Source organism: Callorhinus ursinus, unplaced genomic scaffold (genome assembly GCF_003265705.2).
Source record: "Callorhinus ursinus isolate GAN/ISIS: 27379988/994484 unplaced genomic scaffold, GSC_fseal_2.0 scaffold6, whole genome shotgun sequence".
Classification (NCBI taxonomy): domain Eukaryota; kingdom Metazoa; phylum Chordata; class Mammalia; order Carnivora; family Otariidae; genus Callorhinus; species Callorhinus ursinus.
Genome location: NW_027397068.1, coordinates 64,346,485 through 64,490,663, shown reverse-complemented (window position 1 = coordinate 64,490,663; position 144,179 = coordinate 64,346,485). Strand labels below are relative to the sequence as shown.

At 45.3% G+C, this 144,179-nt stretch overlaps 1 protein-coding gene across 1 annotated transcript; it reads right to left on the bottom strand.

Moving 5' to 3' along the window:
• Positions 1-58,887: 58,887 nt before the first annotated feature.
• On the bottom strand, positions 58,888-141,544 carry PPP1R14C (protein phosphatase 1 regulatory inhibitor subunit 14C). The gene is made up of 4 exons (XM_025861493.2): positions 140,749-141,544; positions 86,209-86,292; positions 84,825-84,857; positions 58,888-59,471 (listed from the first exon to the last, which is right to left on the bottom strand). The coding sequence occupies exons 1-4, from the start codon at positions 141,058-141,060 to the stop codon at positions 59,397-59,399; spliced, it is 504 nt and encodes a 167-aa protein (XP_025717278.1). The 5' UTR covers positions 141,061-141,544; the 3' UTR covers positions 58,888-59,396.
• Positions 141,545-144,179: the final 2,635 nt, after the last annotated feature.

Below are 144,179 nucleotides of genomic sequence, written 5' to 3'. Positions count from 1 at the left end.
CTACCATACGTTGCTGCAGGCTCACTTGCTAACCTCACTCAGGTCCTTGCTCGATTGGCACCTCTTCAGTGAGGTGCCTGACCACTCTAGTTAAAACTGCAACCTCAGACATTATCGGACCCTTTAACCCTTTCTCTGCCTTATTTTCTTTGTTCATGGCACTCATCACCACCTGACATTATTGTCAGTCTCTCCCACCGAGTCACAAGCTCTGCGAGGGCAAGAAATGTTTTTCCATTCTGTTGGTTCTTTTTTATTCATGGAAAATTTCCTGGTTCATTTGAACCTGAACGTGCAGAAGGAGAAAGATGATTACGTTTTTGGATTGGAAGGAGTTTTAATGGCAATACCCAGGGGCACATGGGTGGCACAGTCGGTTAAGCATCCGACTCTTGGTTTTGGCTCAGGTCAATGATCTCGGGGTCCTGGGATTGAGCCCCGCATTGGTCTCGCGCTTAGCTTGGAGTCTGCTTGAGATTCTCTCTCCCTGTCCTTCTTCCCCTCCCTCTCATGCTCTGTCTCATTCTCTAAAATAAATAAATAAATATTTTTTTAAAAACGGCAATGCCCACATTGCTCCTTGCCCTGCTTTCCCACTGAGTAGCCAGCATGCGCCGTGCTGTCCCGGACACCCCAGCCTACAGCAAACGGGGGGCAGGAGGGAGAGGAAAGGGGGCTGCAGGCACCTGCTCCTCTGGACACTTAAAATGTGAAAAAAATAATCTAGCAATGAGAATGTCCTTAAAACAGAGGCTGAGCGTGTGTTTCCTTTCTTTGCAACCTCAGAGAAAAGCCAATGAACAAAGCAAGGCGGGGGTTCTCCTGGGAAAGTCTGTGTTGGGCCATCATAATCGGAAGAGTCACCGTGGGACCACAAGACCTGGGGGAAGCTGTGTGGTGGGGTCGGTGAGGCCGGGGGCTGCCGGTGTGTCTTCTCCGCTCCCTTCTTGTTCTGTCCTGCACCCCCCTTTAGCAGCCACCGGGCTTGTCTCCCGTCGGCCTTGGCCCCCCTTTGTTCTGAGCTTGCTGGGCATATGGTGTAGACGGCTCCACCACCGGGCCATGACTCACATACTGCCAGGAACATCACCAGGCAGCCTCGCGCCCCATTTATGTGCAGAGGGTGCCCACGGCTACATGAAAGGGGAGCCGAGTGAAGGGACCCATGAGGCAGAGGAGGCTGCCCCCCGCCCCCGAGTCCTAAGCATCCCCATGGAGGATTTGCAACACACAGTGATCTGAAATGGGAAAAGAAGAGGCATTTCTAGACCCAGAGCATATTTGTTCCAAGTAAGGAGATCTTTGTCTTCCACAGAATTGCAGACCAGGTGAGGACCGAGCCGCGGCTCTGAGAGGAAGGAATTAAACCCTTTCACCAATAGTTTCCTTTCAGGGGAAAAGGGTTTGGAAGAGCACAATCGATACCATTTTACTAATTTTTAAAGTGCAATTAAGAAAACACCTTTAAGTGCAGAGACAAACCCGCAGCGTGAAGTAGATCTTGATGACCCAGACCTTGCAAGGCGAAGCCCTGTGGTCAGGTGGAACTCAGCCAGGTGCAGAGGTGGGGGCCTCGACACCCCTACCGGGGCCTCCTTCCCTGACCACAGCCTCCTGGAGTAGGATCTGCCCCTCATGGGAGACGTGACTAATAAGCCTCACGCGTTAGCCAATTGGCTGTGTCACTTCAGTGGACTTGCCTCAATTCAAAGGGAATCAAGAAAGCTCCCTCGGTCCCAACAACGAAGGCCCCATTGCTTTCTGTGGTGGTTGCAGTAAGAGAAATTTTTTTTTTTTTTTAAGATTTTATTTATTTGACAGAGACCCAGCGAAGAGAGGGAACACAAGCAGGGGGAGTGGGAGAGGGAGAAGCAGGCCTCCCGCTGAGCAGGGAGCCTGACGCGGGGGGAATAAAATATTTAAAAGAGAGTAGGTTTTAGAGAGTCCAGAAGTGAAATGAACTTAGAAACTCTGGACTCTGATCCGGGTTTTCCTCTGTAGTGTGTGACCCTGGACAGGTCATTTCTCTCCCTCGGAGCCTCCTTTTCTTACCTGCAAAAAAATGGACTAAACAGAAGATCTCTGATATTCTGCCTTAAAAATTCCGAGAGGGGCACCTGGATGGCTCAGTCGTTAAGCGTCTGCCTTCGGCTCAGGTCATGGTCCCAGGGTCCTGGGATCGAGCCCCGCGTGAGGGTCCCTGCTCGGCGGGAAGCCTGCTTCTCCCTCTCCCACTCCCCCTGCTTGTGTTCCCTCTCTCTCTGTCAAATAAATAAAATCTTTAAAAAAAAAAAAATTCCGGGAAACAATATTGAAGTAGGAAGACGCTTATTAACATCCTTACTGACTCCAGGTATGGTAAGTGGCACAATGGTGTGTGTTTTCTCTGGACACCAATTCTCAGAACATAAGTTGCTTTTAATTTCGTATCTATGCCAACTTTGCTTTGCAGGAAGAGCCCCCAGGTGGCTCCTAGTCCACGAAAATCAGCACCGTTGCAAAGCCTCCCGGCCCATGTAAGGGCAGTAATAAAATACACGGTGCACCCAGGATGCTCTTCTGTTTTGTTTAATTTAAGCTCTCTGTGGTCTGCACCCGGATTAGCCTTGAGACACAGAGAAGCCACTGCTGACGGGGCTGAAACCGTATCTGGGCTTCATGGATACGGTAGGTGTCCATTTAGTGCTCCTGGCTCCCTGCCACGACATGCCGCTGCCTTCTGCCTTCTCCACTGCTGTAATTAGACTATGTTCCCCCCTTCCTGTCCTGAACTATGGGCAGGGTCATTTCCCTGGAGGCTGTATTTTGAGTCTGATTTGATTGATATGCTGCATTTGTCAAACTGCAGGTGTTGCTTATCCACAGGACTATTTCTTACGAAGCCCAAGGAAAGGGGTCTTTGAAAAGGCACGGCCTCCAGAAGCACGTGAGCATGAGCCCTACATGTGTATGAAAGCCTGATAGGAATGCAAACTCTGCTCCAGGGCAGGAGATGCATCCATCCCTCCCTTGACTCAGTGGGCATTTATGTGGGGGCCTGCTAGGCAACAGGCACATACGAGGGGACCAGGGAGGAGCTGCCCTTTCAGGGAGTCTTGCTGAGGCCACGTGTCCCAGACAGAGAGACACCCAGAGAAACTCAATCCTAGGAGCCCTTCCCGCAAGCACATCACTTTTCAGATCACACACAATCAGATTTTCCAGGGGAGGTCTCTGAATGGCGATCGTATGAGCAGGAGGATATGGAGGGAGTTGTAGTCACCTGCCGGTAGCTGGGAGGTGGCCGAGCAGGCATCTGGCTCCAGGGTCCTAACCTAAACTAACCTAACCTAACCTAACCTAACCTAACCTAACCGTCCTAACCATCAGGCTGTGCTCCCACTATCCCACAGAGCCGTGCGAGCCTTGGAGGGCAGCCCTGGAAGCAGCCCCCCACCTCTGACTCCGGCCCTTGGTTTCCGAGGCCTGAAGCTGGATGGAACGAACTGCTTGAAGGCCTTCGGCATTTCATTGCTGCCGGGACACGCAAAAGCCCTGAGCATCTCAGGTTGCTCTGCTGAGCTCAGCGGCAGACACGGTATTTGGGGGCGGGGGCAGGGCTGGGCCAGGGCTGGGGCAGGTGTGTCACACAAGCCAAAAGCTGTGTGCCCGACTTTGTGAGTGCCGTGCCGCTAGCAAGCCACCGAGACTACCAGGCTTGCTTCTGATCCCCCATTTCCAGCGTCGAGTCCTGGTAAAGCACTGCCACCCAAGGTTTGGACTGCGTCCGGAGTGGACCCTCATGACAGCGCAGAAGTCGTGCACATGCGCAGTCACTGCCCCCGCCCCCCGGCCCCCGCTTCTCGCTGCTCATTGCGTCATCTCCTGCCCCACAGGACCATGAAGACGTGGAGGTGCGAAGACCAGCTTTGTCATTTTGCAGGAAGGAGTTCTGGGTATTTTCGGGGGGTGGGGGTGGGCAGAAGAACAAGCGCATTTAAGCACCGGGCAGGGGTACTGGCGCGTCCATAAGCAGGGGTTGGTGACAGACTGGCCACTTTTGTCCGGCCAGCCTAACATGAGTCTGGGGAAGTTTCTGTCGCTGGGGAGGGGCCTGTTGTGATGCTAAAGCCTCCCCCATGGGGCAGTTCTTCTGCGCTCCCAACCCTGCCAGGCAGTGACAGACTGTTCCACAATGAATTATCCCCAAATGTCCTCCAACAGAATCCAAGTCTGATCAACACCCTTATCAAAGGAGACGGCCTACATCGAGAAAGATCAAGGGTCATCAGAGTAATGCTGCTTTCTTGAAACCAATATCTATGACACTCAAAGATTGAACATACCTGAGCTATGGGGTCATATACTTCTAAAGCAACTTGGACATGGCAATGGTTTGGTTGCTCAGAACGGGTTATAGATACCTTGAGTCTGTTTCACCTGCCATGGGCCAGGGCCCCGGGGCCCCGCGTGCACGCTCGGCCAGGGTTCTCTCCTGGGGCAGGAGCCTCTACCAGCTGTCATGTGTGCTTTGAGTAAAGCCCAGGTGGCCTGGGGACAGCTGACCCACAACAGTAGGGCTCGGCAGCAAGGAATGGATTTGGCAGATCACCTCTGAGGACAGAACAGTGAAGGTACCTCTGAATGTCCAGTGATCAATCATTATCTTGAAAATGGTGACTCCTCCCTTCCTTCTACATTTCACTTCCTGATTGGGTCCCCGAAAGGCTAGCACCCACTCCAGCCAGTGCCCTGATTTTTAAAGCAAGAAAGGAGAGAAAGAGATAATGTGCCAGGAGCAACTTCCTGTGGTTACCTTATGAAATCATTTGAGTTTCTATTTATAACCAGACCATAAATGCCATCTAAAATGATAAGCAGGTACACATTCTCCCTAGCCCACACCCATGCATTGCTTATCTTCTAGGCATTAACATCATCCTACATATCTTATTATTTATATAGTTGGTAATTTTATGTAAATCATATTAATTAGGGATATTGCCTGTGTGTTCTTACCATGCTGCCTTAGGTACTCATACCACAGGGGCTCAAAAATCCTTGTTGAATGAATGAATAAATGAATTAAAAGGCAAACATCAAGTCAATCATAAATTGACACGAGCCCACCACTGGCTGGACATCAAGGCATTGCTTCTCTCTTTGGTCCCTTTTATGGACTGAATTATGTCTTCCCAAAATTCATATATTGAAGCCCTAACCCCAAGAGTGGCTGTATTTGGAGATGGGCCTATAAGGAGGTAGTTAATGTTGAATGAGTTCATAAGGGTGAGGCCTTGATCCAAAAGGATTAGTGTCCTTATCACCAGAGAGTGCCTCCCACCATGTGAGGGGACAACAAGGTGGCAGCCACCTACAAAGCCAGGAAGAGAGCCTTCACCAAAACCCAACCGTGCACCTGATCTCAGACCTCCAGCTTCTAGAAGTGTGAGAAACCAACATCTGGTGGGGAAGCCCCCTAATCTGTGGTATTTTGTTATGGTGCCCGAGCTGACTGAGACAGTCCCCTCCCCGTGTGCCTCCTCCAGGGTCCCTGCAGGTTTTCTGTTTTTAGCCCCCAGGGTCCTGGCCCTCATCCCTTGGTGTTAATCTAGAGACGCTTCATTCTAAGCAAAACATCTGTCCAGTCTCGTGACTTAAAATATGACTTTAATGTGTTATTCCTCCTACAGAGTCCCCGTCTTTTCTTTTCCTAAAATTAAGCATTCATAGCAAGGGGGAGTTATCAGTGAAAAGACGAGAAGACGCCAGGCTTCCACACGAGGAGTCAAACTCACTCTAGGGTCTAGGAATGAGGACTTCACCTTAAGAATACACATGTGTGGGAGCAAGGGAAATGGGGAAATCCCAGAAAAGCTGACCCAGTAACCACCTGGCCACAGGATGAACAGGGGCCACTGGGCAGCCAGCACCCCAGAGAGCAGACCCCAGCACAGGAGCCGGAAGGAGCCCCATTCAAGGCTGTGCTGGTGGACAGGTATCCTGTTCACAGGGGCTGGAGACTGTGGATCCCCAGGCCAGGGTGAGCCAGCCCTCGCTTTCCTCCCTGTCTGGCTCCTGCCTGCCCTGTGGCCCTTGCGCCTCGGCCTCCCTGCCTTCTGCTTTCTGGTCACCGCTGTGCACTCACGGCCCCTCTCTGTGTGTGTCTGCAAGTCTTTCAGCAGGATCCATCACCGACTAGTAGCTTCGACCTGGTTCTCCAAGCAAACTCCAGAAAGAGAGAGCCTGATTGATCTTTTTGCTCCTCTTGAGTAAGGCTGTTACTCCAAACTCTCACAAGCTGCCAGAGAGCCCAGGCTGCTTGCCCTTGAGGCAGGAGTGTTCCCTAAACCCAGCTGTCTCAGAGGGGTGGGATCAATCGGGTTGGGCTGGGGCCGGATTGGGGGGGGTGGAATTGGGGGGAGGGAGTGGTCGGATTGACTGGTGGGGCCCTGGGAGGGGGTGGTTCTTGTGATGCCAGGCACACAGCTAGGGACACATGGTGGGTGAACTGTTTCCCGAGGAGGAGCCTGCGTACTGTTGGCATGCCGAGAACCAGGCCGGTCTGGTGCCGAGGAAGCATCTGGTGTGTCACTTGGAAGGACACTAGGACAAGAGGGAATGGCAGACCCTGAAGACAAACCCTCTATTTCATAGCTTCACCTTGGGCCTGAGCTACATGGCATGGGAATTTGCCCAACCCATGCCATCTTCCCTTTACCACTCTTTACATATTCATTATATGGATGTGAAATATTCATACATATTAAACAAGCAGAATTATTGGTTCTGGTTCTGGAGATATTCTTAAAAATAGCCAAAGTGTGAAGGTCAGTGTACAAAAGAGACGCGGCCCAGAAATTCCAAGAGCCACATCTCCATCCCTCCCCCCAGGGACAACAAGCCAAGACACAATGAATGCCATTAAGAGGAAACCTAAATGCTCCCCAGGGAACCAAACACTTTCCTAGCTTCTATCGCTCCACCAACATCACAGACAATAGGGCTGATCTGGCTTGAAACCATTTCAAGTTCTAAAAATGGTCTTCTCTCGCTCTCTTTTTTAAATGGCTCTTTAAAAAAAAACACCATCATGGAAATCATCAAGGCTGGGCTTCATACATGCCACTCCAAAAAAGAAAAAAACTACATCACTGTCCTTCTTTCTACCCCCTCTCTTCTTCCTCCTCCTCCCCCTCATTCTGCAGGTGCTCTGAAATGTGAGGTGAAGTCTCCAACTAGAACAGAAGGAACTGACAGCATCGCCCCCCATGTTAATGGAATCACACACTAGGGACAGCCAGGGATTTAAAGCTCTGGATGAGCAGCCTCTTCCTAAACCAGTAATTCACCATTTGTCTGCTGAGATCAGGTCTGCCATCACCGCTCATGTCCATTTGAAAGATTTTGATAAACATGTTTATCAAATACATTTAACGAAAGCAACCTGTCCTTCATCAGTAAAGGCGAAGAGAGTTGACTTTTCTCCAGCCATTTCTTTAAAAAAAATTAAATGGGCAAATAGCTTTGAAACCACCCAGAAATGAGCTCTTACAGTCCCAGCTGTTGAACAAAATTGCTCAAGGGACAAAAGAAGCCAATTGAAAGTTGGGAGCATCTACTGTAGCATCAACATCCATTCATTCACTGTGTGCCCTCCCTTAGCTAGAGGTGGAGAGGACACCAGACATGGCCACTGGTCCCAAGGGACATGCGTACTACCATGGAGAGTAACAGCCAGCTCTTACTAAGCACCTTTTCTGTGTTAACGACTTATATACATTGTCCCTGGTCCTTAGAACAATCTCCTAAGGCAGGTGACAAACAATTTAATTGAGGAACAGGCCATGCATGTAAATGAAAAAATATATATATAAGGAAATATATGTAAAGTTTCAAACACACAGTAAAAAAAAAAAAAAAAAAAAAAAACAAGTTACTAGGGTTTTGAGGAAGGAAGTCAACTAAGGTGCTCTTTTGAGGCTTCCAGAAGTGTCACAGCAGAAGAGAAAAAGGAAGTCCTTCCGGGGAAGGGAGGGGCAGCTGAGGCCAAGTTGCAGAGGGAGGGTTTGTGAAACTGGATGAGAGGGAGGGGGAGCTGAGGGAGGCAGCAGGGGGGCTGAGTTCTTCCCCCACTGGGTTGACCAGACCTCCCACATTTCTCTGTGCATAACTCTAGGCTAGAAGTTTCCTCAAATGTGTTGCGATTGGCTCAGAGCCCCCAGAACCACCTGTTTTGGGCTGAACTTACCACCCTCCCCCAAGAAGCCTTCTGTGTCAGCTCCATCTTATGACATCACTTCCTTCCTGCCTGCCCACAGCTCTTAGGTCTGGGGAGCCCAAATTTTCATGTGGTGGTTTTTTTGTTGTTGGTTTTTGTTTTTTTTTTTTTTTAAGATTTTATTTATTTATTTGAGAGAGAGAGCATGAGAGGGTCAGAGGAGAAGCAGACTCCCTGCTGAGCAGGGAGCTCAGGGCGGGACTCGATCCCCGGGACTCCAGGATCATGACCTGAGCCAAAGGCAGTCGCTTAACCAACTGAGCCACCCAGGCGCCCCTGGTTTTTGTTTTAACCATTTTCTTAATTTTTATTTGAATTTTAGTTAGTTAACATACAAGGCAATTTTGGCTTCAAGAGTAGCATTCAGTGATTCATCACTTACATACAACACCCAGTGCTCATGGCAACACGTGCCCTCTTTAATGCCCATCCCCCATCTAGCTCATCCCCCACCCACCTCCCTCCATCAACCCTCAGTTTGTTCTCTGTCATTGAGTCTCTTATGGTTTGCTTTTCTCTCCTTTTTTTCCTCTCCTCTTCCCATATGTTCATCTGTTTTGTTTCTTAAATTCCACATGAGTGAAATCATATATTTGTCTTTCTCTGACTAACTTATATCACTTAGTATAACACACTCTAGCTCCGTCCATGTCATTGCAAATGGCAAGATTTCATTCTTTTTGATGACTAAATAATACTCCATTATATACACACATACATACCTACCACATCTTCTTTATCCATTCATTAGTCAATGGACATTTGGGCTCTCTCCATAGTTTGGCTATTGTTGATAATGCTGCTATAAATATTGGGGGGCATGTACCCCTTCGAATCTGTTTTTTTATAGTGCAACTGCTAGCTTGTGTGGCAGTTCTATTTTTAACTTTTTGAAGAACCTCCATACCATTCTCCACAGTGGCTGCACCCATTTGCATTCGCACCAACAGTGTAAGAGGGTTCCCCTTTCTCCGCATCCTCGCCAACACCTGTTATCCACGTGGTGGTTTTCACAGTCATGCGTCCCTCTCCAATCCTTCACGTTGTACATATTTAGTACCTCCATCAAGATGGCAATATCCTGGAAGTCAGAGGTGGCATTTTACACTTTCCATCTCCTGCTCCCTAACTCTGGATTTGCCCGGGGCTCAACCCTCGATCCTCTGATCTTCAGATTCATTTTTATCTGCCATTCAATTGCAGTTGACCCCTCAACCCTTATTCCTACTTGTTCCCTGTCCCCCAAGTTCTGCTCCTGAATCTCCAATTGTCCATAGGATAATTCCACAGCCATGTCTTGTCATCATCTCAATATAATATACCCAAAATAAAATAGTCCATATTCATGGCAGACCAGCTCCTACAGCCAACTTCCCCACCTTTGTCAAATATATCACAGTGTACTCAATCATAAAATCCTTTTACAAAATTACAAACGATGAATAAAATGTTCATTTGGTTGAATTCCAATACACTGTTTGGCTCTTTTCTTAAAATTTATTTTTTATTTAAATTCAATTAGCCAACATAGGTGCTCAATTTCAACCAAGTGTGGCACTAGGTCCAAGAGCTCAAATGCCTATAACATCTCTCTTGTGTGGCTGTCACTTGTCCGACAGCCTCCACTACCTCCAACATATCTGGGATCCAGAAGTGAGCCCCAAATGTTCAGTACATTTTTACTATTATTAAGTAAAGTTACTAGCCAAAATGATGCCTCCCCCCAAAAAAGTTAAGATCTAAAGTTTTTAACTCTGCCAGTAGGAGAGCCTTCTCCAGGTACTTTACATTCAGTTTTAATGGATGTGGTTATCTGGTTTACAACTCCATCCTGCAAGCAGACAAGTGTGAGGAAGAAAGGTCCCCACAGAGCTGAGCAACAGAAGGAAGTCTCTCAGAGAGAGGAGAGGGTTTTAGAGCTATGAGAGAGCCTCAAAAGAATAGGAACCCAAAACCATCTCACACAAAGTCAGGAGGACCTACCTCATTCTAAAGCAATGCTGTTTTGTAGTAGAGCATGAGTTATTATGTATAATAATAGCAAATATTTGCCTAGTACTTCACATTTTACAAAATGTTTTCTAAACAATTTTGTCTTCTTCCTTAACCATCTCTCCCTCCCTCCTTTCTTTTCTCTCCTCACACTCCACACTTTAGACTAAAAACACTACTTACATCCAACCAGCCTAGGTTCAGCAGAATTCAATTCCTGAAAATGCATTACTCATTCACCCAGAGAAGACCGTTCTGCAAAAATCCGTTAGAACTAATTATGAACTAAGGCTTCCAACCTCATAAACTCTATTTACTTTACTCCAAACCCTCTCTCAATATTTAAAAATGAACACATGTGTTATGGAGCTATAATCAGTGTGTTCATGCTATTTCAAGTTCTGGGTTTTATTTTTTAACTTCCATTTTTTTTCAAATACAGTATCCATATTAATCAACACTTTCACACAGCATCTTATTAGCTGTCCCACATGCCATACGTTCCCCTACCATAGTTTGCTAAATCAACAAAATACCCTTTAAAATACATTTTCAGCACACTGCATGGTGAGGGATGTCATCTGCACTGACCTAATGCAGGCCCCACTGCGGAGGAAACCCTGACATTTCATTTCTCTTCCACAGTCACTGCTACAGATCTTTGCGCAGTAGCTGCCTCCAGCAAAATGCCAGATTGCACCTTGAGAAAGGGGGGTGGGTGGAGCTAATTTCTACTCCTGTCTTTCACCTGTCTCTTTCTGTTAGACGCTCAGTCAAGGCAATTTTATCCCTGGGAGAAGGAAGTCAGGCTGCCTGTTGGTGCTTTATTTTTATACCCACCCATGTCCTTCTGTGGCAGATGTCATATCCAAAACCAGACTCAGGGGTCACTTAGCTCCCATGATGCTGCAACACACTAGTGTTCTGCCAGTTCTGAGCAGTAAATGGACGGAGTCCCCAAGCTTTCAACATGGCCAGCGGAGACAAACTCCAAAGCGCCAGACAGTTGCTGCTCCCCACACTTATCCCATCTCAATGCCACTGACCTCCATCTGCTCCACTTGGACATGGAATCCAAAGTCCTTGGGAACAGCCAAGTGCCATCATCGGAAAGTGACCACTGTAGAGGCATCTGAAGTAACTGACCACCAGCAACCTCTACTGAACACCTGTCATATGCCGGGACCTGGAAATGCAGCCATAAATCATCCGGAGTCAAGGTGTTCATTTTCTAAGGAGGGGGGAAGATAAGAAAATTCTATAGAAAGCACGCAGTGGTGAATGCTATAGTGGAGGTGTTCACTACATGTGAGGGCAAGTGCGGCATCTACCCCTGGCTTCTTCTGTCGTCCTGATGTCTGAGAAGTCGCTGCCTCCCTGTCCCCGGCCAGGTGGGTGGGTGGAGCTGACCCCACCCCCAGCTCCCCAGAAGCAGGAAATGTTGAGTCACTTCTGCTGGTTACTATTTCTCATCATCTTGACCTCCGCGATTGGTTCAGGGATAGACACTTGACCCAAACAGTCAATATGGTAGGAGGAGATTTTCACAGGGAAGGAAAAAATCTTCTTCTGACTGGAACCACATGTGAATGGGGCCAACATCATGGAAGCAGAGCAGAGGAAAAGAGAGATTAGGACCTAGTCACATCATGTGAGCCCTGAAGCCAGCCAGACCTCAGGCCAGGCCCACAATTGGACCTTTCAGTTACATGAGGCAATAAGTTATCTTTATTGGGCACCTGGGTGGCTCAGTCCATTAAACTTCTACCTTCGGCTCAGGTCATGATTCTGGAGTCTTGGGATCAAGCCCCACATGGAGCTCCCTACTCATGCTTGCTCCCCGGCCCCTCACCCAGCTCATACTTGCTCTCTCTCTCTCTCTCTCTCAAATAAATAAAGTCTTTGAAAAAAAATAAAATAAATTATTAACTAAGTCTGCTTGATACGGATTTTGTCTGACTTGCAACACAATAAGAGAACTCGATTGTTGTTTGGTTGGGAAAACTGGCAGGCAAACGGCTAGCTCTAATATGATGTGATAGGTGCCATCTCCACAAAAGGAGAAGCCAAGCAAAAGGAATGATTCACTCTGACTCAGAGGCAGGGGTTCTTCTACATCAGGGGCAAGGAGGAAGAGTCTCCTGGTACAGTGTTCCCTTGTCAGAAGCTTTCATAAGCAACTAGACCATTCAGCCCCTAGAACGGTTTAGATGCCATTTCACACTCAGATAAGAAATCTCCAAGCCAGAGAGGGTGTGCCTTGCCTAAGGTGTCAGAGATGTATGTCGAAGTTGGAACCAGAATAGAAATCTTAATTTTTTAAGATTAAGTGATTTAAATGATTTCCTTCATTTTAATCCAACATTTTAAATACATTTTAAATACAAAAACACATTAAATACAAAAACATTTTAAAAAATGTATTTCGGGCTCCTGGGTGACTCAGTCGGTTAAGCGTCTGCCTTCGGCTCAGGTCATGGTCCCAGGGTCCTGGGATCGAGCCCTGAGCCTGCTTCTCCCTCTCCTGCTGCCTGCCACTCTGTCTGCTTGTGCTCTCTGTCTGTCTGTCTGTCTGTCTCTCTCTCTCTCTCTCTGTCAAATAAATAAATAAAATCTTTAAAAAAATGTATTTGTAAATTCAAAAAAATGGTTTGTCATTTTAAAATCCTTATTATTCCCTTCATTTGTGAAGTCCTAAATCAAGCTTTTCTTTGTATTTGGGCTTATCTTTTTTATTAATTCAGAGATGGGGGGGTGTAGACATTGTGTATAGGGGGAAAGAGCCATCTTGGGACCAAATCCCCTTGTTTCATAAACCCATAAGGCAGCAGGCTGTGCTATTAGATGTTTATGTCTGAAAAGCAGGAAAGGAAGTGTCAGATGATTTCAAGGCTCTATATCCCAGGTTATCGAGGTGGAGCTTTCTGCAGTCATGAGTCCGTAAACAAAAGGATCTCAGTCCTGGGATTCGACTTGGAAGAGACAGCGCACATCAGAGCAGAAAGGGTGAAGGAAGGGGTAGGGATCCTCCCAAGTTCTTGGATGGGGAGGGGGAGGGACAGCAGCTGGGGGGTGGGGGATGGGATGGGGGAGGAGGAGGAGGGGAGTGTTATCAGAAGAAATGCTCAATCACCAGTGCCCAGTTAACATTCATTAGGTTCCCTTTGAAAAAATCTTACGAGGAGGAGGAAGAGGAAAGAAATCCTAGGAATAGTATTTTCCACATTACAGTGGACAGGTGAAAATGACAAGGAAAAACAATGAAGGGACCCATTTTTTTTTTTAAAAGACTGAAAAAAAGTCTTAGGATTTATGGAAGTTAATTCCATAATTAGTTAGGATTTATGAAGTTAGGGAAGTTCTTCATTCCCTAGTTAGGATTTATGAAATTAGGATTTATGAAAATAAATTTAGGATTTATGAAAATGAGGGAAGGGTAGCTGAATATGCTACCCCAAACTGATTATTTTAAACCGCAGGCACTTGAAAAACAGCAAATGCTGGGCGTGGCTTTCTCTCGACTCCTTTACCTGCCTGAAGACAGATTGGTAGATTCTGAACTGGTAGATACTTTCCTAAAAAGAAAACAAAACTGTAACTGTCCTCATAAATTTCATGTAGAAATAGCCACGTCTCCAGAGGGAGAGTTCTATTTTCTACTGCTCCGTGTCACTGTATTGATTTATATATATATTTTAAGATTTTATTCATTTGAGAGAGAGACAGAGAGCACAAGCAGGGAGAGGGGCAGAGGGAGAAGCAGGCTTCCCGCGGAGCAGGGAGCCCGATGCGGGGCTCCATCCCAGGACCCTGGGACCATGACCTGAGCCAAAGGCAGACGCTTAACGACTGAGCCACCCAGGCACGCCTCGCTTTGCATTTAAAGAAGATGCTAATGGTGCTGCTAGACACATATGCAAACACAGAGGGTAGAGCTGGCTTGGCCTTCCCCACCAACCCCCAGCCTCATCAGGGTCAGTGTCACCACCTAAAGATCCTTTGTTTCTGACTCCGTTTCTTCAGTCCTTGTCTTCTGTGGTGAGGAAAATTAAAACTCTGCCCATGTGCCTTTGGATGGAAACGGGCAACATAACTTTTAACATCTTCTCTTTAGTTAGCCACAGAATTGGGAGTTTTGTACCTCAAACTTCCAGCAGGTTCTGAAGAAGGAACTAACCCCTTCGTGCTAAACTATACAAACAAGCAGATGGAAGGGAGATCCAATTATGATTTTTTAAAACCATTTTAAAAATCAATAATTTTTTTCCCTTCTCAGAATACAAAACAAGTACACCCTGGTGATGACAGGGAAAGGCTTTGATTTTCTGGAAAAGGAAAAATGCCCCTACCTCCTTGGAGTTCAGAAGGCAAATAAAATTGTCAAAAATTGTAGCATAAATACAAACAACCCCCTTTGTGCATCAGTGAGGATCACAACAGACTCTGACTCTGCTCATCTGGGGGGGATCCAGGAATATGCGTCTTTAGCAGCACAGGGGCCCAGCACTGGATCCAGCCCCGGGAAAACCCAACCATGGCAAGGCCTGGGAGGAAGTGTTAGCAAGTCAGATAGATGACCCCACCTTGCTGAGGGAAAAACGTGTCAGAAGCAAGCAGCTTGACCCCTTGTTCCCCCGGAGTTCACAGTTTACTAGTTACTAATGGTTGGTAAAGAAAGGTGAATCTAATTACATGAGACGATGCATTTTGTTTTCTTTCTTTCTTTTTTTTAAGATCTTATTTATTTATTTGTCAGAGGGAGAGAGAGCACAAGCAAGGGGAGCGGAAGGCAGAGGGAGAAGCAGGCTTCCCGCTGAGCAGGGAGCCCCATGTGGGACTCAATCCCAGTACCCTGGGATCCTGACCTGAGCCAAAGGCAGATGCTTAACAACTGAGCCACCCCAGGCGCCCCTGCATTTTGTTTTCTTAGCTGTTTTAGAGCAACTGTCCCCCATCTTTTTATTAGGAAGCATTACCTTTATTATTTTTTTTCCAGACAATTCACTAATGAGAGTGATAGTCAAAGGGAACTTCTGATCAGCATGACCCCACCAGTATTTTAGAGTAAGCTGAGAGAATTCACACCCAAAGCCAAGAATCTTGATTTTCGTTCTGGGGTGGTAAACTCATGCTAACTGGCTAGGAGTAGATAATCAAACCCCCAGGGCTGTGAACCCAGCAGGGCAAGAATCGTGACAAATTGCAACTGAGACTGTTTTGGTGCCAGGGAGACAGTAGGAAATGGTGGGGTCTGTGGCCAAATAGAAGAGGGTACACCCCCTCTAAAGAAGGCTGCTGTCGCCAGGCTTCCCGCCCTCGGTTGACATGCAGGAATGTGGAGCCGGGGCAGCCAGATTGCCCAGTTCTTCAAGAGTAGTAAGCTGCATGGGGAAGAGGCGGACGGTTGTGGGGCCGAAGGGGCAATAGATGAGATGCATGGAGTTTCTCCTCCCGTGGGGCCGAGGGGGGTGGGGCGCAGAGACACGAAATCAGGACCACACAGGTAAAGATAATCTCCGTAACTGTCTCGTAAGGGATGTCAGCTGGAGGGTGAGAAGTGAACCATGGCCAGAATCTAGGGGCGAATACCAACATCTAAAGCCATCAGCGCCCTGCAGATACCCCCACAGGGCCCATCGAGCCCGGGACGGCATGTGCCGTCTTCTCGCCCTCCTTGTCGAACTACCCAGGGCCCTGACACATAACACCGAAAAGCAAGGGGTGCTTGTGAACGACTCATTTTGTAAGTGCCTGGTTCTATACAGCCTCTGGTCTCCTGGCTCGGCCTTCAAAAAGCAAGTCACTGATTCATAGGATTCACTGTCAAGGCTGATCTGACATGAACGCATCTTACTGAGGCTCTGAAAAGCTGACACTAACATGTTGGTGATGGCCGTCAACTTGGCCTCATCAAGGAATAGCCTGGAGTCCCTGCCTCACCCGTGTGAAGGCTTCTAAGACCTGGGGAAGTAAAAATATGGGTTAGCCTGGCAGCAATAGGGTCCATCTGGGTGAGCTGAGATTGCCCACAGGGAACGGAGGAGTGTGCGTGGGCTCTCGGACCCCTGGAGGTCACAGGATGGCTAGTTTCCAAGAATCCAGGACAGCCACACAAAGCTGCTAGATGCCCTGAGCCAAAGGCTTTTTGCACGAATCAAGTATTTCTTCAGAAGCGTTGGTCAGTGTTAGCAGGCTTCTACCAGAATGCATATCACGTGTGGGTAAGGCTTGGGCTGTCGCAGGGCCTATGCTGGCGAAATCCATTAGCAGCCGAGACAATCCCTTTCCATGTCCTTGCCCTCAGGTCTGCTGGTGAAAGCGTGCTTCTGGATGCAACGCAGCTCTAAGCGGGGGAACCCTGGGCTTTCACAGGTTATACTGAGATGAGGCCGCTCCTTGTCACATAAAACCTTGTCTGACTTTCTCCGGGGTGTAATGCAGACAGCACCTGCCTACAGGCCGGAAGCCAGGATGTCTAGTAGCAGACGGCCCCTCATACCTAACTTAGTGGCCTTGGGGATGTCAGCTAACCTCCTAGAACCTTGGTTTCTTACTTGTAAGATGGTGTCCTTGGAAGGGAATCATCCTTAAACTCCATACTGGAATCACCCTAACATTTTCTGCTGGTGCTTGCCTGTAATGTTACTCCAGAGCACACAGCTGTATGGCTGGTACCTGAAAATCAGGACATGCTGGAGTCCCCAGAAAACTAAAAGCAACCGTTTCATCCAGCTCCTTTGCTCATGAGTAGTTTTCATTGAACGCTCTTTCTGGCAGGACTTGCGAACAGTTCAGCCTCACTCTGTCCCATAATCAGCTCTGAGTGGTAGAGAAGTAGGTCACTCTCAAGCTCTCATCTCGGCTGCCGACGGCCTTTCATCTTACTTGACATCATCTCCGTCAGATTGCCAAACCTCTTGCCCGGGTGTGTGTTCATTCTTATAAATGAGAGCTCTCTGTGGCCGGGAAGGCAGCAGCTCTGCTCTTCAGAATTGTCCAAACCAAGTTCAACTCCTCTTCCCTTGGGACTGTATTGGCCCCTGCCCACACCCTGGGCCAACTCACCAGTCAGCTCTCCTCTTTGCTTGGATCTCCCATGCTGAGCCCTATGCTGGCCCTTGACAGGACCTACAGAAGGACTCCTCAGCTTAGAAGGCTTTCTTTCAGTATCAAAGCCCCGTGCTTGCTGCCTCTAGCCAACAGTCAAAGGAGGGAACCAACTGGCAGTCAGATCTTCAGCCCCGTGCCAACCCTGGCCGCCATCTTGATTGCAACCTTCCAGGAGACCCTGAGCCAGAACCACCCAGCTGAGCGCTCTGAGATTCCTGACCTACAGAAACTTGGTGAGATAACAGATGTTGTGTGAAGCCACAAGGTTTTAGGATAATTTGTTATATGGCAACAGATAACAGATACAGGTGTCAAACTTTTAAGAGGCTTGGGGTCCAAAGCCTAGATTGTGGCTCTTGCGTGGTGCCTGGGGATATTTCTGAGGATCTGGATTCCCTCAGCAGAGTATGAACAATTTCCATGAGGGAGAAGGCCGGATACTCAGAGCGAGTATGGTGGGAATGGTAGAGTCAGCACTCTGTGCCAGTTACTCCTTTCATTCAGGGAGGCTAAATTGTCTAGCAGTCATCAATGAACCCAGCAGAGCCCCTGACAAATGCATTTTTTGCTCCTAAGGTGCTGGAGCTCTGCTATCCTCTATTAGAAATATCTGGACCAGACATTTGCAATCGATATGAAAACTTGGTCTAGCACAGTCCTTCCCCATCTCTGCAAGGATCCCAGTAATTTCTTCTCAGACTCCCAGTCTGCTGCCCAGTAAGCAGAAAACTTGGATTTAAAAAACAAACAAACAATGTGGATTTAACAAAGAAAAGCACAGTCATATCAAAATGCACCTTCTTACCACATGTCAGGGGAACACTCAGAAATTACTCTCTTTAGAATCTCTGTGAGAAAAAGAAAAATTGTTTTCTTTCACACAACAGTAACAGTGCGAATTGTGTTGAATTACGACAGAAGGGGTCAAGAAAGATGTCGGCAAAAGCGATATTTAGCGTGAGTGAAGACTTTTTTCCCAGGCCTGGTGTGTGACATTCTCCGTATGACAGCTGAACGAGGACCGTTCCATCACTGTGACCCCGTCCCTGTTGGCCACTGGGCCCAGGTCTCTGCTCCAAAAAGCGCAGAGAGTGTTGTGTGACTTCTTTGTTATCACTGGTATCAAGAGAAGCTGGAGAAAAAGACACTCCCCTGAAGCCTGTGTTTTCTAGTGCTTCGGAGGAACTGCAAAAACACAGAGAGGAGAGACAGAGAGAAAGAGAGAGAGAAGCTTAATAAACTGGCAACATAAAGTTAACTCTAACTTCAAGCCCCTTTAAATCTCTGGCGGGGCCCAGGAGAAGGGTAGGGCCGACAACACAAACAACGTAGCTCTGAGGTGCTCTGGAGCATACAAATATGTCCTTGCTGACCCCCAAGACATTTTTTTCTTAGAGCCCCAGACTTGTTCACAAAGATGATGTCTATCAACAGATCTACCCTCCCACCAAAATCGTGAGTCCACGAAAGGTGAGAAATGGTCAAGTCATACAACCCTGAAAAGTAAAAGCAAACGTTGCGGAAAGCAATCCGCGGACAACTCTTTCCCTTCAGTTTCCCGTAGGAGGGTTTGCGTGTCCCCGTCTGCATTCGGCGGCTGTCAGAAGCCCAGAGGACTTTGGAGACAGCTGGCCACCCACGCGCCCCCCCACCTCCAGGGGCAGGATGATCCCTGCGGGGCCCTGAGACTCCACGCTCCGCCTGGCTCCAGCTCGCACCGCAGCTCCTCCAAGGGCGCGCCTCCTGCTGTGCCCCGCACCTGCGCTCATAGAGCAGTCGCTGTGCTCTGTGACCCGCGCGACACACACCTCCACGTCCTCCCCAGATCTGGAAACCAGTGCTAACAGTCCCCGGGGGAGGCTGTCGGGTCCGGGCTGACTTGGCTGTGCTGGAGGGTCTCTGATGGCTTCTCTGGCATTTCTGGGGCCTCGGCTGGGATGGTTGGGATAATTGGGACCACTCCTCCCTCCGGATCGACCCAGACTTGTCCACATGGTCGTGGAAGTTTCCAGCAGCAAGACAAGGCAGGACCCAATGTGCCAGCCTTTTTTAACCCTCTCCTTGTGTCACATTCGCTATTGATCCATTGGCCAAACACGTCACATGACTAAACCTACACCCACTTGGGAAGGAACCAGTGCAGAGAGGCATCAACAAGCCGGGGCCACTCAGCTATCCCAGACAGGCCACCCCAGCAGACATTATGTCTCTCATTTCATATCTCAGATGGTCCTCAGGTAGCTCCTTCATGAATGAATATGACCGATTATTAACATATATGTTAAAATAATAATGCTTCATTTATGCTTGATAAAATCTTTGGGCTCAGATTAGACATGCTAAGGAACCATTTCGAAGGAGGCAAGTAAGCTTGATGGGAAAAGTGGAACCTGCATGGGGCCGGGGAGGACATTTACAGTTGGGAGCGGAAGAGGGAGCACTGCACACGTGAGGCTTCATCTGGGCCCCACTGAAAGGCAGATCATGAGATTCTGTACATACAGGATGTGCGGTCCATCGGGGATCTAGTCCCCTCTAGATCTATTACCTGCTGTTCACTCCCCTGTTCTGAGCCAGGAAGGCTGAATCTAGAGGATCGCAGAGGAGGAAGCGATGGGGTATTTATCCCCTCCTCCTTCAGGGAAGCCACTTTTTGACAGAAGTGGCTTCGTAGACCACAGCCTCTGTTCAACGGTCCCTCAGTACATTTTTCACAGCATCCCTTGGCTAAAAGAAATACCGAACAGCTCCGTGTATTAGTTGTTGGTACAAAAATCTTAATAAATACCTAAGTCTTCATATTTGAGTCATCTTTGGGGAAAATAATCTACAAATGGAAAGAAAAAAAATATATTTTTTCATTCTTAAATAACCCCACAAGCTCGCTACTGGATATTTATGCCTATTGGGCACTGCACAACTTCTCAAACCTTGAACCAGGGCAGAGACCGCCCCTGTCATTTCCTGCTTCACTCTGATTTTCATGTAATACTTCCTTTTAATACAGCAACTACGAAAAATCCAGTTTTGTAAAAATACGCTGTCTCCAATAGAAATAAAACATAACCTAATGTTGAAACTGTGAGCTACCTTGACCTAGTCATTCACTCAGTGTCTTACAGATATCCCTGGCTTCCCTCAAAATTTTAAAATATCTTGTGGTGCCCTGAGTTTTGAGGCATCTCTGGGTGCTTCCGTCGCAGTTTGGGAAACACAGCCCTGGATCTAAATTTTGCACTTTGGGAAACAGGATTTCATGTAATCTAACAAGAATGCCCATACTAACCAAAGGGATCTAAAGATTCAATGCAATACCTTTCAAAATCCCGGTGGCATTTTCCACAAAAATAGAAAAAAACAATCCTGAAATTCGTAAGGAACCTCAAAAGATTCCAAATAGCCAAAGCGATCGAAAAAGAAGAACAGAGGCTGGCGGCATCACACTTCCTGATTTCAAGCTATACTACAAAGCTATAGTAATCAAAACATGGGGTGCCTGGGTGGCTGAGTCCGTTAACCACCTGCCTTTGGCTCAGGTTGTGATCTCGGGATCCTAGGATCAAGCCCCACATCAGGCTCCCTGCTCAGTGGGGAGACTGCTTCTTCCTCTCCCTCTGCCTGCCGCTCCCCCTGCTTGTGCTCTCTCTCCCTCTGTCAAATAAATAAATAAAATCTTAAAAAAAAGCTATGGTAATCAAAACAAGTATGGTATTGGCATAAAAACAAATGGAGAAATAAACCCATGCATATATGGTGGATTGATTTTTGACAAAGGAGCTGACAATGTGCAATAGGGAAAAGATAATCTCTTCAATAAATAGTGTTGACAAAACTAGATATCCACATGCAAAAGAATGAAAATGGACTCTTATACCATACAACAAGTCAATTCAAAGTGGATTAAAACTCGAATGTAAATCTGAAACCACCTATTAGAAGCAAACATAAAGGGTCTTGGCAATGGTTTCTTGAATATGATACCAAAAATAAAGAAAAAAATTAAAAGTGGGACTACATCAAAGTAAAAAGTCTGCACAGCAAAGGAAACCATCAACAAAATGGAAAGTCAACCTATGGAATGAGAGAAAATATTTGCAAACCACATATCCAATAAGGGTTAATATCCAAAATATTATATACAAAAAACTCATACAACTCAAAAACAAATATATATATATATATATATATATATATAGCCCAAATGAAAAATTGGCAAAGGACCTTAACAGACATTTTTCCAAAGAAGATATACAAATGGTATACAACAGGTATATGAAAAGATATTCAAAAATCACTAATCATTGAGGAAATGCAAAACAAAATCACAATGAGCTATCACTTTATACTTGTTAGCATGTTTATTGTTAAAAAGATACGAAATAAATGCTGGTGGGGATGTGGAGAAAAGGGAGTCCTTGTACGCTGTTGGCAGGAATGCAAACTGGTGCGGCCACTCTGGAAAACAGCGTGGAGGTTCCTCAAGAAATTAAAAATAGAACTACCATATGATCCAGCAATCCCACTTTTGGATACATATCCAAAGGAAACGAAATCATTATCTCAAAGAGATATCTATACCACCATGTTCATTGCAGGGCTATTCCCAAGCCAAGGTATAAAAACAATTTAAGAAGCATCTGTTGACAGATGAATGGGTAAAGAAAATATGGTATATATACGCAATGTGATCTTATTCAATCTATAAAAAGAAGGAAATCCTGCCATTTGCAACAACATGGATAAACCTAGAGCACATTATGCTAAGTAAAATTAGCCAGAAAAACAAAGATGAATATCGCACGGTATCACTTACATGTGGCATCAGGAAGAAAAAAAAAAGGTGAAAAAAGTGGAACTCCTAGAAACAGAGAGTAGAAAAGTGGTTGCGAAGGACTGTAGGCTGGGGGAAGTAAGAAAAGGTTGGTCATAGGGTACAAACTTTCAATAATAACATGAATAAAATTGGAGGATCTCATGTTTAACACAGTGGCTAGAATTAAGAACACTGCATTGTATAATTGAAATCTGCTAAGAAAGTAGAACTTAGGTGTTCTCACCAAAAAATTAAATCTTTTTAAAAAATCAAAGGTGAATATGTGAGGTGATGGATGTGTTAATTCGATGGGGGGACCCTTTCACAATGCAGACGTATCAAATCATCACATTATACACTTTAAATATAGTCTGATTCGATTTGTCAATTATTCTTCAATGAACCTGGAAAGAATAAAATAAAATAAGTTATAGAAATAATAAAATTATGATTTGAGTATTTATCTTCCCAAAGTCTCACCTCTAAATCACTTCCTTGCTTGATTATGCACCTGCTACCCCCCTACACATTTAGAAATGACACCACCATTCCAATAGATTACCAGATTAAACAGTGACCTTCCACATAGTGACTTTCTTTTTCTCTGGAAAAGCACCGGAATGTTCTGTGGCAATTTTAAAGGATCAATTTTTAGTTTTTATAAAGAGATGAGTTAATTCTTTGTAAGTTTTAGCTTTCATAAATTTAGACTTGGTGCTGTCAGTCTTTAGGAGAAAATACCAGAGAAGTGTGCTTTACATAAGTCATCATTACATAAGTTTTCCTGAAGCTCAAGATGTAGAATGACCAGAAAAAAATTCCTAGAAAAGCCATTTCCAAAATGTAAAATTTACAGCCACCACCATCTGAAAAGAAAAGAAAACCACACACCAGAGAAATGCTCTATTCTCATCAGAATGAACAAAGATGGGGATCTGGCTCAATTGCCTCTGGCTAACCTCTGACCCTGCCTGGGCATTCTGGGATGTGTAGGTCCTGGAATGAGGCTGGTCCACTCTGAGGAGGAAGCAAATGGCATCTTTGCTTCTCCTCTAGGTGCATTTAGGGCAGATTTCATAAGACTCAGAGACCAGAGGCACAGGTAAAAGATAAATGCTCACTTTTTTGTTGTTGTTGTTATGGTTTGGATCTTGTAAGAGAAAAACATTATAATTTAAAACAAGAGAAAAAGAGAGACATTTTTAAAAGTTGCTGGGTCACACTACTAGGAATACAAACTAGAAGGCTTAATGCAAATGTCCCCTCCACCCCAACGGCATAGGGTCTCCCATCCAATCCCACCGACTCACTCAGTTCCAAGTCAGATGCTTCTGACGGGGCCTCTTGCCCTTCGCTGGCTCCCATCTTGGCAGCAAATGCCCAGCAGTCAGCAGCATCGCCTCTCTCCCCAGGAAAGCTCTACCCTTCTCCCGAGGCCCAAATCTGAAAGCTTCAAGGAAATGAAGGACCTCTCTTCCCCATAAAATACTCTTAAGAAAGCACAATGAACTCCCTTTTCCATAACACTTGAAGCAACTGGGAGCATTGGACCCCATTTGACCCTTGAGTACTCCAGTATTCCACCCGCAAGAAGGGGTGAGTGCCTATCCAGACCCCTTCGTCTACACGACTGCCCATGCCATGATCTCAAGTCTTCCGTTTCATAGAAAATGTTGTATGATGCAATCTAAATACTACAGTCCAAGTCAATTATTACATTCCAAGTCTTTCCCCTGGAGGGGTCACCCTTACCTTTACTATCCAAGCAAAACGGCACAATGTAATTGGAAAGGCAAGTACCGGGCAGTGCCACAGTCATAGAGGTGCTTTTTATTACTCAACAAGATGAATATTTTTTGAGGACCTAATATGTGAAAAACTCAGTGTGGGTCCCTATAAAGATATATAGAATTGTTTTTAAGCGATCGTCTGGTCCTCAAGAGCTGCTATAACCCAGTGAGTTTTCCTTCACTCTTGCGCCACATCTCAGCAGTACACCAGGGGCAGGTGGGAACCCCCACCCTGTAGAGGCTGAAAGTGAAAGCGCAGGAGCAAAGTGATAATCAGGGGTGAGTCCAGGCCTGGAAGCCAATGCCTGATTCTCTAAAACATCAGGAATGGTCACATACATTAGGAAATCCATTATCTGCGGTTTCTGCTGGCTTTCGGGACCACGTCACCTCCCTTCTCCTAGCTGTGAGCTTTTGTCATCCCATTTTGTCCACAGTAGGAATTGGCAAACCTCTAAGTGCAACTGAAAGCTTCAGGGACATGAGACTCAGCTCCTCGGGGCTCAGGTTCTCCATGAAGAAAGATCCCACCAGCATTCCTATGAAGCCTCAAACAAATCACATTGGATTCCCAACAATTTCAGATGAAATCAAGTGAACAATGAAAGTCCAGGGAAGAAAGAAAAAAAAAAAGAGAGAGAGAGAGAGCCATCTTGTCGCACTCTCCACAGGGGTGACTGGAAAGATAGGAAGGCTCTGCTGTTGCCAAGCAACCCCCCTCCCTCTCTGAGCTTCAGGTTGGGGCCCTGACTATGGGAATGACTTCCTTTGTCTTCATGTGTGCCTCCCTGGCTCCCAAAATGTCCTCTGGCAGTGGAGGGTGAGACCAGAATCTCTATCCTTATTTGTGCTACCCTAGAAATATTTACTTCTGAGCTTCTTTCTTTCTTGGGAACTCAAAGCCCTTGTCTGTATGTCATGGGTATTATACAATCTATATGCAGACAGCATATATGAACACATTACACATGCAAATTGAGCCAGTTCCTTGGAAGTTCTCTCCCAGCTGACAGCCAGCCAGGCCATTTTATTCATCGCTGCACAAAACCAGGGTTTGGCCCCTCTAAGGATCACAGAATACAAAAGCTGGGAAAAGCCAGGGGTGGGGGGGGTCTCACAGCTCTCCCTTGACAGCTCTAGCCCTTTCCTGAGGGTTAAATTAAGCATTTGGTCCCAGCTATTGTGAACCTGTCTTCCTTTTGATGAAGCACTTGTGACTTTATTCTTTGGGGAGCACTGAAACAGTGTCTGAAGAACAGCTGGATACATATGAGAAAGAGGGAAGTCTCAGCCTCTGGGGGGGGGAGGAGTCCCCATAAAGCCAAAGGTTTCTATGTGGCAGGAATGCTTGTGGCGTGATATAAATTCTCCCATCTGATAAGAAACTGACGATGCAATCTAAGTGTCTGCTTGAGATATCAGTTCCAAAGTCTTTGTTCTGGGGGTTGGGGGGTGTCACCCTTTCCTTTAACATCCAAGCAAAATAGCTCAAACCCATTCCGCATTCATGATGAAACCCAGTCCCCTGGGAGTCTCAGAAGGATTACATTCCTCTTGGTGTTCTCTCTCTCTCTCTCTCCCTCCCTCTCTTCCTCCCTCCTCTACCTTTTCCACTGAATTTTCCAGCCTCAAGCACCATCACTTCACCCTACGCTCTCCCTCTTCCTTTATTCCCCCAAAGCACCATCAACACAAGATTACTGTGTGTATGACACAGTTTAGTGATGGTTGGTTGCGATGATGGAGGGAGAATTCTAGAACAATTCACATGGACATAAAATTGAGTATTAGACACCTCAGTCCTGAATTTCCCCAGCCACCTTTGCCACACAGACTTTCTCATGGGCATTCCTTCCATTTATGGCTCTTTCCTGCTTACATTCATAGGGATCCTGTGGACTTCTCCTTTAAGTTCCTACCAATTACCTCCTCTCTCTCAGGCTGTGAGACCCTAACCCAGAAATCCTGCTGCCTGTAATGTAGAAAAAGCTTGGGTTTTTTTATCTAAGCCTCTTAACACCTGGTCAACTATTGTATTTTCTTCCGGATTAAAAATATTTTAATCCAATCTAAAAATTAGACTTATATTCTTTACCTAATCTAAATTTAAATATATATATTCATTCCAACTTATATTCACCACTAGAAAAGTCTCCTCAAGAAAACCATCATGGAATCACTTGCAAGATGAGAAGACTTTGGACAGTTTTGCTGTCTAAAACATAAATGGCATCTCTCCCCTAGAATGGAGATAATAGCAATCAGTGTTGCTGTATTTGTTTTTACCAACTTTTAAAATTCCAACTATGTTGTCGTAATACTAATAGAATAACTAAAACTCCCAAGAAAGCAAGTCACTTCACTCCTCTCATGAAGTATAGGTTTGAGGAAAATCTGAAAAATGGGAGAGTATGGACCAGATGATCTCCAAGCTTTCTTCTAGCGAATACTCCTCTGCATCTTCTCTGCCCTGCAGACTTGGAGAGTGAGGTGGAAGACGGAAATGGATGGGCAGGAAGTGAACCCAGTGGGTTTTAATGCACTGTATGTTGGAATAAATCTGAAAGAATCAACTGGAGAGTTTGTTAACTAAAAAAATAGGTAGCCATGTCTCACTTTTGGTGATTCTAATTTAGGAAATCAGGCATGAGGTCCAGTATCTATATCTTAAAAAACAAAATAAACTCCACGGGTAATTCTGATGAAAAGCAAAGTTTAGGAACTACTGGATTTGTATAACAATTGACAGTAATAATGCAGGTTAAAACCAAAATGCAGGTTAAAACAATCCATTGGAATACCAATGAGGAAAATAATATTAATCTATTTCAATAGATTTTGTACAGGTATAGGGCACAAGACAGCACAAGTCGGCTTTTCTCAAGGCTACACCAAAAACCAAGAATCTCTCCAAAGGGTATATTAATCAAATAGTCATTAAAATCTAAGTTTCAGCAAACCCAAAGGCAGTGCTACAGTATACCCAAACACATAGCTTTTTACTAGGAATCAGGTCTCTTTAATACTTACGAGTAACCTAACATAGCTCTTTAGCTGGTGTCCCCTCATTTTAGGATAATTAAGCACATTTTAACAAACAATGTATTCCTCCTGGATCAAAGATAATCCTACCAATACTTCCCCATTCAAAAAAGTAACATGTATTCTATTCCTGTTTACATCATAATTAGAAAAACCTCTCAATAAAACTATAAAATCTGAGGCACGCATAAAGCATGATATTACTTGCAAGTCTTTGCCTTTACATTAGACATAGCAAATACTCATATTTCTTTAGATCTCAATTTTCCTGAAAATAATAAAAATTCCTTCATTAATGTGGAAAGGATTCATTAGAAAACAAGGAATTGAAAACTACTTTTGAAAAGACAAGAAAAACTTTTTGTTTCAAAATATATTTGTCTAGCTTTTGTATTAGTTGTCATTGCTATATAGTAAATTACACCAAAATTTGGTGACTTAAGACAATACATACTTACAGTCTCACAGCTTCTGTGAATCACAGTTCTGTAAGTGACTTGGCTAGGTGGTTCTGGCTCAGGGTCTTTCACGAGGTTGCAGTCAAGATGTTGACCAGGGCTGTGGTCATCTGAAGGCTTGATTGGGGCTGGAGGATCTGCTTTCAAGCTGGCTCACTCACAAAGCCTAACGAGTTAGACCTGGTTGTTGGCAGAAGATCCTAACTGCTTGCACTGACCTCTCCATGGGACGGCTTGAGTCCTCACAACATGGCAGCTGGTTTCTTCCAAAATGGGTCATCCAAAAGAAAACAAGGCAAGGGGGCGCCTGGGTGGCTCAGTCATTAAGTATCTGCCTTCGGCTCAGGTCATGATCCCAGGATCCTGGGATCCAGCCCCGCATCAGGCTCCCTGCTCAGCGGGAAGCCTGCTTCTCCCTCTCCCACTCCCCCTGCTTGTGTTCCCTCTCTCGCTCTCTGTCAAATAAATAAATAAATAAATCTTAAAAAAAAAAAAAAAAAAGAAAACAAGACAGAAGCAGCCAGTTCGTTTATGGCCCAGCATTGAAGGTCACACTCTGTCATTTCCATAAGCTCCAACTGGTTGCACAGGTCAGCTTTATTCGGTGTGGAGGGGGACCCCCAAGGGCATAACTATCAGGAGGCAAGAATCATAGGGGACAGGGAGGGGCATCATGAAGACTGGTTACCACACTGCTTGAAACTAACATCAGGCCTCAATAAACACGGTATTTTATTGGATCTAAAATACCACTGATTATGTAAGATACATTTTAGTTTTATATAACAATAAGAAAGAAAAAAATGGCCAATATTGGGAGACTCTCCAAATAAAGCTGGTCTACCAAAGGCTATGCATTTAGGAGTAAATGAAAATAAATCCGTGACACAAAAAGCAGCAGAAGACTCACAAGTCTCAACTTGCACTGGGTGAAGGTGGGGGGAAAAATATTCTCTGGAGAATTTGAACCCAAGCAGGTAGGACCCCCAACTGAGACAACTGTAAATAGAACTATCTGCAGATCCCCTGTTAATAAGCTTGATTTCAATCCAGGTTGAATGCAATTGTCAGAGACTTTCTAATTTTAAAGGATGTTAAAATGTAGGAAAATATGCATATTAAAATCAAGAAAGCACAGTAAGTCTTATCAGTGAAAACTCAGGTAAAATGTTCGGAAATAGTTTAGAGTCAGCATTCTTTAGGGCAAGATGACAAAAATGGAATCTTATTTTTGAAAAAAGAACAGAACCTTGGTCCATCTGCTGTGTTCTGTTGGCCAATACTGTGTCCTTTCTCACATCAGTTTCTCAGACTCAGCTAATTACAGAAGCAGAAAATGAAGAAAAGCAGAAAGTTAAGATGGGAATCAGTGCAGAATCAGTAGGAATAGGGTGAACTTGAATTAGACCCCCTGCTGAGGTCCAGGCCTTCACAGCTTTGTGATCTTGAGCAAGTTGCTTTACCTCTCTGGGTCTCTAGTCATATGACCTTTGGCAATGATCTACCTTGCAGAGTTGTAAGAATTAAATATTACAAGTATGAAACATCTAGCATGGTGCTTATCATATTTGCTCAACAATGATAGCTATTATTATGTTTACTGCTTATCAGTTTCTAAGACTACACTCCTTTTTTGAGACTTTTTTAAAAGGCTCAACAAACAGGAACTCTAGGATTCAGGGAAGACTGCCTTCCTCCTGCTACTCATTCCATAACAACTGTAAATATTGGTGGAGTTCTCAGTCTTAATTGCACATGGGTCCTGGACTCAAGAGCTATTCCAGGCGCACCACCCAGGCAGCTCTGCCTCCTTCCCAAGGAGCTGTAAAGAGAATGGAGCTGGTCCTTAGGGCTGCCTTCCTCCAACCATCACCAAAAGGAGTCCCACTAAGTCTCCAGCCTGGAGAAGTCACCTTCACTGATTGGGAGTGAATGGTTCTTCATTCTACAAACGTTTACTAAGTATCTTCTGAATTCCAGATTCTAAGTCAGGTTGCAAGAGAGATTTATAAACATGGTCAGTGCCCTTGAGAGGCTGATAATCCTGTGGAGGAAAGAGCAGGGAGAATGAACCATGACAGCCAAGTGAGAAGGCCCGCGAAGGAGACGTCGGTGGAGGTTGTGGGAGCTACTAGGATGCATCGACTCTGCCTGGTGAGATCAGGGAAGGCTTCAAAGAGGAGGCGAGGCTTGGCAAATCTTAGATGAATCGTATTTTGCCAGATGGATACTACTGAGGTCTTAGGGGTTCAACAATTAACACTCATTTATTTTTTTCCCCTTCTTAAGTATGGAATTGATTGAGAAAGAAGACATCATAGATAGACCAATGGAGGTCAAAATATCAGCTTTATTGCTGAGAAAGCCAACTGGAGAACATAGCTCTACCCCTATGGTGAAAAAATCATGCCAAAAAAAGAGTAACTTTACGGTGGAGAAGCTTGAAAAACATACCTCAGCCAGGTGATCAAGGTCAAGATCAACAGTCATAAATCATGTTGATAGCAAGTGCCCTTGATATGATAAGATGAGAACCCTTTACCTCAGTGGCCTTCCTCCCCAAAACCCATAACCCCAGTCTAATTATGAGAAAAATTTCAGATAAATTCCAGTTGAGGGACTTTCCACAAAATACCTAACCGGTCCTCCTCAAAACTGTCAAGGTCATCAAAGCAAGGAAAATCTGAAAAACCACCACAGCCAAGAGGAGCCCGAAGCGAAATGACAAAAAAACAAAACAAAACAAAACAAAAAAACCCAAAATCCTGCAATATGGTACCTTGGGTGGGATTGGGGAACAGAAAAGGGATATTAGGTAAAAGCTAAGGAAATCTAAGTCAACTATGGAGTTTAGTTAATAAAAATGTATCGATTTTGACTCCTTAGTTGTAACCGATCTACCACACTAATGTAAGATGTTAATAACAAAAGGATGCAGAATATATGGACCTCTCTGTGCTGTCTCCCCAAATTCTCTTTAAATTTAACACACACACACAAAAGAAAAACAGAGGGAGTGGGTTGCCAATACACCCCAGCCCTCCATCCAAATGTAGACAGTGGGGTGGATATTTGGGAACAGCAGAGCTGGCCCCCTGACCCAACACTAACAACAAGGAGAGGACACTGAATCTCCCAGGCCTAAAGGCATTTAATGGGGTGGCCCCACCCAATGGTGGCCCACTGGCTGTGACCCCCATTCAGGTCATGACTGTGGCCTCCTTGCAGGGTCAGAGAAAGGCTGCAAGACACCAGACATGTTTCCGGAGAGGCCCTTTGGCAAAGTAGCCAGCCACATGGATGCAGGAGCCAAGCCGCTTGAACTCCAAGCCTGGGTTTGCCATTTTTTGCCTGTGTGACCTTGACAGCTTGCTTACCTTCTCTGAGTCTTGGTTTTGTTATCTGTAAGATAGAGGTGGTAATAATATATACCTCAGGGGGTTGACAGATTAAATTAGATAGTACAAGCAAAGTAGCTGGAACAGTCCCTGCTACCTGGTAAGTGTTCAATGGGTATAAGCTGTTCTTTGTTACTCTCGTGGAAACATAAAGCCAGGGAAAAGGTGCCCTCCCTGCCCTACCAGTCATCATGGGACAGGACACTGGGGTCCCAGAAAGCAGCCCTTACCTGGGCAGGGTAGTGAAAGGGAACAGGGCACATCACTGGAGTGGCTGCAGCCCCGGGTACACCTGGGAACTCGGGCAAGATCAGCCTGGAGCACAGCTGGGCTCAGCCACAAAGCCAATGAACGCCAGGATTCTGAACTTTTCTAGGAATAGACAGGAACTTTGTGAGCTATGGTAGGCAGACTTTTTCTGTAAAGGGCCAAGGAGTACATACTTTAGGTTTTGGGGGGCAAGGGGCAAAATCAAGGATATCATGTATCCTTGTTATATAACTATAAATAAAAATATTTGTATATAAATATATATAGCTATGCATATTATATCTCTATATATTATAGTTATATAAAAGAGAGAAAATTGTCCATTAACAAAAGTGGATTTCGAGAAAAATAGCTAGGAGAGTTATTTTGGAACACCAAATCGGTATTTGAAAACAACTATTAGGTGAATCTGGTGCGGCTGTATAGCCAAATTCCACCCCCTCACAATCGCCAACCCCCCTGAGAGCATGGGTTTAAAAATCAAAAGAGCCAAGGTAAATTGTGGGGCTCTTTGGTCTAAAACTGTCGGCGAAATCAGCCTCAGCAACTACTGAGTTGGAGCCTAGTGCTTCAGATTTACTCGCCTCCTCTCCTGTGTTCTGTACTTTGAGGTCTTTGGAATAGTTGGTCATAAAAAATAAAATGAAATGACCTAGTATGACAGAAGGGGTGGCACCCCAAATGCCATTGAGTTACAACGGCATCACTCCAATTTATAGCGCACCAAGCAGCAAAGGGTCTCGGGGGCTCTTGGCAACTGCTGTGTGGCAGAGCAGAAAGCAGCAGAGACAACACGTGGGCAAATGGGCATGGCCGTGTTCCAATAAAACTTTATTTGTGGGTATTTCCATTTAAAATGGAAAAACGATGCTTAGCTTCAGGACCCTACAGAAACACACATCAGGCCGGATTCCGCTCGCAGGCCAGATTACACACGCCTGTTTTTTTTTTTTTAATTAATTTTATTTATGTCATTTTATTATTATTTTATTGAAATACAGTTGACACACAATGTTACATTAGCTTTGGGTGTATAATGGAGCGACGCGTTATGCTGTGCTCACCACCAGTGTCCTCACCGTCTGTCACCATGCAGCTTGTGACAATATCATTGACTATATGCCCTGTGCTCTACCTTTCATCTCCATAGTGCCCCTTCTCTTTTAATGGATGGTCCTAAAGAAACACTGAATCCTATCAACTCATTAGCGAGCAACATACCTAAAGCCTCTTCTCTCCACGTTCTAGGGCTGATGGGCTGTCTGTCTCCAGGGCTCGGGAAACCCCTCCAAGTGACTCATGTGCTGTCTGGTACGATTTGCGGCATCCCACCCCTCCTTCAATAGCAGGTGCTGTCTCAGATGGCAGCAGAAGGAAACTCAGAAAAATTCTTATCACTCTAAACTGAGGGGATCCCAGGCTCCTGCCACCATTAAGAAAGAGCTTCTTTTAGCCTCATGACTATTGCCAGAACTTAATGAGCTCAGTTCAGTTGCTATAACTCACTTGTACAGCATCCGCCGCTAGATGGACACTCCAGCTCCCAGCCTCTGGGAAAGGGACCTACGATGTGCTCGAGGAGAGTGACATGTAGACCACGAAGGATATAATACACTAGAGAAGCAATGTGTCCACAGTTAAGTAGTCTTTGATTTGTAATCGAGTTGGTTTGTATATTGAAAGGAGTTTTGAAATGGGTAACAATAGCCAGAGGTGCACCCTTCACAAATTGGTGCAGAACTGGCCCCGGGTGAGGGCTCAGCTCCTTTGACAGAAGAAGATGAGCCCACAGAGGCCAGAGGGTCTCCCAAGGTCACACAGCTTGCAGCTGCGCCTCCTTGTCCCAGGCTGGGAAGGACAGGTCGGCCAGACTTCTACAATCAAACTGGCTCAAACCACAGGGTTGGCATCCGTTTACACTGACAATCTCCATTTCCTCCTCCTAAGGAAGTGGGCATTCGGTTGGGTGCCCAGTATAGTCTCGTGTATGTTTTTCCAGGGTCGCTAACAGCACCCTCTTCACTCTCCACAGTGTCTGGATGAACATCAATGAAATGGTCATCCTACTATTTAATGAAGGTAAAGAACTTAAGGTTCTGGACATGCCTGCAAGTGTGTGCCAGGCCTCCAGGACAAGTAAGTGGGAAGGTGTCCCCAGACCCAGCTGGAAGACAGCAGGCCCCCTGCGACAGCCCAAAGCATGTGTTCAATCATGCCCTTGTTTTCTTCATCCAGCTTTTTCCCATGGTATCGGTCAAGTTCAAAGAGTCTTTTTTTTTTTTTTTTTACACTATGCAGTCATGTTCTTCATGCACACAAAGCTCATAGCTTGTTTTTAGACAAACCATTTCCAGAGCTAGAGCAGACCAGGTGTAGACAACACTGATCAGTGCATCTGCCCCCGGCCCTTGGAACAGCCTAGACCCTTCAAAACGGTCCTGGAGAGCAGCGACACCAAAGCCCGAAAACCCTTTCACGCTTGAAGTTCTGGCTTGACACTGGGGGCTGTTTGAGAAACAGAAAGGTTAGAAATGTTTGGTGTTGAAAATACTTGGTGTTGAACAACAAGAACGCAGGTCCGGACAGAAGAGGGTTAAAGGTAAACGTCAAATGATGCCTAGAAATACAGTGTGACTCTGAGCATCCTGAAATTCAGTCAATAAAGGGAGGAGAGACAGTGGGTGTCACTGTTTGAGCAGGTTTCCCGAAGCATGAACTGAGGACTTCCTGGGGGTGTGGTGAGTACAGATCCTTGATCTCCATCCAGGAATCTGAGAACAAGGTCAGAAGTGACATCTCTAAAGACTCCAGGTTATTCTGATATAAAACACATGCTTGAAAGAAACTGATTTAGAAACATGTTTCAACATACCCTGACCATTCTCTTTATACATTTTTACACCACACTGTGGTTGCTTAATGGGCCTTTTTCCTGCGATTCCCTGAAGACAGATTTTGATTAATGATGGAAAGAATCAATCAATCAGTCAATCAAAGAGGAGCAAATGGAGGTAAGGGAGAGAGGAATCTATCATGTGAACATCAATCTCTAGAAGAATTTCAAGCTGCTCCATAATGATCCTCCCTCAGATAGCGCCAGATAACACAGCTGACTGGGCTCACGGAATTCAGAATGTTCCCCTGGTATTGTCCTGGTGGGTTACAGGCCTCATCTCCTGGTGGCCTCGCCTTCTGCTCGTCCTGTTTGCTCCAGAGTGCCATTAAATATCTTTTTCTCTTCATGCCATGATGCAGGAAAGATTGGGAAGTGCTGAAATTATTTCACCACAAACATAGTTGTTAGCCTTCCAAGATTCTGCACCCAATTCTAAGGTGTGGGGGTGGGCACAGGGACTCCCCATGGACAAGTAACTCTCCCACAACAGCTGCGTCTTATACAATTCAACTCAAGCCTGACACTATCTACCCAAAGATAGCATCTGATCCCACAGGTTAAGGACTCAGTCCACAACACAGCCCCCCAGGGCCCCCCCCCCCCACTTCAAAGGCCAATTGCAGCCCAGGTAGTCACCTGTGCTTCAGACTGCCCAACTATGGATTGGAGCTTCCAATGACCCCCTCCTCGGATTCTATTGATTTGCTAGAGCGGCTCACAAAACCCAGAGAAACATTTTACTTAGTAGATGAATGGTTTATGATAAAGAATGTAACTCGGGAATAGCGGATGGAAGAGAGGCATGAGGCAGGGTAGGGGGAAAAGGGCAGACCTTTCATGCCCTCTCCGGGGCACTCTCCCAGCATCTTCTTGTGTTGACCAGTCTGGAAGCTCTCCAAACCCTGTCCTTTAGGTTTTTATAGAAGCTTTATTAAATAGAGATGATCAATTAAATTATTGGCCATCGATGATTGATTCAACCTTGAGCCCCTCTCCCATCCCCGAGGTTGGGGGCAGGACTGAAGGTTTTGACCCCCTAATCCCACCGCTGGTTCCTCTGGCCACCAACCCCCACCCTTGTGGTTACCTGCGGAGGGGTGGGGGATGCTTTCCAAAAGAGAGTCATCAATAAAACAAGAGAGGCCTTTATTGCTCTCATCACTTAGGAACTTTCAAGGGTTTTAGGAGCTCTGTGCCAGAAACAGGGACGAAGACCAAATACATAACTTTTATTAATAAATCACAACATCACACCCTCTCTTTCACTGGTTGATTTTGGGTAGAAAGTGCTTTCAGTTTGCTTGCTATTGAGTGGGGCGGGGAAGCAACGTTGTCATATCCACGTGTTCTTTGCCAAGGTCCAGCCATCAACACAAGACTGGCGTATCACCAGAACAGATAGAAGGTTGTGCGTCTGCCCCATAGCTTCGCTTCAGAAAAGGCTGAAGCTCACACACTAATCTGACCTGAAAACCTCGGATCTTAACACCTCCCTCTTCTCTCCCTGCTTTCCTTCTGAGTTCACTTCTCCGGGACACGTTTCCTGGAGGCTTCTCAGGTGTCAGCAATGAAAGGGAAAAGCACAGGGTGGAGCTGGGGATCCAAGTGGAGAGGAGAACAGGAGACTAGAAAGCGCTGAGATGCTGCTTTTGCCACCAGCCCAGCCCAGCCGGTGCCCGTCCGCCGGAAGATCTGAGAGGCCAGTGCATTTCAAACCTTTCATGTCTCTGCAGACTGTCCGGCCCAAGGAGAGAAAACGGATCTGGCTTTCCCCTTGAGCGAATCATCTTAGGACCGATTTGCCCTTTTGAGTCACCCAAGTGTGACGCCAGAGATGTGTGAGGCTACATTTAACCTCCACCCAAATCCAAACCCAAACCTCAGCTGCGGTCAGGGTGGGCTGCTCAGCCTAGGAATCAGCCAGCATTGGCCTTCTGTCTCACCCACGATGGGGTCAAGCTAGGCCAGACCCGCTGGGAGCCCTCAGAAGGATATTTATGGGCAGCGATGCCAGACACTCTTTTTTCCAGAACGAGGGCTGCAGGCTAGCAGACATGGCCCGGCCTGCTGTTTTCCCCTGGGGAAAGAGAAGGAAAGCCATATGCTAACTTTCCGCGGGCTAGCAGAGTCAGGACATATGTCAAGGGAGTTATGGAGATGCTGCCCGTTCAGCACAGCCTTTGTCCACACACTTTGGAGAGAACAAAAAAGCCCTTATTCATTCAAGGCACTTCCTCGCACCCGCCAGACACCAGTCAGCCCCTTGACAACTCTACCAAGCAGCTTCTCCGTTGACTGGAGAAGATTGTGGGCCTTTCTTTGTGTCTTCCAGAGAGTGAGGGCCAAATGTTAACTATTCACCACGGGCGATCGCCTAAAAATATGGGCTATAACTATACCAGCTTTTTTCAGTTAGCTGTAAAAAAAGAATTTTCTCAGAGTGATGACTATTGCAAGGGTAAGTGGTGATGTTTGCCTGGTGATGTCTCTATAAGAGGAAAGATCCGCATTCACACGATGAAGACCTCACTCAGATATACGTACATGTGTCTCATTGGATTGTTTTTAAAATCCCATGGCTCTGAGAAAAAAAAAACGCCCAAATGTTACTGGGTGGTACAATTATAAATTAGTTTTCTCTTTCTTCCTATTAGACATATTTTCCATGCTCTAAGAAAAGCATTTAATACCTTTATCATCAGAAAGAAGGAGCCATGTTGTTCTGGGCCTGGGACAGCGTCACGCCATGCTATGCAAATGAGTTAACTCAGCGGCAGGTGCTCTGTTGTGGCAGGCATGGAGGCAGTTGGAATCCAGCCTCAAGAAGTCTTCCACCACGTGGGTGGAGCTGTCCTCCCTCGGGAATATGTCTAAACACGAAACCTACCTGGCCCTGGAGCTAGGTATGGAAGCAGAGGCTGATGAAGTATGACTCCGCCACACTTACAAATCCCATTAAATGCAGGCTTCCAGAAGCCCTCTTGAAAGTTTGAGAACCTTTTTCTCCAAAGAAGACATCCAAAGGGCCAACAGACACATGGAAAAATGCTCAGCATCACTCAGCATCAGGGAAATACAAATCAAAACCACAGTGAGATACCACCTCACACCAGTCAGAATGGCTAAAATTAACAAGTCAGGAAACAGCAAATGTTGGTGAGGATGCAGAGAAAGGGGAACCCTCTTACACTGTCGGTGGGAATGCAAATTAGTGCAGCTACTCTGGAAACCAGTAGGGAGGTTCCTCAAAAAGTTGAAAATAGAGCTACCCTATGACCCAGCAATTGCACTACTAGGCATTTATCCAAAAGATACAAACATGGTGATCCGAAGGGGCACCTGCACCCCAATGTCTATAGCAGCAATATCCACAGTAGCCAAACTATGGAAAGAGCCCAGATGTCCATCGACAGATGAATGGATAAAGAAGAGGTGGTATATATATACACAATGGAATATTACTCAGCTGTCAGAAAGAATGAAATCTTGCCATTTGCAACGATGTGGATGGAACTAGAGAGTATTGTGCTAAACAAAATAAGTCAGTCAGAGAAAGATAAATATCATATGATTTCACTCATATGTGGAATTTAAGAAACAAAACAGATGAATATAGGGGAAGGGAAGGAAAAATAACCTAAGGTAAAAACAGAGAGGGAGATAAACCATAAGAGACTCTTAAATCGGAAACAAACTGAGGGTTGCTGGAGGGGAGGGAGTTGGGGGGGATGGGGTAACTGGGTGATGGGCATTAAGGAGGGCACTTGATGTAATGAGCACTGGATGTCATATGCAACTGATGAATCACTAAATTCTAACACTGAAACTAATAATACATTATATGTTAACTAAATTGAATTTAAATTAAAAAAATATGTATAAAGTTTGAGAACTCTCAGCTTTACTGAGAGCTATCATCAACCATCCAGTCTTGGCGAGGGGTCTGGGAACAAGATTTGAAGACAAAGAAAGAGAGATGAATGGGCTGCCTTTGGCCCATCTGATTCTGTCTCTGGCCCATAAAAGTGGCCATTGTCAGAAATCATCGTGGGACTTGCCTCACACTGGTTTAGCAAGTCATTTCTCCAAACTGTAGTTGCCTTGAGCACAAATTGGGAACAGGGGACAGAGTAAGAGTTTGGATCTTTTTAGGTAGATCTATTAAATCACACAGGCTTCAAATAGGAAGCTGATGAGAATATTCCCTCTTGCCAGCTCCCAGCACTGAGCTTTAACAGCATATACAAAGGAATATTCAGAGACTTAGTGAAGTAGAAATGGTCATTTGGTAGCTCCTTATTCCAACATTTTTCTAAGGACTTTTGTATATTAGAGTCATTTTGAACAGATTATAAGCAGAATTTCTCAGACGCTTTGCAGCTAGGGCTTCCTAAGGATTGGAATTCACTCAATGCACTCATGCAACCTTGAAGAAAGACCTGAGTTAAGGGGGGGGGGGGGTATAGGGGGCAGGCAGGGCTTATAGGCATTGTTTGGTTTTGCAGCCAACAGGTTGGATGGTAGCTTCTGATCCCAGGATCAAGGTCTCTGGAACCAGGATTTGCAATGGCTACTTCCTGATCCTTGGAGTATGACTAAGGGATAAGACCTGGAGCCTTGCATTTGCTACAGTGGTTTGCCGAACCCCAGATTCCTGAAGTTCCCTTAGTGGCTCTGTCCTATACTCCTGCTCTCCTGAGAGCCATTTCTGGGGGCCCAGCCTACAATCCCACTTCTTGAGCCCTTCTGACAGTTTTGTAAACAGCTAATGCTCTGTATTAAATCCTTTCTACTTAAAATAGCTATAGTGGACTCTGTTATCTGCAACTGAACCCCAACTCTCAGTAGAGATATGCTGAATGCCCACCGTATGACAGCACCTGTGCTACCTGTGAGGGTATAGACAGTAATCCATCTGTACTGAGCACCTCCTCTGTGCCACAGATCACTCTGATAGCCCTTCCTTTCAGGACCTTATGGGTGATAACTACATTTGGATACGCAGAAAAATAATGACAGATGGTACATTACGATGCAACCAGTTAGTGTTATAACAGGAGATCTAAATACAGTTATGGAGGAGCAGAAAAGACAGAGCAAGAGTTGGATAGGCTTCAGAAGTGGGGTTGCACACCCCCTCCATGTAAGACTAGTATCAGCTGCTGCTAGGCCTGCTTCGTTCTCTGCTTGTGCACCTGCTGGGGCTTACCCCCTTCCACAGCAGCCAGCTTGGTCTTCTCATGATTCCTCACCTCTCTGTCTTTGCTCATTTTAATCCCCAACACCTTGAGTGGGCCTCCTTGCCCACCAAAATTGGCTTTCTTGTTCATCTCTACTTTCTCTGAATTCCTACAGCACTTGGGGGCCATACTCACAGTTTTGCACTCAATCTCTGTCGTAGTTTGTCACTGTCACCAACCTGCTTATTCAGCTTCCCCGGCCACTGGAAACAAGGGACTATTCCCTGAGCATGTGGCAGTCACTGGACAAGGAGATGGATAAACTTGATTTGCGAGTAGCCGCCACTTCATGATATACCTGCTTATTTGCAGCGCCCTCACCCTTGCTGTCCTGAAATGAGAACAACAGCAATAGGAATTCAGGGAAGATGGGGGGACCAGTTTAAGAGTGAAGAGAGGACAAGAAAGGTAGGAAGAAAAGGAAAGTAATACACAAGAAAGCAAATGAAAAGGGGAAAGGAAAGAACACTTTGCACCCAGCTGGCTCAGGCTGAAGAACATGCAACTCTTGACCTCTGGGTTGTGAATTTGAGCCCCATACTGAGCGGCGAGCTTACTTGAAAAACTAAATAAATATGCTTTAAAAAAAAAAACCTTTGCCCTTAGGCTAGACAATACTTTTCTGTCTTCATTTGGTAGCGTTTCCATCCTAGATGGTCCGCACATTCAGATTATATGAGTCATGCTGGATTCTTTTGATGCCCACAGAAGTGTAAAAACAGAGTCCAAGTTCCCAAGGAGGCCCCCAAGTTAAAAAAACCCAGCCTGCTCTTTGGAATCCCCATCGGCTAAGGCTGTGCAAGCCACTGGCATCTTTAAAGCATTGGTTACCATTTTATCATCCCAGGACCAAAAACAAAACCCTATCCATCCTTTTCTGTCCACCATACTACTAGGAAAATCAGTCTGCCTCTCTTCCTCTAGTAAGCTCGGAAAAATAGAATACGTCCCCTGGGAGCAAACTGGGGTTTGGAAGGCTTTGCAATATTTACTTAATCTACTTATCCTCCACATATTCCCATACCCAGGAGTACATGTGACCAATGAAAAGGTCTTGTCGGCAGCTGACCTGCATATAGTATGAGCGTGGATAAATACCAACTGGCACACGAAGACACATGAGTCTTAAATGGGTCCAAGATTTTTTAACTTGGAACTCAAAGGCCCTTGCTTTTAACACAGAGACGATTGCTCACGCTATTGTGATTCTTTCCCAGGCACTCTTCCTAGACATCATTTATTCATCTAGACATTCCAAAGACAGAAATTATTCCCTTGATGTTGGGTACTCCAGGAAGACATCTTAACTCTCTGATGTCACCGGAGACTCATTCAACACACGTTACTGATAGTTGCTCTTGAGAGCAGAAGGATGCCTCGGAGTTGTACTCATGTGCCAAAGGCGAGGTGGGCCCCATCCCCACAGGCACATGGGGCCTGCCCACCAGCCCCCTTCAGATTTCCAGCATGCCTTCCCCTTATCCAGCACGGCACTTCCCTTGGGGTTCTCATAATCAGTCCAGGCAGATGTTTCCCTCATTTGTCAAATGACACAAAGAAACAAACAAAACCAACCACAACAAAACCCAGGCCCAGATGGAATTAATACCTCAGGCAAGGTCATAGCACAAGATAAATTCCAAACCCTCAAATTCTTCAGTGGTTCCCCATTTGGATAAAGTCCAAACGGTGTGACATGCATGTGAAGCTCATTGTGACCTGACTCTCCAGCTTCATCCCTCCTGCCTCTCACTGACACCTCCAATCACGGATGTCCGAGACTCAGGGTACCCTTTCTCAGCCGGACACCTGAGTTGTCCCGTTCCCTCTGCTAGAACATCCTTCTCCAGCGTCTAATCCCTCCACCTCCTATACCTTCTCCTGGCTTATTCCCATTCATCTTTGGGGTCTCCACATCTCATTCATTCTGTCAGTCAATCCACAGGCATCCTGCTAGTACTTACCCTACATACACCACATGAAGTGCTAAGGCTATGGCAATGAACAAGTAGACCTGGTCCCTGCCCACCCAGGGTGTGTGGCCTGGGGAAGAGACACAGTTAAACAGGCAGTCATGAGATGCTGAGATGTGGTGTGACAGAGTGTGTATTCAGGGTTCTCCAAAGAAACAGAACCAATAGGCAATAAAAGGTGTGTGTGTGTGTGTGTGTGTGTGTGTGTGTGTGTATGTATATAAAAAGATATATTATAAGTAATTGGTTCACATGATTATGAATGTGGATGAGTCTTAAGATCTGTAGAGTGAGTCAGCAAGCTAGAGACCCTTGAGAGCCAACAGTTTCATTCCAGTCCAAGTCTGAAAGCCCGAGAACAGGACAGCCAATGGTGTAGCTCCTGCCCAAAGGCCAGCAGGCTAGAGATCCAGGAAGAGCCAGAGTTTCAGTTCTCATCCAAAAGGCAGAAAAAGATCCAAAGTCCCAGTTCAAAGGCAGTCAGGCAGGAGGAATTTTTCCTCGCTTGGGGAGGGTCAGCCTTTTTTGTTCTGTTCAGGCCTTTAATTGATTGGGTGAGGCCCACCCACCCTAGGGAGGGCAATCTGCTTTACTTAGTCTACCAATTTAAATGTTAACCCCATCTAAAAACACCTTTGCAGAAACACCCAGAATGATGTTTGACCTAATATCTGAGCAGTCCTTGGCCCAGTCATATTGACCCATAAAATTAACCATCACAGGGTACCATGAGGACAGACAGCTAGAAATCCAACACAGGACATGCTTCCATGATTCCCCCCAAGACCTCATTCAGGGTCTTTTCTCTCTGTCTCCGTAGCCCTCATCACAGCCCTTGTCCTAGCATAATGCTGTTGGCTTGCCTGTTTCTTCCACTGGACTACAAGCCCCTCAGTGTTTTCACAGTGCTGTTGAGACATGGCTCTGAAGTCACACCAATTAGATTAATGTCCTGGCTCTCCTACCTTTAGCTGGATAGTTTTCTAACAATGCTGAGGGCAAGTTTTCTAACAATGCTGAGGCTCAGTTTTATTTGTGAAAAGAGATCATAACAAATCCTACCAGCCTCACAGGAATGCCATAAGGATTAAATGATGTGATACGTGGGCAGTGCTTAGTGCTGTGGTGGCACACAGTAGGTCCTCAGAAAATAGTGGCCATTACGGTCATTCACCGGTGAACTCCAGCACCCAGCCGACTTCCCAGCACGTGACAGGCTCTTGATTGGATCCAGCAGACTTCCCAGCACCGACAGGCTCTTGATTGGATTTGCTCTGCACCACCCTGCTTCGGATTCTTGGCTGACCAGCAACTCTCTCTGTGCCCAAGAGCATCTCAAGGCTGAGCACTGCATAGTTGCCTCCAGACAGGCACAGAGGGAAGGGAAAGCAGCTGATCTTGTCTGAAGGAAGATGATGACAAGATGGACAGATATGTGTGCAAGGCCGTGGAGCACCTGGACCTGCTGGACCAGGAAATACTCCCAACAGGTGATGAACACGTTGGCTTGAGGGACTGGCCCCGTCCAGCCAGATGTTCAGTTCAGAGCAAGACTGACTTCAATCAGGCAATTGATTTCTGGCCACTCACTTTTGAAAGGATGAGACCTCAAGACAATCCATGATCAAGCATTTGATTTCCACTTCAAGGAGAAACAGTATTCAGGGGAATGAATCAACATGGGGCAACTTCATCTTTTTCCACGAGTAAGAATGTTTCTTTCTCAAGAGCTTTAGAGACTTTAGTTCCTTTAGCCTGAACTCAGTGGTGTGTTCCTATCACCTACCACAACCTTCCACATGCGGCTGTGGAGTGAGTCTGGGCTGGGATCTCCCTTCGGACCCTGCCTCTCACTACTCTGTATCTCAGTTACTGCACCTGTAAAGTGAGGACAATCACCTTCCCTACGCTTCAGGGTGATCTCTTGTGATATGATACCTGTATCAATTAGGTGATCCTCGTGAAAGGGGTGGGAGAGTTCACAGCGTTACACACACACACACACACACACACACACGGCAATAACATTACATGGGAGAAATTCAGCCCCAAAGCCTTGAATAACCAAAACTAATTCTTACATGGGACTAAATGTTAAGCGGGAGAAATAACTTCTCACAGCATGTAAATCAACAACCGTGTAGTAATGCTTTAAAAAATTATCTAGCATCATCTCTAATTATTTCCACGAGCTCTCTTTCTTCTGAAGCTAATAGCATAGTGTACCACGGTGCCCGCCCTTCGTCATAGTTTTTTGTTTCTAATTTTCGTCCCAACCCATCCTTCAGCACTAGCACCACCAGCTAAATGAGCAGAAGATATAAAGATAAGCTATTTAAAAAGATGCTAAACTGTAACCACAGTGAATATTAAAATAACAGCACAGTGGCCCCCCAACATCACTCTGGCTAGAGCCACTGGGCATATTCCATGGTGTACTTTGGAATTAGCTCTTTATTTATCAGGTAAAGAGCACTGTCTCAGGGCCAGACCATAAGCACAGCTTATAATTCAATAAGCCCACTGTGAGAGCTGGGTATTATGGTTTGGACTGTGTCCCGCCTTAAAAGATACTGAAATCCTAACCCCCTGTACCCATGAATATGACCTTATTTTGAAACAGAATATTTGCAGATGACCAAGGTATGATAAAGTCATTAGGGTAGGTCCTAATCCCATATGACTGGTTTTCTTATAAGAAGGGGAAATTTGGACACAGAGACAGACACACATGGAAAGAAGACAATGAGAATGTGAAGACACAGGTAAGAGACAGCTACCTATAATCCAAAGGAACACCTGAGGCTACCAGAAGCTAGGAAAGAGTCTCCTTCACAACCCTCAGGACAAACCAACCCTGCCAACACCTTGATCCTGGATTTCTGGCCTAATGAACTAAGAGAGAAAAAATTTCTATTTAAGCCGCCCAGTTTGTGATACCTTGCTATGGCAGCCCTAGCAAACGAATATGCTAGGCTACTTTTGATTGTTTTGATTTGGGGGCATTCTCTTCCATAGGTAATATTTTATCAATTATTTAAATATTATACTGCTTCTGATCGGCACAGCGAGCAGTAGAAACCTAGGAATGTAGAAAATGCTTGAGGAAGAAGAATTTGTACAACTCTGCACTTCCTACAGGCAAAGAGCGTGGGGCTCAAAGCAAAAGAATTTAGGGTTGATGTGTAAATGATAATAGAACTCATAGCTAATATTTATTGGGTAGTTCCATGTGGGAGGCGCTGAGTTAAGCCCTTCACATGCATTAATTCATTTAATTTGCATGTATCCTATTGGTTCTGTTTCTCTGAAGAACCCTGACTGAGACAGTATTTGAGAATCATAGGATTAAAGGGCTGAAGATCTGGATCTGAGTCCCAGATCCATCACATACCGGCTCTGGGAACTTCAGAAGTTTCTGGGAAGGCCTAAAATTCTCTTCAGAAATGCTCTTCAAGCTTTAAATTCCTCATCTATAAAGTGACGATAAAAAATTTTCTTTTGAAAAGTCACACTTGCCTCGCCCACACATATCCAACAACCCAGATGAAAACACGTTTTAAGCACCAAAATGCCACACCAATATCAGCGATTAAATTCCAAGGGCATATTTCTTTCAGACGCTAGGCAACTATTTCTTCTCGTTCAGACTTCGCATCACTGGCCTCAACGTGGGACAACAAAAAGAGGGTGCTCGGCTTCAGCCGGGATGAACAGAGACGGCGCAGGCCTGAGGTCACCGTGAGTCAGTTCAAGGAGGGAATCAATACGCTGCCACCGGGGCTGTCCTTGCGGTGGCCTGGGGAGGACGGGGGACACAACCCTGCGAGCTTGCTGTCCGCATGAGCGATGTCCCATCAGTCGGGCAATGTCTTAGGAGACCCGTGACCAGGGGAGCAAAGGGGCAGCGTGGCGGCTCCTCCTCAGCCCCCCTCTCCCCCTCCACCCACCCACCCCCCCCCAGTGCACCTGGCCAGCTCCTGTCCCAGGCTACACAGAGCCTGGGTCGGGCGTCTCTAAGCCCCGCTGAGCAGGCCACCGTGTGATTTGAGAGGTGGGGAGGGAACGGCCTGACTTACCCCAGAGCAGGAAATGGGCCTCCAGAGACACGTGTGTGCCCTCTGCACATGAGGCATGCTGTCGCCTGGGAGGAGTGCCACTAGCTGGGGCCTCCCCGGGCGCCAGCAGATGGAGAAAGGGCAGGAGAGGGTGGGGAGTGTGGACTGTGGGGGCCAGCGTCCTGTGCAGGCACGCAGGGGGGCAGGATGCAAGAGTGTGGACAAGCCCGCTGCAGATCTGCTCAACAGCACCTCTCCTGGCTGTGTCTGGGACTCGCTCCAGTTATCTCTGTCTACACAACACAGAGTCTAAACTGCTGCGTTTGCAGAGCTCCTCCGGTCGCCTCTGGTGACTTGCCCTTTCCTCCGGGCCCCGTGCGAAGCAGAGAGCTCAGCAGTCATCACTGGAGTCTTCCCAAAGCCTCCACCCCACTCCCTTCTCTTCCCACATCCTTCACAAAGCCAGATGACACAGCACCTGTAGGGCCACGGGGCCATTTAGCCTTTCCCTGGTCTTCCAGGCTGCCAGGTTTTATCCAGGCCAACAGACTGTCTCTGAGAGCAAAACGCTTTCTTCTCTGATCCAACAGAGCCAACATTCCTCTAATATTGTAATTATAATTTAAAAAGTGTCCGGTGATGGGGGGCGCCTGGGTGGCTCAGTCAGTTAAGCTGACTTGGTTTCAGCGCAGTCATGATCTCAGGGCCATGAGATAGAGCCCCGTGTCAGCCTCCCCGCTGGGTGTGGAGCCTGCTTAAGATTCTCTCTCCCTCTCCCTCTGCCCCTCTTCTCCCCCACATGCTCACCTGAGCATGTTCTCTCTCTCTCAAAGAAAAAAAAAGTGTCCAGTGTGACTGGCGTGAGCTTGTTCAACACCCCACTGCCCACAGCCTGGGATTTCCTCGTTTTCTCAAAGCTCCTTACCATACATACTCATCATAAATATTGATCTCATACTCACCCCCTCAAGACTTGTCATACTTTTATATTTTCAAGACTGTTCTGTGTTAATATTTTCTTTGTCTTCCAGCATTACCTCCATTCCCCATGTGCTCTTCCCCCTAGGTAGTCATAAAAAACAAAAGCCTTACTCATTACGCACCGTTAAGTATGCCAGAGAGTTCAAGCACGTTTATGGCTATGTGTCCAATGGGCACTATCTATCCCATGGTCCGCATGACAGTGTCTGTTCTGGAGCTCCACCTCCTAGAGGCAGGAGACAGTTCCCACACTGCACCCCTGCCCAGGCCACACCTAGGTTTCTGGAAGTAGGATAAGCCTCGTTCTAGAATTCTAGAATTCTATAGAATTCATCAAATGTAATCGATAAACATCTGAGCTCAAGCAAGAAGTTCCATAGTATAAAGAAATGATCAATGTTTGTGCAAGCAGCATGTTGGAAGGGAGGGAGGGAGGGAGGGAGGAAGGGAGGGAATCAGTCAGAAAGGGGAGATGCCAGATTTTGTGCTTCTCCAAAATCACCTTGAGCATTTGATGATATCTAGTAAGTTTAGAGGCATGGATAGCCTCATTCCCAGCAATCCTCAGACCAGGGCCGGACACTGTGCCACCAAGGTGGCCAAATCCAGCTGGCATAGTATGGATGGCCTTCGAGTTGAAAATTGCTTTTACATTTTTACAGGGTTGTACAGAAAGTGGCGGTGGGGAGAGATGAACTGGCAGCACCTGTCAAAAGCTCTGTGGCCCGCAAAGCTTAAAATACATAGGATCTAGCCCTTTCCAGAAAAAGTTTGCTCTGGAGTTTTTCAAACTTTTCTGGTCATCTTAAAACTCCCCTGTGGACATTGTCACACATACAGATCCCCGCCTGGCAAGCCCATCATAGCATTGTTTGGTTTTTTTTTTTTAATGTTTTATTTATTTGTGTGTTTAGAGAAAGCATGCATGCGAGCAGTGGGAGGGGGAGAGGAATAGAGAGAATCTCCAGCAGATCCCTAGCTGAGTGGGGAGCCCCATGAGGGGCTCAATCTCAGGACCCTGAGATCATGACCTGAGCCAAAATCAAGAGTCTGACACTTAACTGACGGAGCCAACCAGGTGCCCCATAGCATTGCTTTTCATCACTAGAAGTCGGAGCTGGCCTACATGCGTGAGCAAATGGACACCTCCCTTAGAATAAATGAAGTGGCCATGAGTATTAAAACAGGAAATTCTCACATGTAAAAAAGCATATTGCAGATAGAGAAATGGAGTATGATACTATTTATATGAAGTTTTAAGTGTGGTAGCATTTATGGAACTTACATAAGTAGTAAAAATATAAAGACATACATGGGAAGGGTAAAGATAAAATCCAGGTTAATAGCTGCCTCTACAAAGGGAAAGGAATGGGTCGGCCAGGGCTTTGATTTTATCTAGAATGACAAGTAGATAAATAGATGATAGCTTGCTATAAACAGAGATCAGTATTCCAATATCATTGCCTAGATTTTTCTGGACACCAGAAAGAGTTCCTTATAGTGATCTTTTAAAAAAAATTACTGTTGATCTTCCTAATAGATATTCCAGGAAGCCAAAGTCTTTTAGGGTTAATATGTGGGTCACATGAAAGGAACTCCACATTTTCTGGTTCCTTTTTCAATGATGAATTTACTGAGTGATGAAGATTTTAGAAATCAACTGGCTTTTTCTGATTTTAGGAAGAAAAGTCAGCAGGGTCCATGCTTGATTAAGGAAGTTCCTCTACCTCTTCTCCCAGAAATCCGTTTACGCCTTGGGCTTTCTGGCTAAAAAAGGGAACATCGCATCTTTCCGGAAAGAGCAGGAAATGCTGGTCAACATCTTCATTAAAAAACTATAGACAGGTGGAGACCAATTCAGGGGAGAGGCAGGACTGATGGCCAGTAGGGTGGTGATGAGCAGGGGGTGGGGAGTTAAGAGAGAGCAGGCTCTGCCCTTCCCTGGCTCACAGCCACGGCTCCCTGGGAGAGAAAAGAATGCAAGCTGAGGCAGCAAGAAGTCCTCCAGAAGACGCTTCCAGAGCCTGAGCTGCCAGAGAGAGGCAAGACCTGTGAATAAAACCTCGAAGCCAGAGGGAGGGCTCTGCTAATTGGAGTATATAATTTAAGAGGTGAACACAGCACAAAGCCCTCGAGGGAATGACTGCGGGTTTTAATTAAAGATGATCTTCCATAAACTTGTCCTTCATTTAAGAAACACTGGCCTGGAGAAATGCTGGGAAAACCAGGTATGCCTCGTTAGATTAATCTCTCCTTCTTTGAACCTCGGATACGGAAGGCCATTTCCCACCTGTAATTTGGCCCACTGGGATGGCTATTGGATCGAGGATTCTTGCTCAACTGCCACCTCCCCACACCAGCCAAATATGACCCCAAGAGGGAGAAATAATACAAATACATTTCAATATTAAAAAGTAGAAAGTCTAATCCACAGACAATGACCAAAAGATGAATTCTTTCAGGTCCTCTAAGCGTCTAACAACAGAATTCGAGAGCTTGAAAAAGCTCAGGTGTTCCAGACTTACTTCTAAAGACACCTCCTCCATTTGACCTTGATGCCTTATCAACGGCCCTGAACTTCCTCTGGCTTCCACACTTGTGGGTTAGCAGAATCAGATGAGCCACGGGAACTGACCAAGAAGGAATAGAGAAGAGGAAGAGCAAGAGTCTTAAGGGTAGTGATCATTATTTTTCAAACTGAAAATGAGCACGCAAAGTGTTCTGAGTAGCTACATGCAGTGTCTTCCTAATTACAGAATAGTAATAAGGCGCTTTTTATATAACAGGCTGATATACGTGTGAAATCAAATCCTGTTATTTTCCTAATTTATAGATAAAGCAAGCAAGGGGCAGGCACCAAAGGCGGCACCAAAAATCACACGGAGAGTAAGCAGCGTACAGGCCTGGTTCCAAGCCTGGTGCTGTTGAGTGAGGGAGTGATAGGCACCAAATCTTTGCAGCTACTCAGGCTTCCAATCTGACGAACATACTACCTTATTTCTACAGCTGTTTATCCAGTGCTGGACCTTTTCGCATTAATCGCTCGTTTGCTCCTTTCTACACCCGGGCAGAATCACTTGCCCTAGGACACCAGGTTGGGTTGTGACAGATCCAAATGTTCTTCTCACTCAAATCAACCTGATGCCCACAGGAAAATCACAATAAAGATTGTACCCTTCCTCACCTACTCCCTTGCCATTTTCTGTCTCACGGCCCCCTTGGGTCTTTTCCTGAACTAGGCCTTTCTCTGCGATATTTGCATCGTGTGAACAAAATATTCCGATCGGCAAACCAGAATCGCGGACTGCTTAATCTAGCAGCCAGGACCTACCTCAATCTATGCTGAGTTTTGCTATTTTTTTATTTTGAATATGGAGAGACACCCATACTTTGTTTGGGGAGGCCTATATCACAAGATGGGAGTCAAAAGACAGGATGGCCCCTACTTCCCTGGCCCACATAACCATCTCACTTGGAATCTCAGTGAGAGCTTAAGCTGGGACAGGGTTTCTCTGTACAACGAGCACATAGTGGTGCGAGCTGGACAGGCAGGGCATGCAGAAGCTGGATGCACGCTGCATGGAGTTACCCAAGATAAACAGTAGAAGGGCCATCTTGCACCTGCTCCAGCCACCACTGCTTTTCTGGAGAAAAAAAATAAACCCCTCCCCCTCTCCCCAATTCTTCACCATGTCTTTAGGGATATAGTTTCAGCCTCTGCACTCTCAGGGTCTGCCCTAACCCTTCCTGCTGGAGCTGGATGCTATTTTTGTCCTGTTTTCTCACATTGCCCACAGGCACACTTTGGGGATCGGGAAACTGGGTTCCAATTGACCATCAGCCTCGTCTCTCGGAGGGAAAATGCCTCTGGCTAAATCTTCTCTGCCAGGGCCTGTTGGAACCTTCCAGATGCTCTGTGCAGTCACCCAGGCCCAGGCACACAGTCCAGGCCTGCGAACCACACTCGGCTGGCCATGGACACAGGTGTGAGGCTCACAGAGGCCCTCGGTGAGGCACCTTGCACGAACGTGTTTTATTCAAACTTTGTTTCCTCACTAAAAGCGAATGTGGTCTCCTTATCAGAAAATACTCAAACGTGGGGCACCTGGGCAGCTTGGTCAGTTAATCATCTGACTCTTGGTTTCAGCTCAGGTCATGATCTCACGGGTTATGGGATCAAGCCCCTCGTCGGGCTCGACGCTCAGCTTGGAGTCTGCTTAAGACTCTCCCTCTCCCTCTGCTCCTCCCCACTGCATGCACTTGCTCTCTCTCTAATAAATAAATAAATAAATCTTTAAAAAAAGAAAGAAAATACTCATACTACAGAAATGTAATCGATGGTAAGTGGTCTCCCCAACACCTACCCCAAGATATTCTTACCCCAAGGTAACTACTGATGACAAAGTATTCTTCCACTTTTCTAAAGGTATATAATCATATGTATATACAGTTTTCATTTTTTTAATTTTTAAAAAGATTTTATTTATTTATTTGACAGAGAGAGACAGCAAGAGAGGGAACACAAGCAGGGGGAGCAGGAGAGGGAGAAGCAGGCTTCCCACCAAGCAAGGAGCCCAATGTGGGGCTCGATCCCAGAACCCTGGGATCATGACCTGATTGGAGGGCAGACGCTTAACGACTGAGCCACCCAGGCTCCCCTGTATACACTGTTTTTAAAAAGTGGGATTACATTAAATCCTACCCTGTAATTTCCTTTTCTCTCTTGGCAACCAACGCCATGTTGGTGTATCTTTCTTCGAAAACCTACATAATGTTTATCGGTAGGCGTGAGTTGGTTTCCCTTTTTCTCTATACCAAAAAACACTAATAAAGAAATTTTACACATATGGTACATTTTTAAAAGTATAACTATTGAATTAAAAATATTAACATTTTATATTTTAATAAATATTTCTAAGTTGCCTTCCTAAAGTGTGGTATCAGTTTATAAAATGCCTATCTTGCTCAGTCTTTTGGCAAAGAGTTTGACCTTCTTTCCGCTTGGCTTCTAAGTGCAAATGGGACATTATGCTGCTCACATCACAGGGTTGCTGTAGGAGATAACTGAAATTCGAATGACATTCAAATGGCCATTGGTGGGGTCCCCATTCCCCCCTTTAACCCTCGACAACCTCACACACCCAGACCCTCCCCCCAATAAGGAATTGGACGAAAGCAAACATGATTACAGTTTAAGGCTCCTACCAGGGGTATGCGCAGGTTAACTTGGGGGAGAATGGGTGTCTGATCGTGGGGTCCCCAGCACTGACATGGTCGGGGGGATTGCAGGATTCGAGAGGAAGGAGGGTTGGGCAAGAGGCCCCCCATGGCTGCTGAAAGCTCACCGACCGCTGCCTGTTGACTCCACCAACTCTACTAACCTAAGCTTTTTCCCAGAAGATTCTTTCTTTTGAAATCCAGAGCTTAGCCTCAGGGCCACCATTTAGGAGGAGGACAGAGGGAGCCACGGCATTATTTAAAAAACCTGATGTGCAGTATAGTGGACCAGCTTCATCCACCTTCTTGAGGAGACAAATCGCTCTGACAACTGCAGGTAATTTAAAAGCTTTTATGGAGCCTTGGGTGGAACCCAGTGAAACTTCCAATCTCGGGCAATTCAATACAAGCATCTGAAAAGTTAGTCATAAAACATCCTTTCCTAATCCACGGCAGACATTAATGTTGACTCTCCCAATGACCAATGAATAACCCTCAAGGACTTTTCACTAAAATTGACAACACAAAAATTATGAGCCCCTTAGTAATGAAATTAGTATCCGTGGGAGACATTGGATTGATTATTGGTTAGGATTTTAAAGCCCCTTCATGTCTGCTTTTTTTTCTCTAGACAGTCATCACCAAATGAACATTAATTTTGATATTTATTGTTGGCAACAAAATGGGAATCCTATCTCTTTCAGGGTTTCTGCCTTCAGGCTCTGGAGCTCATTAGAAATATGGCTTTGTCTGGTCCACAATATGGGTGGATCTGACTCTCAGGTGGTGGAAGGGTGAGCAAGTACGCAGGCAGGGGCCATTTCTGCTGCTCACAAGACGTGTGCAACTGATGTGCGTGCCGTGGCATGAAGAAGTATCTTTAGTATTTCCGCCATACAAAGATCATAAATCACGGACCGGTGCTTTGGATTAAATGAGACCCATGATAAGACACGAGTAAAACAAACAGTTAAGAGCTTCCTTCCTCCTAGAAGGTATAAAATATTTTATGGGATTTAAATTCCCAGCCCCCATATAACACAATAGCTTCTTTCTTTGAACACCTATGAAACAACAAAAGAATGCTCAAAAGAAGTGGTCTGTCAAGGAAGAAGCCCTTGTTCTTACCTTCTTTTCCTCTTTTTTTTCTCCCCAGGGACAAGATGACAAAGTATGGATTTTTCTCCCACCCGTTGCTCTGCCTTGTACGCCAGTATTCACATGCCTGTCTCAGCGAGTTTGTTTGATAACCTAAACAAGATGGCAGCAGGGAGTGGGAGCCGGGGTTAGGGTGAGGAAAGACCTTTCTGCAGGTGCCCTTTCATACCCAGCGCGCGCTGGTTAGGCAACGGCGTCGGCAGCTGAAGCAGACCGTGGAGCTGGGCGTGTTGGAAGTGAATCTACTCCAGAGGCCCGTGATCATGGGAACCCCTGGGCAGAACTCAGCACAGAAGGCAGAAGAGGAAAGGCACCTGGAATCTGCCTCCTAAACAAGCCAGTGTGCTCTCTGCCAGGCAGACCATCACTTGGTCCTGAGGCAGTGCGTCCAGGAGACTCTATCATCCATGGAAGGAATTCGGCAAAGTAGAACATCTGAGTATGAGGTGGGAAGGAAGGAGATTGGGAAATGCGGTCAAGGAGGTCTGAGACCAAGGAGGGGAGGCTGGCCTTACCACCAGCTCTTCTGGGACTCCTGGCAACCCTGGCTTCCTGCAGGGCTATGACCTCCAAAGTTGCAGGCCCTGGTTCTTCACCAGTTCTCAGTATGGATATTTTGAGAACCCAGTGATAGCACAGACCCTCGTCTCCCCAAACTGTTCGTGTCTCTCTGCCACTTTGTGTCCTTCTTTCTGGGGCTCTCTCTGCTGCTGTGTGTGTGGTGCTGTCTCTGTCTGTTCTCTCTCTCTCTCTCTCTCACAAAGTTTCAGAAGTTTTGAGGACCCCCGAAGTCTACATGAACTGTAGCTGTAGGATCACTTAGCTTAAAGATATTGGCAGGGAGTTCTCAGCACACTTGTTTGCAACAGAAAATAAGATTCAGAAGGAAACAAAACAAAACAAAACAAAACTACTATGCATTTTTTTACCCCAAACAGTTTAGGAGGTTTTGTTCAACTTCTAACTCATCACTAATTTCAGAAAGAGGGAGGTCTCTAGGGCTTTGGGGCATTCTGTTAAAGTGAGGCAGGCCTACACTACAGATTGTACATTTTGCCCCCCCCCTCCGCCCCGCCCCATTGGGATTATAGCTAAAAAGAGTCAGGCTCTGTGCTAAGTGCTATAAAATATTTCTTAAAGATAAATTATCTTATTTATCTCCTTATCCATGAGTCGTCAGAAAAGGGGTTTGTCAGTAATGTCCCGTTTTATGAATACAATCAGCTGCAAGGGAGCATTTCCTGCTACTAACAATAAAAAAACCAAATAGTAAATCACTTAGGCTCAAGCGACTTGTGACCCAGAAGGGTGTGTTGGGTTACACTTTCTATGAATCATCCCGCAAACTGACAGAAACCAATCTGGTAGCACCAGATATTCCATGAACTCATTTTCTATTTTTGGTTTCAGAAATGACTGGGCAGACTGGTATACACAGAGAAATGATGGTCACAGACCTGCTGTTGGAGTTGAATTTGGGAACTTCAAAACAACAAGCAATAATGTGCTACCCATATTATTCAGGCCCTGCCTGCTCTCTGCCCTAGAGGGAGAAATGTATTTCCATCTTCCAATACTGACATTAATTAAAGCCAGCAGAAACATGAGAGATCTGTGTAGAATTGTCTCCCAACAACAACCACACTGAATTAAAAATATGTATATAAATGAGATCAAGTCTACATGGCCATGACGTTAAAAGCGCAATTTTCTTTACCCTCATATGCTTGCTAGGGCTCTAGAATCTACCAGAACAAGGTCAGCCCCAAGAAGGCCATCCTGCGGAGTCACTTGAAAATCCTGAAGATGAAGGAAAGCTGTCCCAGAGAAATCTGGGCTTCTTTCTCCACTGGATCCAATGAAAGCACTAGAAAAACAGATTTCTAGGATCTGATTGGTAGTTGCTTTAATATCAGTATTCTCTTGAAATGCTCGTCTGCCCTGTTGTAGTGGGAACACCCACGGAGCCAAGAGAAGTGGTGAATTATCCAGTCTTATAAAAACAACTCATCCCCAGCCAAGATATACCACGATGGCATAAGTGAAACATTTGCGGCACTTGCGTCCAAAAAGGGTGGAAGGAAACCCCGTGAAGTCTGGATAGGTCTCACTCAGAGAGGACTATGAGAAGCCACCCAATTTTTCACAGGCAGATTACAAACACACGGTAAGGGATATCCTGAATCCCAAAGGGAAATAGCACTAGTTCTTAGTAAAAACTCTTTAGGCTTAAAGCAAATTCCAGAAGAGGAAAGCAATGGGAGAGACTACTGGTATTCCTGTCTGTGTCCAGTTTGAAACTGGCTTTTCACAAAGCTCCAGTTACTGAATACATTGAATTCTTTTGGTTTTTTTAGACCACAGACCAGGGGTCCCCCCACCCCAAAGTACTTCCTACCAGGCCTTTTTAGGCCCTTTGTGCCATTAGAGGGCCTTGAGTCTAGTGACCAAAGACAGGGGGAAAGGAGGAGACAGTGGGGTTGGGAGGAGGCTCTCCCTCTTGCAGAGAAGGTTCCTGAGAAGTGGATGGAATCCCTAGGATCTTTGACTCAGAAGCAAAAATGATGTGAGGACAGAGATGTGTCCGTCAGCTGTGGGACCTCCCTTTCTCCAAGCTGTTAGTCACATGAAAGGCTGGCTCAGGGCCCGGGAGTCCGGCTGAGCAATACCGGAAGACTAGCCGAAAGTGGCAGATCCCAGCAGGCTGGGCGGCAGCAGGGCCCACCACAGAACGAAGCCATGGAGCACATTTCTGGCCCCCTCTGGCAGCCTTGCCTGCACCGTGAGGCAGGAAGGGCACATCTCCCAGATGTTATCCCACCTGCTTCTCCGAGCGGTGGGCCAAGTGCCTGGGCCAGACTGGCTGCTCTCGGCAGTGGCTCCTTCGGTCAGTGTCCCTTGAGGACATGGTAGCCAGGGCTCCCAAACAGCTCATGTTCCCAAACCACTGTGTCTTCTTGGAAAGAGCCAACATAATCATGTACGCATCTATTGTTGATAACTGATTCCGCACCGCACACCATTTTTTATGGGGATTTTAGGTAGTAAATGAAAATTAGGTATCTCTGTGTTACAGGAATTGAGAAACACCTTCCTTGAGCTGTTCTTACTCCCAGTTTTGCCTCCTCTGGAAACTGATGGGAGGTACTCCATGCTGAGGCTCCGAGGCCAAGTCCAGGAGCTTTTCGTCAGGGGAGAAGGCAAGAAGAGCCTGGAAATGCGGGTGGGGGGGCGGGGGGGGGGGCAGGAGCACAAAGCCTGGGATCCCCTGTTATCAGGAGTGAGGGAGAACCCATAGGGAGCCGAGGACCCGCTCCAACCACAGAGCCTCCTGCGCCCCACCTCTCAGCTCAGGGGCTCAGCTCACTTTCGAAGCAGCTCCTGGCTTTCATTCCTGTGGGGGGAACTGAGAGCAACCCCTTCTGAGGGGCAGGAAAACCTAATGGTCAAGGGGCTTAGAGTCAGACAGCAGCACTGGGTTTGAATATCAGCTCTGGGACCGCATCTGAGTTTATTTTCTCTTCTATACAATGAGGATAATGCAATCTACCTCCTAAGATTCATGTCAGGATTAAATGAGATCAGGCAGGTAAGCACTCAGCCCAGTGATACCTAAGTGGGGACTATTATTACAGTTGTTATAAATGGATCAAGTTTAAACTTAGATGTCTCAATGCTCACGTGGAGCACCGAACTAGAAGTTAGGTACTTTGGAGTCATTCCCCTAGTGCTGGACCGTAACTCCTCTCCAGCAGAAGAGAAAATGCCAAAGAGTCAATGTGTTAATGCCACAGCTTCCACCTGCTCTGACAGCATCCACATGGTGAGCTGAGGTCAGTGAGGTCAGACTTGTGTGCCAGGCTCCGCGAGAATGATCCAATGGCCCAGTTGGTGCTCAGTCTGGGAGCGTGAAAAAAAATGCCTAAGGTCTGCTCCTCCAAATTCTGATTAAATTGGCCAGGACTTGTGTTTAAAGCTTCCTAGGTGATACAAATGCACCTTCAGGCCTAAGAACCACTATCCCCACCAGAAAGGAAACAGTTGAGTTTTCCTGAAGAATCCTTATCATATTTATTCAGTTGGCAAACATGTATTGATTCCTTTGATGGGCCAGGCTCAGGAGTAGGTGCCTGATTTATAGGACTCGGTCCCAATCTCGAGTATCTTAGAGTCTAAAAGAAGAGACAAACAGGGGAATAGACAGTAATAATATGGCGGGTACATGCTGTGATGGGGTAAATGCTAGAAGCTCTGGACATACTTAGGAAGGGCTGTAGACCAGCTTTCCAGATAGAGCCTGTGCATGGTGAGGGTATTCCAGGCTGAGGCAACAGTTTTTGCAAAGCCTCAGAGGAGAAAATATCTATGTTCCAGAAACCCTAGTTATTCAGTAGGACTGGATGTTAGGGGAAGGCCAAAAGATGAGGCGGGAAAAGCAGGGCCTAATTCCTTGTAAGGAGTTTGGGTTTTGAGTAGGGGATGGAGTGATCTCAGCTGTCTTTCAGAGAGATCATTCCAGCTACTGGGTGGAGAACAGATCAGAGGTAGTAGGTAAGACCGGACATGGGGAAGCCAGTCCCAAGATGGCTGCAGAAATCAAGGCAAGATTTAACAAGGGAGAGATATGAGATGTATTAGCAGAGGAAACAGAGCCTGGTGATTGAGGGTGTGTTGAGGGTAGAGATGGGGAATCAAGGAGGAGATCCCACTCAGGGGAGTCAGGTGATGCCAGGCCCTTGGTGAGGGAAGGAAGAGGGTGTGTTATGTGGCCGGATCAAAGGGCCTCTTGCTTCATCAGCCCATAACCTGAGCTGGTCAGGCCTAATGGAAATCCTACAAATTCAGTATTTTTTATGTGTTTATAGGGTGCATGGCATTCTCGCATAATTGGAATATCTGATTAATTTGAAATTTTCTTGAGAATTTCTATCAGATGGGTAAAAGGGAGTTTTAACTAAATGCAAAGCACATGGCCAGAGAGAGGCCCAAGAGCACATGGCCAGGCAGGACCAAATACACAGAGCTCATTCTCGGTTTCCTTCCCAACCCAGGGATGTGTCCCAGCAACTCTGCTCTCATCAGGACAGAACCAGGATCAAACGCCTGAAAATACCTGGGAAATGAAAAGCTAGATATAAGAGATTGGTACCCCTGTCTGTGGAACATCTCACAAAGTAAAGTTGTCCTTTGAACATGTCTTGCAGTGCAAAGGTGTGAGCAGAGTTGTAAGCAGCTCCATTTATTTGAGTATAGCTTGTAAATAAATCATTGGTAAACATTACAAAATTAAATACATTTTCAAAAGCTTGCCAGTATACATAAAATTCACAAACATAGTTCTTTTAAAAAATAAAATATGTTCAGAGCACCCTTGATATAAAATGTCTGACTCCTGTCCTCTGACAGGGCCGCCTAGAGACGCCTTACAGTAGGTGGGGTTTCTGTGGGGAGGCGGTGGAGGCCTCCTTGGGGAAAGGAAGAGTTTCTACTCTGACCTTTCACCCAGCCCACAGCCGTCTGAATTTTGATCGTTCTCCAAGGAGCTGATATATCACCGGGAGGCGCGGGGCAGGCGCCCCACGCCTAGCTCCAAGCAAGGACACCAGGGTGCGTAATTGGGGCCAAGAGCCAGAATCCTCAGCACATGCCATAGAGAGGAGCCAGAAATGCAATCTCCACCACCGTTCCAAAGCGGCCAGTGCTCCTGTATCAACTTTCTTGAAAGCAGGTGAGCCTTTCTCACCTCTACAGTCTTCAACCCTCAGTTCACCCGCTCTGGTCTAATGCTGCCCAGGCACGGAAGTGACCAGATCTACATCTAAGGAGGAAGATACGTGATTTGCTAACTTCCTTCTGACCTGCTTTCATGGAGAGAGAAGAATACACAGTATTTGGTTGAAAGCAGAGAGTTAATTGCTACACAGTGCTTCCTTTTTCCATTGCAAAACACCACTTGGCATGGGCATTTCTCTAGAAATCTAAACAGTTCTTCAAATGAAGGGTTCATAAAACTTTAAAATACCACGAACGAGGCAAAAAATACATGACCTGGCAAAGCATCCCAATTAATGAAATAATATAAAGTCCATGAATTAAGCCCTTGACCAACTCAACTTTTTGTGGCGTAGCTCATTAAAATAACGGATACACTAAATTCTTTCACTTTGGTGCATAAAGTGAACGCTGAAGGTCAGCAGCAGTCACATGACATGAAGAATATCTAGTGACCTCTTGAAAACCCATGTGCTGTGACCTCCAATTAAAGGACAACCACAAGTTTATTCCATCAATGTGAAATAAAACTCACATCTACATTTTAACTTGGTTGTGTGTAGATATATATATGTACGAGAAATTCGACATCTGAGACAATCGTACAACTTAAGAAAAAGTATTACCAAACTAGTTGTAAGAAAACCATCATCCCTGTATAGTTAGGTCCTAAACCTGCAATTTCTCAAAGAAAATGCTGCCCGGATCAGCCCATTCCTGCATGTCTGCCTGGTTTGATAACCCCTGGTTGGGCTGAAACCAGAGTCGTGATGTTCTTGCTCTTAAAATATTACACTAACAAAAACTCCCAAAACAAAAAAGGAACACTCTTGAATAAATGTCTAATAGACAACCCCCCCCAAAAAAAAGTTTCTCATAAGGGCAAGTATGCTTTAATAAATGTCTTCATGAAGCCCAAATCCCAGGACCCTTCTTCGTCTCTGGGAGAGTTCCATCCTGTGCCAGAATTATACAGTCTTCTTCTGCGGAGGGCTCAGTTTCCTCATGCCTCTTATCCGAGAGAGCAGCTCCTGGATAAATTCCTAGAAGAGATCAGAAGAAGTTAATATGACAGGCTCACTCTACTAAAGTTGGAGATTAAAATCTGCTTGAAGTTAGTAAGGTCAATTACAGTTATCTTGAGTTGATGAGTTTGGTTGGAGGTGTCAACCCCAGTGGCTTCAACAGAGGACATTTTTAAACAAATGAAGGGTGCTTAAACCCCACATCACAATCAATCCTTCTCACTGCTGCTCTCTTTGGGGGAGAAACATAGGCTGCCTTCACTCAGTGACATTAACTATATGGCCTCTGAAGGCACATGTGCTTTAGATCAGCCTTCTCAACCCTCAGTAAACCTTTTATATGAGCATACACGTCACCCAGGGAGCTTGGGGATTCTGATTCAGTAGGGCCCAGGTTGGGGCCAGAAATTCTGCATTTCTAACTGGCCACGAGGTGATGCCCGTGTTAGTCTCTGGACCATGCCTGGAACAGCAAGGCTTGACCAGTGGTTCTCAAATGTAAGTCCTCATCAGAATCACCAGGGGGACTTAGGAAACCACAGACTGCTGGGCCCAAGAATTTCTGATTCAGAAGTTCTGCGGCGGGGCCTGAGAATGTGCCCCGCTGACCAGGTCCCAGGTGACACCTGCTGCTGGCTCCAGGATCATTCTGAGAACCACTGATCTAGACCTCAAAAGGGTCTTTTGACTTTATTGACGGCAAATCAGTTTTCTAAAAAAGCCAGCCACATTTTACATTTACCATTCAGTACATTCAAACACATACCTGAAATAAAAATCTAAAGAATGAACACTTAATATATAGAATACACCCTCTATTTTCTATTCTAATTTCATTTAAAGGGTAACGCAGAGGGAGATCCACTAAAATGATTTCACATCCTAGTCACAGATGAACACCAAAGACTAAAGAACAATCTAGAATAGTCCCCACGTTATACCAGTTAGGAATCTTTCGTTGTTGCCTTCTGTTTTAAAATACTGGCTACCTAAACAGTCACATTTATTAGATAATAATTACTTTGTCTTCCTCTTTTATATTTGTCACAAAGTAGACAGCCAGACTCTCATCAGCAAGTGGCATCAGTGGGTATGTCAGGAATTTACCGAGAGCAAAAACACTGAGACATCTTCCTCTCCATTTGGCCTTCTGAGAAACCACTCTCAATCTTCCCTGCCCGTCACAGCCCTTGGTCACGAGCCAAGTGACCCCCACAACTACTCTCCAGCTCTAAAACACAATAAGCTGAAACATTTAGTATTTTGTTAGCCACCCAAATTTCTCTGTAATGTTTTTGCTATTACAAAGTAATATACGCTTTTTCTAGACAACTTAGAAAATGCCAGCAACAATGACCCCTCAGAAGGAACCACTAACGTATTTTCTACTATGAAAATGGTTTTTTACCTAATTAAGATCACGCTGAATAAATATGTCCTTTTCTTTAACTTAGCATTATGTCAGAAGCTTTTTCCCACAACCCTAAATAGCCTTCCTAAAAATTAACTTCAATGGTTATACGATCCTTTATTATACAGATATTCTACAATCTGCTTAACTCCTCCCTTATTGGGTATGTGGTTGGTTCCGGACTTTTCAGAATTAGAAACGATGCCCCAATTAACATCTCTGTGCATAAATCTGCAATTTTGATTATTCTCTTTGGAGAGCATATCCAGAAAGGCGTCAGAGGACAAAAACATTTTCATCACCACCATTTCTGACCTTGGGCAGAATGGAACACATATATGAAATAAAATGAGGCCCTGTTTTAACTTTCTGAACACTATTTTATCTAATTTAAAGAATTTTCTAGGATAAAATAAAATGCCAAATTCTCACACTTATACTCAGTTTTCATTTTGTAAAGTTAAATGCATTTCCTATTTCTATACCTCTTGCTATGCGGTTTTGACAATATAATGTGAAACATATAGTTTCAGTTTCATTGTTTTGGAACCTATTACTGAACCTACTGACTCCTGTAGAAAGTTCCAGTATTTGAGTGTAGATCTCCTTTTTTTTTTTTAAGCAAAGGTCAGAATCATAAATCCTATCACTTAGTTAATAACTAGTAATCCTTCTGCACTATTTCTATATTTTTCATAAAGATCATTATAAAAATAAAGATTAAACATCATAAGGAATAATATACTCTAAACTACAGACCTTTCTTCTTCAAGACAAAAGTAGTTTGGTAATTTAAATTCAAATTATCTCAAAAAATCAATCATGATGTGCATTAATCTCAGTGACTAAAAAGTTCAATAAATAACTTGTATTTATAATAAATTAACATCAATGAAACTCCTGAAATTTTACATTAACTAATTTGTGTCTATAAGTTAATATACTGCATTACACATATTTTAAAGTGTTCATTAAATTTGCATAATGAGGTACTCCGCTAACTTAAAAAAAATAGCAAGACCAATACTTATTCCCCATATAGAAACTTGCACAGAAGGATTTTAATGATTACAGATGATTCTCAAAGAAGATTCAAGAATCTCTAATCAAAAATACTTTGATGGCTCTTTTTCCTATTACTCAAAAATTCTCTATGTAAATAACAATATAGCTCATTTATTCCAAAACAGATCACTCAGCCTTGGGTTGCGGACACCAGCTGAGTCAGAGAAAGGCTGCCCCTTTGAGAAAAAGACATCTGATGTGAGACCTGTATTAACAAAGAGAGGCCAGCTCGGAGAAAGTCTGGGGGTCTGGGTCACAGCACATGTGCAAAGGCCCTGCAGAGAAACGAGCAAGGAAGTGGGTGTCCCTGGCACAGAAAGGCCAATACGAGTGGGGCGGGAGCCATGCTGGGGGTGCCAGGGTCAGCTTCCAGGGCCTTGCTGGCCACAGAAATGTGGCCGCGGAGAGAGTATTCTTAAGGCAATGGAAAGCCCCCAGAGGGTTTCAAGGAGGGAAGCAACATCATCTGATTTTGGCTTTTCCAAAGCCCCCTTTGACTGCCATGTGGAGAATGGGTTGTATAAAGACAAGAATGAAAGAGCGGCCAGTTTGGGGCTGTGGCAGGGATCCGGGCAAGGGATGCCCGGCCTTAAAGGTGAGGGAAATCAAAATGGAAATTAAGTGGGATCTGTTTCAGGGGCAGAGCCACTAGACTGTGTTGCTAGACTGAATGGAGGCCTCCAGGAAAACGGGAAGAGGGGACAGGGAAAAGGGGGATTCAGGTCCCATTATGCTGAGATGAGGAAAAACCAGAGGGGGAGACAAAACAGGTTTACAAACCGGGGAGATCTCGGGTAGACAACTGAACATGACTTGGCGCCTTAGCTCATGGCTGAGGTCATAAACCTAGGCATCTCTAGTGCCTAAATCAGCGGCTTTCCACTAAAAAACAAAACTCCTAAAAAACTACGTGCGATCTATACATAGTTACAGCAACCTAGTCCACAGAGAGAAAAGACAGAAACAAAAGTTTCTTGAAAAAAAATATAACTCTTACTATATACGGTATCCCTTGATATTTTACTTTGAAAAAAACTAAAGGTCAAGGTCAGCTCATGGGTTACCACCCATAGTTTGTAAATACAGTGATCTAGACCAAGGCTAAGAGGTGCAGTAGCCCCCAACCACATATATGTAATATATATTTCTATATTCTATAATATAAATGATATAGTGTGACTATTTAAATGTAAATTAATTAAAATAAATACAATTTAAAATTCAACTCCTTACTCATACTAGTCACATTTCAAATAGTCAGTAGCCACACGTGGCTAGTGGCCACCCCAGTAGACATGGGGCCATAGAATATTTCCCTCATTTCAGAAAATTCTATTGGACTGTGCAGGTGGCAACGCTTTGAATCACAAGGCTCGATGAGATAAGCTTGGAGCAAAGTGTAAACAGAGAGGAAAAGAAGGCTGAAGACCAAGGCCAGAGGCCCCCTAGCAAGCAAGGTCTGGGAGAAGCACTGGGGCCAGCAAAGGAAACTGAAATGGAGAAACCAATGAGAAGGGGGGAAAACCCAAGAGAGTGTGCTGTTAAGAAGTCTTCTACTTTTTTAGTTTCTTTCATTCAACATAACTATTTTGAGATTCAGCCACATTGTTGGATTTATTAATAGCTCATTTCTTTTTTTTATTGCTGAGTAGCATTTTGTTATATCGCAGTACCACAGTTTGTTTATCCATTCACCTGTTGATGGAAATTTGGGTTGTTTTCAGTATGGGGCTATTATAAACAAAGCTGCTTAAAATATCCATATAAAACTCTTTGTATGGAACATGCTTCCATTTCTTTTGGGTAAACACCTAAGATTGGAATGGCTGAATTCCTGATCTATTTGTTTGGTTTTCTGGCAATACCAGACTGTCTTCTAAGTATAGGTTTACAAGTCCTAAAATCAGGTAATGTTAGTGTGCCACCTTTGTTGATCTTTTAAAAAAAATATATTGTTTTGGCTATTCTAGGTCCTTTAAGTCTCCTTAAGAGTTTTAGAATCTACTTGTAAATTTCTACAAAACAACAACAACAACAACAAAACCTGCTGGGGTTTTGGTTGAGACTGCAATCTGTAAATCAATTTGTGGAAAAAACAATGAATGTTCTCAGCAACATTTTATAGATCTCAGTGTAAGATATTGCACATCTTTTGTCAGATTTATTCCTAAGTGTTTAATATTGTTGCTCTTATGGTAAGCGGCATATTTTTATTCCAATTTCCAATTGTTGCCAGCCATAGACTTTCATATATTTACCTCATACCCTGCAAGCTTGTTGAACTGACTTGTTAGTTCTATCAGCTTTTTGTAGACATTTACCTTTTGCAGATGTTCTTTCTAGAGTTTAGAAATTTCCCTTCTATTCCTAGTTGGCGAGACTTTTTAATCAGGAATAGAGAGATTGGATTTTGCCAAATGCTTTTTCTGCATCAACTGACATAATTATAGAAAGGGCTTTTTCCTCCTCAGTGACTTACACTGATTGATTTTTGATATTTTGATCCTTCCGTGTGTGTGTGTGTGTGTACTGTTACATTCAATTTGACAAAATTTTCTTTAGAAATTTTGCAGCTATGTTCATGTGGAATAGTTGTCTACATTCCTTATTTTATGATGTCTTCGTCTGGTTTTAGTATCAGAGTAGTGCTGGCCTCACAGAATGAGTTGGGAAGTATTCCCTCCTTTTCAAGTTTCTGGAAGAGTTTGTACAGAGTTGGTATAATTTCTTCCTTAAATTTCTGGTAAAAAATCCCCTGTGAAGCCATCTGGGTCTGGAGTTTTTTTGTTTTGCTTTGTTTGTATTGGCAAGTTGTGTCTTTCAAGGCACTTGTCTATTTCATAGATGTTGTTGAATTTACTGGCATGAGGTTCATAACATCTGTAGAAACTGTAGTGATGTCACCTCTCTCATTCCTGACATTGGTAATTTGTCTCCTGTCTTTATTTCCACTTGGACTGGAAGTTTATCAATTGTATTGTTTATCAATTGTATTGTTCTTTTCAGAGAATGAGCTTTTGTTTCACTGATTTTCTTTATTGATTTTCTGTTTTATATTTCACTGATTTCTGCTTCCATCTTCATTATTTCCTTTCTTCATCTTACTCTGATTTTTTTTTTAGGGTTCATTAGTTTATTTTATAACCTTGTATCAGAATCTCCTTGAAGATTTACTGCCCATATCATTTATAATGATTAAAGGTTTTTGCTTTAAAATAGAGAGCAATATATCTTAAGTTTTAGAAAACTGAAGTTAAACTTTCTAATTTTATAAATGCAATGAAATAACTTATCTTTGACCACCCTACCTCCTTCCTCCTATTCCCTTTCTTTCCATTCTTACTGCACTAATTACCTCATCTATCATTTTTTAAAATTTTTTATTGTTATGTTAATCACCATATATTACATCATTAGTTTTGGATGTAGTGTTCCATGATTCATTGTTTGTGCATAACCCCCAGTGCTCCACGCAGAACGTGCCCTCTTTAATTCCCATCACCAGGCTAACCCATCCCCCCCCCCCCCCCCCCTCTAGAACCCTCAGTTTGTTTTTCAGAGTCCATCGTCTCTCATGGTTGGTCTCCCCCTCCGATTTCCCCCCCTTCATTCTTCCCCTCCTGCTATCTTCTTCTTTTTTTTTTTCTTAACATATATTGCATTATTTGTTTCAGAGGTACAGATCTGTGATTCAACAGTCTTGCACAATTCACAGCACTCGCCATAACACATACCCTCCCCAGTGTCTATCACCCAGCCACCCCATCCCTCCCACACCCCCACCACTCCAGCAACCCTCAGTTTGTTTCCTGAGGTTAAGAATTCCTCATATCAGTAAGGTCATATGACACATGTCTTTCTCTGATTGACTCATTTCGCTCAGCGTAACACCCTTCAGTTCCATTCATGTCGTCGCAAATGGCAAGATCTCATTCCTTTTGATGGCTGCATAATATTCCATTGTGTATATATACCACCTCTTCTTTATCCATTCATCTGTTGACAGACATCTTGGCTCTTTCCACAGTTTGGCTAGTGTGGACATTGCTGCTATAAACATCGGGGTGCACGTACCCCTTTGGATCCCTACATTTGTATCTTTGTGGTAAATACCCACATCTTACTCTGATTTTAATTTGTTCTTCTTTTCCTAGTTCCTAAGGTGAATTCTAAAGCCATTTATTTGAAACCTATTTCCCAATATAGATATTTCATGTTATATATATTCACCTCTAAGCACTGCTTTAGCTGCATCTCACAAATTTTGATATAATGGGTTTTCACTTCATTCATTTCAAAATAGTTCCTAATTTCACATTTGATTCCTTCTTTGGCCCAGGAGTTATTTAGGAATGTGTCATTTAGTTTCCAAATATTTGGGGATTTTCTAGACATCTTTCTGTTACTGATTTCTAACTTAATTCCATTATTCAAAGAACGTACTTTGTATGACTTGAATCTTTTAAAATTTGAGATTTGCTTTGTGGCCCAGAATATGTCTATCTTGATAAATGTTCTGTGTGCATTTATAAAGAAACAGGCTAACTTCAAGCAGACCTTTTACCACTGCATTTATACGGCCTCCTGCCATGTGACTTGTACACATACAGAACACGCCAAAAGAAGGGATGAACAAAGTGGTTCCCCAGATGTAAGTATTTCCACAAGAAAATGATTCCCTAACCACAAAGGACATGAACTTTTGTGATACTCAAAAAAGGGCATTCATGACTCTTTTGACCTTTTAGTCCTCAGCTAAAAGGATGGGTGAGGATGGATGCAAACTCCCTGGTGGATGTGGGTTCTGTATTGGGAGCTGGCTCTGGTCATGCTCAATCTAAAGAAAACAAAGGGAATTAACATTTACTGAAGGCCTTCTCTGTGTAGCCTACTCATACATATTACCATATTTAATCTAATGTAGTTTTATCATCTCCATTTTACAGATGAGAAAAATGGGTGTTCTAGTTCATTATAAGTCATTGTCCAAGGTCACAAAGCGAGTATTTGAATCCAGGTCTCTTGAAGCGAGTTGAGCTCAATAACTAGGTACCAGGCCCCCACCAGACTCTACCCTACTTGCTGGGATGCAGAGGAAGGGAGAGGCCCTGCCTAAGAGGCCCAGGCCAGCAGGGAAGGAAGACAGAGAAATAGGCTCTGTCAACGTAAGACACGAGCCACAGTGCTAAGTGTGTACATGAGTGCCCCATAGGCAGTTGGACGGTGCGCACCGGCCCTGCCCAGCCCCGGCCTGGGACTGTCCCTGCCTCTCCCACTCTGCCTCTCCCCGTGGATGACAGGCTAAAAGAAGGTCATAATTCCAAGACACTTTGAAAGATAAGAAGCTCTGTGTCAATACAAGGAATCTAGAATCCAGCACCACTGCTCTGGGGTGACGGCCCAGCTTCCTCTCCCTCCCCCTCAATCCTTAAAGGTACCCCTTTTATTAGCTGAACATCTCTCTACCCTCTTTTATTAGCTGGTTCCCTAACATTTGAAATAGTATTTCAACGAACTGCCTGAATTTTAAAACGGCAAACAGACATTGCCCTGACCCACCATCTATTTTGTTGGGCCACCTCAGCGGCTCTTGTCCAATGCTCTTCCACATGCTCCCGAGATCCCAGGTCTGCGACTCGGAGAGAGCCCCGCTTCGGGCTGCCGAGGGCCAGGCTGTGCTCAGCCGGGCAGGGCTCCAAACTGCAGCTGGACAGACCACCTCACACAGTGGCCTCTAACAAGATGGGGGCCCTGTGTCCCCAGGACCGTGAACTGTACGGTGACGCAAGAGGCACAGAGACAGAAGATAAAGACCTCGGGTTACAAACATAAGCGGGCCCTTTGAAACAAATGCCTAGAAAGATCTCAGACGGGTTCATTCCTATGTGAAGGGAGTCGCCCTCTGCACATAGAGCAGGAAGCAGTGTGGCCACATGGCTAAGAGATGGACTCGGGAACCAGGGGACTGGGTTCGAATCCTTGTGCACCGCTTAAGGGCTAATTATTTTCTCTATGCCTTAGTTTTCCTCACCATAACCTGAGAGCCCTCACGGTTGGTGTATTTAACAATTTAATGAATGAATAGCGGTGAGGGGCTTGGGAAGGTGCTTGTACCCCAGGGAGCGCCGTGTTCAGTGCTTACTGCCGTCTTCCTCCTCATCGTCGAGACGATGCTGATAAGAATCGTTCCAGTCCGGGCAAATTCTAATCAAGAGCACTAAGGGAAATGTGGCCATCTCCTCCCACCCCCATCCCCCCCCCAACACACACACCAGCACACACAGCCCTGTAGAAACGGTTGGACAACTGAGGCAGATGAGAAGTGGCATCCAGCAATACAGAGGTGCCCAGCTCAGGGGCTGACGTCAGGCTGTGAGCAACACCAGCGTTTCCTGGAAGAAGCCGTCGGTGACCCCAGTCACGCGCGTGTTTCTCCCTCTGTGGCTGTTGGGTCCCCAGCTTCAGGCAACAAGGCTGTCATTGCTGAGAAAAGCCACACTAGCCTCTCTCATCCTGCCCGGGCTGGGGTCTCGGTTCCCACAGCACCTTCCTCCAAGATTCCTGCCTTTGACTGTCCTCCCTGAGGTCAAGGCCACGGCCGCTTCCGCCCCTGCTGAGCCATCGCCACCGCTCGACCCCCTCTCCAAAAAGGCCGTAAAGGAGCATTCGCTCTTCACGTCATGAAGTGTTCAAAATGGACTTGAAAACATGCCTTCAGTGGCATTTCCCAACCACCCAGCTCCCTGTTGCACACACACACGCGCGCACGCATGCACACTCGGAGAGGCACATTCACACACACTCAGACACACATGCTCACACACGTGCAGCAGTAAACATGCCACGTCCCACCTCCTTTAGCTCCTCCTTCTCCTCTGACCCTCTGAGTCTTTGACCAGGGCCTCTATCACACGGCAGGCAAAATCCTTACCCTTCCCTCCACCTAACTATTCTCCCTTAAAACAACAGAAAAACTTGCTTCTTAATAAACATCTTGCAGGGCACCTGGGTGGCTCAGTCGGTTAAGCGTCTGCCTTCGGCTCAGGTCATGATCCCTGGGTCTTGGGATCGAGCCCCGTGTCGGGCTCCCTGCTCAGTGGGGAGCCTGCTTCTCCCTCTGCCTGTCCCTCTCCCTGCTCGTGCTCTCTCTCTCTCTCTCAAATAAATAAATAAAACCTTTTAGAAAAATTAATAAACACCTTTCTAAATGACCCTGGGCCCCTACCCCTGACCTCAGTCCTGGGTACTATTTTTGTATTGGAGAATGCTCTGCATTCACCTTTTCATCCATTAACTCACCTGGGGATGACTCTTTCCCACAGTGTGTACCTTCCTATTTTGTTTGGCATAGTACCATGCTCTCACGGGCGCTGAATTCCTGTCTGGGATTCAGACACAACTCATACTTATTGGGCACCCTCTATGTGACAAGCACTCTGGGCATTTTCATGTACTGTCTCATTTAATCATTGTAACTGTCTTGTAACGTAGGCCCAGAGAAGTTTGTCACACAGCTACTGATGGTCTGACCAAGATTCAAAGCCTACATTTCTATAAAGCCATAAGAAACCTGGACTCATTGCCTGGGAACAGATGGTACAATTCCCTCTCTTTGTAGCACGATATCCGGGGAGGACATCTTTTTTATTAAGCACCCAAGATGGGTAATTTTGGTCTAATTCCAAACCAAACTAAAATGACTTGAAATATGTATGATAAACACAGCAATCCTTTAATGTTTACATATGGGGAAGGGCTGACCAGACATGTAAAGGACTGTGTTTTACAGGTAAGCTCTGGGAATCTTTCTCCAGAGCACGAACCTTCCCTCCATTCTGCTCAAGCCTCTTCTCAATGCATAAATACCTCAGAAGCCCTAAGTTGCTGCCTTCTACTCTAGCTACCTTATAAATTAGAAAAGAAGAAAGAGGAAGAGGGTGGAGCAAAAAGGAGAGAAAGAGAGAAGGAGAAAAGGAAGAGGATAGGGAAGTGTTGCCTTTCTGCCCATTGAGACCCGGATTCTGCCCAGTCAGCTCTGACTCCTCAGGGCCCCCACAGCCCCTGCCTCTGCCAAGCTCTCACCATCTGACACTGCTGAGGACAACTTTCTCTCTCCCCCTCTTCCTTCCTCCCTTCCTTCCTTCCTTTTTTTTCTTTCCTGCTTACTTGCTTGCTTTCAGTTATCAACTTTATTGAGGAATAATTTATGAACAATAAACGTGAGAGAGTTCCTGGACCCAATTCCAGTGTGTGTGTTGGGGGGGGTGGGGGTGGGTATGCGCGCGCGCACCCGCGCGCGCGTGCGTGCGTGTGTGTGTGAAGGCTTCCCCACATCCACAAGCAATTCTGACACCAGCAGAGTGTCCAAGAATTCAACTCACTTCCAACACTATCTACCTGGTGAGAGCATCAGAGTCCACAGGCAAAGGTTTCAGTCCCACTAGACAGCCCTCCACCTCAGACACCAATCCCAAGTCTAGGTTGTTACCTGTGCTTCGGACAGACTGGCTAGAACTCGGAGGTTCCCACGACCCCTGCCTTGGATTTGATTAATTTGCTAGAACTGCTCACAGAACTCAGGAAAACCCATTTACTCACTAGATTACCAATACATTACAAAGGATAGGAATCAATGGCCAGATAAAGAAACACATAGGGTAAGGTCCTGAGCAAAAGAACTTCTGTTCTCATGGAGCTTGGAGCCCAGCACAGTAGTACATGGATGCATTCTGGCTCCCAAACATGGACGCTCTCCAAACCATCCTTTTAAAGTTTTCACAGAGGCTTCATTACTAGGCATGATTGATGAACTCACTGGCCATTGGTTTGAGCTCAAGCCCCTCTTCCATCTCTGGAAATCAGGGGGTGAAACTGAAAGTTTGAGCCTTATAGTTATGGTTGGCTCCCCTGGCCACCAGCCTCCATCCTTGGGTGCTTTGCAAAAATCACGTCATTAACATAAACCCGGTTGTGGTAGAAAGGGGCTTGTTACAAATAACAAGTCACCCATTTCACCTTTATGGCTCTGAAGCTTTTCAGGAACTGAGGACAAGAGCCCAGGTATCATAACAAAAGATGTTCCCGTTGCTCTTATGGCTCAGGAAATACTGAGGGCTTGGGGAGCTGTGAGTCAGGAACTGTGAATGAGGAGTAAATGCATCAGAAAAATATATTTTGGTCATCTGAATGACCAAATATATCTATTTCTTATAAATTACAGTATCACAAAACCACTTCTATTTAAAGGTCAGATCATTTCCATTGCTCCTCAAAATTCTCATCTCCCTTTATAGCTCATCCTCCCTCTGTCCGGGGCCAGTTTTCTGTCACTACAGGTTGCATTTTATGTAACTGGAATTATTCATCATGTACTCTTTTTGCCTGGCTTATTTCACTCCACTTAATGTTTCTGAGATTCACCAATATTGTTGTATCAGTTGTTTGGTCTTTTATATTGCTGACTAGTATTCCATTGTAAGGATGTATCACAACATGTTTATCCATTCACCTGCCAATGAACATTTAGGTTGTTTCAAGTGTTTAACCATGGTGACTAAAGCTACTATTAAGATACATATGCAAGTATTTCTGTGGTCATATTTTTTTTCCTTTGGGTAAATATCTAGCAGAGCCATGGGGCAGAGTTGTATAATGTATGTTTAATTTTGTATGAAACCCCCAAACAGTTTTCTAAAGTGGTTGTACCATTTTGCATTCCTGCCAGCAGGATATGAGAGTTCTAGCTGGTCCACATCCTCGCTAACACTTGCTGGTGTCAGTCTTTTTAGTTTTAGCCATTCTAGTGGATGTGTATAGTGATAAGATACTATTTTTTTCTTTTCTTTTCTTTTCTTTTCCTTCCTTCTCCTTCCCTCCCCTTCCTTCCTTCCTTCTTTCCTTCCTTCCTTCTTCCTTTTCTTTCTCTTTCTTCCTTCCTTCCTTCCTTCCTTTCTTTCTTTTCAGAGCTTGCCCACTCTCCTCTACATTCTCTTTGTAAGTTTCTGACTTTCTCCCCTCACTTCCCTTTGTTGGCCACTTACCTCTGCCCCCTGACCTGCTGATGGAATGTGGGCATTCTCCAAAGCTTGGTTTCCAGCCTCCTCAAGGCACTGTCTCTCAGTCAGCCATTTTCCTCATACTCTCAGGCCTCCTCTCTGTCTTCCCCCTTGAGATCCAGGCCTGCAATTCCTGTGGCTCCCAGAGGTCTCCACAGGGATGTTCCATGGGCACATCAGTCTCAAAATGACCAAAACCAAACTCACTGTTACCTATCCCTTCTTCAAACCTGTCTCTCACCCTGAGGAATTCACAGTTTTTATTACTGTGTCCTGAACAAACCATCATACAGATCTCATTTACCTCCAAGTTAATCTATAAGTTTAATGCAGTTCCAATCAAAATATAAATACTGAAGAACAGGGAAGATACTTTGAATAAGAAAATTGTGGGTTCACCTGGCCCTGGCCAAGAACTGATTACAAAGCCCTGGCAAGGGGCACCTGGGTGGCTCAGTTGGTTAAGCATCAGCTCAGGTCGTGATCCCAGGGTCCTGGGATGGAGCCCTGCATCAGGCTCCCTGCTCAGTGGGGAGCCAGCTTCTCCCTCTGTCCCTCCACCCTTCACCCCTGCTCATACTCTTTCTCTCTCTCTCTCTCTCTCAAATAAATAAATATTTAAAATAAAATAAGTCAAATCCCTGTGACAGTGTGCAGTGATAGACAAACAGCCAGTTATGCATATTAGGAAAATTGGATATACAACACAAGATGATTACTTATCAGTGGGGCTAAGGACGGACTGATTGCATAATAAATGGTACTGGAACAATACAGCAAATGCAAAATTAGATCTTTATTTCACACCACACACAAAAATAAGTTCAAGATGGTTTAAACATCTGAGCATAAAAAATAAAAGTGAAAAGTTGTAGAACAATATATAAGAAGATTGTCTTTTTTTTTTTAAAGAGAGAGTTCAAGCTGTGGGAGGAGGGGCTGAAGGAGAGGGAGAGACTCTTAAGCAGGCTCCATGTCCAGCATAGAGCCCGACCCTGAGATCATGAACCTGAGCCGAAATCAAGAGTCAGACACTCAACCAACTGAGCCACCCAGGCGCCCCAAGGAGACTGTCTTTAAGACACTGGAGTAGTGCAATCTTTCTTAGGCACACATCTTTTAAAAGCATAAGCCATAAAGGATGTCACGGATAAAACTGATTTCAATAAAAATGTAAAACTTCTGTACACAAAAGACAACACATGCAAAATAAGCTCCACGGTTTGTGAAATATATTTGCAACCTACATAAAGGTGGAAGGATTGTCATCCACAATATATAAACAACTCTTAAAAATCAATAAGAAAGACACAAACAAGTTGAGAGTAGACAAAGGATTTGAAATGGAAATCCCCAAAGAAGGAAACATGAACAACCAATAAGCACATGGAGGAAAAAAATGTGTTCAATCTTACTGGTAAGTAGTCAGGAAAAGGTATGTTAAAACAATGAGATCTCATCAGATTGGCAAAAATTTTACCGTTTGGAAAAACCATGTATGAGAGCGATGAGGTTAAAAGAGAATTCTCAAATCCTGCTGGTGGGCATGCAAACTCGTGCCAACATTGAAGAGCAATTTCATTTCTTGGTATATTCCTTGGAGAGACTTTGTACATGAGTCAGCAGATCAGGAGTTTTTACCACATCATTATTCATAATAATAAAAAAGTGGACACAGCCTAAATGAGTGTCAGCAGAAGAATGGATATGTACGTTAATGCATCGTAATGCAATACAGCAATGAAAATGAATGAACTAGAGCCTCCTATATCAGCAGGAGCAAATCTCAGAAATCTAATATTGGGCAATATTAGCAAGCTGAAGAAAATCTGCAAAACATTACTTCTATAGCTATAAAGCATGTAAGATAATCCACGTGCGTATCTGCCACTCCGACTTAGTTGCAAGAGCCCCATTCCTCTTTTCCCAGCATGGTGTGTAATATACAAGAGGTGCTCGGCAAAGCTTTACAAAGTAAAGGAATACATGCATGGACTAATTAAATCACACAACTGTGGCAGTTAAATGAAGGAGCAGAGAGAGGAGACACTAGAATGTGCACTAATTCTGTGTGTGTGTGTGTGTGTGTGTTGGGGGGATTGTACAAAGTATCTATTGGCCCCAGCTACTATGGAGAAATGTTCTAAAGGTTCTCCTTTAAGCACTGGAAAACTAGCCAACCTGGGGGAGTTAGGCAAGATGAGAAGCATTTGGGGAAGAGTGGAGCCTAGGATGCCTGTGTGCACACATGGGTTCACACACACACACACACACACACACACAAGCACACATGTACAGAGAGCTCAAAGAAACAACAGAAAGAAAAGAAACAGTTCCAGTGACCTCATAAACCTGACTCTATATAACAAGCAGCCACCTGATTTATGAGACTTCTAAGAAAGAGAAAAGCCAAACCATGTTTCTGAAGGGATCTGGCAGCAGCCGTGAAAACAGAAGGTCCTTCCTCGCTCTGGAGTTTCTGCCGTGTGGCACTGTTATCGGGCATGGCGTCCCAGCGGCACGTTCTGCTCTGAGCTCTCATCCCCCCAACCCTCCTGGGCCCTGTGGCTTTCAGCTTCCACCCCCTTCCCCCCTGCCCCGGCTGGGGCTAGAGGCGGCAGATGGACACCCATTCTGTAATTATCACCATGGCCAGGCGTCTGGGACCTTTCCCTTGTCACTCAAAGTGATTCATCTGTTACATTCATTGATGTACTGTGATGTTTTAACAAAGATGGCTCCACCAGAAAGCAGGAAAAGGAGAAACCACAGTATCTTGCAAATCACTGCTTTGTGCATAATTAAACCACACTTATATCATTCTTTCAAGCATTTAGAGTCATTTAAAAAGACAAATGGATATTATGTGGTAGCCCTTTAATTAGAAGTAGTTCCCCACAAAAGGACTTTTTGAAGGATATGCTTAAAACTGTTGCTCAATGCATGGTGTCGCCAATCACAATAATTGTGTAGATCATGCGAGCTCCCATAAAGGGCGTCCAGCGGAACTCTGAATGCTCAACCTGCTTTTCCCAAAAATATCATCCACCCCTGATGCAGAGTCCAGGGTGAAGTGACGAGAGAGACAGCAGGTGAAGATTCTGAAGGCTGGGATCCACGTGGCTCAGTGACTCCCCCATGTACTGTCCCCTCTTTGTCACCGCAATCAATGTACCAGTCACTCCCCTTAAAAGGCATATTCACAGGGGCCATCTGCTCCAGGTGCTGAGTCTCACTGCCCAATGACAGCAAAACCAAGTCAAATGACACAACTTTTACAGAGCTACCTGACACTTCCCAAAAGCCTGACATGCCTCCGAAGACGTGGGGATCAGGCAAAGCGTGATCAGGGGGAGGGAAAGAAGAATTTCCAAATCCGCTGAAGTTTAGATAGGCAAGGGTGATGGAAGGGTAGTACTTGCCTCTTTTAAAAAGTGATGGCAACACCTGAGAACCGTTCCAAATGGCAAAATGTGCTCTCCCGAAGAACCAGCTAAGCATTTAAAAATCACACTGTAAATTTTTTTCAGCTTGCCTATCCAGGTCACACGGAAGGCCGAGCAGGCAGGCAGTGAGTCAGCACTGACAAACAGCTCTGGGGTGTCTCCGGCCCTGTGCCCCCCAGCCAGGATTTGCTCCCTGCCATCCTAGGCATCTCAGCACCACAAACACCAATATCACTCACCAACGAATATTTAATTTTCCCCCTCTTTTTTGGAGGGTAGGGGGAGTGTTGTTTATCTTTAGAGAGGTTCGTTTGCTTACAGTGCACGCCAGAACAGATCCTATTTTTCATTATCTGAAAAGAGGTTATGAATCTGTTACGGGTAAGGGTTTGTGCCTGCCGTCATCATAATCCCTGCTGCCAAAAGAAAATCCGGAAGGTCTTCTTAACTGCACCCTGGTTGTTTTCTTCTTTCCTTCCTTTAACTTAAAGCCACTTCACACTGTTTTGTCCATTTATTTTCTTGACTATTTGCCTTTAGAGATTAACTTGCTGTGCTGGTGAAAGCAGTCCCATTAATCTATTTTAGAGACTCAGACCACTGCTCTTAGACTAATTATTTTGTACCCAGATTCTAACCTTTATTTGTATGCAGCAGAACAGTTCACCTGCCCTCCCCATACTCAACCTCACCAGCATTCAATTCTTCCTTCACTTGCTAATAATTGGCTTCTCAGAACCCATGCACTTGCTATTCGGACAATGTAAAATAAAACCCACATAAACAATCCCACCACAATAAATGATCAGTGGAGTAAATCCAGCAAAATTATAATCTCTAACTTTATAATCACTAAGAAAAACTGAAGTAATTTTATCAAGGGCCCCATTATTGATGAGGGAGAATATTATTTGCTACAAATACCTAAATCTTGTTGAAATGAGATCTTACTGAATTTACAAGCTGTGAGATTTGTTTTTGATTATGACTCCCTTCGCTAAAGATCTAGAAATCCAAAAGTCATGTGTCAAATTGCCTTTAAATCGCATTTTCTTCTGTCCGGATTAAGTCAAAACCCAAGAAGAGAATGTGGAACTGTTTGTAATTAGGGTTGATCAGCTTTTAAAACATGATCATTCATTCTGAATTTAATGAAAGAAGAAAAGGCCATAAAATCACAATCATTCAAAAATGCCAGTCACTTAAAGGTCCACTGCCCTTTAAAGCCTGTACCTCCTCTATCATGTGTTTTTAAAAAATAACCATCATTAATTACGGGGGGGGGGGGAAGCATCCAAAGCCAGACCTGTGTGGCTCTCCCTTATAATGGTATCTACCTCTTCTTTCCTTATGTCACTGTTATTGTCATCATCATCCCTCTCCTCATGGTCATCCTGCTTCTAAGAGTGTGCAGTAAAGAATTTCACCTTGCCCCAAAAGAGGTTTAGTCTTTGTCCTCAGTTCCTGGAGGCAAGCCCTAAGCCCTTGGAATGTCTTGCCTGATTAAAGTATCTTTGTTTACCCGGGGGGCCCTGGGCCACGCTAGAGAGTCTAACAGTGTGATTTAGTTGGGGGGCTTTGGGTCATGTGATATCAGCTCAATATACCGAGGGACTGGCAACTGAAGTCAGCCACATGGGCAGTCAACCACGTCTATATGACCTACTCCCAGTAAAAACTCTGGGCATCAAGGCTCAGTTGAGCTTCCCTGGTTGGCAAGACTCTGTATACAGCGTCGCCCACCCTAGCTGAGAGAATCAACACTGTCCAGGACTCCACCAAGAGAGGACAGCTGGAGGCTCTGTGTTTGGAACTTTCCTGGACTCTGTCTCATGTATCCTTCCCTTGGCTGATTTTCATCTGTACCCTTTGACTGTAATAAAACGAAATTATGGATATAGAAATGCTCAGTGAGTGCCATGGGTCCTTCTAGCAACTTACCAAATATGAGTACGGTCTTGGTGACCCCTAAGCTTACAATTGCTGTTGAAAATGAGGATGGGCCTGTGGACTGTTCCCTAACTCTGCAAAGTGTGCTGAATAAAGACCAAAAGAGAAATGCAGAGTTTTGCTCTATGACTGCATGTCTTTGGCAAGCTTACCTAACCCTTCTGGGTTGCTGTCCTCAAGGAAGACAATCTTAACCAGATTTATAAATATTCCAAATGGGTGCTCGTGCTGACCTAGTAAGAATTCAGAGAAAGGCAGTAAGAGGTAGACAGAGCACAGAGGCGGACTCAAATATGGGTCCAAATGCTAGCTCAAGCCCCTCCTGGCTCCTTCTCCCTGGGCAGAGGAGGCCTGGTGCATAAAGAGCCCTAAGGAAAGTGTGTGAGCAACGGACGTACGGGGACCAAAATCCTCTTGCTACTTGGCAAAGTTACTCTTGTTTCTGGTTAATAAATCCCAGTCCTTCATTACTTACCTGCCTAATTATGCTAAAACATAATATAAGGCTTTCCTAGCCAGCGGCTACCACCACCAGAATGTCATTTTCATTGATTCCGGGCTTTCTTTGGAAGCTCCCAACGCTCTCACTTTTCCGAAACCTTGCTCTGAAGGTGACAGCTTCCAACGGGTGTATTTCAACTCGTTAAGCCAGCATTCGAGCTCTCTTTCTCGTCCCAGCCCCACACTGCAGTCTTTTTTGAGGAAACCCCATGAGAGGCAGGAAGAAAAAAGGTTCCGCTGCATGGAGTCACTCTGAGCCATTTAAACGGAGTGAAATGGCTACTTCCTTGTCTTTCCCTAGCAAGTATGGGTCCGCTCAAATCACATTCCAGTTAGGCAATTTGGTAACCAACGTGGAAAACCATGGGATAAGCAGACATCCTGGCATTTCTGTCTTTTTGTTCCTATTTTAATATCCTTTGAGCACTTAATTCTCACCGTAGTTAATTGTGAACTTAGGAAACACTGTTTTTTCAATGGACTCCCGGGTTCACTGCTTTATCTAAGTCCCTAGATTAGTTATAGGCACAAAGGTGTTCAATAAACATTTGTTGAGCAAATGAATAGAGAGAAGATAGCAAAATGCCAAGCCATGTCTCCTCTAGTCACACACGCAGGCTTTCCGTTTTATACATACCCAGTGTATCTTTTCTCTCCACTGCAATCAGCTCAGAACAGGAGCTCTGAGCACTACCGTTACTTCCATGTATACATAGCTGAACAATATTTTGCAGGACAGGTTAAAATGCTAAATGGAGCGAGACTGATGTGAGCAGGATGAGTTAACAATGGCCCCCACAAAAGTTGGTCAGAAAAGTGAGATGTGGTCACCATGACAGCATGGCGAAAGAAGGAGATCCTGCCTTCCTACCATCACCACGGGGAGAACAGAGCCCTCCTGCCTTTCCAAAACCACTGGTCAGTTTCTACTGCAAACCATGATCAGACATCCATTTCCTGCACCATCATGTGTCCGTGACATTTCTGTGACCCAACAGATTACTGGGATCCAGAAATGCCTCTCACCACCTACTCACAGATTTAGTCATCCTGCATAAAACCCTGATGCATATCAACCTACAGGCTCTGATTGCTAAATGCACAGGAAAAAAATATGATGTTTATCAGAGAACAATGGCACAGCCATCATCAACTATAAAAAGAAATTTCTACAAGTCCATTGACCAGACTGACAACTCCCCTAACAGATGGTAAGACAGATGCCCTCAAGCCCATATTAAATGCATTTTCTGTCCACCATATCAGTACAATGGGAATGCTCCTATGTGACCCTAAGATTTGAAAACCATGCAAAGTAATAATGAGAAATAGGAAAAGAAGGTTCTCCCTAGCCCGGCTAGCTGGCTCCAACACCTCACCTCAAATTTCTATAATCCACCAGGCTGCCACTACTGATCATTCAAATCCAAATACTAGCCAAAATTAAATTCCTCCTTTTCTTCTTGCATTATACAGAAACATTATTTTTCTACATTTAAATCAGCTCTATTTTAATATCAGCTACATCAGAAATGTCATTTACTCAAGGGGAAAAAATTAAAACACCATTCTTACTAATCAGTCACAAATACATTAGTGTGGTGACCACAATTATACTGCTATGTTTTGAAAGGTCCAAGTCAGAAAAGATTTGCACATCCGAAGTCCACAGCTAGGAATCTGAATCAAAATGAGAAAATACAAGTTCTTTTCTGATTAGCCAGGCTCCCACATAAAATGAAACCATGGACCCAAATCACCTGACACACAAAAAAACATTCACTTCTGTGAAATTAGCAAATTCTTTAAAGTACACTCTTCAAATTGAATAATTCAAGAATATCATTATTGGCAAACTGGGGCATTTTGCATATTTAATATGTAATAGAGAAGTACTACCTTCTATAGAACCAGATTCGACTAGCATGTGTCAAGCTTTATGCTATGTGCTTTTGTGCATATCCTGACTTGTCCAATTATTAATTATATCACCTTAGACAAATGACATAGCCCTTCTATGTCTCAAATTCCTGATAACAATAGTGTCATCGCACAGTTTTTTTGTGAAGAAGAAATAAGTTAATATATGTGATGTACTTAGATCGGTCCCTGACATGTGCTTAGTAATTATTTAGCTATTATTATTATTATTATTACTATCTCTAAAATTATCAGTGCAAACAATTGTTACTAAAACCCAGGGAGGTGGTTATTACCTCCATTTTATAGAGGAGGAAATGGAGGCTCAGAGAGGTTGAGAAAATCGCTGAAAGTCACACATACGTAGTGCCGGTGCTCACATAAAATTCTTGTCTTAGATGGTGCCTGGGTGGCTCAGTCAGTTGAGCATCTGACTCTTGATTTTGACTCATGTCATGATCTCAAGGTCCTGGGATCAAGCCCTGGGTGGGGTCCCATGCTCATCAGGGAGTCTGCTTGAGGATTTTTCTCCCTCTCCCGCTTCCCCACTCGCATGTGCACTCTCCCTTTCTCTCTCTCAAATAAATAAATTTTTTTAAAAAAGACTCTTGTCTTAAAGTCCAGTCTTCCCATCACCCACACCCACCTCAGCAAGACGATAAACAAATGTCCCTGATTCAGCAAAGATGCCTTCTTTACATTTGTAACTTCAAAGTGACATAAAATGGTATGCAAAATCCTTCGATCAGAAAATAGCACCTTCAGAGAGGACTACTCTAAAAAGAACATCGTTACTTGGTAGGCACTTATTTGAGATAGAACAAAGTCCTTTAATGTCCTAAATGTCTTTCTAAGTCGAGTAGCTTAGGAAGCCAGGCAGGGGGAAAGAAGGAGCACAAGATGAGATGTCTGAAACTTGGGGTTGCGTCCTCCCTTTGCTCACTGCTGTGAGATCATAGACAAGATAACCTAACTTTCTTCTTCAAGTCATGATTGTGAGGATTAAATAAGATAGTGCTTGTTACTGTGATGCGAACTCTAGAGCTTCGGAAAAATAATAAGCTATGGTTTTTATCATCATAACCCAACTGCCAGCCTTTTCTGAAATGACCCCTTTAATGGATGAATGAACTTGACCGAAATTCCTTAGCATTTTTCACCATTTCCATTTCTAGAAACCATGAGCTAAAGAACACAGAGATGTTCACATGTAAACACCTTTCCTTCTTTCTTCCTTTGGAACTGCAAAGAGTATTCAAATATTACATCTTTCATCTTTTAAACCTCCTTATAAAAACCAGATGAGGAATACTTTTGTTCTGGGGGAAGCAAGACTCACCATTTTCATTCGACTGCATGGCTGTTAACAAGTATGAACGTTTTGCTTCCTAGATACTGAAACAACTGGAAGAGAATATGGCTCGTGAAAGTCCAACCTTTCTTACCTAAATACCAGAACATGAACTGTCCCACTAGGAGGAGAAGCGAAGAAGAAGGGAATGATTAAGTGAGTAAATGGCATGTCTACACCTACCAGTCTGGATCTACTCTCGGCAGCAACCCGCCTACCCCCACGGCACACGTGAATTCTATCACCTTTCTTGACTATTTTACTATTCTTGTTTAACCTTTCACAACACTATAACTCTCCAGATATCTAATTAATTTAACTCTTTTTTGGAAAAGATTTTATATATTTATTTGAGGGAGAGGGGGAGAGCAGCAGAGGAAGAGGGAGAAGCAGACTCCCCGCCGAGCAGGGAGCCCAACACAGGGTTCGATCCCAGGACCCCGGGATCATGACCTGAGCCGAAGGCAGACGCTTAACCGACTGAGCCACTCAGGCGCCCCTAATTAATTTAACTCTTATATTAATTCCCCAGATAACTGTAAATAAGTTCTTTTCCCAAAAAACCTAATGGTGAGGTCTCCTGCCCCCATCCTGTCCTGTTTCCAGAAAGCCTCTAATCAAACTATTAACTCCTCAAGGAGTTCAGACAGTCAAACTCTTAAGAAAACAAAAACAAAACCCAAATCTTTTCTGTAAAAAGATGTCCAAATAGGAACATTTTGAGTGGGGACCACTTCCTACACACAGACACACACACACATACACAGACACAGACACACAGACACACACACACAGACACACACACACACAGACACACAGACACAGACACACAGACACACACACACAGACACACACACACACAGAGACACACACACACACAGACACATACACACAGACACATAGACACACACAGACACACACACACACAGACACACACAGACACACACACAGACACACACACAGACACACACACACACACACCACCAAAAAAAAATTTGGTTTGCAACCTGGTCATCCATGGTGAGACCCACCAATAGACAAGATGCGCTCACTTTACACAGATTCAATCAGTTCACTGGCTCTTCACACTCATGGACACACTGCCAAAAAATCAGCAAAGACTGATGAAAACAGAAAGAAAAAAAGTGAGATTCAGAGAAAACAGAGACAATGCAGAGAGCAAAAAAGTCTTAAAAACAAAAACAAAGAAATTAAACATTTGATTAATATCCTCAAAGAGAAAAAAATTATAAAATGTGTCCATAAAACAAGAAGAAACAGTAAAGCAAAATAGTGAACAGAGATCAAGAAGGTGCTCTTACCTATTAAAAAAAAAACGGATGAAATTTTAAAATATCAATAAAAGGGCTAGGAAATAAAGTCAGAAATCTTTCAGTAAGCAGAACAAAAAATCAAAAAATCGAGGGACAACAAAAGGAAATAGATAAGAAATTAGAGGCTCCATCTAAAAGATGTAACATCTAAGTTACAGGAGAGCCAGTATTATAGAATACTGAGGAAGAAACTGATAAAAAATCATAATAAATAAATAATTTTTTTAAGAATTGAAATACATAAATCTTCAGACTAAAAGAGTTTGCAAAGTATCCAGCACATGATAAAAAAAAAAGGACCCACACTGAGGCATATCACTGTAAAATTTCAAAGTGTGGCGATAATCCTAAAGTTAATTGAGGGGGGGAAATAGGTCACATACAAAGCTCTGAGAATGGAAGTGGTATCAGACTTTTTAATATGAGAAATGACAAAATAGGATAATGCCTTAAAATTGAGTTCTAATAATAAATTTTATCCCAGAATTCTATATCATCAAAACTATTAATCAAGATACATTTTCATTCATAAAAAGATTCAAAACATTTACCTTCTATGCATCTTTTCCCAAAAAGCTACTGGAGGATGTACTCCCACAAAAATGAGGAAGACTGGGATTTGAGAAACAAAGCATCTAACAGGACAACAGTGAACAGAAATCTTATTACAGTAGCTACTCAAGAGACTCAGAGAATAACTTCTCCAGATTGTTGCACAGGGGCACCAGGAGGAAAGTCTGAGGTGGGGGCATAGTAATGACAGGTTTGAATATACAGAAAAGATACTACATGTTTGACAAAGATACTGGAGAGTTCAACAGAAAATAGCAATAGGTACTAGACAAAAATAAAAGACAGGAAACTATCAATTCCAGGAAAAACAAAGAGCTATACAGAAAAGGAGACATGGTCATATTTCCCTGTTTGGCTTAGCAGTGAAAAGTATCTGTTTAAATAATAATACTATAAACCTTGACCACTGATTCAACAAAATTCTGGTCAATAACTTTATTAAGGGGATGGAGGGAAATGAATTATGTGGAAAGTGAGAGACCTATCATATTTCCCTTTAAGCCAATAAGTGAAAAAAATAAATAAATAGCAATTGCATATTTAGGAATACAAGAGTAAATAGTAGGAAAACAGCCAAAAGTAGTGATGTATAAAACTATTTGAATATAAAATATAAATATAAAATATATACCTTTAGGAAGAGGGACTGAAGAATGGGAAAGGCAAGGTTACTTTTCCTTTATAAGCCTAGCTGTATTTTTGGCTTTCAAAACTATGCATATATACTACATTAATTTAAAAATATATTTAGTAACTTTATAATTTTAAAATTAGAATTAAAAATCTCTCTGACTGCAAGATGCAATCAGCATAAAGGAATACTGGAGACTATAAGAATAAAGCTCAAATAAGTAAGTGGTCTCAAGCCAAATGATCACAAAACACCCTAGTCATTTTAATCCTACACACTCTTGTGGAAGTATGCTTTCTTCTCACTTTGTAATTATATCACTTCAAAAAATCAGAAGTCCTATCACCATTGCTTTGGTGTTGCAAAAAACATCTGATGGATCTTCTCATTTCTCTGATTTATCACAGGAACAAATGAAAAGGACTTCCTTTACCAATCTTTTCATAACTGATCAAATCCTTAATTTCTACACCATGCTTTCACTCTTTGGAATATACCTTAAATGCTTTGGTCTAATCAAACGAATGCCCACTGTTTTTTATACTAATATTTATCTACTTGATGATAAACACACAAACAAAGCGTAAGATTTCTTCTTCCAATAAAGACAATTCTTCTGAATGACAGATTTCACTTTAAGCTTCTTAAAAATGCATATCTATATACTAAAAGAATGTATTCTCCAGTTATAAATCTAACACTTTTGCTAAAATGATTCCAAACCCTCTCACCATTACCTTTGAATTTGGCTTTTAGGGATAACTGGGTGATGGTCATTAAGGAGGGCACTTGATATAACGGGTGTTATATGCAACTGATGAATCACTAAATTCTACCCCTGAAACTAATAATACAGTATATGTTAACTAAATTGAATTTAAATAAAGAATTAAGAAACAAAAGACAAGCAACACACCCAATTCCATTAGTTTTAAGTCTTCCTGAACCAGATATGCTTGGGCATTCATTTAAGGAAGTTAATACTAGTCAAGCATGCACTTCACTTATGGATAATAATCACTACTTAGTATATACATAACCAAACCATGTATTGTTGTTTGGCTTTAAAAATACACAAATTGGCTTAATAAAAATGAATTCAAACACGGCATTTAGGAAAAGCGATTTCTTTACCTCTGTTGGTTTGTAGCAGTCTACAAGAGCTTCCTAGAATGAAATACACAGAAGGTAAGTTTGATTATTTGAAAATTCAGTATCAATTAAAAATCATTTTATCTTCATGGTGTTATTCTACACATGGTAAATCCAGATTTCATATCAACAGTCTAGAATCGCACTTTATTTCAGCATCCATTGGGTCATCTTGAAGATATCAAAAGTTGTACCTTCCTAGGCACGAATTCAGAACACACGTGCGCCCTCCCTTTGGCCTACAAACTGGTTAATAATAAAATGCATATGCTTAAGTTGAGACAGCCTGTGGGAAATGGTAATAATCACCCCTGACATGGAAAGCCAGGGGCCTGGCTGCAATCCAACCACAAACCACCTTGTCACACTTCTGCAGGCCTCAGTGTCCCCACCTGGAAACCAAAGTGGATGGCCTAAATAGCTAAAGCCTCTTTGAAGTTCTCAATTTTAAAAAACCTTTTATATGTCATTCCGTTTTCTACAGATCTGGTGCCTGCTTTATTGTTTTTTAACTTTTGTAACTAGATGCTATCATGTCCCGACTAAATTTACGAACAAGAAATAATCATTAAGCTGAGACTGTTCACCACATGAGGGACACAAGTAATTATTAACACACTGAACACATTAATACATTAAAATGTGCCTTTTAATTGCCCTTAGAGATCACTTGCCATTGGTGGTGACCGACAGCCATTAACAGTAATTATCAGTGAACATTAAGAACAATGACAGGTCAGAAGCTAATTGGTTTTAGAAACTCCCGAATGCAAATTTTAAAATGATAGATTTGACCTCCTGTGAGAAAGGAAATAAATGTCGTATTGCTTTGGACTGAGGAAAAAGGAGACAGCCCAACATCCACTGTTGTACTAGAAGCCTACCAGGTGAGCATACTCTAATAATATGTCTTTTAGTAGACTGTAAACGATCTTCTCTAGAAACGGATTCCATGGGTGATAATAATCCACAACCGTGAGACCAGAGTCCTGGGCTTGGGTACTCTGGGTCTGGCTCAGCATCTCTTCCTCTCACATAACTGTGGGGCATCGCTTCCTTTCCTGGCAAATGGACTTCTGGAAGCAGAACTGGCTCTTCCTCCAAGAAAATGTAGCTACGGAAGCTCATACCCGGTAGGTGGTTTGAGAACTGACCCGGCAGATTCAAGACCTGCTTCACCATCAGAGACACAGTACAGGGGGACAGATACCTAGCACCCCACTGCTTTCCTCTCAGCAAACTGCCACTGCTCGAGTCCTGGTGCCAACACCACCCTAGGGCAGGATCAGTGTATGCCAGGTTCTGGAGACCCAAGCCAATTCAAGCATCCAAGACGGGCAAGGTCTAGATTTTGAAAGCTGCTTACCCGTAATTTTAAAGCTCTCTCTTCTTCACTGTCTGCATCAAGAAGATCATCAATGTCAATTTCCACTTCTGGCATTTCTTCTTCCTGGGGGGAGCAAACAGAAAGGCATTCTATTCAGTGAGAAACTACACTGCACCAAACCAATTTAGTTAACTTAAATAAATAACTAGATCATTAACGAAGGGGGGGGTCAGCAATTGGGGGGGGAGGCGAGACCAAAAGGCAGAGGAGGGAAAGGAGGAGAAGGGGAGGAAGTAGGAGGAGGGGAGGGAGGGAGCAAAGAAGACTTAAGAGTTACGAAGCAGTGAAAAGTAATATTTCAAAGATGACAACTTCCTACGTTCTGGTAGAAAACTACAATTACAAGGATAGCCTGGGACTCAGCAGATTACAGAAAGAGCAGGGAGAGTCACAGTTTCTTACCCAACATCTACCCTTTGCTTGGTGGCTACCTGATCTTTATTCCAGGTCCGCATCTCCCTTCACAGCTCTGGGTCTGGGGGGAATCTGATTCCGCAGATTTCTGAGGCATGGTGCTTGGGTCAGGAGCACCCAGCTCCAACTAGTGACTCCAGAGAGGCCAGGAAATCCAACTGAGACCCGTGGGGCTGCTGGGAAAAGATGCTCTTTCCACAAGAAGCATCCCTGCTCGCTCCTTCTAAACTGAAAGTGGAAACGGGAAGCTCTTAGCCATAAATTACTGGCAGCCATCCTGCAACTACAAAGGGAGTGATCCTCATTCATGGTGGGCAGAGCAAGGAGAAATAAGAACCCAGGGTCCTGGACAAGTCACTGAGTCACTGAGTCAAACCACCTCTGAAGCCCGCCTACCTTTAAGTAAATCCCTATTCCTATTTCAGCCAACGTGAGTGAAGTGTAATACTCCTGCAACCAAAGACATCCAATCCAGAATAGAGGGCAAGAAAGTCCAGCTGGAATGTGGTGAAAGACATCCCCAATTTGGAATCTGTACTTTTTACCCCAGAGTAGGTCTTTGCCACCTCTTATTTCTGTTGTCTGATCTGTGCCATTCTGAGAACACTGAAATATAATCGCATTTAGGAAAGTGCTGCAATTTTGCATGTCACCTTCCCAGTAGGAGTCACCTCCTCCCCAGCTCCTCCCTGTCACAGGGATGTGTCTGCCGAAGCTAGAGAGAGAGAGACCTTTATGAAGGACATCTGGGCTTAGCCACCTGGTGCTGGCTGCATCACCTGGTCTTCAAGAGCAAGGCTTACTTCCTGAGTATCTCCTTTCTAGTAAAATGCATTTACTAATAGCGCTTTACCATTCTTTTTTTTCTATTCCAATACAAAAGAGGACCCAAGCATTTGGAGGAAACTAAGGAATACGATACACTGCTGTGAAATGATAAATGTATATATTGGTCTCGACCCCTGGTTCCTGGCACAGAGCTCCTAAAACCCTTATGAATCGGGGTGCCAACATTTGTTCTAACATTTAGTGTCTGACCTCAGTTCCTGACATAGAGCTCCTAAATCCCTTAGAATTTCCTGGCTGGTAAGAACATCTTGAGTCCTAATGAGGTGACTCTTGGTGGGCTCCTGGATGGGGGCTGGTCACAAGAAAGACCAAACCATGATTAGAAGTTTGGAACTTTCCACCATACCCCTCACCCATCCTCCTGGAAGGGAAGAGGGGCTGGAAATGGAGGTAGGTACAGATGTGGCCTCTATCCAGGCTGAGGATGCTGGGAGGATCCCAAGGCTGCACTCTGTGGTCAGGACGCTGGGAAAGACCACACTGGATGTGCATGCTGCTTCCCTCCATCCATGGCTATCAGCCTCCCTGGCCGCCACCACGTCCCCCCTGCCCCCACCATGCTGGCGCTCTGTCACTCTGAGCTGCCTGTGCCCCACCTCCTATTTTTGTGTGTATGTGAAATCCCAGCTGAAAGGAGTCACTTAGGAAGCCACAAACAGATGGTGGTACAGCTCTCAAGGGTCTACTAGACTTTCCACAACGAAAGGACAGGTGGGGACGGAAACACCAACAGAGAATCTCACTAGATTCTGAAACAGCCAGCAGCCCACAAACACAGACCACAGCCGGGGAGCCACAGTGTGGATGGAGCCCACAGGGAACCTCCCCAGGCCAATGAATGCCGAACCAATGGCCATCGGCCCCTCGGAGCAGAGCCCAGCACACACTGGGTTATGTTCTGGTAAGTGTGGTTAGAGATTAATTCGGTTACATCCACAGCACAGTGTAGCTTTAAAAACTACCGTATAAGGCCAAAATACCCACAGCCAGTTTCAGCTGATTCTACCCAAGAAAAGCTAAGCGAAAGAAATAAGCCCACGAGTTCCTATCTAACGATCTACACAGAATCCTCCTCAGTTTCTCCACTCCTTCCCCAAAACAGTCATTTGGGTTTGGCATTAATATTAGGTGTGAACACAAAGTCTATATTTAAGTTAAGGTTCAGCGTCCTCAAGCACAGGAAGCAGGATATAGAACCTGCTCAAGGAGTCACAGCTAAGGGAAGCTCAACGTCTGCTATTCTTAAAGGAAATGAAAGAATAAGTAAATAATGCTCTCCTCAGAACAGTAGAGCAATGGGTTTCCCTGCAAACATTATTCAGCTTTGATGCCCTGCCAAATTCGGTCAAATGGGCCCTTACTTGTATAGCAATGCAGAGTCCCACCCACACGGAAGGCATCTGCAATACTCTCATTAGGAATGCACTTGGCTCTCCCTCAGATGCTACATTTGACCCATTTTCTCCAACCCTCGAGATCTGGGCTGTCCAATATGGCAACCACATGTGTATTTTCATTTAAATTCACTAAATGAAATACAATTAAAAATTCAGTTCCTCAGTCACATTGGCCACATTTTAGTGCCCAGGGGCCACATGTGGCCCATGGCTCCTGCACAGATGTAGACCCTTTCGTTCCATTGGACAGGACTGCCCTAGAGTCCGCTTACCCCCTGGCCCAGACATTGGGAAGCAAAGCCTCCCTCCCTCTCAAAGGAGCTTGACAGGAGTAAAGAAAACGCCCCGCAACACAAGGTCACTACCATTACCAAGGGTATATGACAGGGAGAACCTAGGTTTGGCTTTCCTGATGCGAACTGTCTTCACCGACTGAGTAATTATAACAATCATTGGGCATGGACACTTTCTACCAACCTATGATGCTTCTCATTACCCCCACCCTGATCTGTCAGTAGCTAGGAGTCCCGAGCTCAGCGTCCATGCCAGGAGGGTGGAGTAAGGGTGTGTTCTGAAGGTCGGCGATGCCAAAACCAAACCATGGGGCACAACGACATAGAGACATGGGTCATGGAGGTACACACAGGAGAGTCCTGGGGAGCAAAGACTGATCTAGTATCAAGTAGAGAATCCTATGTGTATTTGTTATTTAAAATATCTAATGAGGAGGGCAGAAATATTCTACATTCGACTGAAGTACTCTTTAGCACTTTTAAATGTATGGAGCCGCGTCACTGAATAAATAACTTTAGTGATAGATCACATCATTGACAAGGCAGTAACCACAGCTACAGCTCACTCTGATGTCCCAGAGTTTAGTTGCGTTTGAGGATTTCCCCCCATTAAAAACAGATCAGTGGTTATGGTGACACTAAGTGAAACAATCTCTTCAGGGTCCATTGTCCAAGTGAAATAGTGGTTCTGGTGACAGTAAGTGAAACCATCTCTTGAGGGTCCCTGGGCTAAGTCACCAGCTAACATATCCCCCTTTTAGTCAGAGGCCTCCCTGTTGGTACCCACAGAACAAGCCCATTGATCATGACCATGCATCTTCCTGGTCCTACATCTGTTGAGAATCCGCTATATGGAAGGCATTGTGGGTCAGGCATTGTGAGACTCTGCCTGGGAGGGACTGTCAGTCTAAGCTCAAAACAAAATAACATGGCACCAAAAGAGAAAGACACACACCAAGTGCTTGAGTAATTAAGGAGAGGGAAACCTTCCACCGAGGGCTGCCTGGGAGGGTTTCACCAAGGAATGCATAAGCTAACTTTGAAGAGTGGCAGGATTTGGACAGGGTTAGAGGGGAGGGGAGATTACCCACGAAAGGCAAAATGGTACACAGGAGGCAAAAAGACATTGTGAGTTGTAAACATGGCTCGTAGAGAGGTCCTTGGCCTGGAAGTCACCCAGCTCTGTGCTGCCAATTTTAAGGGCAAGCAGACAGGTAACAGAAATGAGCACTAAGGTAGCCTGGGGGTGCTATAAGGAGTAGTGGGGAGCATGGCAAACTGGAGAAAACATGCCCTGAAGAAACACAGCAAAGAGCACTCCATTCCTGCCAATTGTGACCTTCCTTTTAGGAACGTGTCCTTAGTGCCGCCAGATTTTCTAACTTTTCAGGAGAAGCTGAAAATACAGATTTTTAATATAAAAGTATCGCAATATTTTAAAAGTTGGTTAACAATTCCTTAAAATCCTGTAAAGGACAAACAGAATCCATCACCCTGCAGGCTGCAGTTTTTTCCTCATCCTGCAGAGACTAGTCCGTGGAGGGCTCCAGAGCCAGGGTGGGAAATGCCAGAAGGGGGGCCCGGCCGGCTGCAGGGCTGAGAGCAAAAGGGAGGGGGTGAGGAGGTGAGGAGGCTGCGGAGAAACACACACTCAGCCCGGCCTGAGCTAACCGGCCTTGAAGGAGTTGTGGCAAGAACAAAAGGATCTTATCCCACGATTAACAGGGAGAGAAAACAGATGGCATTTGGAGCTGAGCTGGGTGGCAGAGGAGGGAGAAGGAAAAGGTAAGAGATGATCCAGGTTTCGAGCCTGAGAGGTGTTGGAGGAAAATGCAGTAATAAGGAGCACATCTGGGACCTGGAGGGCAGCTCCCAACCAACAAGCAGTTCAGAGATAAGCCATCTGCAATACCCTCTCCCCCCAGCTCCCAGCTCGTGAGCAGATGTGGGAGACGCAGGACCCCCACATCGCCACCATAAAGGGACACACTGCAGGCCCAGCCCCGTGCAGGCAGAAGCTGTAGCCTGGAGGCGGCCACCTCGGCTGGGCGCGCACAATAGGCCCAGGCATGAGGATGCACTCAGGCCACCCACACGGGCTCCCGAAGCACGGCCAGCCTGTGGAACCACACACACCCTCACGTACGTGCACGCACTCCCACGTGTGCACACACTCTCACACATACATATATGCCTCCCATGTGCATACACACACTCAGGCACACTTGTGCACCCACACTCATGCACTCACATATGCACACGCTCACGTGCACACACTCACACCCACACCCATAGTCTCACATGCTCACACACTCTCTCACATGCTCACACACTCTTTCACATGCACACACTCACATGCTCACACAAGCACATGCATGCACTCACATGCTCACACTCTCATGTGCACACACACTCACATGTGTGCACACACACTCACATAACTATATGCACACACACTTGAACCTGCCAGAAAATTTACACCATGAACCCTGTCAAGTGGGTTTGTATTAAAAAAAAATAATAATACAACTGCTCACTTCTCTCCCCAGCAGTGACAGGGGCAAGAATGCTTGAGATAAAACAGCTTGAACATGGATTGTTTTCCAGCTCTGTGACCTACAGCCTAACGGCTCCCTGAATGTGCCAGAGGTTCATGGTTCTCAGCAAGTCCACAGCTCCAACAGGGCTGTGATCAGAGCCTGTGACCCTGGCAACCCCAGACGGACACGCGCGGGGCGGGACACGATCAGAGCCTGTGGCCCTGGCAGCCACGGACGGACACGCACAGGGCGGGACACGATCAGAGCCTGTGACCCTGGCAGCCACGGACGGACACACGTGCGGCGGGACACGATCAGAGCCTGTGACCCTGGCAGCCACGGACGGACACACGTGGGGCAGGACACGCGGGCAGCAGGGGCAGGGGTGGGCAAAGGCCCGTTCCCACAGCCGGCACTTCCGAGCACTCCCCCTGCTGTAAGTGCACAGGGGACACTGGCTTAGGAAGAATAGAGGCGAGCTGAAGTCGAGGGATTCTGTGAGTTCCCTATGAAAATATTTACATTCCATGTTTTCATTTTAATGACAATCCCAAAAATTTCTGTAAACAAGCATATTTATTCTAAGAATCGTCTGGATGGGCATCCTTCAACCTTTAACTCGACTCTGTGTCTACACGTGGGCATCAGGCAGAATTACTTTAACTGTCATGGGCTAATGAGTAATGCCGAATAGATATAGTACCTGTTAGATTCATACCTTGGTGACTTATGCCCACCAGGTGAAGCCGAAGACATCTCTTACAGGACGTGCAGGGGCAGGGCTGGGCCTCCTTCCTAACCTCGAAAGGAGTGACTTAGCCATCACATAAATTCATGTTGTGTGCTTGAATTCCATTGGCTGGGTGCTTTCTCGCTAATTTGAAATTTCGATTTGATTTTATAACTGGAAAAACCATAAGCATCAAGAGTTATGCTTGGTTTTAAGTGGCACATATTTAAATATTATAATATTACATGTTTAAATCAGCCCTGGAAACTGCAAGAAATCTTTTCCACTTAAAAAAGGAGCCTAGCCTGCCCTTCGGCACATCGCTGTGGAATTTCAAGACACTGGGGACGAAGAGGAGATCCTGGAAGCTTTCAGAAAGGAAAGAGGTCACACAGGGCAGGCAGAGAATCCGCGTCATCAGGCAAGGGAGCAGTAATTTCAAAATCCCGAGGGGAAATGATTTCCGAACTGGATGCCTCCCTGCCCACAAACTGCCAACGAAGAGTCAAGAGAAACACCACAGACATTTCAAGACACATCAGGTTTTACATCTTAATAGATTGGCCTCCCATGTGGGGAAGAAGTGTTCCAGCAAAACAATGAAATAAACTAGGAAAGGCATCTGTGGTGGTAGACGGTGCAGGCCAGAGGGCATACTCTCAAATCAAGCCTGAGGAGGGAACCTGGGAGGCCGGCAAGTGAAGAACAAAGCACATGGGGGCCTAAACAGCTGAGAAGCTGAGCAGAAAGAATGGAGCCGAGCCTAATGGGTAACACCGGCTTGGGGACCACCTCACACCTGCCTGGGTGGCCAGGCATTCAGAGGGGCTGGAAGAGATGGCCTCCCATGGAACCAAAATGGGGGAAACACATGTAGGTCATCCCAGCTCCAACACCCTTGGTAAATGGTGTGATCCCATGTTACCAGTCTTTCCCTAATACCCACTTATTTTAAAATTTAAATAAGCTTCAAGGGTTGAAGCTCGCTCCAAGCCAAACAGTAATATCTCCCAAACCCGTCTCTTAAAAAAAAAAAAAAAAAAATGAACCAGCCTAACCAAACGTTATTGTATGGTAAAGGGATGGTTAAGATAATATCCACAGAGGATGCTATTCTTGCCGCCCAGAAGAGCAAGTCTGTACCTCCCTTTATCCCACACACCCCACGGCTGAAGTTCATCTCGGGAGCACCCAGAGTACCCAGGCACTGTCACCACCCACATCCACCTAGCACCCCACACAGAGCGCCCCACCCTGTTCCTCTTGGTCAAGAAAACGTGATGTGATAAGGGTGAGCAACACTGACGTTATTTTATAAACACCATAAACTGTGTTTTAATTTGTTGATAGTTCACTTGCTTGATTTGGTATTATCTTGCTATTATCACTGAGCAAATCACTTGCCACACCGCCTCATGTCAGAGCAGCCCAGGGCAGAGCTGCCGTCCTACCCATCAACAATAGAAAATGAATACCAACTCATAGATAGGAAGATTCACGTTACTGGTCTTGTGAGATTATTCTAGAACTATGCACATCTACAGCAAACGCTAAGAGCACCAGGCAGATTCATGCGACATCTACTGACTGCATACCTATGACGTGCCAAGCACTTTCTAGATGCCAGAGAGAAGGAAGAGACAACTGACAAAAATACCTGTTCTTGTGGAGATCAAACCCTGATAGGGGAAGACACACAATAAGCACATAAGGACCACATACCGCATAGCAAATGGTGAGAAATACTTTAGAGAAAAAATAGGCAGAGGAGAGGGGCAAGGAACAGCGAGGCCAGAATTTTACCCAGGGTGAGAGAACTATCTGAATAAAAGACCTTGAAGAGAGTGAGGGAAGCCAGGTTGGATGTCTGGAGGAAGATGTCAAGAGGGACAAGCAAGCGCCCAGGTGTATCTGAGAAGCTGCAAGGAGTCAGGTTCACTGTAGTGGGCTTGCGGTGGGGACCCTGTAAAGACTGACTTGTCCCCTGAGTGAGAGAAAAGCCGAGTTTGAGCAGAGAGGTGGCGTGATCTGATTCACCTCTTAGAAAGGATCACCCTGGGCTGTGCAAGGAATGGGCATGAACAGAGTCACGCAGAAGGTGGCAGAAATCACCTGGTAAGAGACAACATGCCTTAGACCAGGCGACAGTAGCGCAATATATATTCTCTTCTTACTTGGGTCATGGCTACTCCAGACCTCTGAGAGCAGACGGCCTATACGCAGCTCCCGCGATTCCCGAGGCTGGGGTGCTAGAGCATTCAGCCAGGTGCAGGTGTCAAGGGCACGCCTATCAAGCAGCAGCAGGTGGGCACAATCGTGGGTGGGAGCCGCTGGGACTTAGACTCGGGTGCTGAGGGCCAGCATTTAGGTGAGGGGGGTGCCCGGGCTGAGAGGTCAGGGGTGGCCCCTGAGATGCTAAGGAAAGGAGCTGTGTGGGAAGGCAGCAGGACAGCACCGAGCCCAGCCAGAGAGGTGCCTTCCCAGATCTGAACCCTGTTCCCCGCCCTGCCCCCCACCCCGTGTCAGTTGTTCCTCCGCTGAAGAGCTATGCGGGGCAGGCCTCCGCCACCCCCAAGTCTCTGACCCTCCTAAAACCTGACATGTAGCGATTCATTTTCACAAGTGATCATCTCTGGCAAGGGAGGTTGGAGAGAGACCGACCCAGGATCAATCGCATTCCTGCCACTTACAACCTGGGTGAGCTGGAGCGAGGTAACACCCTCCTGACCCTTCTTTCCCACACCTGTAAAATGGGGCCGAATAGAAAAAGCCAGCGCGATGGTGCCGGGGCTTATCACACCAACTCAAGGATCAGTAACATGACCTCAGACGTGGCTAAGGTTTCTGAGCACGTCTGATCAGCTGATCCCTCTTTTAAAAAAATTTAATGTAAGTGTCTCTTCTGGGGCATCTTTCACTCCTTATGCCTGAAAATTGCATGCAAAGACCTAACACATCACCAACTTATTCAAAACCACAAGGATTGAAAGGGTGGGGGGAGAAATGTAAGCAAAAATCCCCAGAGGCAGAGCTTTCTGGAAACAATAACACTTTGCTCTGTGTTTCTGCGGATGAACGCCAAACATGCACAGCTGGTCATGAACCATGCCAAAGTGACAAGAAAAAAAGCAGAAGTGGGTATCCTAAGAAGGTACTTGACAATAAGGGAGGGCTGAGGCCGTTCTTAGAGATGGCGAGGACAGCCTTCTTAGCCACGGCAGAATGGATGTCCCGAAGGTTCTGGTTGCACTGAATAGACGGCCACCATCCTCATGCTCCTTGTGCTGATTCACAGCAGTGGGACCCCTCTAGGTCCCCAGCCCTCCACGGCAGCACCTACATCACCAGGAGCACTGCGTGCAAGTTCCCAGGTCAGTGCTGAGGGAGCTGGTGGGCACACACGTTCAGAGGCACATCAAGCAGAAGACAGGAGGGATCAGGCAGGTCAAGAATGTGGACAAGACAGCCGGGCAATGAGCTCAAGTTGCTATGGGGCTGCAGGCAGCTGCTAAGGACATGGGGAGAGAATAAAGGCCTGTTCCAGAAGAGAGGGCTGGTGTCGCCCACGGAGAGCAAGAGGCAATGGATGTGCAGCCTGTCTCTTAAGAAGTCACACTTGGCTATGTCCTGCTTCTCCTCCATTTAGTAATACAGCCGAGACTGTCTTTGGATAGAAGGTGATCCATTCCTACGTTTTTAGAAAAACTACTTAAGGGCCAAGCAGAGCTCTTCAGGTTGGAAACACTCAGACCCAGGGTGTCACAAAGGCATATGCCTATTCCAGCTCAGTTCTTAGAAGGCAGTCCTCCCACACTATCAAACCTGTCACCACACTGCGCGTGACTGAATCATTCTGATGGGAATCGGGGGGGCAGGGTGTTGGATTTCGGACACACAGAATACTGAATCTGGACATTCTCCCATCTCCTATCTTGGGAAAGCTCCTAAATCTGCTATGGCTACCTGTGCTCAGGGTTGACAGGTACACAGAAGAGGAAGACCGAGAAGATGGTGTGGAGCTGCCGTGTGGAAGCGATGCCAGGCACCAAAAAGAAATTGCAATTCCCACCTGGAGACCTCCAGGCGCAGACCAGCAGGCGCGGCCCACTTGCGGAAGACTATGGGTGAAATGAGCTCTCAAGCCACAAAAAGACATGGAGGAACCTTATTATACCTATCGCTAAGGGAAAGAAGCCAACCGGAAAAGGCTACATACCATAGGATTCCAACCACATGACGTTCTGGAAAAAGGGAAAACTATGGAGACAGTGGAAAGATCAGTGGTTGCCAAAGGCTTGGGGGAAAGGAGGGGTGACCAGGTGGGGCATAGGGCAATTAAGGGCAGTGAGATGTACGACATTGTAATGGTGGATAAATGTCGTCAGTATCAAGTCCATAGAAAGTACAACACATAGAGTGAACCCTAATGAAAACTCCCGAGTTTGGATGATAAAAATGTATCAAAATCCTTTTTAAGTGGAAGGCGCAGGCAGGCAGGGACAGGAGGTCCCCTCCCCCCCCCCACACACACCCTAAGAGGAAACCACCCTTAAAAAGATTTTGCACCTGCCCTGGAAGGAGCCCTCCACCCTTTCCCATATGATAGGTAGGTGACAAAAACCTGACTGGGTGACAGGTGCAGGGAGGGCTAATCAGATTCAAACAGCCTGCCAATGAACCCATAAAAACCCCTCGGGTCCCCTCCCTCCTTGGGAGCTTTGTACTATCCCTTTGCTATCGCTCAATAAACCTTGCTTTGCTGCCCACCAAAAAAATAAAAGTATCAATACTGGCTCATCTGTTGTAATAAATACACCAGACTAATACTAGATTTAACAACAGTGGAAGCAGGGGTGGGGGAGGGGACGCTGAGGGGGTGTATGGGGTACTTCCCAGAAGCTCAGGTACCGTCTAGGGTACAGGTGAGAGCTCAGGGCCACCCCCCGGGACATTCTGCCTGAGGAGGAAAATTTGCCAGAAGTTCCTTTCATTACCTCCCTCACATGAAGCCTTGCTCCAAGAGCCACACTGGGATCAGAGGGCAGGTCCCTGGGCACACTGGGCACAACTGACTTTGGTCAAAGTCACCTCTCTGTAGCCAGGGTAGCAACTTTAAGAACACAAATCTGTCACTGCCCTACTGAGGACCTTTCGGTGGCTTCCCATCAAACTTAAAACCAAAATTGCTAGCACAGCCTACAAGACGTGCTGGGTGCCAGGCCCCACCCCCTGCCCCACCCCCTCCCCGATCCCTCAACATGCTCCCCACCTAGGCCTCCACAGGGCCTTTGCACATGCATGTGTGGTATGCTCTTCTCATTATCTGAAGTCAACAGTCACTTCCTAAGGGGAAACTTCCCTGGTCTCACTTGGGACAAGGTCAACCTCCTAACCCCTGAAACTGTATTCCTAAGGCCACACACTTCTTTGCTGCATGTACCACACAGGTAAAATTTTACATTGTTGGTATCCCTCCCTAAACTCTAAGTCCCTAGAGCAGTGCCTTGCACAGTGCCCGGCACATAGGAAGCCCTTGATAAACATTTTTTGAATTAAAGATTGAACAGTTCACTGAGTTAGGTACTATCCTCACTGCGATTTCACAGAAATGTTTGAGTATCTTGACTCAGGGGCTGAGGGCTTAGTTTCAAACTCAGACAACCTGACCCCAATCTGCATGGCTTTATGCCAACACGTGTTCTACGCCTTTCAGGATGCAGCCGTGCTGAGCAAAAGATTTGTCCCTGCTGATTTCAGTGACTTTGGGAGCAGCATGAGAATGGCAGAGCCCTTTACGGAGGAGGGCTGGACAGCAGCCAAAGGGCCCTCCGGGGACGGCGTCCCTGTCACAGCTGGCTTCGGGCATTCCAACATATCAGAAATAGCCAAGGCACTCACCACCAATCTGGAACCCAGGAGGCGATTCCAAGTTTCCGTGGAACACACCCTTTGTGAAATACACATGAATGGATTCGAGGTTCTAGGGCAAGTTTGGGAAATAACTAACCATTTCCAGAGAACATGCTAACCCCCCAGCTGGAGACCTGAGCCTCACGCATTACAAACATTGTGGAGATGGTTGATGTAAGTACTGTAAGTTCCCTGGGCCTGTCACAGAAAAGCCCACATCCACACCGGAGGATATGATCCAAAGAGACAGGCAGCCAGGGTCTGGGCAAGGGACCCAGTGTCTGTACTAGTCTACACTACCTGTCAGTCAACAGTGGGAAAGGAGTGTTCCCCAGACGGAACAGGAGCTGGACAGACCGACCCTAGGGTGCCGAGGATAAACCTAAGTCTTGGACAGGGAAGGAGTCAAGACTATAAGGGAGGGGGGAAAAAAGCCAATTGTTCTACAGAAGCAAGTAATTAGGACCCCGACTCCTTGAGAAGTGGCTGTGATATAGTCCAGTCTCCCGGGGCTACAACAGAGTTTATTTAAGATCTGGTACTTGGGAAACTTACTTGGGAAACTTAAAAAACTTGGGATTTTTAATTGTACGTCTAGTGATTTTGTTGTTGTTGTTACTGCTCTCCTATAAAAGTACTCAGTTTTTTAAATGTCAGCTGGTTTCAGCCATGCCACTGAATATTTAGAGGGCACTTGAAGAGAATGGTAAAGTGTCCCCACGGGACTCGATGGGGTGGTACAAAAGAAATCAACGGTGTGGAAAATTCCAGGTGTGTGATCAAAGCAGTGGGAATGAGTCAGAGTTCCTTCTTCGATTGTTGACTCCCCACCTGAAGAGCCTACTTCCAGAGCACTGGGCGGCTAGAAGCAGGAAGGGCTCTTCCTCAAGTCCTGACTCACAGAACACCTGCCTCAGAAGCCCCTGTGAAAATGCAGATCCCTGGGCACCGTCCCCCCTCAGAGCCACTGGACCCCAGCGCGTAAGGAGGAGCTCAGAGTCTACACAGGTTGACAGGGGCCACAGAGGATTCACAAACCAATTAGTCTGCAAACCACTGCTTCAGAAGGCGTTGAGTGTCTTTGCAGAAAGGGAAGACACTCCCCGACAGAGAGTGACAACAAAAAGGAAGAGCCACTCCTCACATATGGTTGCTGATCTCCACTCCCCGTCTAGAACCTTCATTCTACCGTTACGGGCTGGGTGCTGAGGATTCCACCGTCAACAAGACAGGAGACCCCCACCTGCCGTTGGCAGGGCAAGACAAAGGCAAATGGCAGCTACACAAAAGAACACCGTGGAACGTCGTTTGGCTGTGGAAGCAAAGCTCACACAAGCGCGAAGTGGCTGCTCCATCCTGACTAAATCAGGGGCCACACAAGGACCGAGCCCTGCCCAAGGCCACTGCTGCTCGGCCACTGCTCATCTCGGCTTCTCCTAGACCCTCTGTGAACAGACAGCACTCCTGGGCCCACATGAGCATCCCTCAGCTCCTGCTGGGGGCTCCATTTTGAAAACGAGTCCCCAAAACCCATCTTCCGCGGCATCTGTCATTGTACAGGTCTTAAAACACAGGATGACGCGAGACGGGTGAGAATGCCAAGGGAAACAAAGCTCGGGCAGGGAAACCGCACCCCCCACACAGCTCTCACCAAGGAGCAGCCTCCTGGCCCCGCGGAGGGACGTTTTCTGACACCGGGTAGCCAGAGCACACACAAAAGCCCGAAGCCAGCCCTCCTCCTCACAGCCTGTGGCCACAGGGAGACAGACGTCAGAACCAGATTGTTTCCACACTGGAAAGCAATGCTTTTCAACCACTTGGATACCCACCACCAGACATCCCGTAACAGTCTGAAATCAGCAATTTGCCAATCCTATAAAACAACCCTTTAAACTCTGGGGCCACCTGCACCCATCTCCCTAATCGGCCAGATCCCAGGCAAGCAGTGAACATTCAACTCCGTTCGAACACTGAGTGTGCCTTCCCCACACAAGCCGAGTGTCCCCTGGAGCCAGAGATCCACTGGTGTGGCCCTTCTGGGAGTGACTGCTGATGGAAGGAGGCACACGGCGGGACTTCCTAGACAAACACCAGCAACTGGAAGGTCAGTCTTCGCCTGAATTGGATCTGCAGCAGGTGCTGCTTGAATTCAATGGGCCAGAGCTGAGCCTCTTACACTGGGCTCTTCCGACTTTTTCCTCCCCAAGAAAATACTCCCGCATCCTTCACCTCTCTGAGGCCTGAGGAAAGCGAGTTCAGGAGATAATCCTTGTAAACACTGGATTGAGATTTGAGTGCCCCCTAAGGCTGAAGTCTGAGCCTTGGTCTGTGGCAGGTGAGAGGTTATATTTATGTGAAGGGGCGGGGAGGGAAAGAAAGAGCATCCAGACCTTCCTTATACCTAGAAACTCTCAACTGTCTTCCAAAATGCTGTCAGCCCTGATTGTGAGAGAGGTTCACCTTTGATCCCAGGCAAGTAGCACAAAATACAATTCCAGTCATTCTAAAAACGCCAATTCTGTTACTCTGATCCATCGCAAAGTAAGCTTCAACTAAGAAGACAGCAAGCTGTTACCTCATCTACATCTGTCACTTTTGCTACTGGAATCGACACTCATTTAATGGCAGATACACAGAAAGAAAGGGATGCCGTGCTTTACTTTTGATTTCCACAAACGGACCGATTGAACTACAGATCTGTTTTTCAAAGGAGAAAAGCAGTGGCAAATAACAAAGGTGCAAATCCCTACGCTGATCTATGTTTCCATGCCCAGAAAGAGGTGTGACATGGACAAATCTTTCCCCAAATCCTTATTTAGTTTCTTCTGGGAGAGAATACTTAGGTTTGAAGATGACATCCTCAAAACAACCTTGCAAATTAAAAACAAAGAAACAAACCAAAAAAGTCCTTGGAACAGAAATTAGATTCAAGAATCCAATGCCCTGCTACTCTGCTAACTTTTGACATCAATGAGAGAGGAAACAGAATGCCTCACACCTAGTGAGCACTCCATAATTGTCTGTTGAGTGACCGACCGCATGATTTATTCTGAGTCCCAATGGCTCTTTGCACTAGCAAGCTAATTCAGTTGTTATAAAGGCAAGCAGGGTGGAAGATTTATGATTGTCCAGTTACCCGGAATGACCATAAATCCTTGCCAACCTCTAGGCTGTTCCAAGCAGCCCAGCTAGCAGTTCGGCAGGCATAATGACAGTATACTGTGATGATGCCCTTTGGAAAGCCTTGGCAGTACTCTTCTTTAGAAAGTGAAGATCTACCGGGACTACTGTTCTCAGTCAGCCTTTATAACACAGACCAGGAGAATCCCATCCCTCTACTCACAGAGATGGTTTCGTCAGCCCAACCAGGCCGAAGGATCTCAGGCCTTCTAGCCTCGGGATCTGGTGCACATCAGGAGATGGGGTGAAGGTCATTCGGGCTGACCACTGTCCATGACCTGACACTGTATTAGGACCTGGACCTCCTGTCCTCTGGCCTGCCACAGCTCTGTAGTCATTAAATTTCATCATGATCCCTAGCACATTAAAACCCGAAAACCCATCAAGATGTCTATCTGTTGTCCCCACTAGCACACTAAGAGCTCCTTGAGGGCAGGGACTATATTTTGTTTATTTTGTAACATTCATACCTATCTGGCCCACATATATGCACAGTGAATTTTTATTCAGTGAATAGATGGAAGCTCTCACCAAAATAAAATACTTAGGCCTAGAACTACCTTTAGACACATTTTCTAGAATATTGAGGTTAAGAAAAAGAGGAACTCCTATAACTGCATGAATACTTAATTTCCTCTTGAAACTGGCCCAGAATTGAAGATAAAATGGTGGTGCAGGTTTATGTAAGAAAGACTGGCTATAAATAGCAACTGCTCTAGCTGTGTAAGTAAAGAAAATGTGAGGGAAAGTAGACATATATACTTTTCATAACTCTTACCTTCATTGATCGAGAGACAATGAGACAGACAGACAGCCTCTTGGATCAGTTACTCTATTTATGAACAGGCCCCATCTCACCTTTAAATTTGTCAATAACTGTATTCAACGTGCATGAGTACTTAAACGAGTAGTCTTCCCCCTTTACTCATTGAGATGCCAAAGAAGAGCAAATATCTACCACCATGCAATTTTTTTAATTTTTTTTTTTTTTTACTGAAGTGTAGTTGATGTACAATATTGTATCAGTTTCAGGTGTAGAACACAGACTCAACATGTATATACATTACAAAGTGATCTCCATGGTAAACGTAGCGACCATTCCTCACCATACAAAGTCGTTACATATTACCAGCTATATTTCTATATACTTGACATTGTATCCCTGGACCTTATTTATTTATTTTATAACTGGAAGTTTGTACCTTTCGCTCCTTCCCCTATTTTGTTCATCTGCCCCCTCCCCAGCTCCACGCTGTTCCAGCAGCCACTGGATTGTTCTCTGCATCTATGAATCTCTTTTGTTTTACATTATTGGTCATTTGTCTTGTTGTTTAGATTCCACATATAAATGAAATCCCAGGGTATCTGTCTTTCTCTGACTTATTTCACTTAGCATAGTACCCTCTGGGTCCATGGCAAATGGCAAGATTTCATTCTCTTTGCAGCCAAGTAATATTCCATGGTATATAAATACCACATCTTCTTTATCCCTTTATCTATTGACGGACACGGGCTGCTTCCATATCTTGGCTGTTGTAATAAGGCTGCAGTGTACACAAGGGTCCGAGGGCTAATCCCTGAGGCCTCCGGTGGGTAAAATTAGAAGTGTGAGAGCCAGCAACGGAACAGGAAAGAGTTTGATGCCTGGGAAGCCAGAAGAGGAATGTGCCTTAAGGAGGAGGGAATGAGATCAACTGTGTCAAACTCTCAAAGTAAGACAAGGACCGAGCCTGGGCCATTGGGTTGAGCAATACGGAAGTCACGATTACCTAACAAAGCAGCTTCGGAGCAGGGCCGCGGTGGAAACCTAGAGCCAATTCAAGACACAATGGGAGACTGGGACTGGGTTTGATGTTCAAGAATGCAGTCATCCCACCCACCATATGCAATTTCAAATACCTGTGGTCAATGGCGGTCTGAAAGCAGATGACCCTCCTTCTGACCAAGCAGAAGGTCAAGAGCAGCCTAGTGCTACGTCACAATGCTTTCCCCTCCCCTCATCTCATCATGCAGGCATCGGATCGGCTCACTCATCACAAGAAGCAGGGTGAGTACTGTGCAATAAGATATCGTGAGAGAGAGAGAGAGAGAGAGAGAGATACCACCTTCACAGAAGTTTTATTACAGTATATTGTTGTAACCATTCTATTTCATTAGTTATTGTTGCTAACCTGTTACAATGTCTAATTTATGAATTAAACTTTATCACAGGTAGGTACGTATGGGGGAAAAACATTGTATATACAGGGCTCGGTGCTAGGAACCACTGCAGGCATCCACGAGAGGTCTTGGAATGTATCCCCGGCAAAAGGTTGGGGCGGGGGGGGGCACTGTGCAGAAAACTTTCTCAAGTTGTTTTGAAGAAAAGGACAGGGTTGCTAACTAACAGGAGGAAGTGGGGTCAAGAAAGGATTTTAGGTTTTTTTGTTTGTTTTTTTTTTTTTTAAGGATGAAGAAAGAACAGCATGTTTATACTCTGCGGGGAACGAACGAAGCAGGAAAGTGAGGGGAAATTACCGGAACAATATCCCTGAATAGGCCAGAAGGGCGGAGTCCACTGCAGAAGGGAGAGTCCCTTTCGGGGGCCTCAGACAGCTCATCAGCCGCGCTAGGAAGTGAGCAATGTGTGTGGGCATGCGAGCTGGTGGGGAACTGGGAGCGCCCTCCAACTGTCCCCCGTTTTCTCGATGGGAAACCAGAAAGCCGAGGCGAGGCCTGCGGACAAGGTGCCGAGGAAGGCAGCTGCTGTCTGGGAGAACTGGAGAGCAGCCAGCCTGGGCAAACGCAGTGCACATGCGGGGCCTGCCTCTGGTTCGTCGTCGTCGTGAATTTACGGTGTGTCCGGGCAGAGGGGTAAGAGTGAGTGAGTCAATACACCTTTCAGGAGAGAGGCACAAGCCAGAATCTGCATAAAAGAAAGTCTGGCTAGCTCTCTTTTTTCCTCCAAGATGAAGCCCCAGTAACACTGGGGACAATATGTAATTGGGTCCTTTTCAGTGGGCCTCAGACATCTCCTTGCACATGACTGTCCCCCCATTAAATATTTGCTCTCGAGGGAATATGCAAATCCGGCATCACTTTTGCCTTCAAGCGGGAACAGTACTTCAAGAACACAGACTTGAAGCCAAGCGGACCAGGGGTTTGGTCCCAGCTCTGCCAATCACTCGCTGTGTGACCCAAACCTCTATGCACCTCTATTTCCTCATCCATAAAATGGGAATAAATAAGAATAAAACTTTCCTCACTGGGCTGTCCCAAGGGTTAAATAGTATGTCCTGTGCTTAACCCAGTACCTGCCTTCTAGTAAGTCCTGCACCAATGAGAGCTATAGTGAGTCTGAGGAAGCCAGCAGCAGACCCAGGCCAGAGAAAAGATTCGTCCTGATCCAAATTCCTTATCATACCTGAGCAATGCCTTTGTTTGCAGAGCTCAAAATATAAGTTTTATTATGCAGTTGTCCAGGGTTACTGGACTCTGTCCAGACGATTGCTTAGTAACCACCTGATCTACACCCTCTAAGAATCAGTAAATCAGTCCCAGAACAGAGACTATCATGTCCATTGATTAATAATAAAAAGACAAAGTCTTGAACCAGAAATCAGCTATGAATGAGTGACTTAGAGCCAATGTATACATTTTCTTTAAGAAACCTGTGTAAAACACAAATTGTCACCAAGTAAGGTCCTAGGTCTGGTCAAGAAGTACCAAATTGGGCAAGACAGTCCTCTTTTTTTTTTTTTTCAAAATAATAATAGTTCATATTTATTAGTACCACTGTACCAGGTGCTGTGCCAATAACTTTTACAATCAAGAGTTTAATTACCGCTCATCTCAACCCTTGTAGCAGGTGCTATTGTTACGGATGAGAACATGAGGACTTTGAGAGCTTATAGGATTTGTTTTAGGTCACACAGCTTAATCTAAAGGTGGTTTGAACCAAAACCATCTTTCTTCCCTCTTTAACCTGCAAGTGAAATGGGAAACTAAGGTCCGGCTAAAAGCCTTGCTGAACAGTGACTCTCTTGGCCTTCACCTTCCTGTAGCTTCCCGGACGGACGTGTTGTTGTCCAGGAGCGTGGGGGACTACAACCCAGAACAGATCTGTGTGATTCAATTCAAGCCCACTCGGGGGGTGGTAGCTCAAAGAGTCAGTAGAGAACCAGCCAGAATTAAGATTCCAAGCTGTGGTTGTCCGATATTAAGGTGTCTATGGCTTTCAAACTCTATCCAGAGGTATGTGGGGAAAATAAAACATTCAACATTTGCCTGAAGGAAGGTTTTAAAGGTTCTAACTGCGGGTAGCCTAGAATGTGAAGTCAGAAAATGTTCCCACTGCAAGAGAAGCTAAAACAATCAATATCAACATGATGAGCTTAGCCATCACCAGAAATCCCTCCAACATACAAGATGGTTTGGTAATATATTGCAGAGGAGACTTGGGGATTTTCCTAATCCTCCACAATGAGACTAGAACTGTTGCCAAATTCAATCAGGGACACCCAGGTGTCTTCCTTATCCAATCAAGAGACCAGAGTCCCCCTCAAATCCAATAACTGTGACCATGAAAAAGGGGATGAGGATGTCAATTAAGTCATCAAAGAACACTGCAAATCTTCTCTATTGCATTAGGACCACTGTCTGAGTGCGCACTGTGTCAACAGAAAGAAATACAGGAGGATGGGGAGTGAACGCAAAGCCCTTTAAATGCATCACTCTTCATCTGGCACTTTTGGGGAAAAGGGATTGCACAGACCCTCAAGGATTGATTTCAGTTATATCCAGAAAAACGAACTCAAAGGAGTGGGTATTTTGTGAGCGAACAAAGGGTAATTTAAATATCCCATAAGCAGGTGGCTCCCTTTGTTCTGTTCATCACCAATCACCCATCTCCCAGGTGCACTGCCCCCCCAGGACAGCATGCCCCGAGCAAATGACCACCGTTGCCTTCCTGCTGGACATCACACCCATCCACTGGCAAGTCCTGTCCGTCCTACCTCCAAAGAGCACCGCATCGGCGCACCCCACCCCATCCCCCCCCCTAACACCCGGGTTCCCCCCCCCCCCCCACCTCTTCACTCTCTCTTGACCTTTGGCACTTGCAGCACACACGGAGGCTTCTCAAAATTCTAATCTGCCTTCAGTCATTTAGGAACAAAACTTATAGTTTCAGAATGTGTGTATAAATATTTGTGTGACCATCTGATTAAGCTATTACCAAAGGAAGACAGATTTGAATAAATAGATTATCTCACCACAAAACCAACAAAACCGGAAGTAGATTAATCTGTTCTAAATTAGAAACCCTTAATGCTTTAAACCCATACGTATAAAGTTAAATTTTGACAAGACAACAAATTGTAGCAATCACCTAATGAAACAAACAAGCCCCGAGAATAAACAGATCTCTCTCTGCTGTGACTGAACCTACATTCGAGTATAATATTCTGCTTCAGTTTTCTCACATTGCTAAATTTTCTGTGTGAGTGAAAAAAAAAATACTGGAAATGATCAGATTTAAATGTGGGTATTCAGTGTAAAACAGAACTTGAGGTTTAAAACAGAAATACTGCCGAAAGTAATTAGTTGTGGAAATGTAAATCATACCAAGAAGTAACACATGTAAAAACTAATGAACAAATCAAGCATAAGTTAAATTTAAAAATTCAAGGCATTTTGTTTGGAGGCATCTTTGAGCTCGCCAAGCAGACATGATAAGCAAAACAGATGAAAAAAATGTATGGGCAAGAAGTTATGGTCACAATTAAATGGCGGCAGACATGGCCAAGGAATACTGAGGGGATTTGGTCCCTTTATGAATCTTTTGACGGATTAAAGTGTGGGGATGAAGCAACCGAACAATGTGGGAATGACGGGGATGGGAGGAAATAGCCTTGGATGGAGCAGAGACGATGGCCGTGTTCACCAGCGAAATCCACTGTTTCTGCGTGTGCCCCCCCATCCTGTTTTTTCTAGGATATAAAAATCAGGTTGTGTACATTTTCATATTGAACTTTTTTGTTCGATACACTTTTGTAATAGTAAAAAAATAAAATAAAATTCAAATCTGACCACCTCATTTCTCTACTTCAATGGCTTCTAACTAAACTTAAAATTCTGACTCCCCGACTTGGCCTAAAAAGTTCTCACGGTATGACCCCCTCCAGGTCTCCAGCTTCTGCTGCCCGATGGCCTAGAACCACGCCCCTCCTCTTTACCTCAGGCGAGCTGATTTCTCAGCCTTCTAGAATCTTCTGGGGGAGGCCCTCCCCTACCTGCTGTCTCCTTCCCTTATTCTCTGGCACACTTCCCTTTGCTTCTCCTTCTCTCAAGCTGCCATCATTTTGTCTATTAGCCACTCTACCACAGAACCACAGAACGCCAGCTCCCAGCTCAGTGCTGAGCACAGAGGGGCCAGTCCCCAGAGGCTTATTTATGCTTCCTCCGATGATTATCTAACAGGAGCTTATCTACACAATGGCAGCCCACATATGAGTCAGGATTAAAGGCCATATAAGCCCTGAACACAAAAGGTCTCAGCAAAATCCCAATAAAATAACTGAGTTAACTGAGGGGCTTTTCATGTAAATCACTCTCCTTGGAGGCCCAACTCAAGATTACTTAGGACATTTTCTCTTCAGACAGATAGTTACTTCCTTCAACGTGGATGAGTTCATTGTTCCTGAGAGCTCTGGAAGACCATCCTGAAGGAACACTCCATTTGTGAAGCTTCCTGGGATTCATGCCTTTTCTCTCTGACTGAATAATTATTTTGAATGAGGCTGGAGATGAGGCATGGCAATCCTTTTGAAGAGTGACAGTAACAATTAGGCAACACTCCCTTTATCAGCAAAATCTCTCTGGTCACAAGTACTCTAGTGGCTCCTTCAGGCACAGGGTAAGTCTATGCTCTGCCTCTAAGGTTAGATGTGGAGTGAGACTCTTTGGCCAGTGAATAGCAGGTGGGAGCAATGGGTGCCCTTCCTGGTGGAAGCTTTAGGAGCCATGGGTGCCTCTCAGGGCCCTTGCCCTGGCTTGGTAATTATAGAAGCATGTTTCTAGAGGCAGCCTCATGGGTCTGGGTCCCTGAGTGACAGTGAGGAGCGGAACCCCCACATCAGGTCAACACTGGCTACACAGCTTGAGTGGGAAGTAAGATGTCATTATTTTAACCGGTGAAATTTGGGGTTGCTCCTGACTGCAGCGCAACCTAGCCCATCCTGACTGACACAGCGAGCTGACTTGTCACCGGCTGCTGGAACTATAAATGCTCATTCGGGTCCTATCACAGCAGGAGGCTGCCGAACCACCATACAGCAGCGGCCTCAGATGGTGGAGCCTGGAGCCCCCAGTAGGGGGCGAGGCCAGAACCTCAACGTCTTCAAACCAACAAGGGGTTATCGGTGTGCGTTCTTCAACTGACACTGAGCGGAGTGCTAGGGAGACAGTGGACTGTTGCTAGAAGATTCCGATGGATGCTATGAGGCGGGTCTCCCTGGCAAGCTGAACAAAGTCAGGAAAGCATGAGGTGGCTGGCAAGGCCGAGAGCACAGGAGAGATGGCCTGGGCCTCAGGAGGGGCGGCTGTGCGTGTGCGCGGGACAGTGTGGGTGACTGGGGATCAGAACGACTACCGCAGGCCCTTTCCACGTGCTTCCCACACCAGTCACTCCCTGCACCCCCCCCCCCAGAGCCCTATGCGACAGGCGGCACCACGGCTGTCATTTCCTAGGCAAAGAGACACAGAAAGAAGTTAAATTTTAAAAAAAGAAAGAAAGAAAGGGGCGCCTGGGTGGCTCAGTCGTTAAGCATCTGCCTTCGGCTCAGGTCATGATCCCAGGGTCCTGGGATCGAGCCCCACATCAGGCTCCCTGCTCGGCGGGAAGCCTGCTTCTCCCTCTCCCTCTCCCCCTGCTTGTGTTCCCTCTCTCGCTGTGTCTCCTCTGTCAAATAAATAAATAAAATCTTTAAAAAAAGAAAGACAGAAGTTAAGTAACACCCCAGCTAAACCGAGAGGCAGGGGAATTAAGAGCACACACATTAGCAATTAGGAGGGGGTGATAATAAGCTGGAATGGAAAGGGGGAAAGGCCTGCAGCACAGGGTGACAGCCGAGATCCAACCACAGGTGGCACGGTAGCTGAGAGAAGCTGCTGGCTGCCCAACCAAGGAATCCAGCGTATGAAAGCGACACCGGCCGTGCCCACCCCTGGTGGAGGAGTCAGGAGCATGACTTCCTGCTCAGGCGACTCTCCGCTGGACCACGCATGCCCAGCTTTGGTCTGCTCAAAGACACAAATTCGCCCATCCATTAACTCACCCACAAACCCTCTGGGGTGCCTGCCACGTGCCAGTCACTGTGTGTGCTCCGAGATACAACAGTGGAGAAACCAGGGCCGTAGCTGCTCCTAAGAGGCCCTTCTTTCTCCGGGAGGAAATAGACCTGAACTGGGAGTGAGGGCTCCCACACAGAATAGGGTCTCTTATCCACATCTTCGGCAGAAAGAAGCTCAACACAGGGGTAAAGTTGATGTCGCCCAAACGCAAGCTAGGAATCACACCCCGTGGTTGCAAAGGGAACGAGGCGCGGACAGGGGACAAAGGGCCAGACGTCCATATTCAGCAGAAGGTGACAGAAGGTGCTCATGGGACAGAAGTCAGACTTGCCCGTGAGCCAGAGGTGGCGTCAGTGAGGGAGTCAGCTCGGTGGAAGAGCCACCTCAGCTCAACAGCACAACAAGCCAAACGCTGAGCATCGCATGCCACATGCTAGTGGGACACCTGTTCACGAGGTCCAGCACTTACTACTACACTCCGACGGGTGCCACACCTGCAAATTAGTTCCTGGAGAGCCCAGATACTAACTTCTGAGTCCATCTAGATCAAAGAAGAAAATTATATTTAACCTGCCCGATTTAGCTCATCAAATTTTGACAACTAATCTTCTGCAAAGGCCTGAAGAATCTCTCACCTGACATCAAAAGGGACCACTCAAAACAAGAGAAATATGTAAAGAGTCAAAAAGTGTGCATTATACCATAGCACATCTCTCTTCACCTTTTCTAAGAGGTTTAAGATAAATAGGCTTAAAAAATAAAGTTAAATTAAAAGGCTTATAAATGTTTGCATCAATATGAATTTTCCATAAACCACTGAAACTTTTCTGTGTTTTACTTACTCATTTCAAGAAATTCCCCAGTTTGATGACTCAGGTATAAACCCACACTCAGATGTTAGACAGTAGGTTTGTAATGACTCTATACCATGACATCTGAAAGCACTTTTCTGAACATTGAACTTGCCTGAATTCCTAAGACAAAATACAAAATTTTATTTTCCATTCTATTTCTTTTCTGTCAAGGTAGAGAGATAAAGTTGAATTTATAAACCCATTTTCACCAACTCATTTTCCTTTTTATAATTTTAGGGCTAACTGTACTATAGAAAACTCAACTGAAATTTATAACTAACATTAGCCACAGTGGCTTGCTAATAGTTCAAGACAACTCATATTTCAAAAAAAAAAAAAAAATCACCCCCTTTCAAAAGTGAAAAGTCTAAGTTACCACAGTAACCATGAAAGCTATAATCCACAAACCAGCAGAATATTTATGCTTTAAGTGGGTATTTATGGATTTCTACAATTATATTGTGCTTACTTGGTGACAGGTACTATACCCTGCACTTTACACATAGCATATCATCTCATTTACTCATCACAATGACCCTATAAGGTAGGTGTATTATTTCCATTTTATAGTCGGAGCAAGGTACACAGCTTGGAACTGATAGAGCCAGATTCACACCCAGCAGGTCTGGACAGAGAGTGTGCACCCTTGGCCATTATATTAAGATTTTTCCATTGCCGACCATAACCTAAAGACCTATACACACCAACCAATGTGGTGACAGTGGCTGAAATCAGTCAAATAACAAAACTAAGGTTTCTTGTTCTTTAATATCATTTGCACCTGGGCTGCTGAGCTGTACAACCCATGTCAGACGAGCACTCCCAGAAAACGAACTCATATTCTACCCCGGCACCCTATTTCCCACTTCATCTAGCAACTGCTATGGTAGAAGAAGAAGAAAGGGATAAACATATTCCTAACCATTTACTGCATAAAGTAATTTTATTTCAAGTCTCAAATTAGAGAAGCAATGAAAAAGAAAACTTGTCATAGCTCCAAGTCAAAAATAAATCAAGTCACATTAATGAAAGATCTTAACAAAGATACACTCAAAGCGTGCTCTGTTTGTCAGAAAGATGGTTCATGCAGACTCCAAGCGGACCTCAGTGGCTCAGCTCCCCGGCATGTTACCATTAAGGCGAAGGACAAAGCATCTTATTATATATCTAGAAACAAGACAACTAGGCTCATATGTGACATTTTTTCCGAATTAAGGTATAAGCAAGAAAACCATTATGTGCAAGAAACCATTCTGTAACTGGGGAAGTGGGCTACCTGGGGAAACAGGAAACAGAGAAGGAAAGAGCTAGGTCAACAGAAAAGAACAATGTTCATTCACAGTTAAATATTCACGACGAGATTTGTAAAATGTTCTGCCATACTAGTAAAGGGTCTCCTCTCAGGACAACCTGAATCTCAGAGCAGAAAGGAAGAAAAAGGTCCCCCGACAACCCCCCCTCCCTGAAAAAGCACCGAATAACTGCTACCAAGGAGGAGCTCGGGTGCATGGCAGGCTGGGCGATGCACATCCAGAATCTCTCCTAAAATGCCAGCCTTGCCGGAAGCAGCGAGCCACTTCCTGGCAAACAGATGAAAATAGAGGGAATAAAGATTGCAATTCTGGGGGCGCCTGGGTGGCTCAGTCAATTAAGCGTCTGACTCTTGATTTCGGCTCACGTCATGGTCTTGGGGTCGTGAGATCGAGTCCCGCATCAGGGCCGCCCTGGGCATGGAGCCTGCTTCAGATTCTCTCTCTCCCTCTGCCCCTCCCCACCCCACATGTACTCTCTCTCTCTCAATAAAAAAAAAAAAAAAAATTAATTAAATTGCAATTCTGAAGATACAGCCACTTGATTTCACCTAATACACACACACACACACACACACACACACGTGTATATATATCATTTACTACTAAATTTAAATCTGACCATTAGTTCCTAAGGGAGAAGCTATAGTTTTTCTACCTCCCTTTCACCCAGATCAACCTAAACTTTGACATTCTGTCCTTATTTCAGATGCACGGTGACAAGAATGTAGACACTGATGAATCTTCCTAGAGACGATGCAGATTGGCCCTGTCCCCTCCTGTTTCACCCAGAGCCCCTCTTACACCTGCGGATGTGGTCCAGGATCACTGTTCAGCAGTAGAAATGCATCGCTCCAAACAGCTCTGTGCCCAGGCTTCCTTCAGATTCAGACCTGCGGTTTGCCCACTCCGTGCACCCCTAGCCCAGCCACACTGGTGGTGACGGTCCTAAACCTCCGCAAAAATTGTCCTGGTGTCACTCATCTCGAGGAGCTTACACAGACTGCTCTGCCTATGTCACCCACCGAAGGGACCCCAGGGAGGTCCTCAAGACACACACTCAAAACAACTATTCCAAGAAGGGCTTGTGTGGCTGGGACAACATGTACAGCAGAGAAAACTACCAAAGGCAAACTCAGGAGCTCGTGAGACGTATCTGCAAGTGTAGTGTACCAGATAAGATATAAAACTACACCACGCCAAAGGGCTTGTGTTTCATTAAAGCGCTTTCCCCAGACACGACCAGGTGTAGCTCTCGTGACTACCCTTTCATGGAGGCAGAACTAAAACGCCCATTTTACAGATGAAGAAACTGAGACTTGGACAGGTTCCATTATAAGCCCACAGTAATGCAGCTAGAGGGGCAGCCCAGATCTGTCTCAGTCTGTACTCCTTTGCCTCAACTCTAATAACAGCTAACATTTCCTGAGTGCTTACTATCTACGAGACACTGTGATAAATGCTTTATTACATAGAACACCTCGGTTCATTCTCACAACATCTCGTTACCCCCAATTTGACAGACGGAGAAACCAAAGAACAGAGAGAGAGGCCAAGTAATTTCCCCAAGATCACACAATCAGTACGTGACTCAAACCCTCGTCTTCCTCACACACTATGCCTGGCCTTATTCTTGGGTTTCATCACGCCTGTTCTAAAAATAATAATAAGGTTGTTTCATCTCACGCATATAAGAGCCGTCACGGATAGTACCAATTATTTGTATCACTCTGAAAAGCAACAAGATTTAACATGAGGCAAATATCTCAGATTCAAACAAAGGATAAATCTGCAGAGTTAGTTTCCATTTAAAAAGACAGACCCCTGTGGCCAAGCCGCCAGGTCTAGACACTTACTGGGACTCTCCACACCTGGGCAGTCCATCCTCCTCACTGTGAGGATGAAGGCCTCTGGGCAGGCAGTCCCTCCTCCCTGGGTCCCTCCCCATGCCTCCCCTCGCTGGCTCTACTCTCAGGACAGGCAGACACCACAGGCCTCTCTTCCTCTCAAGAGGAAGTGGATTGGCAGGGTATTTTAGGAAACAGAACAGAGCTTTGGAAAGGACTGCACTCATAGTAACAGGAAGACTCTAGAAAGCTAACAAGCACAGCTGGCTGACTTGCCCTGGAGAGCTCGCTTCGCCTGCAGCATCCGCATTTGGAGCCAGCCATCCAAGAGGTACCTCCAAGAGGATCTCATTTTTCTCCTTCTCCGTGAATGAATAAATGAGTCCCCTGGGAGATCTGAAAATCCACATATCAGATAGTATACCTAGATGCCTCCAGACCTCCCCGAGCTGGGTCAGGGTTTGAGACAAACCACTAGTAGCTACATCCTCCTCTGAGACGATCACTTCCATGTAGTCCCACGATAACCAATGGCATAAAGATCCTCTGCAGTATTTTTGGACACAGTATTTTGTATCACCATGATAATTTTGAAAGCCAGGTATAATTCTGTCTTTAATGAATCCAAAAAACAAAAGAGGAGCAAAGCAATCAAGGTGATGCATCTATTACTATGCTTAGGTTAGACATCCACAGTCATCTCTTTGGCTGAGATGCTTCAAGTAGGTCTATAAATCAATCATACTGACTTAAATTGAAGGAGTGAACTGAAAGGGCTGCTCATGCATATTAGGAGAGTAACAAATCTCCACCTGCTATAACTCCTTTCCCCTCCAGTGATAGCCCAGAGTCTCCAGAGATCCTTGAGCTGGTCCTGCCCCCCTCCATCATCTCACATAGGGCTCCTGTTGACCCTGTGGCCCCAACACACTCCCCTGCCCACACGTGGCATTTCCCCTAGCCTCCTACATGAGCTGGGTTATCAGGCAGACCACCTTGGTCTCCCCACAAGGCTCCCAGGGGGGCCTGAGACAGGTCACTGTAAGCCCTTCCAATGTGGCATCTTCCCCTGATCACAGGATGCAGATAGACATGGAGGGCACAAAGCCCCTGCACAAAAGCCCCACAGTACCGCTGGTGTGGTGAGGGGCCATCCCGGGGGGCCAGGAGACACACACACAAAGCCCTCCAGGAGATGATGATCACAGCACTCAGTTGTGGGGGAAAGCACGTTCTCGAGCAAGTTAAAACATTAGACTGATGAGCAACTGGACAACTACACAGAAAAGAGGGAAAACATAGACCGCAAAGAGAAGCCCATCTTCATGGCTGGAGATGGGGCCTTGGTGGTAAGGTCTGTCCCCATCTCCTCACTGGGAGAGTCACTGGACAGGCGGGCCCCTGGGGTTCTGATGCAGGTCCGATTGGCCCCGTTAAGGTAGCTCCCCCCACCCACTCTCTAGCTCCCCCTCCCAGGAAGAGAGGGACAGAAGCCCACAAAAAGGAGAAGAGAAAGCAAGCCTAGGTATGAAACAATTCCATCTTCACAAAAGCTCCATCGCCCCGGGACACTCCACACATGACCCTGTGTTTACACTCTTTGCTGTCAACAGACAGAGGCCAGTCCTCAGTCACACTGGCAAGAATTCTCGCTTCTTATCTACCAAGATAGTTCCCTTCCCAATATAAACCTGGCTTGACGGCGCCATTAAGTAAGACCCATATATAGGCCCAATTTAGCATTTCATTTTCCATCTCTTCTCCCCAGATCGCTTCACAGAAACAACAGGTAGAGAGAGAAGCGGTGTATCTTAGTTTTTCCGGAACTGTCAAGATGCATTTCTTGAAGCAGAAGCTCATTCCCATTCTGGTCGGCGCATAGCATCGGGGAAAGGCCTGCATTCTTTCCACTGAGTGTTAAGACTGGCTTACTGGTGTCTGGAGGGCAATGTGGTGTCAGAAACTTCTAGCACAAAACCACCCAGCGAGAGATCTGTTGGGAAGTAGGTCCAAGTTTGCAGGCTGGGTAACACGGACATTAGAATTTCGAGTACAGAGAAGGCCGCAAACAGGACATGGAGTCAGGAACACAGGAAGCCAGAAGGCAAAGGCTAGCTGACACAAAGGACAAAGGTAGGTTACTCGCCTGGTGGGACTGCCTTAAATAACTGGCTGTTCCTAGCGATCTGGCTTCCCACTTCCCTGGGTGGCCTCATCAGTCAGTATGAAGCCCACCTCCTGGTCCACAGGGTCCTCCACAGCACAAGATTCTCCTGATTCAGCCCTGCCTTCCAGTCCTCTGCTAGACAGACCTCTGTGGCAATGACAGGGGCCTGCCCTTCCATGGGCCTCACTCCCAATAACAGCTTAAGAGAAAATCTCATTTCTATGAAATAAATAGTGTGTCTGAATGGGAACTAGTTGAAGATGATCATAAAACTCTGCTGGCTCCAAGACATGAATCCACTGATACACCAAAACATCACAAAAAGAAACAGATTATGAATTAGACCAAGAACAAGTCTTTCAAACAAACTAAGGAAGTTGTCACAATTACTGAGCCCAATTACTTATTCGGTATTTTAAATAAGATTGCACGGATAGGGGCGCCTGGGTGGCTCAGTCAGTTAAACATCTGCCTTGGGCTCAGGTCATGATCCCAGGGCCCTGGGATCGAGCCCTGCATCGGGTTCCCTCCTCAGTGGGGAGTCTGTTTCTCCCTCTCCCTCTACCCCCTCCCTGTTGTGCTCTCTTTCTCTCTCTCTCTAAAGTAAATAAATAAAATTAAAAAAAAAAAAAAGACTGCACAGATAGAAATAGGATGTTGCTTTTCTGTCATCCCTTTGGCACCAAGACCTACAATCAAGGGGAAAGGTCAATTTAAACTGAATGACAAGCCAAGAAGCAGGAAACAAGACAAGAGGAAGGAGCCAGACACAAATTGTACCAAGGGTATCCTGCCTCAAGCTTAGTTTTTAGAAGCAATCCCTGGCTTGGTAACTCTGCCCTGCCGAGATGGCATCGCTCCAGTCTGTCCTGCCCAGGTTAGACAATAGGGCGGCTGCAAGCATTACATGAGCTCCATCCCCACCTCTCCCCCACCCCCTCACCTACAGACCCTGACAGGGTCCCTCCTGTTCAGTGCTATCACGAGAACTCTTTTCCCCAAAAAACCAGGTAATCAGTCAAAGGATAAACCTACAAGAAAGGAAAAACAACAACAACAACAAAAGCACAGGCCATGTCAGGCCAGCATTCTAAATACCCACAGTAGAGTTCTGAATTCTTCTTTAGTAGAGTAATTTATGACTTCGGTGTGGCAGGTTTGGGGATCCTGTTGCCACAGAGAGAACCCTGGAATGTCTGGGACCCGCTGGAGTAATTACAACCAGCAAACCGAACATCAGTTAAAAATACCATAGGCTGGCTTATGGTTAAACTGCATTTCCCAAAACAGGCCAGGGGTACGACATCCAGGTTTTATTTTAACTGATTCTAAGAAAAACACCAGCTTTAAACTTAGCAGAGTGAAAGGCCATGTGTTATGGCTACCCAGTAACACATGGTTAGATGCTGTAAAATGATTAAGCATTAGAAAAGAGAAAGCACACAAAGCAGGAGTTCTGATAATGCCCTACCCCCCTGTCCTGGGGGGACCAAATCACCACCCAGAAAATGTCAGAACAACTTTCTTGCATTTAGAAATGTTCCACACTTGGGAGCTTGCCTTTATTTGGGCTTTTAATTGGTAAAGTAATATTTTACAAAGGAAATTACTAAGCAGTCGTAAAGAGCAAGGAGTTAAAGATTTATAAAGGCTCACACTGGTAATGAACTCACTTTTTTCAAAAAAGACACTCAGCATATCAAAGTTCTGTAGTCTCAGTAAATGACCCTCTGATCTCACAAAAGAAGAAGTGTCCACTGTGACCTCACTGAAGTAGATCCAGGAGACCCAGCCCACAGTGGACAATCCTTCCTGCCCCACCAGCTCCTCTGTGCCTCTCAGTGAGTTACTGGATCTCTCCTTGCCTGGTTTCTACCCTTTTAAAATGGGACTGGTGAAAATACCCACCACAGCTGTTTGTTAAGACGATGAAGAGTTAATGTGGGAAAGGCTTTAGAATTGAGCCCAGAACCTAATAAACACTTCATGCCCATTATTATTGTTCGTTTGGGTTTTATTTGTTTGAGAGTGATTCAGTGCCATAGCAGCTCCATAAGCAAAGTTCAAGCCATTAATAATATGTTTCAAATAGAATGAGACTCTCTTCACTATTTACTATCAAATGATATTCCAGGAAATCACTTACTTAAAACACATTTATTCAACAGAGACTACATGCTGGACTCTTTGGAGGACACAATATATTATAAACCAAAGTTCCTTGGAAAACAGTAGGGAGGTTCCTCAAAAAGTTGAAAATAGAGCTACCCTATGACCTAGCAACTGCACTAGGGGGTATTTACCCCAAAGATAGGTAGTGATCCGAAGGGGCACCTGCACCCCAATGTTTATAGCAGCAATGTCCACAATAGCCAAACTATGGAAAGAGCCCAGATGTCCATCAACAGATGAACAGATAAAGAAGATGCGGTATATATATACCATGGAATACTACTCAGCCATCAAAAAATGAAATCTTGCCATTTGCAATGACATGGGTGGAACTAGAGGGTATTATGCTAAGCGAAAGAAGTCAATCAGAGAAAGACAATTATCATATGATCTTACTGATATGTGGAATTTAAGAAACAAAACAGAGGATCATAGGGGAAGGGAGGGAAAGATAAAACAAGATGAAATCAGAGAGTAAGACTCTTAATCATAGGAAACAAACTAGGGCTGCTGGAGGGGATGGGAGTGGGGGGATGGGGTAACCAGGTGATGGGCACTAAGGAGGGCGTGTAATGTAATGAGCACTAGGTATTATGTAAGACTGATGAATCACAGACCTGTACCTCTGAAACCAACAGTACATATGTTAATTTAAAAAAATAAAGGTTAAAAAAATAGTAATAATAAAACAAAAATAAATAAACCAAAGTTCCTACCCTCTAGGAGCTTACAGTCAAATTGGGAAGATGACATGCCCACCCATAAGAAATCACACCCACAGGAAGCATACGGAAAGTGCCAGCTGAGGGATAAAGCATTTATTCTAATTGATTTATAAATATTAAGACATGCTGGGTAAGCAGATTGATTTCAGCCTAAAATGAAAAAAATAAATCATGGAAATGAGATTTCAATTGGCTTTGGAGGATGAGTAGGATCCTCACTGAAAATACAGAAGGGTGAAGGAATGTGGAATGGCATGAGCAAAACTCATGGGGCCATCTTGAATTTGAGATGAGGGACTGGAGTGCTTAAGAACCTAAGGTCTATAGTCAGACAGTCTCAGTCCAAATCCTTGTTCAGCTCCACACTGGCTGTGTGACCATGGCCAGTTACTCACCTTTTCTGCGCCTCAGTTTCTAATTGGTCTCCCCCGCAGGTACTATCCTAAAGACTGAGTAAGATAAAGCATGAAAGGAGAACACAGTTCCTTCACACAGCAAGACTCGAGGCTGGGCAATTGTGAGATAGGGAGCAATGTTTGTGAGGCTTCCAAGAGACCTCCCCATCTGCCTAAGAGGGCTGAAGCTGAATCTGGAAGGTGGTGCGAAATCATGTTGGAAGGGTTAGAAAAGAGGCTGTGGAAGCTCAGCTTTCAGTCAGGGGGAAATCTGAGCTACCTCATAGGAGTCCATTTTCTGATGGTTCCCCTGACAGTTCTGGGCAGCTCCCAAGAAGGTCAGAGAATCTGGGGATAGGAATCCAAAAATAATAGGCCAGGGTCCACATGTGAGTGGTAAAGAGCTGGGGCTAAGTCCAGGCACATTCACAAGAATCGAAAAAAAGTGTGGGTATAAGAGATTGGATTAGGTGGCTCAGAGTGGGTGGGACATGAGAGGAGCCAACACAAACTCCACTAGATGAGATGTGATATCCTTCATTAGGTCCTGCTAGAGGAAAAGGGCATTAGTGGAAAAACAAGAACGACAACAACAACAGGGAGATCTGAATAAAGACTATAGTTTAGCCAGTAGTATTATACCAGTGTTGACTTCTTGGTTTTGATAAATGTACATGACAAGATGTTAACACTGGAAGTAGACAGGTGACAGGGAAATGGGAAAACTCATCAGTATCTCTGCAACTCTTCTGTAAATCTAAAATTACTTCAAAAACAAACAAAACCCAGGTCTTTTGGGGGTGATTCACCACACCATCAATAAAAAAAAGGGAAGCCATAGCAAGTGCCAGTTTGGTCTTGAGATGATTTGATTGAGTGACACAAGACAGCAATATGGCTGACGCTAGAACAAAGAGATACCCAGGCCCAGGCATGGGATATGAGAACATAACCTTGTGCCCACGTCTGGCCATGTGATGAATCTGGATGAATCTGGCCTCTTAGGGACATGGAGTGGCCTGACTGTCCCCTCAAATTACCACGCTCACATTCCTTGCCAGGAGCCCATCTCCCCACCCATTACACACAGCACCCACACACCCACTGCTTCCTGTTACAGAACTGTGCCCACCAGGAGAGATGTCAGGTAGGATTTCCAAAGAATTTTATCTTCAGACTAAGGAGCTTCTATTTTGAGGCCCATAATAAACCAAGTCTTCTTAAGGAAAGAAGAAATATCCATAACACCAACTCTCAATATCCAAAGGAAGAAGAATCACCAGCTGGTGAGCAGCAGAGCTGGGCTTTAGATTCAGGTCTGCCTTGCTCGGCAGGCCCTGTCCGTCCCACCACACCACAGGACCTCCTGCGGTAAGCCTAGTGTGGTCTGCCACATTAATAAACACACACTAAAATCCAGCTTTACAAAAGAGCTCCACCGTGTCATAAAGGCACCAATGCCCCAGGGTTAGAAAGATCTTCCAGAAAGCTGTCTGGTCTCACTGGTCCAAGAGAATCAAATATTTCTTCTCTATAGTAACTTAAATTATTAGTTCCAAATGTCAGAAATACCATATAATGAGTGTGTGTGTGTGTATACATATATGCATATAGGTTTTATATACATATATACACACACCTATGAATAAATATATAATAAGCCCTGTATAATAAATATCCTTTAGAGATGCATGATGGATCAGTAAAATAAATTCTTCATCAAAAAATTGGAGCTACTGAACAACTACCACATAACAAGCGCTAATAAAAATTTGCTGATTTTACTCAATGACATGGTGGTCATTAAGTTAATCCCCACAGATAAAACACTGTCTTGTGCTAAATTATGAAATCAGGACTCGGGTTGTTTTCCTGAGAAGGAAGTTGGAGAACAACAGGAGAAAGAGACCAAATTCCAGTCCTGGTTTGGGGCCGGAGGAACCCGTGTCCCTCCACCTTCAAACGTGCAGGTCAGCGGTGGATTCTGTCCTGGGACATGAGAAATCTGAGCAGCAGGAGCCTGGGACTTTCCTTTCATCAGGCTGCAGAGAGAATTAAAGTAGCAGGTGGAGAGGTCAGAATAGATGAGGGGTCTCTCTTAACTACAAGCTTCTGGGATTCTCTTCGAGAGGCAGTTAGATTGTTGTTACGCTCATGTAAGCCCGCATAGTCTCCCTCAGCTACGAGGGGCTGGGTACGTGCTGGAGAGGCTCACAGCTCACAAGAGACAACTGTTAACCTTGCAGGAATTTTATGAGCCAGCTCTTAAGCACAGTCACTAAAAATTAAATTATATAAGCATACCCATAAGTTAGTTACAAGTAAAATAAAGTTAATAAATGCTCAAAATGTATCACTTTTTAATGACATCATTACACTTCACTCTTGTCTACACTCTGGAGGGTCCTTACACCTACCGGATCTGTGTGGAGGAAATACTCGTTCCTGCTCCACACTCAGTGACTTCACAATGGTAGCCTGAGATCAACCATGGAGGAGTACAAATGCTATATAAATCAGGGTTGGTTGGTTTGTCTCCTGAGAACCAGCTGTTGAACATTTACCAGCAACCCACTGGATATCTGTGTCCTTCAGAGACAAATGGGAAACTGCACTGTGTTGGGCAGGGGTGGGGGAGGGGAGGGAAAGCAGTTAGAGGGGAGGGAAAGCAGTTAGCGGGGAGGGGGTGGGAAGGGGTGGGGGAACAGTGGCGGGGGTAAGAGAGAGCGGGGAGAGGAAAGGGAGAGAGAACAGCAGGAAAGAAAGCAGGAAGAGGGAGACAGGAAGGGGGAGAGAGAGGAAGAGAGAAGGAAGACAGAGAAAGAAAAAAATATTTACTACCCTGAGGGAAACAATGGTTCTCTATAAGCAAATTATTTCAGATGACCAACACCGGGACTCTTCTTCTGAAAACCTAATGTTAGCAACAGAATTAATATTTTCTTAATGACTCGGGTCAGCCCTGTGAGCAGACGTTCTATTGTGCTGCATTACCCTCCAGGCCACTGGCATGCACAGAGCTCTTTCTGTCTTCTGTGAGACGGCTCCAATCTTCTGAGCTTTTTATAGATTCTCTGTCAACCCCCTTACTGTCAGGCTGTCAGCTGTCACTTGTAGACTTTCTCCCAGTGCTTAGAGCGAGCAGCCTGGTGTGCTGCTTCTACATCCCCGGTGAACCAACAAGTCAGGAGGCCGAGCTTGTTAGGACTGTGGCTCAAGTAAGAGTCAATGTGCTCTCCCTAGCCCAAGACTCTCTCTCTAATAAATAAAGAACATAAACTCCGGGGCAGCTCCTCAGGTTCTCGAAGTCCCCCATCCGCTTTCTCCTAGGTTCTTCGCTGTGTTCCAAATGGCTGAGGCTACAGAATCAGTGAGTGACCTCTGGATAGCAGAGGTTTCACTAAATGTATAAGACATTCAAGGAGACAAACGAAAAAGTAAACAGAGCCGACATTAATCCGAAAGCGAATAAAAGTTCCGTCACGTAAGTGACAGTCGAGAGCACAGACACCCTGTTCTCTTGCCAGTCTCTTTGCTTTGCCTGAGGCAGAGGGCCGAGCCAGCCATGGCCCGGCTGCCCGGCTGTCTCTTCCAGCGTCCACAAAGGGCTCTGAACGGGTAGAACTGGAAACCATCAGATACAGGCAACAGTGGGCAAGAACGAGCTGGCAGAGGCAGCCCCACCTGCCAGCAGCTAATGCCAAGGGCTGGGCCCAGCTTCGACCATCTGCCAACCCCACCACTCCTCATGCACATCCCTGGGGGGAGGCAAGGAGCAGAGAGGTCCTATGACATGAACCAGGGCCCAACCATAACTGAGCAAGATGGCGGCTGCGGAGAAGCCATCAACAGACAGGTCCCCTGATGGACAGGTAGCAGAGCGAAAACAGCCCTTGGCATGCCACCCACTGGTAGTGCAATCTGATGTAAGGACACTGGCTGGCCCCTTCTGGACACAATGCCATCCTCCTGAAAAACGCCATGTCTCCATTTCACCGGATGTGGTCTTTGGGCTGGCACTAAATTCTGAAAATAAGAAAAATATTTAACTGCTCATTGAATTCACTAATAATGTGCTTTTTAAAAATAAATAATGCACCTTAAAAAATTAATCTCTTTTCTTTTGTAGGGTTCTATTTGTTTTTAAAATATTCTGATAGCAACATAAAAGTTCTACTACATAGGCCTATCGCCTCTTTACCCAGACTGTCACACACAAAAAATTTTTAAGTAACTGAAATAGAATAAGCTATCCTAGAAATAGAAGAAAATTCCAAAAATTACCCTTCTTGTACTGAGTATTCAACTTGTAAAGAAAGAAACATTGAACTTGTAAAGAAAGAAACAACAAATATCCTAAAATTAAAAACAGAAACTCTGGAAAGAATTCCATTATTTAATAGCTTTCCTTTATGCCTGGCATATAGTAGGCCCATAACAAATATTTATTGGGTGGCTGGCTGGATGGTTGAATAGATACAGTACTACAGACTGGAGAGTCTGAAGTTAACTGACCTTCCCTAGGACTTTCATTAGCAGGATGGGTCCCAAACCATATTGTGGCATGTTGAAGAAATATAATTAAGTAGTCAAGTAAAGTCTTTTCTAAAATGAAATCTGAGTATCTTTTCTTGGAGCCTGAGCCTAGGGATTTTAAACACTCTTGTCTAAAGGCAAGTTCAGACCTGCCCCTTGAACAGTTGATATTTACTAACCATTTACCAATTGCGTGCATGGGCCATTGTGCCAGGAAATGAAAATGGGAGTATTGTGAGCAAGACGGGAAGGCCCAACCCAACATTAAAACACCCTCACCAGAATCTATAATAGACCCACACAAACGAGGTCTCCTGATTTGTGACTATAGTGCATTGGGGAGAGAATGATCTCCAATGAATGGTACAGGGTCAACTGGAGGGGTAAAAAAATGAATCTTGATCCCTACCTTACACCATAAAAATCAATTTCAGATAGATTACAGATCTAAATATAAAACGTAAAACAGTGAAGCATCCAAAAAATAACATCTTCGTGACCTTGGAGCAAAGATTTCTCAAACAGGATACAAAGTTCCCTGACTATAAAGCAAAAAACTGGTAAATTGAACAATATTAATATTAAGAACTTCTATTCATCAAAAGACACGTAACATTACAAGAGTGAAAAAGGTAGCTCACAGGTGGGAGAAAATACTCAAACAACACATATTTCTGACCAAGGACTGATATCTAGGATGTACAAATATTAGTAGCCAGGATACATAAAAATCAGTAAGACAGACAACCTGACTCAACGTTTTACTTTTTAGTGGCAAAAGATTTGAACAGGTACTGCACAAAGAGAATCCCCAAAGTATCGATAAGCATATGAAAAGGGGCTAAACTTTCTAAGTCCTCAGGTAAATGCAAACTAAAACCCCAAGGTGATGGTATACTTAAGAGTGAAAATGAAAAAGAGAAAGCACCAAGTGTTGGCAAGGATGTGAAACAACTGGCTTCTTCCTATACTGCAGTGGGAATGTAAGTCAGTATAATTACTCTTGGCTGCCATATACAATCATCTGGAAATATGCAGCAAAGCCGAACATATGCACACCCGCTAAGCCAGGAATCTCACCACGTTGCATATAACCCGGCAGAAATGCAGACATATGTTCACCAAAAGACATGTGCGGTAATGTTCACAGCACCTCGATTCAGAATAGTCCCAAACTGGAAACCTCTCAAATGCCCATCAAAGCCTTCTAGAACAGATGAAAAAGAAGTGTGATGTACTCACACGTGGAATACTGGATGGCAACTAAAATGAGCAAACCCGAGTGGCCCGTGCTTCCAGGGCCTTTGCACCGCTGAGGTCATCTCTCATTCTGTAGATCCAGGTTCACGTGGGACAACTTGCCCAGAGAGGACCTTCCTTGGTCCCACCAAACAGGCCACGGGCATTCACCCTTTATCCCAGTGGCCTGTTCTATTTCTTTCACAGCACCTCTCCCAAGCTGAACCCACTTTGGTTTGCTCATTGTACTTGTGTTTAGAGCACAGGGACTTGGCTTCTTTGGTTCACTGCAGGATCCCTGGCACCTGGACCCTCAGCATCTAAAACTACGTCTGGCATATTTACTCAACTGATTTGAAGCTTATATCCACATAAGAGCCTGCCTGCAAACGTTTATATCAGGTTTATTTATAATTGCCCCAAACCTGAAGCAACCAAGATGTCCTCCAACAGCCGGATGGACAAATAAACTGTGGTACATTTATACAATGGGATATTATTCAGTTATAAAAAGAGCTGAGCTACCAAGTCACAAAAAGACATAGATGAATATTAAATGCCTATGGCTAAATGAAAGAAGCCAGTCTGAAAAGGCTACATACAATCTGGTTCCAATTCTATGCCATTCCAGAAAAGGCAAAACTATGGCAATGAAACAAGAACAGTGGTTCTCAGGGGCCTGGGGAGAAATGGAAAGAGTTGAATGGATGACTCACAGGAGATTTTTTTTTAAGGTGATGATATTATTCTATGTGATATTGTGAGAGTATACATGACACTCTGCATTTGTCAAACCCACAGAACTTTACAGCACAAAGAGTAAGCCTTTTGTATGCACATTAAAAAAAAAATCATTTAGGAGATTGGGGGACCCCAGAAGGGATGCAGAAGGTGACAAAGCAATCTGACTACATTACAAATGTAGGAAGCAACCTCACTGAAGGCGGGGGAAATAACTGGAAATGAGTGGAGTCTATAAGATCAAGTGCAACAGAAAATGCACATGGACCTGCACTCTCCTTGATCATGCTGTTTCTGTACCCAAAAAGATAAGGACACCCTGATTTCCCAAAGTGTTATCAGCACTTAGTTGGCAAAGGTAAAGAATCGAAAATATGAACAAAATTGCTAGCTTATTTTTTCCTTAATTATTTGCAATTAAAAATAAAAACCTCCTGGCTGCCTCAAACGAGGAGAAGGCAAAGCCCCAGGAAAGCTGCTCTTGACATCATAAAGCCCTGTGACAGGAGAGCTGGTGTCCTTGAAGGCAGGGAGCCCTTTCCTTACTGGTGACAACAGGCATATCTGCGCCCACCTCTTTTTTAAAATAACCTTAGATTTCTCACATAAGAGGAGTGCGTTCACTGGACAAAATGTAAGCAAAATAAGAATCACCCATAATGACACTAAAAACACTGTTAATATTTATTACACATCTTTGCAGCCCTTTTCCTAGGCACATATGAAAGATACCCTAGGAAAAATATTCTTATCCAGAATGAATGTTATATGATAATAGTTATATTACCACTTAACTCACATGCAATAATTCTCTTGAACTGAAAAGGTAATTCTCTTGAAGCAGCCCAACAAAATTTTTCATTCTGAGACACTGGCAAGGTTATTCCATATTCATAAAACCTGGTGTGTGACCAAAATTTTTAAACCCTCAAAAAAAAAATTCAAAATAAAAACTCCAAAAGCCTCTGTTCTCGTTTTAGCCAAAGAATATACTCTACCTTGAATATTTGTAGCAACAAGGATGAATCGATCATGGCAAAAAAAAGCATAGATGTTGCTAATGGTACTTTAATAAATATCATGGGCTTTTCCTGGGATGATTTTTTAACATTATTAATCCTCAAAACATCCCTGAGAGGGCTATATCATTTAAAAGGGAAAATTAAAGGAAACCAAGGATGACAACTCATAACCACACTGTGAATAAAGGCAGGTGCAGGGATCCTGCCTCATCCTTCTGGGCAGACCAAGCCTACTCCTTCTAATGCAATGCCCCGCACAAGGCCAGGCATTAAGCATTTGTTTATTTTTTTTAGGATTTTATTTATTTATTTGACAGAGAGAGAGACAGCGAGAAAGGGAACACAAGCGGGGGGGTTGGGAGAGGGAGAAGCAGGCTCCTTGCTGAGCAGGAAGACCGATGCGGGGCTCGATCTCAGGACCCTGGGATCATGACCCAAGCCTAAGGCAGCAGCCGCTTAACCAACTGAACCACCCAGGCCAGGCATTAAGCATTTAAAAGGAACCCAAGGTCTAAACCAATAAGGGATCTCTGAAATGAGACAACTTATTTCCTACCACCAGCAGGAAGCTATATCTAGGAACTTTTCCGTTTGTTGTGATTTTGTAAAGTGGGGCCAGAGGGAAAAAGACAGCCTGAATTCCTTGAGAAGGCTGTTCCATGCCTTGCCCACCAGACCTGCTCAGAGCCCCCCGCCTCGCACCTGCAGAGGTGGGGTGGGCCAGTGGCTTCATCATAACGGCTGACTTGACAATCTACGCTTCACTCAATGTTTTGTATATTCTCTGTATCTCATTCTTCGCCCTCCTTCACTGTCTTAAACTGCTTTATGCGAGGCAGTTTACAGTAAGGTGTCAATGATAAACAGACCAGTTCCACATTTTCTTCTTCTTTAGAGCAATGAGTTAACTCAAACTTGGGATGTTTCACATATAAAATGCAGCCCACTCTCCCTCTCTGAAGTTTAACATGCAAATATCCTAGAGGTTTGAGAAATGACTGGCAGTTAAACGCTTTTAAAGTCTCAGGCTACTTTAGATGATGTCCTATTTACCTAAATACACATGTTTTTATTTAAACATCCATCCATATAAACTGCTTCTGGCAGAAGATTACTGAATGCTGAACCATCTGGGGTTTGATGAAGAAATGGAATATTCTAGCTTAACAAAAGGCACTTGTCTACCAGAGATAGTACATGTTATTTTTTTTTTTAGTTGTAATATTTGTAGGCTCTTTTCATTATGGCAAGCATAATCATGTTTAGCACCAAATCAATGACTCATTTTCTCTTGACTTGTCAGAGAGCTGCCACACCCCATCACCAACAGAAGAAAAACCAGTTGACTAATTAGAATTGTTATGTCGAGTATTGGCTCATAAAGAACTAAACAGAAAAATCATCTTTACCGATCTGAAATCTCAACACCTTACCTATCTGGCTTGAAACAGATTTGATTCTTTTAACATTTGCAGAAATGAACGGAGCATCTACATCTGTTGTACTACTGACATATAAAATATAAAAGATATTAACAGATGATTCAACAGGCAGCTCAGGACAAAAATATCCTTTAGCAGAAGCAAAAGAAGTTGTTACGGCATTTGTACATTTTATTTAGAAGCATCATTTCTTTACTTCTCTCATGTGACAGGTAATAGCTGATGCTTTCAAACAGGTAGGATAAAATACCCACTCTGCAACCAATGTTTTATTTAAAGTGCGTTTCTAACTTTCCACCTCAAAACTCCATCTATGTGGACAGCTGGAGAGTGTAAGGGTTCCAATATTAACTGTCCGGGCAGACTTGACAATCCAAGAAATAAGTAGTACACTTCCTAGGATATATACTTGAGTGCTGATGGATTTGAATTTTTCTAAAGAAACCGCTGAATCCTGTTGATGGTTCATCTAATAAACTGCAAACATAGAATGGAATTCTGTAAACTGTTCAACTAAGATGAAGCATATTTGAAAATCTATCAAATAATTAAGCAGAAGAGCTTTGCCCGGTGTATGGGGCAAACATTCTAGAATAGCTGGAAATAACAGGGTGAGGGAGGTGAGCCACATGGTCACTGTTTCCAATTTCCTGCCTGGCAATTTAAACTCGGGCATGGGACTAAGCCTCTCTCAGCCTCAGTTCTGTTGTTTTAATTTTTTTTTTAAGATTTAATTTATTTATTTGAAAGAGAGAGAGAAAGAGAGAGCACAAGGGGGAGGAGGGGCAGAGGGACAAACAGACTCCCCGCGGAGCACGGGGGTGGAGGCAGGGCTCAACCCCAGGACCTTGAGATCATGCCCTGAGCCCAAGTCAGACACTTAACTGACTGAGCTACGCAGGTGCCCTTAAGCCTCTGTTCTGTTGTTTTAAAAATGAGGTAGCTACTGGGGTGCGTGGGTGGCTCAGTCGGTTAAGCGTCTGACTCTTGATTTCGGCTCAGGTCATAATCTCAGGATTGTGGAATTGAGCATGCCCTCGGAGGGGAGTTTGCTTGAGGTTCTCTCTCTCCCTCTGACCCTCCCCTCCGTGTGCATGCTCTCTCTCTCTCTCTTTCAAATAAATAAATCTTTTTTAAAAATGAGGTAGCTACTTCTATCACAGAGTCTTTGTGTGAATTGAAAGGGATTATCTGATGGCGCTTTATGGATTCTATCATCATACAAAATAAACAAATATTATTAAGACCAAAAAATTCTGCTCTCCACTTCCCACGAGAAGTGTCCACGAAAAATCTTAATTTATTTTTTCTATCATGTCATGCTCATTCTAAAACGAACTATAAAGTGACATTCTAGGAAGAAACTCCCCGGTGAAAATTAATTTGTTTATACAGATTTATTCAGCCTCTTATTTAGGCTATTTTGTACCCTTCAACTTTTAAAAATTTTATTTCCTAAAGCTGCTACTATTCTCCCTCTCAGATGCTCATTTTATATCTCAACACAAGTTAAAAATAAATACCACTATTAGTCAATTATGAGCTGCCAAGGTAAAGGACAAATAATAGGAACAGGAAAAGCCCCCCAACAGACAATATTATAAGTTATACATTGAAAATTTTTAAGTCAAATACGCCAGCTCTTCTTAAAGGTTAACCCAATTAAATTTTTCTTTAAAAGGCGGGTAGGGTACCTATGATATCTGCAGCGTCAAGATTTCAAATTTAACTTAGAAGTCAAGAGTAGGAAGTGCCAGAGGAGGGAAACAGGGTGTTTTTAAAGGCTTCCCAATCTGATTCTTCCCAACCAAGCCATGTCACACAAGAGATCATGCCAAGGGAAGGATGGATACACTCTCACTTTAGCTACTGGAATTAGCTCTGCAATTAGACGATCCTCTGGTGAACCAGCCTAATGCTTGTCTCAGGTTTGCCTTAAGAGAGAAAGACGCTTCGATTACCGCTTTAAATATCACCCTCTCTTTAATAAATCCCATCTTCTGCAGTGTAGGGCACCTTTATCATAGAAGCTCTAAAGGGTAGAGCTTAAAAACCCTAAACCAGCCTCATTTTTTCAGGTAAGGAAAGAAAACCTGAAAACAGAAGTCCATCATGAATATGACTTGCCAAGGTCATCGAGCTAATTAAGCAGCAGCCCAACTAGATCAAGTCCCGCAGGCCAGGGTCCTTCCCATAATACCCTGGGAACAATGGACATGCTTTGATTCCATAGATTTCATAGATGCCAACAAGGACCCGGAGCCCACAAATAACATATCCTGCCCTGGTTCATTGATTCCTGAAGTTCGGCCGGCTAGTAAGAGATTACTTTCTCTTACTTACAACCTTACTTCCTATTAAAATGAAAGATAATTAAAGGGTGTTTAGTCATTTACATTATAAAGTGAACGAATTTATCATATCCTTCCCTGAAAACAGGCTTTGAGTAAAGGGAGAAGCACAGAGCCACTATGCAGTAAATAAACATACTGGATACACTAAGACAACTGGGAACTGGACATAGTCTCTGCCCTCAAAGGGCTTTCAGTCATATGGACACCTCCTTTCTTCTCCTGTAACAGAAAGGGTTTCTTTCTTCTTCTTTTCCTCTTACCCAATTTTCAAGGATGAAGACTTCCTATTCCCCTTTCCGCATCTTTGCAAATATCTGTTGGAACGAATGAACCAATCAATCAATCAACACTCCCAAGTTACTTCCTGCCCTAAGGATTCTTCAAAAAAGGAAAAGCCCTTCTTTGAGGAAGGAAAGGAAGGAAGGAAAGGAAGGAAGGAAAAGCCTTTCCTCGACCATAAAGTCATGTGTTAGAGACGAATCCGCACCCTGGTCTCTCCTTTTTTCTAAGGTTTTACACCGTGAAACAGATTTCCCGAGCCCCAGTCCTGACTCAGAAAAAGCTCGTGAGACTTTACTGGCCCAAACTTTGAAGCAGAGGCAGGAATTTTGGCTCACATTCCCTGTCCTATTAAGACTTGTGTGAGCCCGTTGCTCTGAATCTTACCTGCTGATGGAAAAGCACTCACCCCTTCTTTGCCCAGCAAGCACAGCTACTCTCAGAGAAATGAACAATGACTGTGCAAATAAAATAGGATTCTTGTACATACTGAAAAATTAAAATTAGAGAGAAGAATCGCAGTAACCTGTGATTACTTCCTTGGAAAACTCTCATCCCTCTACCTCTGTGCTTTATTCCATTGCCACTTCCTTTCTGTTCACAGGTTCAAAAGACAGCACAGATATAATTCACAAGCAGGGGAGAGAACCGAAACTTTGAGTCAACAATGAAAAAGTAGACTTATAGCCCAGGCAGAGCCGAATTACATTAGTGCAGTTAATTTGGGGTGTGTCTTTCTGAAACGCACAGTTCCAGAAGATGGTCTAGAGGGCCAGTTTTGGTCACACTCACTTGGCGGCCAGGTGCTGGACACCTCAGGGCACCCTGGTGTGTGAGAGACACCGGGGCTGCAGGGGCCACAAGACCCTGCCCTCACGAAGCTGCGAGACAGGATTACACAAAGTGTTCCAAGAAAGGGGTGAGTAAGCACAAGCCAGTAGAGGCCTGTCAGCCAGCCTGCCAGGGAGGATGTGTCAGAGAAGCTTCCTAGAGGAGATATCCCAACGGTGAGCCTGAAGAACAGGTAACAGGTGGACAACTAAGCTAGGAGAGGCAGGGAGAGATGGTCTGGCAGAGAGAGAAGCAAGCTTGAAGGGGTCCTGTCTGCCCTGCATTCAGGGGTGAGGGACAGGGGCAAGAGATGGGGGCTACAGAGGCGGGCAGGGCGAGCCCCTGAGCCCTGGCTGCAGCCTAAGGTCTCATGCTTTGTCAGGAAGGCTGTGGGAAATAACAGGATCCAGCCTGGATTTCAGAAAACACTTTGAATCACCACAGCGAGGGGCAGTTGGAGGGGAGAGCTCAGAGGCGGAGGTCCCAGCCCAGGAACCTGAGACATGTATCTGTTCCTGACTCTGCCATTGAGAGGGACGTGGCCTCTGACCAGGGCCTGTTGCTCAAGCTCCCCGTACCTCAGTTTCTTGCAGAGTTACTGCAAGGTTGGGGTATGCAGTAGGAACTCAGTAAATTGAGCTGCTGGGCAGCATTGCGGCTACGTGCCTCTGGGGTCAGCATGACCTGAGACAGGGACAGGTCACAGCTGCTCTGGTCTCGGTTTCTTCCGCTACAAAATGAAGAAATGAAGAGAACACCACCACCCCCCCTCTCCTAAAGTTATTGTAAAGTTTGACTGTGGGAGACAAAACGTACAAGTCCCCTGGCCCTCCGCAGGGAGCTGCATTAGTGGCAAAGCAGAGGGCTGCTGCTGGCGGCCCTACCAGGACTCGGGGCAGCGGTAACTGCAGAGAACTGAGATGGAAGCGCCCATCAGTGAGAAGTGTTAAGGCGTCGCACGAATGCAGTGGCAGCGAGAAGTCAAGGCACTGGTGGCAGAGCCGTGAGGAGTGAGTGTCGCCAAGGCTCCGAGACTGCCAGGTGTTGACATGGAGAGCAGAGGCAAGAGAGGGGATGCCAGCAGGATCTCGGGCCGGGACATCCGTGGATCACAGCACCTGCCATTCACTCCCGAGGGGAGGGGGGAAGAGGAGGTCTGCAGAGGAAGGTAAACTCCATTTGCAGGCCGGTTAACCACGAGGCTCCCACGGAGCATCTAAGTGGAGTTATCCATTTCAAAACTCTCTGAGTATGTCTGGTCCTCAGAAAACAGATCTGGGCTAAAAATACAGATTGAAGAGTTGTCAGCATATGGCCAGCAACTGAAGCCACAGGAATATTCGTATCACCCAGAAAGAACGTGCGAGAGCGGGAGGCGGGGGGGCGCGGGGGACAACAAGACAGAAAGCAGAGCAGGGGCCCAAAGACAGACCCTGCCCAACATCAGATCAAAGAGATGGGCAGAGAAAGAAAACCCACAGAAGGGGGCTGGAAGAGTAGCTAGAGAAGCGTGGGAGACCCGGAGGGGCTGCCTCAGGAGCCACAGGCTTCCCCGGGGAGTGGCCAAAGGCGTCTAACGCAGCAGGAGGGCCCAGGCAAATACAGCCTCACACGGTCCCCCTGGATTGAGAAACAGCAAGGTCCTCGGGGCCGCTGTGGTGGATAAACAGTGTCTGGAGAAAGATCCAGAAAAACAGATAGTAAGAGTGGCAACCAGAGGGGATCCAGGACTGAGGAAGGGAAGCGTTTTTCGTGGCCGGTGATGGTTGCTGTTTCTATCAGGGAGCCCCGCTGCCAACCCACCCAAGGCAGGAGGACGATGAAGGGAAGAGGCCCCCGGACAGGCGGCCGCACTGGCTGGCGCAGCAGGAGGCCAAGGACTGGGCTGCAGGGAAGGAAAGAGCATGGGACAGTTGCCTTGAAAAGACAGGGGACGGCTTGAAATTCAAGCCATGAGATAGCCAAATACGGCCCGGGGAGACTAGGGAGTAAACCGCAAAATGAGATCATGCGCAAGGTGCACGCGCCACATGGGAAGAAACAATGCAGATTTTGCTCTTCCCTCATCTGGAAAGAGAGACTCCTCCTCTGAGAGCTGTCAAGGAGGCAAGGTGCAGCCAGGTGCAGCCAGGTCGTTTCAGAGCTGGGAGAAAAGCACAAGACCCTGGAAGCAAAAGCGTGCAGCCAGGTGCAGCCAGGTTGTTTCAGAGCTGGGAGAAAAACACAAGACTCTGGAAGCAAAAGCGTGAGTCCGAGGCGAGAATGCAGGCAGAACTAGTATGTCAGGGGCACAGCAGAAGCAGAGGAAAAGAGAGTGGGCGGGAGGCACCGGGAACATCAGATTCTCAAAAGAATTCTCTCGATCTAAGCTGAAAAATCAAGGCACTGCAACCACGATTTGTAAACACCTGTTTGGAGCAAATAAGCCAAAGAAGGTAGGTGTTCTTTTCAACAACGCTGAAATAAAACAGTAATAATGCGAGAGTGGGATATGGATTATGGTAACAAAACCATAAATCTGTTTTTTTTTTCCTAGCTATGACTCTAATAAAGAAACGCCACCAACTCACTCAATGCTAAAGCACGTCTTCTGATGACTGACTCTTTTTCATTCATTCAAATAAATGCCTAATGGCTGAAGAACTGTGCTCTCCCACACTAGGACATACACAAAGAAAATTAACGCAGATTGACGTCTCATTTCTCCATACATACATGAAAACCCACAGGAACTTCCAGAAAAAGGAAGATTCTGGGGAAAAGGGGAATGATATAGAGACGATTTGCCCACGTTCAAGTTCAAACACATACCGACATCCCTGACCTCAAAGTATCCACTCAACTTCTCCAAATTCGACCACCAAACAGATGCGAATGCCTTGTTTTCTCTTCCTTCCGGTCCTCTGCCCACATCACAGAGAATCAGCGATAGTTAGGGGCTGGTTGTGGTTCAAGGTACAACAGTGACTGTGTACCTACTGCATTCGAGATGCTATGTTCCATGTCTTTCCCATTCGGTCCTCACGACAATCCTGCAAAGAGGCCAGGGTGATCCCCTTAAACATAAGGGGAGGTGAGGCTTAGAGAGTTTACGGAAATTGCCTACACTCTCACGACTACTGAATGCTGGGGCCGGGAGGTGGCTTCAGGTTCTTCCAGCCGCAGAACACTTCCTCTCTTAACCACCACCTCCACTCCGAATGTCCCTAACTACTATTCCAAAGGGAAACGTGTGAAGTACTTTTCTTCCCTTGGCAACTGAGAATTTTGATTCGTAGACTTCTAACATGTTTAAGTTATTCCTTAATATTTCACAGACTGAGTTTATGGAGGTTTGGGAAAAAAAAAAGCAGTTTTTTTAAAAAGCCTATTCATTCTCCAATACCCAAACACATGGAGACTCACCAAATGATCCACAAACCAAGTTCCAAGCAATAGCTTCTACCTTCTGGCTCAGGTACTAAGAAAGCGGCAAAACAGGGAAATGTGATGTTGTTAGAGTGGGAATCTATATACAACACAAGGACCTGAACTTAAAACTAGAAGCCTGCTCCAGGTATAAGAACAACTCCCCGGTGGTGGTATTTCCCCCCTACAGGCATGATCAGCCAACTCAGAGGCTCCAACAGCCACTTCTGGGGAGTACACAACCCACACAAGTTCACGGAGGGTGCCTGGTGCTGTCCTGCCTCGAGAAGCGGTCGGTGCAAGGGGGGAGGTGCATCGGAATTCCCGGCCCCGGCCCTGCGCTGCCACATTTCAGCTGCGGGCCCTGGGGCAACCTTCTGGCATCTCTGTGACTCAGTTTCTACACCGACAAAATGAAGAATATCGGCAATTGTTACTAGGACTACACGAATCACACCTGATGCATCGAGGGCATTTAATAAACACCAGCTAATTCTATCACATATGTTTAGGCTTTTCCCTTTCTGGAGGAGTATTTTTTTTTTTAAGATTTATTTATTTATTCTAGACAGACAGAGAGGGGGGAAGGGCGGAGGGAAGAGAGAGAATCTCAGACCCCCCGCTGAGCGCCAAGCCCAACTCGGGGCTTGATCTCGCAACCCTGAGATCATGACCTGAACTGAAATCAAGAGTCACACGCTTAACTGACTGAGCCACCGAGGTGCCCCTGGAGGAGTATTTTTTAAACCGCATGCCACCGTCCAAAAATGTTATGGAATCTATTTATTTTTTTAATTAATTAACTTTTTTAGAGAGAAAAAGAGGGGCAGAGGGAGAGGGAGTGAGAGAATCTTAAGCAGGCTCCACGCCCAGTCTGCACTGGGCCAGATGTGGGGCTCACTCTCACGACCCTGAGATCATGCCCTGAGCCAAAATCAAGAGTCGGACACTTAACTGACTGAGCCACCCAGGGCCCCCTGAAATCAATTTAGAGGGTCACAACCAGCACTTCTGGAAAAGGAAATAGAACATTGTATTTAAACATTAATAAAGTCACATTTTACACTACCCTTGTCATTTCATTCTCTAGCATACATGGTAATATTAAGTGGTGCTTTCTGAATCTATGTGTCTTTCATACATCCATGTGTCCGTGTGTCAGGCAGCAATCTAAAGGGTATTTCTTTCTAGGGTCACCATCAAAACATTTGGAAAAACACTGATTTACAGAAGGAGCAATGACAGGGAGTCAGGGAGGATGCAAAGGTATAACATACCAGAAACCACGTTTTAAAATGCAGACAGCTGGGGCGCCTGGGTGGCTCAGTCAGTTAACTCAGTCAGTTAAGCATCTGCCTTCGGCTCAGGTCATGATCCCGTGGTCCTGGGATGGAGCCCCACATCAGGCTTCTTGCTCACTGGGGAGCCTGCTTCTCCCTTTCCCTCTGCCTGCCGCTCCCCCTGCTTGTGTTCGTTCTCTCTCTCTCTCTCTCTCTCTCTGTCAAACAAATAAATAAAATCTTTAAAAAAAAATAAAAATAATAAAATGCAGACAGCTGCAGCAAAGGGAAAGCCTAACTGGACCCCCAGGGTAACCCAGGAAATGCCTTCAGCGCACAAGTCTGTTTACGGCGAGGCTGCTAGAGGCATTTCAATAATCTGAGGTTAACAACAGGCTTTTATTCCCAAAGCAAATCACATTGCAAAACTGAAGTACAGATGTTATCTTGATACTGGGCAAGATGAGAAAAAATGATATGATTATCCAGTAAGCCATCTTGCAGTACTTGTCAAAGGAGACTCGATGCCAGATTTCAAACACTCTTAAAAACTGTCTGGATCTGGATGAGATATGAAAATGTCTCAAAACAGAAATTCTTAAATGAGGATACAGATCCATCCTAATAGTTCCATTATAACCAAATCCCTAGCTGAAAATTTAACTATCTGTATAAGAAGATGAAATGGAAAATAACTATAAACATAACTAAGCATTTTAGAATTTATAAAAAACACTTATCTCTATACCAAAAGGCTGTTTGATGTGGCATGCAGCAATACTGCCCTTAGACTGGGACAGAAGAGCCACGGGTCCTGGGCCCTAATCCTCCCACACCCATCTTCCTGCAGAGCTCCTAGGACCAGCTGGACCCACCTACTTGGAACCGCTGTCCCTCTGTCTGGTTTTAGGCTCTGCTGCAGATCCCCCGAGTTTCCTGATCCAATACCAAGCCATTTCCAGGGCATGAACAGGCTCCTCCCAGATCTGTCCTCCCAAGGGGGCCTTTGCCACTGGTCTGAGCCAAAGGTCTGATGAAGGGTAGACAGAGTAGACAGAGATTGGGTATGCGAGTGGACACAATGCTCTTCACCAGGTGAGACTATACTGTGGGTGGGAAGAAAAGAAAGCAGGCACGAGGCCAGGGGATTCTCCAGCTGCATTCCAGCTGTGAGCTCTGAGAAGTCTGAGAAGTCCCAAAATTCAAACCTAGCCTTCCAGGCCACTATGGAGATATCATTGTCAAGGGAGGTGGACAGAATAAATTTTATATCATGCTCATTTCAAATGCATTATTTTTAAATTTTAAATATTTAAAATTTAAATATTTAGACCTATGCTGTGAGGGCCTCCATCTGTTCTCTTGCATGGGCCCCTGCAAACTTAAGAGGCAGGGCCTGGTGATTAGCACGTGGGCTCAGAGCCACACGACCACGGTTCATACTCCCATCCCCATGCCCTGCCCTTCGCCAGCTCTGCGAGCTTGGGAAAGCCTCTTACTCTGGGTCTCAGTTTCTTCATCTGTAAAACAGACAACAGCAACCTCTTCATAGGGCTGTTGTGAAGACTAAATCAATTAGTCTTATTAGCTTATTAGCACTCCACAGAGGCTGTCTTCAGATTATTCTCCATACAAAATTGGCCACTGCAAACTTCAAGACAAGACCGCAGCCAGGAAGTTATTCTGCGTACTTCTTCTTTCCCACTCCTAATTTTAAATATCATGCTTTATGCCTCTCCAAAAGATCACTATTTTCTATTCCGAAAAGGACAAGTCATCCAACTGCTGACTGGCCTGATATAAGTTCTTCTGAAATTAAATATGTGTTCATCATCTCCCCCAATTTGGCAGAAAGCTCAGGCCCCCGGCCAGTTTGAAGTTTGGCAAATTCGCTTTCTGTGTCAATTGCATGCAGTAAAAATTTGACATTACCAATTTTAAGTGTAAAAGGAACATTCCCTACCCTCTACATTCATGAGATTCAGAGCGATTAGTCCTTCTCAATTAAGAAAGCAGGAGCTGACATACTTGAAGCCATCAGCAAGGAAAGGCTACAGAGAAGCTACAGAGAAGCTAAGCTAAAAATAGAGCCCCACCAGTGGAGAAATAGATGGAAGAAAACAATTCTTTATACGCCTATTTATGAGTCCACATGCTTTTTGTCATTAAAGGAAGGTGTATCATCAGCTTGGTAATTACAAACTGCCAACAACCTTCTCAATGACCAATATTCCTTAAACCTAAAATGACAGAGCAAACAACTGAAAGAGAAACACTTGCCACATTGTAATGACATGCTGGCCGCATAAAGCCCTCTCTCAAATCTCTAGTTTGCTGTACGCCAGAAGGTCTAAAATAGGAGAAGAGATGTACCAGGAAAAGATTCAAGGTGATGTTTACCCTTTAAAATATGTATCTAACCTACATGTTCAATACAGTGAACATCCAATCCACCATTTTCCCCAATTATTCTGAAGAATTTTTAAATTTTTTGATTTGCCAACCTGGTAAGGGGCCAGAACGCTCTAGTTTCCCCAACTACACCTAATTAGCCTCCCATAAAAGGAGCACTGCTAAAGCACTCTTAATTTCAGCACATGGAGACTCACCAAATGATCCACAAAATTTTTCTATTAAATCTTCTCCAAATCCAAAATGGAGTATAAAGGTCAGTATGAAATAAATGAAAATTAATTGGATTCTACAGAGGCAAGATTGAGCACATCCATCCACCCAACAGTAATCCCATCTAAATCAAATACAGTGTTTCTTGAAAGAGTTTTGCCAACTTCCTTCAAAAGAAAGAAAGAAAGAAAAAGAAAGAAAGAAAGAAAGAAAGAAAGAAAGAAAGAAAGAAAGAAAGAAAGAAAGAAAGAAAGAAAAGAAAAGAAAAGAAAAGAAAAAGAAAGAAAGAAAGAAATCCCAGGAACACTTCCTATGTTGGCCAGTTTTTATTTATGCAATTAAAATGGCTTTTTTTGTAAGAGCCAGGCTGGGGAAACAATATATTTTTACAAGCCTATTAGTCATATAGTCAAGCTTCATTATATCCTAATCATTCATCAGTAGTCCCTAATGAGGATGCTGTTGCCTCCTACCATGAGAATGTTAAGGAAAGGATGTGTTCACAATAGGCCATAAAATGTGTGAAAAACACAATACCCCAAACCAGGAGAAAAGCCAATGAGTTCATCTGGCTTTCATTTTTGCTGAACAGCGCTAACAGCTGTATGGACACAAACCTGCTTTAACTTAGAAGCCCAATCCTTAATTATTAATCCCCTCCATTCTCCCACCCTTCCCAAACTCCACGCCCTTAAGAGAAGTACAATACTTCATTCAGAATCGCTGTTATTAAAGACTCTCATGGGGAATCATTTTGGCTTCAGTCATTTTTCTAGCAGACGTTTGTTACAGCTTATTCTAAATATTTCTCCTAACATCAAGCATCTACGCGTCCGTCGGAGTTGTGTATGAACCTTAGCCCCTGAACCCGTAGGAAGTCACAGGGGTCGCCGCGGAGGGGAAGCTGGTGGATTCGGGGCAACCCGCACACCACCCGCAGAGCTACCTTCCTTCCACCAGGCACCCTTCCAGGTTGCCAAAGGCTCTCACTCTGCGCCCATCAACGGGAGTAACCGAGCTCAACCAGGGGGGGAAAAAAAAGCTGCTTCAACAAAGCCCAACGTGTGCAGCTTGGGTAAATGCAAGGATGAATTATGGGGACGCGCGTCGGGGCTGGCTGCAAAAGGGAAAGCGTCCATCTCATGATTTTGATGTAGAATTTCAGGAATCGAGGGGTCCTCTGGGATCCCCAGAACCTCTCCTCTCCGTTAAGCAGCTTTCAGGTCCCTTCCCTGTTCCCCCTCCACAGAAATCGGGATTGCCAGGATCTCAGCAGTGAGTACTGTTCTTGATGGGTTAGGCGCAGCTGGGGTGAGCCCTCTGAGGGTAGCTGCAGCTGGAGGCTAGAGGCGCCCCGGGCCCCAAGAAAAGCAAGGTGCTTAGCAAAACCCAACGCTCCCCACTGCCAACAAGGGGGCCCGCAACTCTGCGGGCACCCGGCATCTGGACCCAGGCAGGGGCGTCCCAACGGTGGCGCCCCGGCGCCAGAGGGCACCCCGGAGAGAGAACGCCCTGCGCCTCGCTCCCAGCGCTGGGTCCCCAGGAGACAGGGCGGTGCGCACCCGAGAGCTGGAGCCCTGGAGAATTCCGGTGTGGGCACAGCGTGGCGAGGGAGGCCCCCGACCCTCCTGGCCCCCCGCTCAGGTACCTCGCATCCGTACAGCTGACCCAGCTGCTCTACGATCCACTCCTCCAGCACCAGCCGCTTCCGAAGCTCCTTGCGATCATATTTCACTGTCACTTTTCCCTGCTGGTGGCGCCGCTGCTGCTGCTGAACCTGCCCCGCCGTGGCCGCCGTGGCCACCGTGGCCACCGGCGCCGAGTCCTCACGGGAGGAGCCTGAGCCACTGCTCGAGCCCGGGCTGCCGCCGGCGCCGCCCCGGGGGCTCTGGAAGAAAACCCGCGCGCCGCTGCCGCCGGCCCCACCGGCCGCCTCGCTGCTGCCCGTCGCCACCGACATGTCCCCGCGCGCGCCGGAGCCCGAGTGCGGCCCGGAGGAGGGGCGGGCGGAGCGCGCCCGGCGCCGCTAGCACCTCCGGCGGGGCAGCGGCATGCGAGGGGCTCGGCCGCACCTGCTCCGCGCGCCGCGCACGCCCGGCAGCCCGGCTCGTGGGGAGGTCGGGAGGAGCCGCGGCGACACCGAGGAGGACGGGCGGGGGAGGGCGGGGAAGAGGGAGGGGCGGGGACCGCGGCCTTAAAGACGCCGCCGAGGACCCTCTCGGTCCCGCCAGGGGAAGCGGATCTGGCGCCTGGCCGGCACAGGGCCCGGGGCGTGGGAGTTGCGCGCGGAGGCGGGAATGTGTGCGCGTGGGCACGCGCGGCCGCCTGTGCGTAGACACCGGAGAGAACCGGCTTGGGTCTGGTGCCAGAGATGGTCCTCCGCGCGGGTGACCGTGGCCTCTCCTCCCGGAGACGCGGAATTGCGCCTTTCGCCCCCAGCAGTGCCCGAGCGCACGAAACCCGGCGCCTCCAGCGGCCTGGCTCCCCCCCCCCCCTTCCCCCCCCCCCCCCCGGCCCCGGCGCTGCCCCCGGGGAGAGAGGACCGCCCGGAGAGGGACGCGGGGAGGGACCGCGTCGCAGGTTCCTCCTGAAGGTTTTCTTTGCCCTCCCGCCTCTTCGGATGGCGGGGAAGCGTCTCCTCCCTCCTGTCCCCACCCTCCAGCTCCAGAGACATTCCTTTTCATGCCACTTCCTCTCTCAGATTGTGAGAAAGATTGACGAGGCGATGTTTGTGCAATCAGACAGTCAAAGCGCCTGAGAAATTCTCTTCAGACCAGTTTTTCTCTCCTTACAAAGTGTGTTTATTCGTAGGCAGAGCATTCATATATCTTTGTATCTAAAGGGCTGCCGGCTTGATCTATCGCTTGGCTAAGAGGCTGGGGACATCCAGACAGCAAACATTTCTCTAAAGGAGTCAGTGCTGTTTACTGGGCTTACATTTCTAGTATTGCATTCCCTGGCTAGCCAGCTTTCCTCTCTCTCAATACCACTGCCAAGCTACCTCTTTTTACCGGGGAAAGCAATTGCACTAATTCTACTCTAAAAACATCAGGCAGCCAAGTAGAGTTACAAATGAATGAGCTTATTATAAAGGTTTAAGGCAAAGAGATGGGGAGGGAAATTATAAACAGAAAACTGCATGTGGATGTGTGTAAAATCATAGGGAGACACTACTATATGTCTCTTGCACCTAACATTACATTTCTGTTCAGGCAACTGAAAGAAACCACAAAGATGCTCCAACACATTAAGTGGCTTTTATGAACTTCTTGAAAAAGCTGGTGAGGTTTACCAGCAGCTACTCAAAAAAGTTTCTCAGAAGGAAAGTAGATAAAGTTGATTTCTTCTGAACATTTTCTAGGGTATCCCTGTGTGGGATTCTAGACCAACAGCTGTAAAGGGAAATAAAAGAAGTAACCAACAACTTTCTCCCTGGCTTTTCCAGCTCTGCAATCAACCAGTGTGCAGGTTGATCTGCTCTACCCAGATTCATGATCAGCTTCGCTCCGTCCCTTTGAGGCTTTCACCAAGAGCCTGAGAAGGGATTTTCCCAAGGAGTTCCATACCTGAAGCTCATCATCAGGGCAGGCCCTGAAGAGTGAAAGTAAAGGATCTAGTGAGGGACTGTGTGAAATGGGATGGCTGGAGTCCTATCACAATTAGAGGGGGGTCAAGGCTGGAACCTCTCTACCCCATGGAAGAAGCCAACTGTCCTCAAGGTAGGTTCCCCACCCAACTTTTCACAGACAAAGACATAGAACTACAATGATTGGCCCCTAGAGATTGATGACTGTTTTCCACATCACCTCCACCCCAACCTGCCTGGGGCATCAGAGGTTGTTCTAAACCCTGAACATGTAGCCAAGAGGGTGAGGTACCTCTGTTGGCCGGGAGAAAGAGGGTGGTGGAAGGAGGTGGTGATCAATGACAGAATAAGCTTGTCTGGCTCCAGATATCTGGCACTGGTCCAAGTTAGCTAGCCCCAGCTTTAACCAACTGAACCAACCAGGAGAATTTCAATCAAAACAAAAACAGCTAAAATTATAGTTAATGAAGGAGAAACTACATAAAATGTCTCCCTGATTCTGGCACTAGGACCTGGCTCTACCAATATTTTGAAAAATTGTGCCTGTGATCCAGGAGTATGGCAAAGAGTGGAAAATTCCAACCAATTCCAACTCCTTTGAGTCTTTGGACAATGAATTCAGTCATTCAAGAACAACTTCAAAGAGTTTATAAAAATTCACTAAGTTTTTTCTGAGAAATTCTTGTGTCAATTTTTTTTTCACTGTGTAGGATCCTTTATTCCTTTGTGCTTAAAACTCAGCTTTCACTTACAACTTCAAAAATGACAGGTACTAAGAGACATTTAAGAAGAAACTTAGGGTTTTAAGCATCTTCACTTGTAGAAAAATAGCCAGTGAGGAGTCTGTCTCTTTCCTCACATACCTTCACCTTCGTTGCCCAAATGAGTCATCTTGACTTACAATTAGGAGTTGAACTAACATGAAAGTTCCTCTTCCTGTAAATCCATTTGCTCCACCTAGGACATGATGTACACTTGAAGGGAACTCCCCACCACACAGACACACACAGACACATACACACTTTAATTCCATGTTTCAAAATATTTGGGAGTAAGGGGATTATTCTCAGGCCAGACACATACACACACACACACACACACACTTAATTCCATATTTCAAAATATTTGGGAATAAGGAGTTTATTCTCAGGCCAGAGACCCTTTACATAGATGACTAAATTGAGCAAAACCAGCAATATTTCTTAACTCCAAACTATACGTTTTTGTTCAAGGCACTTTCATTTCTAACCCATTTAGACAAGATTCTTCACATGCTGGTTAATCAAAAACAATGAGTGGTTTTTAGTGACTTGAATGGTCTGAGAATTTTCTAGAACACAAGAGATGAGCTTTTACCTTAAGGCAATTACTCAGTGCTGTGAAGCAACCTAAGGAAGATTCGCCAATATCCTTTCTTCATAGTTTTGCATTTTCTTAAATTGCTCTCTGGTTTGGAGAAAGTTTATTTTAGGAATTATATATAGTTCCTTCAT

Excerpts from the sequence above, each read along its gene's own strand:
- PPP1R14C (XM_025861493.2), bottom strand. The coding sequence starts at position 141,060 with ATGTCGGTGGCGACGGGCAGCAGCGAGGCGGCCGGTGGGGCCGGCGGC. Across the intron at positions 86,293-140,748 it reads GTCAGCTGTACGGATGCGAG|GAAGAAGAAATGCCAGAAGT; the intron begins GTACCTGAGCGG and ends TGCTCCCCCCAG. Across the intron at positions 84,858-86,208 it reads AGAGAGCTTTAAAATTACGG|GAAGCTCTTGTAGACTGCTA; the intron begins GTAAGCAGCTTT and ends ATTTCATTCTAG.